This window comes from Gopherus evgoodei, chromosome 9, assembly GCF_007399415.2.
Source record: "Gopherus evgoodei ecotype Sinaloan lineage chromosome 9, rGopEvg1_v1.p, whole genome shotgun sequence".
Classification (NCBI taxonomy): domain Eukaryota; kingdom Metazoa; phylum Chordata; order Testudines; family Testudinidae; genus Gopherus; species Gopherus evgoodei.
Window position 1 is genome coordinate 43828947 of NC_044330.1, and position 144179 is coordinate 43973125.

The 144179-nt window shown below is 42.7% G+C and overlaps 1 protein-coding gene across 4 annotated transcripts; it reads left to right on the forward strand.

Annotated features, from left to right (window-relative positions):
* The first annotated feature begins 30402 nt into the window (after positions 1-30402).
* CAB39 (calcium binding protein 39) lies at positions 30403-102734 on the forward strand. 4 transcript variants are annotated; one of them, XM_030574407.1, is made up of 10 exons: positions 30403-30631; positions 32207-32404; positions 61201-61358; positions 85876-86040; positions 90340-90458; positions 93284-93452; positions 94228-94287; positions 94979-95044; positions 98198-98341; positions 100172-102734. In XM_030574407.1, the coding sequence occupies exons 3-10, from the start codon at positions 61245-61247 to the stop codon at positions 100358-100360; spliced, it is 1026 nt and encodes a 341-aa protein (XP_030430267.1). In that variant the 5' UTR covers positions 30403-30631; positions 32207-32404; positions 61201-61244; the 3' UTR covers positions 100361-102734. The 4 variants fall into 4 exon arrangements, with proteins under 4 accessions (XP_030430267.1, XP_030430265.1, XP_030430264.1 ...); XM_030574405.1 differs by having other exon boundaries at positions 32258-32404; XM_030574404.1 differs by lacking the exon at positions 32207-32404.
* Positions 102735-144179: the final 41445 nt, after the last annotated feature.

Consider the following 144179-nt stretch of genomic DNA (forward strand, 5'->3'; position numbering starts at 1 on the left):
GACAGGGCATGTGCTCCAGACCATTCCAAAACAACCTTGAGGCTGCTCTGAGTTTCACTTAATTGAGTCTGGGGGAAGAAGATGGCATAAAGCCTCATTTGCCCCCCACCCCAGTTCAGAGAGCTGCTTCAGTGCACATGAGGGTCTGTCCCATAGGTTTGTTTATAAATCTACTGTACTTGTGATTCACAATGCCCATTAGAGGCTTGTGGAAAAAGCCCGCAGTAGCTGGTATGCACTAGCTACTCTGCACTAACTCCCTGTGTGGACACGCCTACTGTGCACTGAAAATACTTTTGTATGAATTAGCGTAATGTACTTTGGAAGTATATTTAGCTAAACTGGCTGAGGGCATTCTCAGTGTACAGTAAGTGTCCAAACAGAGAGTTAGGACGGAGTAGTTACATTCACACCCTAGCATTACATTCACACACTAACCTCCCTGTGTAGACAAGACCTAAAATACAGTTCAGAGATGTATCTCTCTTTGATCAAACTCTGACCTGTTGTGTGTCGTGAGTATAATACATGAGTGCTGACAAAATTATTAAAAATGTTTCTCTTAGAGAGAACATAAGAGCTGCCATACCGGGTCAGAGTATAGTCCAGCTAGCCCAGTATCCTGTCTGTGGCCTGTACCAAAGTTTCAGGGGGAGTATATAGAACAGGACAATTATGGAAGGGTCCACCCCTGTCTTCTACTCCCAGCTTCTGGTAGTAAGAGGTTTAGAGTAGCCCCAAGCATAAGGTTGCATCCCTGATCATCTTGTCTAATAGCCATTGATGGACCAATCCTCCATTAACTTATCTTTTTTAATCCAGTTATAGTTTTGACCTTCATAACATCCTGTGGCAAGGAGTTCCACAGATTAGTTGTGTATTGTGTCAAAAAGTACTTCCTTTTGTTTGTATTGAATCTGCTGCTCTAATTTCATTGGGTGAGCACTGATTTTTGTACTGTGGAAAAGGGCAGATAACACTTCTTTATTCACTTTTACTACACCTTTCATGATTATATAGACCTCTTTTATATCCTCCCTTAGCCATCTCTTTTCTAAGATGAACAGCTCTAATCTATTTAGTTTCTTCTCTTATGATAATTTTTTTTACCGCTGCTGTGCACTGAGCAGAAATTTCACAGAACTATCCATGGTGACTCCAAAATCACTTTCTTGAGTGGTAACAGCTAAACTAGACCCAATCATTGTATATACATAGTTGAAGTTATTTTTTCCAACGTGCATTACTTTGCACTTATCAATGTTGAATTTCATCTGCCATTTTGTTGCCCAGTCACCCAGTTTTGCAAAATCCCTCAGTAACTCCTGGCAGTCTGCTTTGGACTTAACTGTCTTGAATAACTTTGTATCATCTGCACATTTTGTCACTATACTGTTCACCCTTTTTTTCAGATCATTTTTGAAATTGTTGAGCAGCATTGGTCCTAGAACAGATCTTTGGGGGACCCTGCTATTCACTTCTCCCCATTCTGAAAACTGGCCATTAATACCTATCTTTTCCCCCTATTTTTCAGTCAGTTACTGATCTGTGAGAGGACCTTCCCTCTTATCCCATGACAGCTTACTTTGCTTAAGAGCCTTTGATGTGAGACCTTGTCAAAGGCTTTCTGAAAATCCAAGTACACGCTATCCACTGGATCACTCTTGTCCACATGCTTGTTGACCCCTCAAAGAAGTGAATGTATATAAATAGTCTGGTCAATAAAGATGAACTGGATTATTTATCACTGTGAAATTAGGGTGAACAAGAAAGATACTACATGTGTATCTAAGGCTGTAGGGAAAATGTATGGGTCAAATCATACCCTTCTATGATCATACCTGTGGGCGGGGACCCTGTAAGGTTTTCCTCATGGAGTTTCCTCCAGCCTCCTCTACTGAGTGTTGGGGTTTGGCCCTCTTCTGTACTCTGACAGACATAGCAGTGTGTGAAGCTCCCAAGCTCCACAGATTTTCTGACTTCAGTGGGTGTTGGATCAGGCCCGTACATCTCAAATTCAAATGAGCTGGGTGGCCTTATCCTATTCACCATTTGTCCAGATTCTGAAAATAGGCAGTGGGCTAGAGTTCAACATGGTTGCCAGTTTCTATGCGATAGAGCCTCAGGAAAGGGACAGAGCCTGAGGATTGGTAGCACAGGATGGGAAAGGGCACCATGTGTCCCTTATTTCCATAAACAGCAAATTCAGCCACAAACAGTCTAAGAAAAAAGGACCAGCGAAAACTCTTCTGGTTTTTTTTTTTTGTATTTGTATTTCATCCAGCCTTTGTTCTGATGCATTTGGGCCACTCCATGTGATTTGCTTCTCTTCTAGGCTGCACAAACCTATGTGAGTAACTCATTCCAGAGTTACTCTGTAGGGAATCTTACTCCCAATACTTGACATATGTGGAGCGTGCCCTCTTGTGGGCTTACATTGATACTACATATCTGTAGTAGAATGCTATGATCGTCTCTGCTGATTTCCTCTAGTGGAGGAAATTGCCTTGTAAAATGACCCCCGACTGCCTCATTTGTAAACTGTATCCTTTGCACACATGATAGACTATGTTCTCCATACTAGGCTGTTATCATTCACGTTATCATTAAAGAAAACAAGACAACAGATGTAGAATTGCAAGTTATGACTATTATAGCTAGGGTTCCAGGAGTGCTGGCACTTTCTCAGAGATCAATATTAAAAGTGCAACAGCAAACTGTCCCCATACGAAGGTGTGGCAATCAGGTGCAGACATCTCTAGGGGAGAATAAGTCTTCTTCTTCGAGTGATTGCTCATATCCATTCCAGTTAGGTGTACGCGCCGCGCGTGCACATTCGTCGGAAAACTTTTACCCTACCAACTCAGTGGGCCGGCAGGTCGCCCCCTAGAGTGGCGCCACCATGGCGCTCCATATATACTCCTGCCGGCCCACCCGCTCCTCAGTTCCTTCTTACCGCCCGTGTCGGTCGTTGGAACAGTGGAGCGCGGCTTAGCTGACCTCCACTTCCCTAGCTACTCGTTTTCTCGTATATAATTATGCAGTTATAACACTTTTATATATATATTTGTATGGTTATACGTGTTTTCCTTGCTAACATGGTTAGTTTAGTTAGCGGGGTTCAGGAAGTAGCCCCTTCCATGAGCCCAGTGCCGGAGCCATGCATGGCTCACCGGGTTTTCAAAAGGGGCCCGGCTTGCCAGAAGCCGCGGCCGAAGAGAGATCTACATGACTCCTGTTTGAAGTGCCTCAGGGAATCACACTTGACAGATAAGTGCCCCATTTGCAAGGCTTTTAAGCCGAGAACAAAAAGGTGCGGGACTTTCACTTGCCCCTCCACCTTGGGCGCGGAGCGATGTTCAAGCGGCGGGCAGAAGCGCCTCCTCGGCACCGGACCCCGCCGGTACCACCAAGGCCTTCCGGCACCGACCGTCGCCGGCACCGATGTCGACTCGGCACCGTTCCCTTCTTCCGAGGTCGAGAGAGTCTACGATTCCTGCTGGTGCCTGGCGGCTCCCCGGCACGCGCCGTGGTTGAGCCCCCTGCTCCCGCTACTTCCGTGCCACCTGCATCGCAGCCAGAGAGCTCGCCTCAGTTGCGTTATCCGGCCTGCAGAGGCACCGATGACTTCGGCTCCGTCGATTCCAGTCCCCCAGGACCAGGGAATCCGGTGCCTGGCAGCTCCCCGGCTCGCGCCGTGGTAGAGCTTACTGCTCCTGCTGCTTCTGTGCCAGCTGCACCACAGCTAGACAGCTCGTCTAAGATGGCTCGCCCGGCACCGACGACGTCGGCACCGTCGATCCCGGTCCCACGAGGGCCGTAGAATCCGGTGCCTGACGGCTCCCCGGCACGCGCCGTGGTTGAGCGTATTGCTCCTGCTGCTTCCGTGCCAGCGGCACCGCAGCCAGAGAGCTCGTCTAGTCGGATCACCCGGCGCTGACACCTACTACGGCACCGATGACGTCGTCACCGTCGATCCCGGTCCCATAAGGGCCGTAGAATCCGGTGCCTGACGGCTCCCCGGCACGCGCCGTGGTTGAGCGTATTGCTCCTGCTGCTTCCGTGCCAGCGGCACCGCAGCCAGAGAGCTCGTCTAGTCGGATCGCCCGGCGCTGACGCCTGCTACGGCACCGATGACGTCGTCACCGTCGATCCCGGTCCCACAAGGGCCGTGGAATCCGGTGCCTGACGGCTCCCCGGCACGCGCCGTGGTTGAGCGTATTGCTCCTGCTGCTTCCGTGCCAGCGGCACCGCAGCCAGAGGGCTCGTCTACGTCGGATCGCCCGGCACCGACACCTGCTGCGGCACCGATGGCGTCGGCACCGTCGATCCCGGTCCCACACGGGCCGTAGAATCCGGTGCCTGACGGCTCCCCGGCACGCGCCGTGGTTGAGCGTATTGCTCCGGCTGCTTCCGTGCCAACGGCACCGCAGCCAGAGGGCTCGTCTACGTCGGATCGCCCGGCACCGACACCTGCTGCGGCACCGATGGCGTCGGCACCGTCGATCCCGGTCCCACACGGGCCGTAGAATCCGGTGCCTGACGGCTCCCCGGCACGCGCCGTGGTTGAGCGTATTGCTCCGGCTGCTTCCGTGCCAACGGCACCGCAGCCAGAGAGCTCGTCTACGTCGGATCGCCCGGCACCGACACCTGCTGCGGCACCGATGACGTCGGCACCGTCGATCCCGGTCCCGCAAGGGCCGTAGTATCCGGTGCCTGACGGCTCCCCGGCACGCGCCGTGGTCGAGCTAATTCTCCGGCTGCTTCCGTGCCCACGGCACCGCGGCCAGAGGGCTAGTCTAAGTCGGATCGCCCGGCACCGACACCTGCTGTGGCACCGATGACGTCGGCACCGTCGATCCCGGTCCCGCAAGGGCCGTAGAATCCGGTGCCCGACGGCTCCCCGGCACGCGCCGTGGTTGAGCGTATTACTCCCGCTGCTTCAGTGCTGACGGCACCCCAGCCAGACGGCTTATCTAACTCGGTTCTCCCGGCACCGGCACCTACCGAAGCTCTGATGACCTCGGTACCATGGATCCTGGCCCCACGAGGGCCGTCGAATCCGGTGCCTGACAGCTCCCCAGTACGCACTGTGGTTGAGCCTGCTGTTCCCTGCGCGCCGGAGATGTTACCAGCGGCGAGGGCTCTCAGTGCCATGACGGAGTCAGTGCTGCCTGACCCGGGCACCGCCGGTACGGGTAATACAGTCTCTTCAAGGGACTGTCCCCTGTCAGTACAGCAGAGCGGCACCGTCTATGATCACGGTCCCGCAGACGCTCCAAGTCCTGTCGGCACGCCGGACACCACTGGCAGTCCCGGTACTGTTTTCCTCGGTACTGGTCACACTCACTGCACCGGTCGGTATCCCGTTCGCCGACCCGCTATCGGCACCGTTCCGACATCTGGCACCGGGGCAGGTACCTTGACTCCTGTAGCTCTTCTCCGAGCCTCGAGATCTCGGTCGACCTCCCGACACCGTTCTGGTTGCGGGTCTGGATCTCGTTCCAGGTACCGATACGCCTCCCGATGCCGGTCCCCGGTGCCGAGTTGGGCAAGGTCCGAGTGAGTCAGAGACTCGGCCCGTGCCCTCTTTTAGTACCTCCATGGCCGTCCGGACACGCATCCGTGTCACCCCATATGCGCGGATTTTATGCTCAGGACCACGATCCTGATATCATGGCCAGCGGGCGCCAGCCCCGAAGCAGAAAGAGCCTTGGCGAATGCAAGGTGTACTCTGCAGGGGCCCTGCACCTCTGGGTAGCAAAGCAACAAGCCTTGCTTAGCTGCGATAATTATAGCACCTGGGTGGAGGAGTTTCTCCCTCGAACCTCCCACCTAGAGTTCGCTGCCGTCTTGGAGGACGGGGGAAAGAATTTACCCTTTGTTGGTAAAGGCATCTTCGCGGCAGAGACAGCCCCAGACTGCGAAGCCTGCTGGACAATAGGGTCCTAATGCGTCTCAGCATGTATACGCCTGCGACCAAACGCAGGCCTTTATGGCCCCAGCCGCCATACTCTGTGCCTAGCCAGAGGCAGAACTCTGGAAAACGGCAAGGCCAAGGTGGTCGCAGACAAACGTCAGGCCCCCTAAAAAGCCAAAGTCAAGGTCCCTCGCAATTACCACTGGGACCAAAGACGGACCTTCCAAGGTTCGCCGGAGGGCGGTGTACCAGTCGCAGGACGGGATCCTGATCCCGCTTTCTCCTGGCATGGCCCCAGTTACTTTTAGATCGCTGGGTCCTGCGCACGATGGAGCATAGGTACCACCTTAAAATTGCTCCAGCCCTGTCCCCCTTCAGCGGACGAAAGGGGCTAGGGGTTTTACTCCCGTTATGCCCTAGTCCCCCACTCGACCACAGGTCAGACCTCCCTGGTCCTGCATGGACTCAACCGGTTTGGGATAAGGTTGAAGTTCTGCATGGTATCCCTGGGAACCATTATTCCATCCTTGCCTCCGGGGGGCTACTATGCCGCCCTGGATAGGAAGGACGCGTACTTTTGCAATGCCATCTTCCCTCCGCATGGGAGATGCCTCCGCTTTATAGCCAGCGGTGAATACTCCCGGTTTACGGCCATAGTCGCCGCCTACCGTAGCTATGTCGGATATGCGTTTTTCCGTATTGGGACGATTCGCTTATCCGAGGAGACTCTGACACACAAACCACTCAGCCCGTGGGCATCGTCACGGTCTTATTCACAGATCAAGGCCTGATGATTACTAATAGAGCAATCCGCTCTGGTTCCCACGCAGAGGTGGGGCTTCCTAGGGGCTATCTTGGTCTCCTACCTAGCCGGAGCCTGCTTATCGCAACTGCGGTTTTAGGCGATGGCATCAATCATCTGAGGTCTGAAGGCTTTCCCAACGACCTCAGCTCGTTCTTGTCTCAGTCTCCTGGGTCCATGGTTGCCCGCAAGTTTGTAACCAAACGCGCCAAGCTCCGCCTCCGTCCTCTCCAAGTCCGGCCCACCTCGGCGTACCGCTTGGACAGGGAGCCAATGGTCATGGTAGTCACCGTTCCCTCGAACGCCTTAGGCTCCCTAGAGTGGTGGCTAACTCCCTCCTTGGTGTGGACAGGATGCGGTTTCATCCGCCCCAGCCCTCACTGCCCCTGACGGCGGACGCATCATCTCTCTGCTCGAGTGCTCATGGTCACCTCCGAGCTTAAGGCCTTCGGTCTTCTAGGGAGCTGGCATTCCTCATTAATGCCCCAAAAATGAGAGTAGTCCGCCTGGCATGCCAGGGGTTCCATCGGCAGCTGCGAGGCCGTTGTATCTCGGTGTTTACAGCCAACACAATGGCCAGGTGCTTCATAAGCATTCAGGGGGGGACATAGTCCTCCCCCCCTTTTTTTTTTTTTTTTGTCAGGAGGCCATCCATTTCCGGGTCTTTTGCATGGCCCACTCGATGGAGCTGGCGACGTCCTTTCTCCCAGGCGTTCGGAACGTCTTATCTCTTTGACTCAGCAGGTCTTTCCTGTCTTACGAGTCATCACTCTGCCCCATGTGAGGCGTCCCGCTTTCCGGAAGTGGAAATGGTTCCTCACACAGACCTGTTCGCTCACCGCGAGTGCAGGAAATGCCAGGTGTTCTGCTCCTTCCAAGGTCTCTCCTCGGAATCGATCTTGGACGCATTCCTGATGCCGTGGAACGGCCAACTGCATTATGCCTTCCCGCTGTTCCCACTGGTTCGTTACGTCCTGCTCAAATTCCGCAGGGGCGGAGCGTGCATCATCATGATCACTCCAGAGTGGTCCAGGCAGCACTGACATACCATGTTGCTCGGCCTGTCAGCCCAGACCTCATCACTCAGGGCAATGACAGGCTTCGTCACTTGGACCTGTAGCCTCTTCGCCTCCCGTACCTGAGTCGGGGTGACAGGCAGCCTTCCGCCTGGTCAACGTACCGAGCCAGGTGGAAGCGTTTCCTTTACAGCTGCAGTACGCTCGATCTTGCTCCTGCTGAGGTCTCGATCCCCTCTATTTGGCCTGCCTCTGGCCTTCAGCGGCAGGATCTGGCGGTATCATCGCTGAGGATACTCTCAGCAGCCATCCCTACCTTCCAGCAGGCTAAGATGGACGTTCAGTGTCCCACTATGGGTTCGAGGTCCCTCAAGGGCTTGGAGCGCTTGCACCCTCGGGTGCGCCGCCCAGCCCCGCCCTGGGGCCTCAACCTAGTCTTGGCCAGTCGGGTCTCTGAGATCAGAGCTCTTATGAAGGTTCCACAAAGACAAGGTGCAGTTATGACCGCACCCGGCTTTCCTCCCTAAGGTGTTTTGGCCTTTCATGTTGCCCACAGCTCAACGCAATGGGCATAACCGTTGCACTCCTTGGACATCTGTGGAGTGCTCGCATTATGTTGTGCTGACAGAATCATTTCCTAAGGTGCCCCAGCTCTGCCCCGGTAGCGGGCCAAAGGGAGGGCTTGCTTGTTTTCCTCTCAGAGGATCTCATCTTGGGTGATGGCGGACATCCCCACTTGTTATGATTTGGCTCATATTTCCCCAAGCCACATCACCGTGCATTCTACCAGGGCTCAGGCTTCATCTGCCGCCTTGCTGGCTCGTGTTTCTACCCACGAGACCTGTCGCGAAGCTCCATTGGTCCTCGGTCCTTACCTTTGCTTCGCAGTATGCCCTGGTTCAAGAGAGGCTGTAGCCTCTGGCTCGGCAGTTTTATTCTGCCACATTTCACTCCGACCCCACCGCCTTTGTAAGGCTTGGGATTCACCTAACTGGAATGGATATGAGCAATCACTCGAAGAAGAAAAGACGGTTACTCACCTTTGTAACTGTTGTTCTTCGAGATGTGTTGCTCATATCCATTCCGCACCCGCCCTCCTTCCCCACTGTCGGAGTAGCCGGCAAGAAGGAACTGAGGAGCGGGTGGGCCGGCAGGAGTATATATGGAGCGCCATGGTGGCGCCACTCTAGGGGGCGACCTGCCGGCCCACTGAGTTGCTAGGGTAAAAGTTTTCCGACGAATGTGCACGCGCGGCGCGTACACCTAACTGGAATGGATATGAGCAACACATCTCGAAGAACAACAGTTACAAAGGTGAGTAACCGTCTTATCTAAACCCCACTGATTGTGTATATGTCAAGTAAGATCTTTTATGAAAGCATGTAATGTTCTGAACTCAATGGTCATTAAGAGATATGTATAGATGTTATGGTTACCAGCTTATGCTTTTGTATATGTGTAGAACATTGTAATTGTAATTAGGGTGCAACTACAGTGTCACCTACCAGCAGCGTAGGGGAACAATCAGGCAGGGAGGGGCACCTCAAAAGACAGTTGTTCACATGAAACTAACTCCAAGCACCTAGCATCTCCCATTGGTGTAGATACTCCTCCTCCCCAAGAGGTGGTAGCTAGATTGACAGAAGAATCCTTCTGTTGACCTATCACTGTCTATGCTGTAGGTTAGGTCAGCTTAACAATGTCCAGGGAAAGACAATGGTTGACCATTAAATAAAGTTTATGGAAAGACATTGAAATTGCAAAGAAAACCCCAGTAATTGGAAAGCTAAGGGAAAAGGACATTTCCCCACTCTTCGTAATCATGAATTATCATAGTGTAAAGCCTTGTCTATACTGCATGGTTAGGGCGTTGTAAGCTGCCCTGTGTTGATCCACCTGCGGAAGTGTCTTCACTTAAATTTGGCTGTCGCCAATGTAACTACCTCTCTACCCCGATTTAGTAACGCCACTTCCCCGGGCAGCGTAGAGCCAGGGTTGATGTAATTAGGTTGATGAAGTGTCAGTGTAGACACTGCATTGCTTATGTCAACTGTTACTGGCTTTCAGGAGTTGTCCCACAGTGCCACCCACTGACAATACAATCGACACAAGAGCTCCTTGTGAGCATGCACACTGCCAGCACAAGGAGCCAAATGTGGACACACACAAGCAATTTAATAACTGCACTGGCTGTGTGCTAGCATAACTTAGGTAGATTTAATTTTGTGGTGGCAAGATGGCCATGCAAAATGCTACGGGGCACTGCTACAGCTGCGTCACTGGAGCTCTTCAGTGTAGACACTTACTGCAGTAACAGGAGGGCTTCTCCCATTTGCGTAGGTACTCCAGCTTTCCAAGAGGTGGTAGCTAGGTTGACAGAAGAATTCTTCTGTTGACCTACTGCTGTCTACAGGTTAGTTTAACTATGTCTCTCAAGCATGTGGATTTTTCACACCCCTGAGGGCATGTCTACACTTACCTCCAGAGCGATCGATCCAGCAGGGGTTGATTTATTGTGTCTAGTAAAGTTGCAATAAATCGACCGCCGAGTGCTCTCCCGTCAACTCTGGTACTCCACCAGAGCGAGAAGCGTAGCCAGAGTTGACAGGGGAGCATCAGCAGTTGACCTACTGCATTGAAGACACCGTGGTAAGTAGCTCTAAGTACGTCAACTTCAGCTACACTATTTTCATAGCTGAAGTTGCGTAACTTAGACCGACTTAGCTCCCCCCCACCTCCCACAGTGTAGACCAGGCTTTAGAAACCTAGCTATGCCAGTGTAACTCTTCAGTGTAGACAAACCCGGAGAGAGAGAAAAAAAATACTGCAAAGCCTGTTAAAAGGGCACAGGTTGCAGTGAAAGCTATCCAGAAATGGAGAGTCAGCATCTAAGCGGGTTGCTGTCTGTACAGCACTGGATCTCTTCTATGACAGGTGGCACACTGGGAAACTGTTCAAAGCCAATAGTTGTATTAGAAAAGGGAATTTAGCTAATATAGAAGTGTAGAGCCAGAGGTTGTACCTTTATCTTTATTTTCTGTGTAACTTGTTTTTTCTTATTATTTCACCTCTGAATCTGTGATTTTTCAATTAAATCAACTTCTTACTTTTACCCTTAGCAGGGCTTTTTTGTGCAAACTGGATGGAGTGTGTGACCCCAAGAACTGAGAATGGGAGGCAGATTTTACTCCTGTGGGGATGGCAAACCAGAGGAAAAAGTCTGTGTGTCTGTTAGTTGAGAATTTGGGCATTGGATTGGGGAGACAGAAGGGATATTGGGGTCACCCTGCAAGAAGTAGCTAAGTGAGTGGATGCCAGGGTGAAACCTTTATACTTGTAGACAGGCTACTAGTGTCAGAGTTCTGACCCATAGCAGCGTAGCATGAAAGCACCCACGGTTACAAGGCAGGCAGTGACGGAACCTCTTTCTGGTCACAGTGTTCCCCAGAACATCACAGAAAGAAAGGTAGGAAGAGTAGTAAGAGGTCAATTTGGCTCCATCAGGAGCTCTTTAATTATTTGGAAATTAAAAAGAAATCCTACAAAAATAGAAAAATGGATAAATTGCTAAGGATGAGTACAAAAGAATAGCACAAACATGTAGGGACAAAATCAGGAAGGCTAAGGCATGAAATGACTAACACCTAGCAAGGGGCATAAAAGGCTATAAGAAGAGATTCTATAACTATGTTAGGAGCAACAGAAAGATGATGAAAAGTGTAGGTCCTCTACTTAGGAGGGAAACGAGTTAATAAAAGTTGACATGAAGAAGGCATGAAGAGGTGTTAAATGCGTATTCTGCTTCAGTTTTCCCATACTTAACATAATTAATATTAACAACAAGGGAAAGAAACACAAGCCAAAATAGGGAAAGAACAAGTTAAAGAATAATTAGATAGAATACATTAGATGTCTTCAGGTGGCAGGTCCCAATGAAAGGCACCCTAGGTACCTAGAAACTAGTTGAAACAATCTCTGAACTGCTAGTGATTATCTTTGAGAAGTCTGGAGGAGGGGCCTGGTCACAGTGGACAGGAGAAGGGCAAACATAGTACCTATTTTTTAAAAAGGTTAATAAAGAGGATCCAAGGAATTATAGACCAGTCAGCCTAACTTTCATACCTGGAAATATACTGAAACAAATTATTAATCAATTTGTAAGCATGTAGAGTTTAATAGGGGTATAATGAATAGCAAGCATGAATTTGTCAAGAACAAAGCATGCCAAACCAACATAATTTCCTTCTTTGACAGGGTTACTGACCTAGTGGATGGGGGTAAGTAGTACATGTGATAGATCTTTATTTCAGTAAGACTTTTGACACAACCCTACTGGGTGGGGAGGGGCAAGGAGGATGTATCTAGTGTTGTCTTGCATTGGTCTGTCCTCGGTCCAGTAATAGTCAATATTTTCATTAATGACTTAGGTAATGGCAAGGAGAGTATGCTTATAAAGTTGGTGGATGATACCAAACTGGGAGGAGTTGCAAGCACTTAGGAGAACAGGACTGGAATTCAAAACAATCTTGACAATTTGGAAAATTGGTCTGAAACCAACAAGATGAAATTCAATAAATACAAGTACAAAGCACCACACATAAGAATTAACAAATCAAATGGACAAATACAAAATGAGGAATAACTGGCCAGACAGTAGTACTTCTGAAGAAGATCTGGGGGTTATGGTAGATCATAAATTGAATGTGAGTCAACAATGGGAAGCAGTTGGTAAAAAGGCTAGTATCATTCTGGGGTATATCAAGAGGAGTGTGCTATACAAGACGCAGGAGGTAATTGCCCTGCTCTACACAGCACTGATGAAGCCTCAGCTGGAGTACTGTGTCCATTTCTGGGTGCCACACTTTAAGAAAGATGTGGACAAATTGGAGGGTTCATAGGAGAGCAACAAAAATTATGAAAGGTTTAGCAAACCTGAACTATGAGGAAAGGTTAAAAAAAAAACTGGGCCTGTTTAGTCTTGAAAAAAGATGACTGAGGAGGGACCTGATAAGCTTTCAAATATGTTAAGGGCTGTTATAAAGAGGTTGTTAATCAGTTGTTCCTCATGTCCAGTAAAGATAGGACAAGAAATAATTAGCTTAATCTACAGCAAGCATAGGTGCTGACTTCTACCGGTGCTTGACCCCTTTCTGCCCCCAGCCCCGCCCCAACTCCGTTCCTACCCTGCCCCCTCCTGCCCCCATTCCAACTCCTTCCCCAAAGTCTCTGCCCCCTTTCTGCCCCATTCAGACTCCTTCCCCAAATTCCTGTCCCAGCCCTACCTCCTCCCCTGAGCGTGCCACGTTGCCACTCCTCCCCCCTCCCCCCAGAGCTTGCTACAGCTGTTTGGCAGTGGCAAGCACTGGAAGGGAGGTGGAGGAATGAGGACGCAGCGCACTCGGGGAGGAAGTAGAGGAGGAGGTGGGGTGGGATGGAGCGGGGCCGGGAGCTTGACTGCTGGTGGGTGCTGAGCACCCACTAATTTTTTCCTGTGCGTGCTTCAGCCCCAGAACACCCACAGAGTCACTGCCTATGACAGCAAGGGAGATTTAGGTTAGATATTAGGAAAAACTTCCTAGCTATTAGCCATGGAATATGCTTCTAACGGAGGTTGTGGAATCCCTGTCTCTGGAGGTGCTTAAGAACAGGTTAGATAATCACTTGTCAGGTATGGTCTAAGTATACTTGGTGAAAATAATTAGATTTGGAGTCTGTTGTTATTGACAAAAATATTATTATTAATAATGTTTATAATGGTGGTACCTGCAGCCAGCTTGAGAATAGGGCCCCATTGTGCTAGCCACCGTAAAAACATAGAATAAGAGACAGTCTTGCCCTACCCCTGATAACTTATAGACAAGACAAACGAAGGGTAGGAGAAAGAGATAGAACATACTAGCGGAGTAGTGGTTTGCAAACATCATGCTAGGACCACAATTTTCATTTGTTTTATTTAAATCCTTTGGGTGTTTTTTTTTTTTAAGGAACTATGTAAATGGAAAGACTGAGGAAGGGAGAGGGCAGGAGAGAGCTGCATCTGTTACAATTAACATAATTGATGCATACAGTAGAAGATCTATATCTTAAAAAGAGCTGTAGAGCGTGTTCCACTTCTAAAATGTGTGGTATTACACAAGAAACCGGGCAGCCCAATGGTTTACACAGAGGGTGAGTCATTTGCTACCTATGCTACTGTATTTGTTAATTGCAAACTGGCATTTTGTAACTTCATTTTTAAGCAGGTTTTTTTCCAAAACAGAGAGATGCACATATGGTATTTGTAGCTAGTATTCCACATCTGTAGGTATGTCAATGTAGGAGACAGGTACCAAGATCCTAGTTTTCAAATGTGTAAGCCTAATTTAAGACACCATATATGCAGTTGGATGTTCAAATGGTCACATATGTATCCAAATATCCTGTCAGGTGCCCATGTGCTGATCAGAGCACCCAAATGCAGAATGTGTGTCTTATTAGCATCCAAGTTTAAAAATGTGGCTTCCCTTTGTCACAGATCAGGACCACTGCACCTGTAGTTCCCACTCCATGGTCCACCAAGTATACCACCTCTAGACTCCTGGTTCCTCAGCTGTCATCTCGCTTGGGTGGTGACTCCAACATTCTTTCCCTCCTGACTGTGGTATTTCCAGGCTGCACAGCTTCCTCCCTGCATCCTCAGAGATGTATAACAGTGTAATTGTCACAGTTAAGCTACCACACAGCTCTTTCTAAGCAAGCACATTTATTCTTACGGTAAAAGCATTACAGAGAAAACCTTAAAAACAATAAAAAAAACAACAACCCTACACACATTCTAACAAGCTTACTAGAGATGGTCCCCTTGACTCCAACAGGGGCTCCAGCCAGTGAACAGTCCTTCAAGCCCTATCCAAGGGTTTTTCATAACTCCTTTTGCTCAGAACGAGAACACAGACTGGACCATATCCTTCCACCCTTTCCCTTAGACAGAAGGACCTGTCTGTTTGCTGGATCAGAAAGAAGGCCCTGAGTCAGATTTAACTTGGACTGTTTAAATAGCATCCTTCTTTGTCTGTTAGTCCTTGGAGAATCCAGTTTGACTCAGTATATGTGGGCCTTTCTCTAGCGGGTGGGTAGCTCTCTGGTGGTGTTACAACCTAATTGAGTTTGCCTGCCCTCCTTCCCTTTCACCCCCTCCTCCCAACACTGCTTTTAGTTCCTGGAAGGATGTGATCCCTCTCCCCCATGGAATTACATACAATCCATGGCCCACAATGATACATACAGTCAATAAGGTTTAACTTAATTCAAAAAGGTTTGTCCAGGAAAATGCCATCTCTGTTACACCCTAGTCTAACATTGTCTATGAAAAGAAAAGGTAAAGATACCAACTGCACCAGGCAAGGCACTAAAACCTGTCACAAATTAGAAGAGAAAGTGACTTGGAGTTGCACATTGCTGCATCTTCAGAGAGAAGCACAGTTGTGACAGTATTGGGAACAGAGAAAGGGTTGAGGAGCTCATGAATAGTGCTCCGAACTGGGTGTGGGGGAATTCACAAACACTCATGGGTTGTGTCTATGTTGCTAACTCCCAGAAGCTCTGCAGAGTGGTGTTTGATGTATTTCTGAAGCTATTGTATGTTCACAAGCGATAACCAATAATGTCCAATAAGCTATAAAGATTCCTCCACACACAGGCACTTGGCAGTGTGTGTCCAAAAGCAGAGCAGTTCTGATTAGCAACCGTGGGTCAGATTTTCAGCTGGTGTAATCAGCATAATTGTAGCGGTGCTGGTTTATGGCCTCTGAGGATGTGGCCCAGTGTGTATTTTGGGACGGCTGTTCATACTCCGGTAGAACAAAGTGCAATTTTAAAATGTATACCCTAACCTGGGGCCAGATTGTGATCACTTCACTTGCACTGAACAGTACTGTACTCCATGAATAGTCCCATTGAAATTAGTGAGGCATTTGTGGAATAAGATGCAACTAAACCAAGTAAGAGTATCACAATTCATAACTGGGGGCTCTGACTACTAAAGAAAAGGAACCTCACGCCATTCCTAGGAGCAGTACTTTCAACATCAAGAAAGAAAAGCATCAGAAAGTCTCCTACTATGATACTCCTGGAAATGCAATTCCCTGGAGATGAGGTTAGACAGACTAATAGCTCAGCACACCTATATTGCACTGTTTGATGGAAGGTAGCTGCAGATACTTCAGTTTCTTCTATTTTCTGGATCCAAAGCCACTTAGCTTCAGTTGGTTACACCAATTTCAGGAATGGACTCCAGTTAAGAATAATTGTAATAGCTACACATTTATAGTGTAATTTTCAGCTTTTAAAAATCCTGAAGTACTTTGTTGTGTGTGAGAGAGAGCGAGTGAGAGTGAGCAAGTGATAGAGAATCACACACCTACTGCCCTCAGCCCTTTGGGTTGAGGAACATCTGTCTTTGCTGACATTGCTCAACAGTGACCTGTTTAGCCAGTTGTATGGCAGAGCTCACAGGCCCTAGAGGAAGTCCCGTCCAGTCCTCCTCATCCAGAAAGATGATGGTTGCAACATGGGGTCTGGTGACTGAGTTAAAGTAAATGCTTTTTAAATGGAGTCACGGTGTGTTTTCCCAGTCAAGGAGTAGAGGGAAAGGCCAAATGAAGTGGTTGAGTGAGCTGAAGAGACCCTTGTGTGCTAAGCAAACATAATAAGAGAATAGGGTATATTGGAGGTTTAGGGGGAGTATTTAAAGCATTTCTTGGATGTTTCTTCACAAGGTCTCACAGCATTTACTTATCCTAACTTGGCAGCTCTAAACCTTCTCACGTGTCCCATGTGTGCACTATTGCCAGGTGCCATCTAGTAATGTGCCTCACACATCCTGCAACTGATACTTATGGTTTTATACATTTAGCTTCCCTTTCCCAGTGAGTCCTATGCACCTGTCCTATGACTCTGCCTTCATCAGTGCAACCAGGAGAATGTAATCAACATTCCTAAGGCCTTGGGCACATGCTAAACTTCCAATTCATTCTTGGTTTCTCAATGTCTTGGGAAAATAGTTTTGGAGGATGAATGATGCCTTTTAAATTGTGTGAGTAAGACACTGTACAAATTATATGTTACATGAGACAAATGTATCTGGCTTGGGCACATGCCAACACTGTTTTCCTTTTTTAAACGTGTGTGTGTGTTGGTGCAGTGTCTGATCCCAGAAATAGAATATGTTGTCTGCAATGCTGTGCACTGGTCATCATGAATTCTGTTCTTTACTTTTCTGCAATCAGATGAAGGCCCTGTCCTCAGCCTCTCTACGGAGGATTCATCAGCTGTGTGTAGAAGGGGGCCACCAGTGCAATATGTTTAGAAATAGCACGATTAGACTCTTCTTGTTTCTCTTCTATAGAGCTTAGAATGGTGGGGCCCCAGAAAAACTAAAGAAATAGAAGCACTTAGCTCATTTTCTCACAATTAACTTTAGTGGAATTACACCAGGAATGAAGTTAGCTCAATGTCTTTCCTGGAAAGAAACAAGGTAACCTTTGAAGTCCAGATACAGAATGGATTGTACATAAAAGAATCTCAACAATAAGTTCACATTCTGCTCTTCAAAGTAGTTTATGTCCATATTTTATGGATGGAAGAAGGGCAAAACTGCAAAGCTTGACATACTGCAATTTCATACCCATCTGCTTTTGTTGTGTTATACAAATAATGTCTGGCTTTTAGCTACTTCTCTCTCTTTGTGTCTTCCAATATGCTTCCAGTTTGTTTATTTTTTTTAAATTTGCTCACTTCTTCCAAATGTATCTACAAGATTTGTCATCATGTTGCATGGGGGGAGGAGGGAGAATTAACATTGCTAAATTATCTACTGATACTTACAGAACAGAGTTTAATGAAGTCCCAAACCTTCAAGGCATCATGAAGCTGACCTGAGAGAATTATACATAACTTCTTAGGATGGCATAAAATGGTGATGAGATGGTCTCAGGCTAATGGACAGTTTGCAAGAACTTTTCAAAGACCATCTGGAAAAAGATTGAGCTAGTTTATTTATTTATTTTTATTAAAGCTTCATTATAAAGAAGTTATTTAAAACCCTTAATTTAAAGGATTTTCCCCCTGCTTGTTTTTAACATAAGAAATTCTGATACTGTCTGCCTGGATTCTATGGATAATTGGAGGATGCCCCTCTGTTAAGAGCTGAGAGAGCTCCCAACACATGTCTGAACCTGATGTTCCCCTCTGGTGTTATCTGGACTAGTGATCTGCTAGGTCACCCCAATCCTTGACTTTGGGAGCCAGCCTTACCCTGCTCTGCTGTGAGAACCCTCACTCCTGGGCTGTTCATGCACAGCCTCTGGCATGTAAGCTGCTCCTTGGATTGTGCAAGTGAATGACACTAGTCAATATCTCTGGTTCCAGACACAACCCTACGAACCTCCGTCTTGAAGTGTCCAGTTAAGTCTGCTGGACACTGTAAGCTTATATGAGTTCATCAGTTTAACAAATAAATTGATATGTACCCGGCTTGTATCCCAAGGGAAGTCTCTGACATGCTTCAAACCAAACACACTGCTTCAGGTAGCATAAACAATCAGATTTATTAATTACAAAGATAAATTTTTAGTGATTATAAGTCAAAGCATAACAAGTCAAATTTGATCAAATGAAGTAAAAGCAAAATGCATTCTAAGTTGATCTTAACCCTTTCAATGCTCTTACAAACTTAGATGCTTCTCACCACAGGCTGGCTGGTTGCTCTTCAGCAGGCTCTCCCCTTTGATCAGCACTTCAGTCGCTTGGTGTGGTGTCTGTAGATGTAGGGGGAAGAGAGAGGAAGAGCATGGCAAACGTCTCTCCCTTTTATCATGTTCTGTCTTCCCTCTTGGCTTTGCCCCCCACTTCAGAGTCAGGTGAGCATTACCTCATTGCAGTTCCAAACTGACCAAGGGAAGAGGAGTGACTCACTTGAAGGTCCAACAGATCCTTTTGTTTCTGCCTAGGCCACTGTCCTTTGTTTCTGTGAGGCTGGGCTGAGTTTGTCCCATACATGCCCTGATGAGGTGTGAACTGCCCCTCTGCTCTTGGAGAGTTTTTGCCTGGGCTTATTTTAAGCCATGAAGATACATTTTTAGCCTCATAACTATATACATGAAATTATAATCTATAACATTACTATAGCATTAATGTAACAACAATTACTATAACATCACTATAACAACAATGCTCAGTGCATCATGAGCCTTCTGAAGACACCGCAACATGACAAACTTTGCATTGGATACCACACAATTATCTTATAAGGATGAACATGGGGGTGTAGGGTGTTCCCATGATGTACAGAATGTCATAGAACCCTCCAAAGCAGGGGTCTCAAAGTCCTGGCCTGCGGGGGGGTCGACCTAAGGTATGCAACTTCAGCTACGCGAATAGCGTAGGTGAAGTCGGTGTATCTTAGGTTGATTTACCTGGCTGTGAGGACGGCGTTGAGTTGACCGCTGCCATTCCCGCATCAACTCTGCTTCCGCCTCTCGCCACGGTAGAGTTCCAGAGTCGACGGCAGAGTGATCGGGGATCGATTTTATCTCGTCTACACTAGATGCGATAAATCGATCCCTGATAGATCGATCCCCACCCGCGGATCCGGCAGGTAGTGTAGGCGTACCCTAAGATAAACCAATTAGTCATATGATAAATTCATTTAGGATTTGATTTTGCATTGTGCTAAGGGGAGATGGCATCAAGCTAAGAGGTTCCAAGAGGTGACATTCCTGTCACCTGCATAAAACCAGAGTAATTAGGCTTTATGAGCGTGTAGCACCTAGTAGACAGGGAGCAAAATCCATCCATCCATAATCATTGCAACAGGAGTTCTGCTTCAGTAAGGATGTCTGAATCAGGCCCATAGTTTGTAGATGTTCAGGATGGAGTCCAAACACTGTTTAATCACAGAATGATTCTGAGGTGAATCAAAGAATTGTGGCTCCTTAGTCCTCATTTATACCCCATATTATAACTAAATGAAACAATTTGCAAGAGCAGGATGAAACAAAAGATAAATTTTCACCTGTATAAAATGAAGGCTGTGGTGCTGTGAAACGCTACCAAATCAGACTGCTCCACTCATACTAGCTATGCACAAGCATAAGTGACTGAACAAAATGCAAGGTTATGAAAAATCAAACTCAGAGGGAACACAAAGAAAGGGTCTGTTTCATCTCAACTTAGGACTTTTCTACATTAAGAACATTTGCAGTGGTATTGTTAAATCAAGTTAATTATGCTAGTGCGAATCTCCAATTTAGAGAGGCTGCACAGGTGAAAAATGGGGCGTAAACCAGCGTAGCTTAAGTTGGTGGTATACGGAATTACATTACCTTGGTGTAAACCCAACTTTACATTAGGGCAGCATGTTTACATTAGGCATTTGAACTGGTATCGATGCTCTGCTGTGAATTTCCTTAATATAGGCAAATCTTTAGACTCCCTCTAGCTTTTAGGGTGAGATCCTCATCCCGTTCTGGCTTTTTTACACCACGTAAAAGGGGTAGCCAATGCAGAAAAAATTGGTAGTGTTTCCCCACCTCTCAGCAAAGATTTAAAGACAGATGCTGTAACAATGTCTCATTACTAAGATTGAATTATTTTAATAACATGAACCCCTGTACATTTATCACTTCAGTAGTATACAATTTACTGTACATACACTTCAATTACAATTAAAGTTGTAATACAATTACAACTAAATAACAATTGCCCAAAATACTGAACAAAATACATTTTACAGTGCAGTATCTTGTGGGTTTTTTAAATAATTTTTATTCAATTACTAATTTGCAAACATTAAGTAATTCACAATGGATCTCTTGGCCATTAGTATGAATTAGTGAGTTACATTAGTGACTGTAATGACATAGGTCATGTAATACTTCTCATTTTTTTAAATGGTCATTGATAAAGCAGTGGTGTCTTTATTTCCCATTATAAGGGTCTAAAAGTAAATTATCCTGCCTTGTGCCTATCTCTAATACTTACTTCTTAGTACTATGTATATTATCTGCTTAAACTTGAACGTTTTAGCATAATTATAAGCTAGCAAGTTTAAATCAAACATATACACTCTTACCACTTGTGCTTTGAAAGCAATTACTCCCATCTCACAAGTAGGCAAACAAACTGCTAGCATGGAGCCACGGCTTTAGTTCTGTGACATATGGGGCTGGAAAAGCTTTGCAGACTCTCTGAAGTGAAGCCATGCTGGCTTACAATGCCACTGTACTGCTTCTCTTTGCTTCATTTGTTGGATTCTTTTGTGTACGGAAACTGAAAAACCAAAGTGAATTACATGCTTTTCTGCTCTATGCTCCAGCTTCATTTCCACTATGTCAAGTATCAGGGGGTAGCCGTATTAGTCTGTATCCACAAAAACAACAAGGAATCTGGTGGCATCTTAAAGACTAACAGATTTATTTGGCCAAAGGTTTCGTGGGTAAAAAACCTCACTTCTTCAGATATGACCAGTCATACTCTACTCACCACTGATGACCCAGTCCTGAGAGGAGCCCAGTATACTCAGCACCTACTGAAGTGAGAGGGAACAAACTCACAGTGGCACCCAGCACCTGACAGGATCTGACCCTTCCATTTGAAATGGAACTCAGGCTATGATGCAGAAAAGCATCTCTAACCAGGAGAGTATTTAAGCATGTGCTTAACTTTAAAGTAAATGGGATTAAAACATTAAGCACGTGCTAAAGTGCTGTCCTAAATAGGGATGGTCTGAACTGTTTTCCTGAATTGGAGGCAGAATGTATAACTCCTCAATCAGGTTGATTCTCAAGTAGGATGAAACACGTGGAAAAGACTGCTTTGTCAAACACCTCACACATATTGTATGAGATCTTTCAACATCAAAACCAGTGTCAGAAATCTCTTGCCTTAATCCGCTCGATTACTAGGAAACACCCTTGCTGCTGTTGAGAAAGTCTAAGGGAGGTTGAAATAGTTACTTCATCTTTATTTTCCCGCTTCTTGACCCACATTAATGTTCTCCTTGTTGTCAATTTCCATTGTTAAGAATACTTTTATTATTTCTCTCAATACATACCAGTAAAACCCAGGGAAATGTAACTTTGGGAATCAACGAAGAGAACAAGGAATGAAGGGAGGTAGGTGGTCAAAGGAAAATATTGTATATAAATAATGCATAAAGGGATCAGAGCATTAATAACTATTTAAGGGTTCATTTGCCAATGTTTTGGGGGTATTATCTTAAGTGGACCCTGATTTCGAGGGCCAGATTCTCTCCTTCACCAAGATCTATGTGGTGGAGGAGAAGAGGGGAGAGCCACCAGAGATCTGACTATGGTGTCCTGATTCTCAAGGGGCTATGCAAATACAGAAGCAGGTAGATAACATGCAAACATGCAACTTTCATGTACTTTTGTTGGGGTTTCCCTGAGAACTTTTCCATTTGGTTCCCCAAGAGCTCAGCTTGACTCTGTAATGGACTGCTAAACTGTATTATACTGTTCAGCCACTAGGTGACACTGTGTGAAAAATACTTCATTGAAACAAATCTCAGCGGTATCAAACAGAGCATTAAAGGATCCTATAAGGAACACATTGGTGTGTATAAGCAAGCTCGGCAGCTAGTCCCTATCTGAAATAGGAACATCGCATGGTATCAGGAGAAAACAAAGAACAGAAATAGAAGGGAAACAGCAACAAAGGTTTAACGCAGAAGGAACAAAGCAACAAAGGTTGCAGCATCTCATCAACATGCCACTCTTCAGTGCCCTCCGTGAACTTTAGCTTTGACAAAGCTTCAGAGTGGACATATTTTGCAAGATTTCACATTGCTACCAAGCTCCACAAGCTGGTATGGGGAAGCAAGCAGAACATAGCTTTACATTCTTTGACTTTACTGAAGACAGTCACAAAGGTGACTATGAAAGGATTCTGGTTATGTTTAATGCATACTTTATATCACAGAGAAATGTGATTTATGAAAGAGCATGTTTTCACCAGAGAATTAAAAAACCAGGGGGAAATGTTGATTGTTTGATAAGAACTTTGCATATGTTGTCTGAAAAGTGTATTGCCACCTTCAGTGCAGTTCCAACTGTGGTAGTAATCCCAATGTAGATAAGGCCCTTGGGGTTGTGACATTTTAACCACTATGTTATCCTGACTGCCCCTGAACAGCATAAGATCACTTCAGTGATTAAAATGCTAATGGCCAGTGGAACTGCACTTATAACCAAAATGGGAAATTTCTGTGAAAAAAAGGCTTGTTTAGACACAGCTTATGTTTAAGAAGCAGAGATTAACCTGAACCAGATCCCTGAGCCAAACACCCAAGCACTGTGTGTATATGGTATGCATGTGTGATGCAATGTGTGGGATGGGTATAGGGGTGGTGCTGTGAGGGGGTCAGTGTGTGTTGTGGCAAGGGGAGTTATGGGGGAGTGCTGTGGCTGGAGGGTATGGGGGTGGTACTGGGGGGGTTTAGTGCATGTTGTGGCTGGGGGGTATGAGGGCAGTGCTGGGGGAATTTAGTGTGTGCTGTCAGGTCAGGTCATGCCCGTCACCCCAATCGGGGTATGGGCCACCAACAACAGATCTCCACAGTCCTCTATCCTGGGCCATTCGTTCTAACTGGTTCCAGGTATCCTATGGTAATCCTCCTGGTTGCAAGAAGGGTAATCGGCTTAGTGGCTTCCTCACGGCTTTTACCACCCAGTGTCATGCATCTTTGAATTGAAGACCCTTCTTTTTCCAGGGTAAAAGTCTCTGTTGTCTCTATTTTTGGCGTTTCTATAGCAGTGGCTGGGTAGTATGGGGGTGGTGCTGAGGGATATGAGGGTGGTGCTGGGGGCTTAGTGTGTACTGTGGCTGGGGGTATGGGGTGGTGTGGGGGGGGGTTAGTGTATGCTGTGGCTGGGTGTATGGGGTGGTGCTGGGGGGTTAGTGTGTGCTGTGGCTGGGGGTGTTAGTGTGGGGTGGTGGGGGGTTAGTGTGTGCTGTGGCTGGGGGCTATGGGCTGGTGTGTGGGGGTTAGTGTGTGTTGTGGCTGTGGCTATGTGGTGGTGCTGGGGGGGTTAGTGTGTGCTGTGGCTGGGGGGGGATGGGGTGGTGCTTGGGGGGTTAGCATGTCCTGTGGCTGGGGGGTATAGGGTAGTGCGGGGGGGGGTTAGTGTGTGCTGTAGCTGGGGGGCTATGGGGGTGGTGCTAGGGGGCTATGGGGGTGGTGCGGGGGGGGTAGTGTGTGCTGTGGCTAGGGCTATGGAGTGGTGTGGAGGGGTTAGTGTGTGCTGTGGCTGGGGGTGGTGCTGGGGGGTCTAATGTGTGCTGTGGCTGGGGGTGTGGGGTGGTGCTGCGGGGGTTAGTGTGTGCTGTGGCTTGGGATGTGGGGTGGTGCTGGGGGGTTAGTGTGTGCTGTGGCTCGGGGTGTGGGGTGGTGCTGGGGGGGTTAGTGTGTGCTGTGGCTGGGGCTATGGGTCAGTGCGGGGGGTTAGTGTGTGCTGTGGCTGGGGTATGGGGTGGTGCTATGGGGCGGTGCGGGGGGTTAGTGTGTGCTGTGGCTGGGGATGTGGAGTGGTGCTGGGGGGCTATGAGGGTGGTGCTGGGGGGGGGTCTAGTGTGTGCTGTGGCTGGGGGTGTGGGGTGGTGCTGGGGGGCTAGGAGGGTGGTGCTTAGGAGTTAGTGTGTGCTGTGGCTGCAGGTATGGGGTGGTGCTGGGGGGCTATGGGGTGGTGCTTGGGGGTTAGTGTGTGCTGTGGCTGAGGGTATGGGGTGGTGCAGGGGGGTTAGTGTGTGCTGTGGCTGGGGTATGAGGTGGTGCTGGGGGGCTATGGGGCAGTGCGGGGGGGTTAATGTGTGCTGTGGCTGGGGGTGTGGGGTGGTGCTGGGGGGGTTAGTGTGTGCTGTGGCTGGGGTATGAGGTGGTGCTGGGGGGCTATGGGGCGGTGCAGGGGGGCTAGTGTGTGCTGTGGCTGGGGGTATGGGGTGGTGCTGGGGGGTTAGTGTGTGCTGTGGCTGGGGCTATGGGGCGGTGCGGGGAGTTAGTGTGTGCTCTGGTTGGGGGGTGTGGGGTGGGGCTGGGAGAGGTCTAGTGTGTGCTGTGGCTGGGGTATGGGGTGGTGCTGGGGGCTATGGGGCGGTGCGCGGGGTTAGTGTGTCCTGTGGCTGGGGTATGGGGCGATGCTGGGGGGTTAGTGTGTGCTGTGGCTGGGGGCTATGGGACGGTGTGGGGGGTTAGTGTGTGCTGTGGCTGGGGGCTATTGGACGGTGTGGGGGGTTATTGTGTGCTGTGGCTGGGGATGTGGGGTGGTGCTGGGGGGTTAATATGGGGTGGTGGGGGGTTAGTGTGTTCTGTGGATGGGGTATGGGGCGGTGCTGGGGGGGTTGGTGTGTGCTGTGGCTAGGGTATGGGATGGTGCGGGGGGGTTAGTGTGTGCTGTGGCTGGGGGTGTGGAGTGGTGCTGGGGGGCTATGAGGGTGGTGCTGGGGGGCTAGTGTATGCTGTGGCTGGGGATATGGGATGGTGCTGAGGGGGTTAGTGTGTGCTGTGCCTGGGGTATAGGGTGGTGCTGGGAGGCTATGGGGCGGTGCAGGGGGGTTAGTGTATGCTGTGGCTGAGGGTGTGGGGTGGTGCTAGAGGGCTATGAGGGTGGTGCTGGGGGGTTAGTGTGTGCTGTGGATGGGGGTATGGGGCGGTGCCTGGGAGCTATTGGGGTGGTGCTGGGGGGATTTAGTGTGTGCTGTGGCTGGGGGTGTGGGGTGAAGCTGGGGGGCTATGAGGGTGGTGCTGGGGGGGTCTAATGTGTGCTGTGGCTGGGGGGCTAGTGTGTGCTGTGGCTGGGGTATGGGGTGGTGTTGGGGGGCTGTGGGGCGGTGCTGGGGGTGTTAGTGTGTGCTGTGGCTGAGGGTGTGGGGTGGTGCTGGGGGGCTATGAGGGTGGTGCTGGGGGGTTAGTGTGTACTGTGGATGTGGGTATGGGGCGGTGCCTGGGGGCTATGGGGGTGGTGCTGGGGGGGTCTAGTGTGTGCTGTGGCTGCGGTATGGGGTGGTGCTGTGGGGTGGTGCTGGGGGGGTTAGGGTGTGCTGTGGCTGGGGGTTTGGGGTGAAGCTGGGGGTCTATGAGGGTGTACTGGGGGGGTCTAATGTGTGCTGTGGCTGGGGGGCTAGTGTGTGCTGTGGCTGGGGTATGGGATGGTGCTGGGGGGCTGTGGGGTGGTGCAGGGGGGTTAGTGTGTGCTGTGGCTGGGGGTGTGGGGTGGGGCTGAGGGGGTCTAGTGTGTGCTGTGGCTGAGGTATGGGGTGGTGCTGGGGGGCTATGGAGCGGTGAGGGGGTTAGTGTGTGCTGTGGCTGGCGGGACTGGGGGTGTTAGTGAGGGGTGGTGGGGGTTAGTGTGTGCTGTGGCTATGGGGTGGTGCTGGGGGGTTAGTGTGTGCTGTGGCTGGGGGTGTTATAGTAGGGCGGTGTGGAGGGATCAGTGTGGGCTATGGCTGGCGGGACTGGGGGTGTTAGTGAGGAGTGGTGGGGGTTAGTGTGTGCTGTGGCTGGGGGCTATGGGCCGGTGTGTCGGGGTTAGTGTGTGATGAGGCTGAGGCTATGGGGTGGTGCTGGGGGGTTACTGTGTGCTGAGGCTGCGGGGTATGGGGTGGTGCTGGGGGGGTTAGTGTGTGCTGTGGCAGGGGATGCTGGGGAATTAGTGTGGGCTGTGGCTGAGGGTGCTGGGGGGTTAGTGTGGGGTGGTGCTGAGGAGATAGTGTATGCTGTGGCTGGGGGTGTTAGAGTGGGGTGGTGTGGAGGGATCAGTGTGGGCTATGGCTAGCAGTGCCGGGGGTTTAGTGTGTGCTCTGGCTGTGGGTTTAGTGTGGGGTGGTGCAGAGGGGTCAATGTGGGCTGTGGCTGGCGGTGCTGGGGGGCTAATGTGTGCTCTGGCTGGGGTGGTGTTGGCAGGGTTAGTATGTGCTGTGGCTGGGGGTGCTAAGGGGTTTAGTGTGGGGAGGTGCTGGGGGGTTAGTGTGTGCTGCGGCTGGCAGTACTGGGGGGTTAGTGTGGGGTTGTGTTGGGGGGTTAGTGTGTGCTGCGGCTGGCAGTACTGGGGGGTTAGTGTGGGCTGTGGCTGGGGGGTTAGTGTGGGCTGTGGCTGGGGGCTATTGGCCGGTGTGTGGGGGTTAGTGTGTGTTGTGGCTGGCAGTACTGGGGGGGTTACTGTGGGGTGGTGCTGAGGAGTTAGTGTGTGCTGTGGCTGGTGGTGTTAGTGTGGGGCGGTGTGGAGGGATCAGTGTGGGCTATGGCTGACGGTGCTGGGGGGTTAGTGTGTGCTGTGGCTGGGGGTTTTAGTGTGGGGCGGTGCAGAGGGGTCAGTGTGGGCTGTGGCTGGTGGTGCTGGGGGTGTTAGTGTGGGGCGGTGCTGGAGGGCTTATGTGTGCTCTGGCTGGGGGTATGGGGTGGTGCTGGGGGGGGTTAGTGTGTGCTGTGACTGGGGGCTATGGGCCGGTGTGTGGGGGTTAGTGTGTGCTGTGGCTGGGGCTATGGGGTGGTGCTGGTGGGTTACTGTGTGCTGTGGCTGGGGGTATGGGATGGTGCTGGGAGGTTAGTGTGTGCTGCGGCTGGCGGTACTGGGGGTTAGTGTGGGCTGTGGCTGTGGCTATGGGGTGGTGCTGCGGGGTTAGTGTGTGCTGTGGCTGGGAGTCCTGGGGGGGCTAGTGTGGGGTTGTGCTGGGGGGTTAGTGTGGGCTGTGGCTGGGGGTGCTGGGGGGGGTTAGTGTGGGGTGGTGCTGGGGCATTAGTGTGTGTTGTGGCTTGAGGTGTTAGTGTGGGGTGATGCGGAGGGATCAGTGTGGGCTGGGGATGCTGAGGGGTTAGTGTGGGGTGGTGCTGGTGGGTTAGTGTGTGCTGTGGCTGGGGGTTTTAGTGTGGGGCGGTGCGGAGGGGTTAGTGTGGGCTGTGGCTGGCGGTGCTGGGGGTGTTAGTGTGGGGCGGTGCTGGGGGGCTAGTGTGTGCTGTGGCTAAGGGTATGGGGTGGTGCGGGGGGGTTAGTGTGTGCTGTGGTTGGGGGGGTTAGTGTGGAGTGGTGCTGGGGGGTTAGTGTGTGCTGTGGCTGGGGGCCGGTGTGTAGGGGTTAGTGCGTGTTGTGACTGTGGCTATGTGGTGGTGCTGGGGGGGTTAGCGTGTGCTGGGGCTGGGGGGGATGGGGTGTTGCTGGGGGGGTTAGTGTGTCCTGTGGTTGGGGCTATGGGGTGGTGCTGGGGGGTTAGTGTGGGCTGTGACTGGGGGGGGGTAGTGCGGGGTGGTGCTGGGGAGTTAGTGTGTGCTGTGGCTGGGGGTGTTAGTGTGGGGCCGTGGGAGGGATCAGTGTGGTCTGGGGGTGCTGGCGGTGTTAGTATGGGGTGGTACTAGGGGGTTACTGTGTGCTGTGGCTGGGAGTGTTAGTGTGGGGCAGTGCAGAGGGATCAGTGTGGTCTGGGGGTGTTAGTATGGGGTGGTGCTGGTTTTTTAGTGTGTGCTGTGGTTGGGGGTTTTAGTGTGGGGCGGTGCGGAGGGGTCAGTTTGGGCTGCGGCTGGTGGTGTTATGTGGGGCAGTGCTGGGGGGCTAGTGTGTGCTGTGGCTGGGGGTGCTGGGGGGTTAGTGTGGGGTGGTGCTGGGGGGTTAGTGAGGGGTGGTGGGGGGTTAGTGTGGGCTGTGGCTGGGGCTACGGGGTGGTGCTGGGAGGGGTTAGTGTGGGGTGGTGTTGGGGGGTTAGTGTGTGCTGTGGCTGGGGGTGTTAGTGTGGGGCGGTGCAGAGGGATCAGTGTGGTGTGTGGCTGGGGGTGCTGGGTGGGTTAGTGTGTGCTGTGGCTGGGGTATGGGGCGGTGCTGGGGGGCTATGGGGCGGTGCGGGGGTTAGTTTGCGCTGTGGTTAGGGGTGTGGGGTGATGCTGGGGGCTTAGTGTGTGCTGTGGTTGGGGGTGTGGGGTGGGGCTATGGGGGGGTTAGTGTGGGGTTGTGCTGGGGGGTCAGTGTGTTCTGTAGCTGGGGTTGTTAGTGTGGGGCGGTGCAGAGGGATGAGTGTGATGTGTGCCTGGGGGTGCTGGGTAGGTTAGTGTGTGCTGTGGTTGGGGTGTGGGGTGGGGCTGGGGCAGTTAGTGTGGGGGGTGCTGGGGGTCAGTGTGGGGTTGTGCTATGGGTGCTAGTGTGGGGGTGCTGGGGATCAGTGTGTGCTGTAGCTGGGGGTGTTAGTGTGGGGCGGTGCAGAGGGATGAGTGTGATGTGTGCCTGGGGGTGCTGGGTAGGTTAGTGTGTGCTGTGGTTGGGGTGTGGGGTGGGGCTGGGGCGGTTAGTGTGGGGGGTGCTGGGGGTCAGTGTGGGGTTGTGCTACGGGTGCTAGTGTGGGGGTGCTGGGGGTCAGTGTGTGCTGTAGCTGGGGGTGTCAGTGTGGGGCGGTGCAGAGGGATGAATGTGGTGTGTGGCTCGGTGGGTCAGTGTGGGCAGTGGCTGGGTTATGGGGTGGTGCTGGGGAGCTATGGGGCTGTGCAGGGGGTTAGTGTGGGCTGTGGCTGGGGGTGCTCGGGGTGTTAGGGTGGGGCGGTGCAGAGGGATGAGTGTGGTGTGTGGCTGGGGGTGTTGGGTGGGTTAGTGTGTGCTGTGGCTGGGGGTGTGGGGTGGGACTGGGGGGGTCAGTGTGGGCTGTGGCTGGGGTATGGGGTGGTGCTGGGGGGCTATGGGGCAGTGCAGGAGGTTAGTGTGTGCTGTGGTCGGGGGTCAGTGTGTGCTGTGGTCGGGGGTGTGGGGGTCAGTGTGTGCTGTGGTTGGGGGGGTCAGTGCGGTGCTGGGGGTTAGTGTGTGCTGTGGTCAGGGGTGTGGGGTGGGGCTGGGGGGGGTCAGTGTGTGCTGTGGCTGGGGTATGGGGCGGTGTTGGGGGTTAGTGTGTGCTGTGGTCGGGGGCGTGGGGTGGGGTCAGTGTGTGCTGTGGCTGGGGTATGGGGCGGTGTTGGGGGTTAGTGTGTGCTGTGGTCGGGGGTGTGGGGTGGGGCTGGGGGGGGGTCAGTGTGTGCTGTGGCTGGGGTATGGGGCGGTGTTGGGGGTTAGTGTGTGCTGTGGTCGGGGGTGTGGGGTGGGGCTGGGGGGGGTCAGTGTGTGCTGTGGCTGGGGTAGTGCTGGGGGTTAGTGTGTGCTGTGGTTGGGGGGGTCAGTGTGTGCTGTGGCTGGCGGTCTTAGTGTGGGGTTGGGTGGTGCAGTGCGGTGCTGGGGGTCAGTGTGTGCTGTGGTCGGGGGTGTGGGGTAGTGCTGGGGGTTAGTGTGTGCTGTGGCTGGGGGGGGTTAGTGTGTGCTGTGGCTGGGGGGGGTCAGTGTGTGCTGTGGCTGGCGGTTTTAGTGTGGGGTGGGGTGGTGCGGTGCTGGGGGGTGTCTGTGTAACGTCAGGGGGGGCAGGAAGCGGCTCCAAGGGTGGCTCTGGGCGCGGGGAGCGCACGGCCGCTGGCACCTGGGCTGGCGGGGTCTGTTGCTGTTTCTGAGGGCCGGGCCTGGACAGGCCGAGCCGAGCCGAGCCGCCGCGGGGCCGGCGTTGGAGCCGGGAGCGGCCGCCGGAGCCGGAGGCGGTGCTGATCCCGCCGCGCCGCCGGGGGCAGCAGAGCGGTCGAGGCCGGGAGCTGGGCGCAGGCCGCCGCCGCCGCCGCCGCCGCAGCTGCAGGGCGGGGAAGGGCCGCTGCGCAGCACCGTGGGGCGGGGGAGGGGGCGAGCGAGAGAGAGACCGTCAGGCAGCGCCTCGCGTCGTGCGCCTCCTCCAGAGCCGCCAGGGTGGGAGCGGGCACAGCCAGAGACGCTAACGACCGGCCGCGGACCCGACCTCGAGAGGAGGGAGGCAGCTGCCGCTAGGCCCCGACCGCGCCGCCCCATTGGCAGCCGAGCGAAGGTACCGACACGCCGCCGCCAGCTGCTCCGCCCCGGCTGGGCTCTGCCGCCGAGCCGGGCCCGGAGAGGCGGCGGATTGGGGCTGTTGGAGCCCCTGGGCCCTGAGGGCAGGAGTGTCTGGCGCCTTTCCGCCGCCCCGTAGGCCCCGCGGAGGGGGGAGGCTGGTGTGGAGCGACCCCCCCCCCCTTAGGCCCTGCGGGGGTTGGGGAAAGGGGGAGGCTCCTGTGACGCTCTGCTCCTCCCCACCCTAGGCCCCGTGGTGGGGAGAGTGGGAGGCTGGTTGGGAAGGTCTCTGTGGTCTTTTCCTTCCTGAGTATCTGAGTGAGGAACTTCCCCTTTGGGCAGAGCCAAGTGATCTGGGCACGGGCTGTCCTCTCGCCTCCCCCAAGTCAGCGTGGGTCCTCTCCTCTGTAGGGGCAGGCCCAGAGAGCTAGTTCTGTGTCTTCAGTTTGAGGACAAGTATCGGGGGGAGGGTCTCCATTCCTCACTAGCTGCTGCTCCTTCTGTCTTGGCTTGATGTTGACACGCATTGTTTCCTCTTCAGATCTGGGGTTTGAACAAACTTCCTCTTACAAAACCAGTGGAGACAAAAATCTGCTTGTCAGTGTCTTGTAAGAAAATGATCTGTCTTAATGAGACCAGGATATGCTTCACGTTTTTGGCGGTGGATTAGGAATTAATTAGGAGTATGAATTGTTGTCTAAATGAAGAGACATTAGTGGTCTTGCTAGTGAGTTGATCTCCCAGGGCAGTAATGATGAGGAAAAAAGAACAGTATGAGTGACTTCACCTTTGCAAAAGTACACCACACCGAGGCCCAGAGTAGGCCAATATACAAAAGATAAATAAGGGCTTTCAGTAGTTAGGCTGTTCTAATAGGTATAGCTAACAAGCCCAGTGCCTTTTTTTTTTTTTTTAGTTGCTTTGTACTGAAATACAGTAAATAATAGGGTTGAGCTTGGGAATGCCGCAAGGGCAGGTGATAGAAAGGGGCGAAGCCCCCTCGCATCCTGACACATTCGGTAAAATGTTTTTCCTGGACTGATAGGACTGTTTGCTCCTTCCTGCTTGTGAAACTGACTTAGTTGACTTCTTGGACACTGAGAAAATAAATGAAAAATTAAGTGCCATGAAATCACAGCAAATGTCCATTAACAGTTTCAGTGAATACATTTAAACTAATTATTACTTGCTTGTTTAATCACTTTGTAGGCTGCATTGCTGTTTGTTAACTTGCAAAGCAGATATTATTCAGTAAAATTTAGGGAAATGTTTGGTAATTTTTTAAGAGTTCCGCCCAAAGTGGAACCCATGATTGAGGCTGATAATCACCTTTACTTAGAATGGTCAGTCCCTTTCAAATTAACAGATCTGAATCTCGGACATTGCTAAAATCTAAAACAAATTTGTAAAGAAGTTATTAATTGAGAAGTTTTTAGTTTTTACTGGTGATCTAGCTCTGTGCACATCTTGAATTGCTTTGTATGTGTTGATTGGTTTTAGGCCTATTCTGAAGAGGATGAATGAGAACTAATGTTATTTATATTTAATTTGTATGGTGCCTTTCATCCTGAAGGTTCCTCAAATGCTTTACAAACTTAACGAATTGATATACAAACTATAACAGGGACCACTTCATCCATCACTGACATGGAGCCACTTCTGGGATGTAAAACGGCTACTGTTTAACAACGCACAGCAACACTGCACAACATTTTAGGATGGAACTGAAGAAGAATACTGTTTCCAAATGAAACCACAGGGAGAATTTTAGGTAGGCAAACTAATTACCTAAGTTAGAATTTGGGTAGGACACCACAGTATTCACCTTTCTGATATTTATTTATATCTTTATATTACAGGAGACTGACTCGTGTGTGTGTGTGTGTGTGTGTATATATATATAGTGTAAAATCTTCTAATGTGACACAATTTCCAGCAGTAAGGCTTGATCCTACTAATTTCACTACATGTATAGTCATAGTAGGACTCTATGCAGGAATAACTCTGGGTGTGAGAGTAACTTGGCAGGACTGGGCCTTTACTTTCCAAAGGGCTCCCCCAAAATCTGATGTGACCTAACATTTTTGTGGAAGGGAATTTTTTTTCTCTAGTTTTGTCTAAGGGTACATTTTGGCTTTTTAAACTAATTTTTATTTCTATAAAAAATGGTAACGTAGTTGCAAATTTATTTTAAACCTGTATTTTACCTTAAGAAAATGACATGAATTAATTAGCACAGCCAGTGCAAGGAAAAAGATTAAACTGTGACCTTGCCACTTTTCAACTTCTTTAAGGCAAGAGACATACAGGCTTTTAAAAATCATTATGTAAAATGTGGATCTAAAAAGAAACTGCCATTTACAACAAAATATTTGAAAATTATTAATCTTTTTACTTACTTTTCAAAAACTCCACTGCAGAGTCCTTTGTTTTTCCTTACAGCAGTTTAGGGTATCATCAAAATGCATCTCTTCATAGTGTTTAAGTGTTTATGAGGTCATACGCTGTTACAGAGGAAAGGCAATATTCTGAGCTATTCAGAGCCAAAAATATTCTTTAGTTCACTTTTTAAATACAGAAAGTTTCTCATTTAACAGATGAGATCAAAATAATATATATTTGCATTATAATACATATTGATGTGTATTTATGCATGGGTTTTCTAGTTAAAGGAGTTTAACAAAATAATGTATAAATTAGAATAAGCAAATTAGTTATTAGTATCAGAAGTACCATTTGACAGTTTATTTAGTCTTCCTGTATAATGGTACAAAACTTACCTGATCTTTAAAAATAAAAATCACAAAAAACATGTCCCACAGCCCTACTTGTGCTTGTAAGATTGTCTGCCATTGACTTGCTATTATAAGAGAATTGTTTTTTACATTTAGTTCAATAATAGTCTAGTCACATGAGAAGTGATTGAGCCTGTCAGCCAGTATAAAGATTTTTTTTGTGAACTGTACTGTAGTCTTGTTGATAGCATGATGATAGTTTAGGATTTCTTCCTTAGAAGATAAAGTACCCCAGCATAAGATGAGATTATGTCTTATCTTAAATTTCTGGTAACATTATAAACTAGGCACAGACAAAAGTGTATTCCCAATGACGTGAAATATGTCAAGAAAACTCCATCTCTTGGAATTCCCTGATTGCTATTGTAAAATGTTTATTCAGGAGGGGAATGACATTGATATTTCACATTGTCATCAAAGTTATTCTGTAGCTTCTCATTAGGTAACTGGTGCTAGTCAAACTAGACCTTAGCTTTATGGTGCTGTGTATTGTGCACTGTCTGTTTGGTTCTTCAAGTTCTTTTTGAAGGCTGAAAGTACTAGGCTGTAACCCCTCCACAGAGTTCATTCTGAATCATGAGAGGTGTTTTTTTTTTTTTTTTTTTTTTTTGTTGGGGCGAAAGAGGAAGAGATTACTATCTATGTATAATATAATTATATGCAGAGCTGAATAACTTACGTTTTAAGCATATTGAGGGCTTGCAGCTAAACTTTTTTATTTAGGATCCTCTCTTTAAAACTTAGTAATCTCTGTAGTATGATTTTGGGTTTCATAAAATGTAGGTAAATTAAGAGAATTTTCTGCCATAAGTAGGATTCTGATAATGACATTTTAATGTGGTTAAGGTTAAAAGAGTGATTATTGAGAACACATTATGATTGCACATATTTATTCTGAGGATCTTTTCCAAGACTTCTCTGGTGTTCTGCTAACAAAAATAAGGTTTTATCATTGTCCACACTACAAAATTAATAGTAATAGTTGCAGAGAAGCCAGTAACATTGTCAGCTGTCCTTAGATTGCAGAACTTTAATTTTGTGTGGTGTATGTACAAAGCAAAATCACATCTTGACTTTCAGATATAGAATACTGTGTATACTCATTCATAAGCCAAATATTTTTAGTAAAAAAGGGAAGCACCAGAGAAGGGGGTCATCTTATGAACGAGTATAGAGAGTCCCTCCCCTAACAGAGGGAGTGAGGAAAGGCAGCAGAGCCAGAAGGGAAGAGGCGGGGCCAGAGACTCTCTGCTTTTGACCATGCTGCTTTCCCCGCAGCCTCCGAAGCAGCTGTAGCTCCAGGGCTGGCGAGCTGCAGTCATGCCGCTCAGCCTTGCCCCTGAGAGCAGACTGCGGCTGCGCCGCCCGGTATGGGCCACTGGAGCAGGCTGCGGCTGTGCCGCCCGATATGGGCCACCGGAGCAGACTACCGCCGCGCCGCCCCGTCTGGGCCACCGGAGCAGGCTGCGGCCAGGCCAGAGACATCTTGCCCAGATAAGGTGGGAAGGGATGGGATGGGGAGAGTGTGGGTGTCCCAGGCTAGGGGTGGGGTTATGTGGGGGGTGACCACAGGGGTTACTCCCCTGACCCCCAGGTTCTCTCCCCCCCCCCCCCCCAAAATTTCCCCACCAGTTGCTGTCCTGACGTGTCAGGGTAAGCAGCTGGCACGTGAGGACACTTTGTTTACTTAGATTTACCTCTGTGCCTGTGGACGCTCAAGGTAAACAGACCATCTTAGCCCACCAGTGGCTTATCCTTATGGCCCGGGAGCCAAAGTTTGCTGACCCCTGAATTATAGGGTCAGCTTATGAACGAGTCATTAAAATTTTTCCATTTTTATTTATCAATCTTGAGGGAGGGGGGTCGGCTTATAAACAAATAGACTAATGGTCGAATATATACTGTTAGTTAATAAAAAAATCTTTTAACTTTCTATAAGGAAATTGCAGAATGAATATGGACCAAGTGATGTCATGCTTAATCACTCTTCTCACTAATTTACATTTTGATACCAGATATATTAGCAATCCTGACTACAGGATTTACTATCCAGGAGTGAAAGTTTGGTTTGATTTTAGTGTGGGTGTCCTTTGTATCTAGCTTGAATCCATTAAAAACCCCTATTTTTCCCCTGCTATATTATCTTCCACCAAACGTTGCTGTGGATAAAACATATATATAAAATATGCATGCAAAGCTTGATATTTTTCTTAGATGCACCAGAGCATGCACTATTTGAGTGAGAGAATTATTTTTGAAAATTACCTATTTGGTTAGGCACCTAACTCTGTGCACAATATTATGATTTTTTTTTACGTGTTTTAATTGCCCCCACTGTCTCTTCAACCTAATAGTAACACTTATGTTGTACCTGTTGCACACTAAGAGTTGTTTGTGTGTTAATGAAAGTTAGTTCTACTCTAATAGGAAGGAGGAGAGCATAATAAGAAACACACCAAAAATAAAGGTGAGGTTATGTTGTATTGGTTTACCTTAACAACCTTGGCCAACTGTTTAATAAATGGGTGCTTAAAGTTAGCTTGCTGTATTTAGATACTTAAATAAATGGCCTAAATTAAAAAAGTTACTGAGAATCCAATAACTTAAATTGGAGTCATTTGAGTTGGGTCCCTCTGTATCCAAACACATTTGCACTCTCTCTTTATATTACCTCATAAAGGAATAACGTAATAACTTATCACCTATTCAGATATCTTGTATAAAGAGATGAATTTAGAAATGAACCAACCAGGAAGCAGATACACCTTCAGTGTGTCCAGGAATAATCATGTTCATTCCTCAGAAACAGTTGTGACTTTTTTTAAAGAAACAACAATTCAGGAAGTAATTTTTTTATTTTAAATAAGTGCTTCAGCCTACATTCAGATTCCACATTTTTTAGTGTTTTAGCTAGTGCCCTGTGTGTTCACAGAGCATTATAAAAGTGTCCTGACTGATACTTTTTTGCATGTTTAAAATCTATGTGTTCTTTGGATATAATTCAAATTTAGTTACCTCTTGAAAACCTGTAAAAAGGGAATGACATTTTTTCGAGGAAATACCTAACACAGTAGCTTACCTGTCCATGTAATGGTAATATTATAATGCTTCCAATAAAATGTCAGCTTTGATGGCGAGATATTTTTAAAAGCACATTATGTGTGTTATGCTGTTTTCAGCAGAGACTTTTATGGGGGGAAAAAGTTTAAATTAGCATTTTTTATCTGTTTCAGAAAACTGAAAAGTTATATTTGGTGCAAAGATATTTAAACATCAGTTGAGAGCAGTGGAACTCAGGGAACAGAATAGTAAGAGATTTTTCTAATTTTAAAAATCTACCTTCTTTGGCTAGATTAATTTTAAGGTTTCAATCTTAAAATGTTTTTGAGTGCATTTTTCTCTACGTGTTCTGTACACAAATTACTTCATATGTAAAATGAAGTGCAACTTTAGTGCTTTTGGTTACCGCCCTGTTATATCACTCCTTATCAGCATTACTAACAAATATTCAAGTAGTTCATTTTGTTACTAAAGGAAGTGTGACCTGCGGTTTGTTAGTCAATTAATGGAAAAACAGATTTCAAACTCTTAATAAAGGAGCATAGTTAGGAAACAGTAGAACTGAGATTCAATCAAGGGCTTAAAATGTCTACTTTTATGGTGTGTTGAGGATGAATATTTGTGGGTAAATAATACATTTATTTCCATACAAGTTCAACCAGTTTCACATCTTCACAGATTTGTTTAGTGGGTAGAAATGTAAATCTCTATTGATACGTATATTAAGGCAAATTACCAAAAGTGATAATTATGAAAACAAATATTCTTGAAAAGGTAGAGCATGAAATCTCCAATTGCCATTGGTGAGTAGAAATCTTTCTCTGGCCAGTAGTGGGGCCTACACAATCAGTTTAAATCTAACAAAATACGTTTCTGCAAGACTTGTTTACACTTCTTAAAAGAAAAAAGTATTTTAGTCTTTATATGGAGAACCTTTCAAGTATAAAAGGATACTTTTCTGTCTTCCCGAGTCTTCAGTCACCTTCAATATTGCTTTTTTCTTTATTAATTTGATCCAATAGCTCATCTGAGAATGCTTGCTACTTTCTATAGGTGAAGGATTTTTCAAGCCCTGGTCCTCTGGCTAATAGCTTCTTTCTAGTATTCATGTTTGGGAGTGCAGAGGAGACACAAAAAATCCTCTCCCTCTCCCCCCACCATTCCCCTGCCAAACCCCCCTGAAATGGAACTATTAGTAAGGCTTCATATAGTGATTACTATGCAGATACATGTGCTGACAGTACTTCAGTACATCCTGCTGCAATGTAATCTCTGACTGTAGATGTGACTAAGCAGTTTCTATATAGTTGCTGCTGCTATTGTATATAGGTACTAAAATGCAGTGATATAATCGGAAGAAAACAAAACATGTTCCCCTCTATGTACTAGTTCTCTTTCCTTAAAGGAAGGCATCAAAGCCTACAGTAAGGAAAAGCTAATAACCTGTTATAGCTTATAAAATATACCGGTATTTAATATCTGTACCGTATGGAATATCACCCTTAATAAAATATGCTTCACTTACAGAATATAATTCAGATTTGTTTCTAAAATGTGGGTGATTTTCTTTCTCTTTTAAGCAGAGACAACCCAAGTCTTCTGATAGTGGGGGTGGGACAGGGCAGAGTGAGGGCAGCCAGGTTCAACAGTGTTACTGAGCATGCTCAATACAAGCCAAACAGCAAATCTGGGGTGGGGTGGGGCATGTACCCTGCATTTCCCCCCACTCCCTAGATGTCGCCTTTGCTTTTAAGTAAGGAATTACCGTTGTCTTAAACTGAGTAAAACACAAACTGGCATTGAGAAGCTTTTCAACACACCTTACCAATGCATTGCACTCCAAACCTGCAACACCTGCCATTCCAGTCCTAAACTGTTCTTGAGCAGAGCTTGGCAATAATTCAGAATTGTTTGTGGGAAACTGTAGGTAATTTCCATAGGGGATATGATCAAGACTAACACATTTTGTACTTGACATACAGAGCTGCATTAAAAGAACATTAAGGATGCCAAGACAAGCGTTCAGAAGTTAGTAAATGGCAGAAGCGGTGTTGCCTATGCAATCTTAATCCAACCCTCCTTGTGCTTATTCGGCCTGAAACCGTCTCTAGTGAAAACACAGTCTTACAGAAAGTCTTACAGCTAACCTTCACCATAATATAATAAAACTTGGTTGAAAATTGCCTATCAAATTGCCTATCTGCAATAGCAGATTTCAAATGATGTGATAGAACAGAAGACTTTTGGAGATGCAGCTAACAAAAATGCTGCTAGTTTTTCATGTTTATCTGTCTGGAATGTTGGAGCTGATCAAAATATCTTTCTGTGGTAGAGTGATTGCTAGAAATGAAGGCTGAAATTAATATTTTAGATTGAAGGTTTGTAGATTAGGTAGTGCATGTCACTTTCTGGTTCTGTCAATTCTTGATTTTTGCGAGTGTTCAAATAAGGTGTAAGATTCCTCTAAACTTGCACTTTCATGTGGTATTCCACACATGCTGCCTCGTCTTAGCAAGAAAGTCATGCAAAATCCTTATTAGTGCAATATTGTCTCTGCTTTTACCCAAGCTTATTTTTAGTGGCAGAAACAGAATGAAATTTACAGTCAAACAAGAAATTGATGGACTAAACTGAAATTCATGCTCCATTCTTCTGTTTACTGATGATTTTTAAATGCATAGACATCCTTCTAAATGTATAGGCGATACATGTTTATCTTACCGTTAATCCTAACTATTTAGATAGCTTGTCCTATCACACAAGTATCTGCAGGTTCCATTAATAAAACTAATGGCTTCCATTTATTTAACTATTTTCCTTTCCATGAGTTACCTTCTCCTCAAATTACAATGGAAGCTGTCTGTCAGATACGGAATTTCTTTTAGGAAGAATAAACTATTAATTGCATACAATGTAAGTATTTGCACAGATACAATTCCATCATGAAATCTGTAAGCAGAATAGAATAAGGCTTGTGGAGTTCTTTAAAAATGGGTTTTGAGAAGACTTATTTCTAGAATGTATTTTGAGGCATACTGTGCAAATTATCAGATGAAAGCTCTTTTAGTGACTTGAGAGAACTGAGGTAAGCCTTCAGGGCCAGAGATGGTGGTGAGTGAAGAAATGATAGCAATTGTTGGACTCAAGACCCTAAATTTGTGCCTTTCGAACACAGCACTGATCTATCGTTTCTACTGACCTAAACTTGAAGTACCTTCTTAAAAATATGCTGGAGCTTTGTAAACAGGTGTTGCTCTAAAAATTATTCAGATTTATAATCTCTTAGAAAAGCACTACATTGAAACATCAATATCCAATCTTAACCTATAATTGAAATTGAGTAGTATTTAAAATCTATTAAATTTTGTAAGTGGAGGCTATATTAGAGCCATGCAAGCACTTTATAGTTAACATTGCATCTAGTTTCCATTTGCTATGACTTTAAAACCACTCTAGTAAACACAAAGATTGTTTAGATAGTTTGGTGAAGTTAGGCTATGCCTAGAAATTAAGTATAAACTGAAAAAAAATCACTATTTGAGATTTTAAGGCTTTGAGTATCCTTTTCCCTGCAACCTCTTCCATAAGAGAGAGAACCCCGATAGACCTCAGATTTTCTGCACATAAATCGTTGCTGAAGGGAAGTAAACTTTGGAAAATGTTTGTTGTTAAATGGGGGAGAAGTTATTGTAGATCTTCTGCTGTAATGAGCCAGCTTCATCAGCAGCTGGGAAGTTACTGGGATTCCAAGACTGATTTAACTTCCAGAGGTGGAACATTTGCCCCATGCTCCTCCCCTTTCCCCCAAGGCTTTGCTGCCTGGCCTGAATGGAAACTGAGCTGTGGTAAGAGCTGCCAGGGCAGCCCTTGAAACAACCTGGAGTGATCATATATCCCATTTCTAAGCCCTGCCCTGGACGTCCCAATTTTTTGGCAAAACTGGGCATTTGTACCATTTGTTCTTGCCAACCGATCATCAAGAGCAAACAGGACAAAAGCCCACTTTTGCCAACTCATACGTGTCTCATCTTGGGTAATTCTGCTTAAAGGATTTGAAGAAAGAAATATGGCCCTACGAAAACTAAGAGATTGGCGAAACAGAGAGTTGCTGAAGTCCTTTCATGATGCCTGATGTGTATATAAGTCAGAGGTAGGCAACCTATGGCACACATGCCAAAGGCGGCACGTGAGCTGATTTTCAGGGGCACTCACGCTGCCCGGGTCCTGGCCACCTGTCCGGGAGCTCTGTATTTTAATTTAATTTTAAATGAAGCTTCTTAAACATTTAAAAAACCTTATTTACTTTATATACAACAATAGTTTGTATATTATAGAAAGAGACATGTTAAAATGTATTACTGGCATGTGAGGCCTTAAATTAGAGAAAATAAATGAAGACTCAGCACACCCAATATAAGTAATCAGTTGAAAGGCAATTTTTTTACATTATCTGTTGATGTCAGTCCTTCCTTCAAACTACCATTCTACAATGAATGGAATGCTCTTTACGATACAAGGTGTGCAGTTATTTTGCAGTAAATACTTGGGTATGGTGAACTTTTTGGGAACTCTAGGGTGATCTGACATGAAGTTGGAGTTCTCAGCTTTTGGTTTGTGGCATTTTTCAAAAGATCTACTCTTTTGGTCTTTCCTAAATGTTTGTCTTTATCAGAGACGGAGCAGCATCTTTTCCAGTAATGGTGGTTCATAGCAAGGAAGTCTGTTGGTCTCAGAAGAGAAAAGAGTGGTGTAAGGGTAGGACATATTTAGAATTACTTGTGTATGCAGCCCACCATAGCCATCTCTACCTTTGCTGTGCCTTTCCTGTTTCCATTTCACTTACCCTGAGAATTTACAATAGAATCAAATAATATTTTCTCTCCCCTTCCACCACAGAGTTGGCTGATTCATTTCAGTTCTGACTCTGATGATATTCAGTATTCTAGAAGGTAAAATAATGTAACTTGTGAAACTCTCTCTTCTGACTCCCAGATAGCTACTCTGAATAGGTTGTTGGTGTGGATCCACACGTCAGCCAAAATGGCATTTTAACAAACGCTGCCTACTAAATTGTAATACAACAATTTCTCACCTGGACTGGAGCCATAGTGCTCAGAGGAATATGAAAGGAAACTTTTTCCAGTAAAAGGCTCTGCGAGGAAGAGATTAAGTCTCCAACAGATTTTGTCAGAAGAAAAAGAAATATTTCTTTTGTGGTTTTAGTAAAATATCTGACATTCGAGAAAGTTTACACTAAAAGATATCTATCAGTCCATTTCAAGTGTTTGTAGTGGTCCCATCAATGAGTATCTGTGTGACTTCCAGATTGATTGGCGTGACAAGGTCCCTAGTGGACTTTGTGAAGTCTTCAGCTTTTTTCCTGTCCCTGGTTACAGGAAGCTCTGCTTTGGGCACAGGTGTGGGTTTTTGTTTTTTTTGTTTTTGTTTTTTTTTAAACCATGACCAGAACATTTACTACAAAAGGTAGTTGTTGCAGAATCCAGCTAGGATAGGCCTAGGAATAACTTCTTGAATTATTTTGAACTCATGAAAACCTTTTGTGAGTTTTTGAACTGGAGAGGAAACTGAGGCAAGGTACCCTGACCACAGGAGGGTTCTTGGGAGGCAATTTGCCCTGTTGCAATGTCTTTGAAGAGAAGGATTTGAAATGATAGTGGAAGCATACTGCAAGACAGTTGAGGGACTAGAATATAGGGCACATTCTGTATAAGTTGGTGTTTTCGCATTGTTTTCATATCACCTTTAGATACAGAGAATTACAGTCATTTGGCCTGCAGATGATAACTATATGGATCACTGTGACCAGGTACTAATAGGGGAAAAAAGAGCAAAGATTCTTATCAAAATGGAGGTGAAAGAAGGCATTATTTTGTCATTGGCACACTAGCTGATAAATCCTGCCAAGCCTACTTGAGTTTAATCAGTAACTGCCTGTAAACATAGATTTCAGCTGACACACTGAAATCCCTGGGGGAAAAAAATCATTTGGTAATAGTTGTCCTTCCTGCAGGGATCAGGTGTCACTGGCTGTGCAGGAAGCCCATTTCAGCCTCACTGTCGCAGACCCCACTCTCACTCACCAGCTAAGGGTGCCAGAGATCTCTGCTTTGTCCCACCAGGTCTGCAACCTTTCTCACACGTTGCACCTGCAGGGATTCTGCATCATTGGCCCTGCAGCTGTGCAAGGAGCCCTCTGCAGCTGTGCTGTCATGGCCCCGCTCGCTCACTCACTAGCCAGAAATGTGGGAGCCATCCGTGGGTAGGAACTGTTCAGCAGTGGGATGGCCTCCTCCCCACACTCAGGGCAGGGAGTCTCTGCTCTGCTTGGCCAAGTCTACCACTGCTTCTCCTACACCTTGCATCGTGTTGTCTTGGGTCCCTCAGCTATACAGGGAACCTACTGCACTCAAGACTGCACCCACCCTAACCCAAACCTTACCCATCAAAATTGTTAAAACCAAAATCTTAAAAATAGATAAAAATCTGAGTTAGAAAAACTGTATTCTTCTTAGCCTGCTAATTGTCTAGGGGTCTAGGCTCAGTGATGAGGCAAGCCAGGCACAGAGCTTTAGTGGGAGAAGTGGGTAGCCTCCTGGCTAATTGTTTGGTTTGTGTTCTTCTATCTAATCAGTATCACTTCAGTCTTGTTTGGATTCCATTTGAAACAGTTGCTTTTCATCCAGAAGGTGATTTCTTCTAAGTATTATAACATTTTAATGGCATTAGTTGCATCTTTAGAAAATGAGATACAGAACCGAGTGTCATAGGCATAATGTTGGCAGTGGCTCTTGTGAGTGTCATAATGTCTCATTGTGCAGATGTTGATGGATAGAGGGACGTAAAGTTGCATCTTTTAGGACCTTATCTGTAAGAGGTCTCAGGGCAGAGGAACAATTACCCATTACCAGTGTCTGAGCTCTGCTGATCTGAGCAGAAAGTTGATCTCATCACATCTTCTCACCTGCTGGAAATTTTGCTCCCGCCTCCTTCATCATTCTTGCATCCTTCCTCTAAGATTGGCTGAGGAATTGGTATTTTTATTTGAGGACAAGCCAGGTGGATAACTCCATTTTCATAATATAATGGATCTGCTGGTAACTGGTTTATGGAATATATGGGATACTATATATTTGGAGCTAGAGTGCGAGGCAAAAATACAAGATTTGCTGGAAAGCAAAGCTGCTACCTGAGATATGATATGATCCCAAGAGTAGATTCAGCAAGCGTGCCTGTACAGCTGCTCCTAATTTTGGATAAGGAACTGTGCTTAAAAACAAAGCAAAATTTAATTGACCAGTTGCCATTTCTGTTCTCTTCACTGAGCAAGGGCCATGACAAAGTGGGTAGAAGGATTTCATGGTATTGACATGGCCATGACTCCCAAGTCTGAGAATAGAAACTTGTATGTCAACTACTGTCTCTTGCTTCCTATGTGAATCAGTATATATCTTCCAATGAAAATATTCCTTTCAAAGGAAATATATCATCCTTAAATTATGTACTATGCTCAGTCAGTTTGTCAATTTCACATTATAAGTGTCAGCTACATCTTGGGTTGATGAGACAAGTTAATTGCAGAATGGCTATTTTAATTTTTACATTATATTTTCACATGTCTATGTCTATGCCACTGTAGCATAGACATACCCTGGAACGGTTTTCTTGCAAAAGCACAAAAGTAGTCAGAACTGGAGACATTAAACTATGCTTTAACATATATGCTGTCTCAGCTAGTCTTAGTTAGTGTTAGTGCAGCATCTTCAGCTCTATAATAAGTTTTCATGACTGGTTTGCCACAGAGTTGTCTCACTTACATCATTGATACTAAGCCCTGGTCTATACTACAAACTTGTGTTGGTATAACTGTGTCACTTGGGTGTGCAAAATCCACCCGTCTGAGCATCGTTATAGACAGCTGTATGTTGATGGGAGGTCTTCTCCTGTTGACATAGCTACTGCCTTTCGGGGAGGTGGAGTACCTATGCCGACAGGAGAAGGTCTCCTGTTGGTATAGGTAGCATCTTCACTAAGTGCTACAGCGACACAGCCCCACTATTGTAAGTGTAGACAAGCCCTTTTTAGGCAATATTTTTAATTTTAGATTGTTTTCATAGCTGCGAACTTGCAAAGACCTAAGTACTCCAGAGCGTTGGTTTTCAGGCTTCATGCAGCTTCATGCCTTAATCTAGTTTGTTCCTTGAAGTGATCCTACTTTCTCTTAAATACTAGTAATGACCCTGTCATTTTTCAGATGAGCTGTGCAGAGAACAGTATTGGGATGAACTTAAGAAGATTTAGGTTGAATGCTGGGAAAAATTCCTTTACTGTGCAAGCTACAGGCTGTCAAATAGTCTCCCTGAAGCATTGGTTCTCAACCTATTTACCATTGTTGGCCGCATATGCAGCTCTGTGTGTTATGTGGGCTGCATCTACACAGTATATACTACTGTATAGCCATGAGGATGTCATATGGGCTGCAGCTGTGTGCTGATTTCTCTGTGCTTTGAGAACCCTTGCCCTGAAGAAAGTAGTGGAAAACTAGAATGGACAAAGCACTAGAAAACACTGTTTATACAGTTTCGGGGTTTATGATTTAACTGATAACCACAAAGTCAGTTTTCACAGTAACTTTTTTTTTTTTTGGAAATTTCCTTTTTTCAACTTTGGCTATGGTATTATGTCCCTCACTTAAAGATGGGAACTGAAAATGTTTTGTTGCATATAGCTTTTCCTGTGTTAGTGAAAGAGCAGTCTTTGAAATTAAAATTATATCTGAAAGGAAAATGTTGACTGAAATGCTGTGGAATTCTTAAAAAGAAAGTTAAACAATAATACCCAGAACATGCATCTTGAAAATGTGCATAAAATAAACCTATAATTCAAGGAAAAGAATAGCAAAAAATGGAACCCCTAACTGTAGATATATACCTGTATTTGGCAATGAGACGGGCTAAGAGGTCTAATGCATCTTTTCCATTCCTAATGTGACTGATTTTGTGACTCCCGTCTTAAGGGAATTGTGAAGGCTCCTAGGGCTAGTCTTTGGTTACTGTAGCCAAAAGAAGCTGCTCTTACTACTTTATAAGCTCTCAAACATCATAAAAAACAGAACACATTTGAGGATGGTTTTAGCCTTAATACTTTCTTAGATTGGGACCTTTTGATTCTCAAAGCTTTTTCCTGATACAATCAGATACATTTTCTAAATTAAAGAGCTTCAAGGTTATAAATTGCCTGGAACAGCTAATTTACAGTTTCTTTTACTGTGACTTGCGTTACAGTATTAAAGGCTTGAAGTAAACTTTTCAAATTGTGTGATGTATTGTAGATGCTGGTCATCTTTCATGTTGAGATTTTTGAATTGCCTGTTTGCTTTTCATATTTACCAGGGAATGGGTGAGGCTTTTATGTGCCTATCTGTATACCATATGTAGTACAGCATAAAGGTGTTTGGGCAAAGGAATGGGTGGAGTGACTTTAAACTGCATACCAGGAAGAGAAGCTAAGTCATAAATCTGTGATATTTTTCTAGAACATTTACAAAGTTTTGGGATTTGTTTTTTAAACATTAAGAAAAATAGTGGCATTTGAGTATGAAAGTCATCCATAAAATTCCTCAAAAGTTGTGATCTATCTTTTTAGTGAACTAAGTGTCTATAAAAATGTGCTTGTGTGTTTGTTCAATTGCCATGGGCAAAATGTGGGTTATATTTGTTAGGTAGGGGAGCCTCAGACACTGAGCTAATGAAGCCTAATAAAAATCTGTGAATTTTCTGCATCATGGTGTAGGTGATCTTGTTCCTCATCTGTCAGACAAGTAGAATCTTAGGGCTGGTCTACACTAAGGGAGGGGATCGATCTAAGATACGCAACTTCAGCTACGTAAATAACGTAGCTGAAATCGAAGTATCTTAGATCGAATTACCTACCATCCTCACGGCTCGGGATCGATGTCCATGGCTCCCCCTCTCGACTCCACTACTGCCATTCGCATTGGTGGAGTTCCGGAGTCAACAGGAGCGTGTTCGGGGATCAATATATCGCGTCTAGATGAGACGCGATATATCGATTCCCGAGAAATCGCTTGCTACCCGCCGATACGGCCGCTAGTGAAGACGTACCTTCAGAGTCTTTGGTGATTGGAGAGAGGAGTGTGGCTAGTGAGAAGTGTAAGTATGGTTGTGGGCTGCATTGCTAATCTGATTATTCAGTCTTGTATTGAATTTACTATGTTGTTTTTTAGACTGACTGTAGTAAATGTGAAATATGTTGGTAAATAATGCAAGTAGGTGATCAGTGATTGTCAAACATCTGAGTATGAATTCACCTCACTCGACATGCCTAAAACAGAGGTAGGAAACTACAGACTAGATTAAAGTAATGAAAACAGATTGTTCTAAAGTGAAATGTAAACATTGTCAAACAAGTTAGTATGAAAAAAGGATTTGTGCTCATTTCAACAAGTGCAGAAAGCATTTGATTTGGTTCTCAGAGATCAAATATGCCATTGAACAAAACTTTCATTATAAAAGTAGAATAGAAGAACATTGATGAATTTGATCCTATGAGACATTTTCAGTGATTAGCACCAAATGCACCTGTGATTATACTCTTCAACATGAGTTTCATGCAGGAGCATTCTCTGTTATCCCAAAAATAGCAAAGATGAGTTGGTGATTGCTTTTCAGCTGACTGAACAACAAAGACTGAAATCCTTTGACGCTGACATCATCTTAAATGTAGCACAAGATGAGCACTTTAAGGAAATGGGGTTGTCATAATTCACTGCTAGAATATTGTGCAAGTATAATCATGGAAGATGGAATCAGTGTTTTAGCCTGTTCTTATTGTTTTGTTTGAAACTTCTTTCTAGGGTAGGTGTTTATAAATAAATAAATATAAGCATAAATATTGATATGTATTGGTATTTGAGAGAGAATATGAAAAAATGATAGGTCTAAATAATTAGTAGACTGGAGTGACTGAAGTATTTGGGAATTACGTATAGCACAGCAAGCTAATTATTTTGAACAATAAACAGTTTTGCACATTTCTGTGTTTGAGGAATTAATACTTATTAACTGAATTGCATAGTATATATTGTTTCATTTAAAAATGTAAAACGTTTGTTGTTTATTAACTAAAAAGTGTGCTTTCTAATTAAAGAAAATCATAAAAGTTTGTGTTGGAATCAATAATTTTTCAGAACACATTTGAGCTCTGAAAGGTTAGCAGACTATTTGTATGGATTATTTGGTTGTTTTTTCAGTATTGCAATAGCCAATATGTGGAACTAGTACTGACTATCACCTGAGTTACCATCCCTTGTTGATGAGCTAACCTTTATAAACTACATCAGCTTTCACTGGCTCTTTATTAAATTTCTGCTGTGGACCAGAAACTGGCTGGATGTGAACATTGTTACGAACAAAACTTAGATCATAATATGTTAGTGGACAGCAAATAATAAAACAAGTCTGAGCAGTCAAACCAAAACTCAGTTTCTAATTTGCAACTGTCTGTTCTGTTCGCAAACAGGGTTTATGTTTGAAATCTAATAGTAGCAGATTCCTGAAAGCCATCACTTGCCTTTGTATGCTACCTCCCTTTAAGTCTTCTGTTACCCTGGATACTCAGCTTAGTTATTAAAACATTAAGATCACTTTGAACCCATCTCTTCAGTTCCATTTCACATTCTGTTCAGTAAAATGACTTTCTTAGGCTTGGTTTTCACTACAGAGTTAGGTCGACATAAGGCAGCTGATGTCGCTCTAACTGTCAGTGTCTACACTACAACCTTGCTCCCACTGAAGTAAGTGCTATACTAGACTGACATAATAACTCCATCTCCACGAGAGGCATAGGGCTTATGTTGGTGTAGTTAGGGTGATGATGTGTCCCTGTAGACACTGCGCTACTTACATTGGCTAGTGGCTAAAATTATTGTCAATTTCCTGGCTCCCTGGTGGAGCTGTGATATTGACAAGAAAGGCTGATAGATTCCCTACTGTAAACCCTGTGCCTGACTCACAGCTAGGGCTGTCACTCCAGGGTGAGTGGGAGGCTCCAGCTAGAGCCTGGCTGCCCTCAGTCTCTCGGCTACCTGCTCCCAGCGGGCTGCTGCCTAGGCTCCCCTCACCTTGCTAGGAACCCTGCTATCCCACGGGCTCCCACCTCCCAGCAGGCTGCCACCTGGGCTCCCCACTCCGAGCCTGGCTGCTGGCATTGAGAGCCCGAGCTCCCCTGAACAGAAACAGTGGCAATGTGAAAATGAAAAGAATGTCAGTTTCACTGCTGGTAGGCTCTGTGCTGTGAAATTGAGCCTGCATGGGGCTCACATCTGGGGCTGTCACCCTGGGCCAGATGTGGGGCTCCAGTTGTGAGCCCTGGGTGGCTGTCAGTGCCCTGCACCGAGTCGTCAATGCCCCACGTTAGTTGTTGCAAGCGTTCCCGGTGAGGACACACTGCACTGGCAGAAGGAGGATAGTGTGGACACCAACGGCTGATTTAATTACTGTAGTGTCTGTAGGTCAACCTAAATTGAGTCAACCAATTTTGTTGTGTAGAAAAGCCCTAATAGCTGTCATTTGCCATTTTTCATTTTAAAACTGTTCTTTGGTTAGAAAAGAGGATTTTTTTTAAATTTACCACCTTTTAATTGGTAACACTTGCAAATAATTCATTGCTGCATGAAGCAAAGCGGTATGCAGTAATAGCTGGAACAGTTTAAAAAAAAGTCCTGATTGGGATGTTTGGGTGCTACTGCATGATCAATAATTGATATTAGTGTTTCTACCTTACAAGCAGGATGCTAATATTGCGCATTGGATGGAGTACAATAATCTTGATGAAAAAAGTAGGCACTCCCAGCCCTAACAGCCACTCTACATGCTTTTCTTGACTGATATAGATGAAAAAAACTGTAGTGACTTATAAGTATCATTTATAAACTGTATACAGATAACTGTATACAGTTAATTCATGCCAAGCATTATAGTAGAGTATTTGCTGCTTTTAATGTTGTTTACTTCTGCATGCTAGTGTTTCTGTATGGATTGATTCTATGTCTGATGCTGTTCAATATTTTGATCTGTGAACTGGAAGTAAATATAAAATCACTGCTGATAAAAATTTGTGGATGCCAAAGATTGGCATAATGACAAATGATGAGGATAAGGCAGTTTCATACACAGTGATCTGGATTGCTTGGTAAACTGGGTTCGTTCAAAAATGCAAGGTTATACATCTAGGAACAAAGAACATAGTCTTTGATTACAGAATTGGAGACTTTATCCTGCATAGCAGAGAGAAAAGGTGAATGAAGTAGTATCTTTTATTGGACCAACTTCTGTTAGTGAAATTGGAAAGAGAGAAGCTGTCACGCTTACACAGAGCTCTTCAGGTCAGTAAATCTGAAAAAGATTTAAGGCTCATTGTAACTCATAATATGTAATACACAACATGAATGCCCAATGTGGTGCTGTGGCAAAAAGGATCAGTGCAATATTTGGATGTGTAGATGGAGAGAATAGAGACTAGGAAAGGAGGTGATTTTATCTACATAAGGCATTGGCAAGACATTTTGAAATACTGCGTATGGTCCGATAACAATATTTAAAGACTGCTGAAAGACTGGAGAGGGTATAGAGAGAAGCCACAAAAATTATTTGAGGTTTAGAAAAAAAATGAGCTTGTCATGATCTAGACACGCAAGTTACACTGGCGTAGATACATCTATTGGGGGTGTGCATCTGATTTTCTTGTTATTGACATAGCAATGCTGGTAAAAGCCCTAATGTAGATTCAGTTATACCAGTATAACTGTACTTATACTCAATGCTATCTGGGATTGCAAATATACCTATGCTGACAAAACCCTCCTGTTGTATTACAGTGAGAACTTTAAAGAGTTAAATCAATTTTGCTTATCAAAAGATTGAGAGATGACTTGATAACTGTTTATAAAAGGTACTGGGGAGAAAGTACTGGGTACCAAAGGGCTCTCTACTCTAGTGGAGAAAGATGTAACAAGAACTAGCGGCTGCAAGTTAAAGCCAGACTAAGTCAAATTAAACATCCAGCACAAATTTTTAATAGTGGAGGTGATTAACTACTGAGATCAGGTACCAGAAGATATGGTGGGTTCTCCATCTCTTGATGTCTTCAGATCAAGGCTGGATGCCTTTCTGGTAGATATGGGATTTAGTGAAACCTAAGTTATTGGGCTCCGTACAGGAGTAATTGGGTGAAATCCTATTGTCTGTCTTACACAGGTCAGACTAGATGATCTAATGGTCCCTTTTGGCCATAAGGCCTGTTATTCTTTGGGAAATTCTGTGCCACTGCACAATGCAGAATTTGGGCAAAAATTAATGTGTGCAGACTTTCCTTTTTTCCACCCAGAAATGGACTGCAGAGCTGCTGGTTGCCACCAGGGGCTGCTGGGCCCAGCAGAGCACAGATCGCAAATAGAAGAGACTGCCGGGGGGAGGTGAGTGGAGCATGGAGGATTCCATTTCCCAGCATGCCCTGAAGAAAGAAGGTGGCGTGCAGGAAACTCCTCACAAACCTGGGACCCAACATCAGACTGTTCCTCCCTCTGGATCCCTGCTCTAGGAGGAAGAGGATGCGAATGTCTGGGCTGGCAATGAGCCATAACTGGGGCTCTTGAGGGGTATTGAGTGCGTTTGTCTGGACGGTGGGAGGGGTACCCTCATGGCTGGGCTTTGAGGCGGGGGGCAGAGAAACAGGAACTGGTTTGTCATAAGGATTTCTTCAACACTCTTCTTCCAGGGAAGTTTTTGTGTGTGTCTGTATTGTTACAGACATAGAATCATAGACTTTAAGGTCAGAAGGGACCATTATGATCATCTAGTCTGACCTCCTGCACAATGCAGGCCACAGAATCTTACTTACTCACTCCTGGATCAAACCTGTGTCTGAGCCATTGAAGTCCTCAAATCATGGTTTAAAGACTTCAAGGTGCAGAGAATCTTCCAGCAGGTGACCTGTGCCCCACACTGCAGAGGAAGGCGAATCTCCCCCACCCCCAGGGCTTCTGCCAGTCAGACTTGCTGACAGGTATTTTGAAATAAATTCCCAAAATAATTGAAACTGGTGTGATTAGATGCAAGATTGTAAATGATTGTTCTGTTTTTAATATTGGCTTAACAGTAAAACAAAATTTTATCTTTTTCGACTCATTGTCATCTTTTCTTGTGTTTGTCAATCTGTACGTTTTTAACATTGTTTCTAAATAATTGACTTGATAGTAGTAGTTCTGCCTTATTTAAATTATGCTGATTTTGTTTAATTTTTAACAAGTTGCTACATCTTATCTGCTCACACAATTGCAGAACATTTTCTAGTGCTTGCTCATTAGGCGTTAGGTTTTAACATATCTGTGCAATTGTTATCAAAAGGTGCTTTTTCATTATAGCTACCAAGAGATAACTTGTTTTTCTTGGCCTGCTTCCCTCATTAATTACATATTAAATGGAATACAACCATTTCATCTCAGCCTCTGTACTTCTAAATGAGTCAACATAAATTTGAGTATTTGACACTGTTTTGGTCTATGGTACATTTTTAAAAAGTGACAGACAAAAAAGACATTGTTAAATTGAAGCCCTACAATTGAAAGAATTAAGTTGTAGGCGACATTAGAATTTTAGACTATTGTAGCTGATTACTTGCCAAATGTGTGAAAGTAGGAATTCTGTGCAAGTATATCTTACTTAATATAATTAATTTCTAGAAGTCACAGGGAAATCTGACAAGTTTGAGAGAACTTTTTTTCCACCAGAGCAGGGCAGTCCGGGATTTCTGATCTAATACATAACCAGAAATGGAAGTGTGACATTCCCCAGAGTACAATCTGGACAACTGAACAGCAATGTCCCTTCAACCCTCCAACTTTCACACTGCTTTGCTGTGAGAACAGCCGCTCCTGACCTGTTCATTTACACACAGCATAGTCACACATAGCCTATTGCATGCAAAATCATTCCCAACTAAATGATATGAATACTTCTAACCAGCCACTTCTAAATTATATTGCAGAGTGTCACCAGCAAATTCCCAGTTCCAGTCTTGTCCCCAGAAATGTGCATTTTGTACTGCCCAGTTCTTTCCTTCTGTGAAGTACAAACTCACAGAAAGTCCATCATTTCATTAATAGAAAATGATATGCACAAACCCTGTTATCTCAAATGAAGGCTCCAGATACTTCAAACATGCATGCATTTAGATAAAACAATAAAACAATTTTATTAACCACAGAAAGAAATTTAAGTGATTACAAGTAATGAGGCATAAAAGTCAGAATTGGCTACAAAGAAATAAAAGGTAAAATGTAAACTATTACTTCACTGAACAAGCTAGCAGAGTTTTTTCTCATCACATGCTTTTACTGGCTGAATTCCTTCAATCAGGACCACTCACTCAGTTCAGTTGATGCAGTGAGTAAAAATGAGGGAAGAGAGGTGATTTCTGTCCTCTGTTCCCCCTCTTATAGCCTCTCTCTCTTTTTGGAGTATCCACTCCAGCTAGAGTTCAGGTGGCAGCAAGTCTGTTTTGAACGGGAACCCCAGCTGTTTATTTGCCAATATGTAAATTTCTCACTTATGCCTTTCTTCCTGCCAAAAATGTTCCCTTAATCAGGTGATAGTCTATTTGATTATGCTGAAACCTGGCTGAGATGCTCACTAGCATTTTGTCTCTGAGAAACTGGTTTCGGCTACTGTAACATCAGACGGTAGAATCTTGTAACTTTAAATACAATGTTGCCATGCATACTTTACAAGGACAATAATGATCAGTGAATTATGAGTTTTCAAATGATACCTCACAAAGGGATACTTTGTACAAATGTTTTCATAGTTTTGTAAAAATGGTGAGCATAAAAGTACAGTCCGTCATAGGAAGACTATATTTTCTCTGCCTTTCTCTGTTCTTCAGTGTTCCTTGAACTTCGTTCTAGCTTCAAGAGAGTTGTTGAGGTCCACGCTAGTGAAGTTTGAGTGCCTGTAATCTAGCCCTCTATGGAGTAGTTTAATAGAGATGCCAGTAAGTAAAGATGTACTGTACTACTATTTGTACTTTGTTCTCAGAATGTTTTTCTTAGTAATAGTCATACAATCAACTTATTTTTAATTTTGTCACTCCTTGCTTAAATAACTTCCCTTGTTGGATGATTACACTGTTTCAGTGTAGCTCTTTCTAACCCGTATTTGAATTAGCCTGTAGGAGAGTGCACTTTCTGACATTTCAAATGAGAAGAAGAAATCTTTTTCCTTAGTATATTAAATTGATCACAAGGGAAAAACTGCATGTCAGTGTTCTTGCATTTGTTCTAGTTTTTCTTAAGCAAGAGAAACAAGTGTCCCTGTAGATTGAAAGGCTTAAGATTGCCTTGCTGCTTTAAAAAAAAAATAGATAATGCTTGAAAAAGTCAGAGTATCATTTGTTAACCATAGTAGTTTAAAATTGGCTACAATTTAACCTATATTCCGTACAGCCGTTACAAACTATTTATGATTTAAAGACATGGTTCTCAAACTTACTTGATTGAGTCCCCCCTTCTTTGAGTCAGTAGTTGTTTATGCACCCTGCTACTCAGCTCTAAAGGCAAAGTGTAGAGCAGTGTCTGCTGGCTGGGTGCCCAGATATGAAGGCAGCAGCAGCACAGAAGTAAGGGTGGCAATGTGAAAAGTGATCATCAGTATCACTTTTCACAAAAGACTTAGTGCCCCATTGCTGCCTTTACTTTTGTGCTGCTGCTGCCATCCTGGGACTGACAGCTAGAGCCCCGCCAGCTCCAGCTGAGGGACTGCGGGGATAGGGGGAGGAGGAAAGGGTTAAGGAGCCTGAGCTGCCTCCTGGTGGAGGGGAAGGGGGAGTTTGAGCCAGGGTGGTGGGTATCCAGCTGCCCCTTTATCCCCCACCTCCTGGGTGTGCACAGCCCTTCTTCATGAGCCTGGGGCTGACAGCCATAGTGTTTTGTTTTGTTTTGTTTTGTTTTTAAAAAGAAAAGAGGCAGCACACACTCGCACGCTTCCTTGGGAGGCCCGCCCCATAGTTTGAGAACTGTTGATTTAAAGTAATGTTTATCAAGCAAATTTTGCACAGCCAGATCAGACCTTGGCAAAATTAGAAATTCTGTACAATCTGACACAATGAGCCACCATGTCCTGTTAGCCCAAATGTCTGGATGTTCACTTTGTTAGTGTTGACCCTGTCTGCCAGCTGTGGGACCCCTTTAGAACATGGCATGCATAAGTAAAATCCAAAATGTAGTTCATGTAAGCAAGATGCTATTTGTAAAAAGAAACAAGGATGATGGGGTAAGGTTGAGAGTAGGAAAAGGATAGAATGACAGTTTCCCACCTCAAGCTGTGAGGGAGGGTATAAGTGAAGTCTCCTTTAAGTAGGTAGGAGGGAGGCCTGCATGTTTGTATTTAAGGTTATATTTTCACCCTGAAATAATGAAATTGGAAACGGGAAGCTTTTCCTTTAAGGCTAATAAATAAGTCAGAAGTTAGACAAAAAATGTAATGTAGCTTTTTAATATACTCTTGGTTTTGGAGGGAAAGGAAGATCTGAGTCTGTTGAACTCTAAGGGTTGATTGTACTGGTTTCAGCAGGTACCTCAACACTGAACTAGGGGGATTACCTTTAATTTCTGTACACATCCACCATTTGGCATCTCTGCCGAGCCTTACAGTAAGACTATCAATTGATAGTAGGCTTTATCATGTGGATGCTTCTCCAGCAGGAACTGGGCCAAAAACACCAATGCATTTCATATGTAGCCATTCTCTGGCAACTGTTTATGGACTTTATTTGTGTGTTAATTTCAAACCAATGACTTAGAGGAAAAAGATGCTATATCACATTCTTAGTGCCCTGTTTAGCTTTTGGAGAATTGACTGTGCTGTGTTCTTGTTTTTGATATCCGCTTGCACTAAACAAAAAAAAGTTACATTCTGTGTTTTCCAAATTTGAACACAATAGCAATACTTTAAACATCTTGGTTTTCATTTCATTTCACTTTTCTCTTTCTACCAGATCCTGTTAGGTTAGTGCAGACAGTAAAGTGTGCTTATGATTCTGTGATAAGTGCTCAGTGGAAGGTTATTTGTGGCCTCAATTCACAAATGATTACTGAGAATGAGAGACTGTCATAACTTTAGTCCCAGATTTGGACCTTAGCATCCAAAATATGGGGGTTAGCATGAAAACCTCCAAGCTTAGTTACCAGCTTGGACCTGGTACTTGCTGCCACCACCCAAAAAATTAGAGTGTTTTGGGGCTCTCTGGTCCCCCTGAAAAACCTTCCCTGGGGACCCCAAGACCCAAATCCCTTGAGTCTCACAACAAAGGGAAATAATCCTTTTTCCCTTCCCCCCTCCAGGTGCTCCTGGAGAGATACACAGACACAAGCTCTGTGAATCCAAACAGAGTGACTCCCCCTCTCCGTTTCCAGTCCTGGAAACAAAAGCACTTTCCTCTTCACCCAGAGGGAATGCAAAATCAGGCTAGCAAATCCAACACACACAGATCTCCCCCTGATTTCTTCCTCCCACCAATTCCCTGGTGAGTACAGACTCAATTTCCCTGAAATTTCCCAGTAAAAAAAAACTTCAACAGGTTTTAAAAAGAGAGAAAAAATACATACAAATGGTCTCTCTGTATTAAGGTGACAAATACAGGGTTAATTGCTTAAAAGAAATATGAATAAACAGCCTTATTCAAAAAGAATACAAATCAAAGCACTCCAGCACTTATATTCATGCAAATACCAAAGAAAAGAAACCATATAACTTACTATCTGATCTCTTTGTCCTTACACTTAGAAACAGAAGATTAGAAAGCAGAAACTACTTCTCCAAAGCTTAGAGAAAGCAGGCAGACAGACAAAAGACTCAGACACAAACTTCCCTCCACCCAGAGTTGAAAAAATCCGGTTTCCTGATTGGTCCTCTGGTCAGGTGCTTCAGGTGAAAGAGACATTAACCCTTAGCTATCTGTTTATGACAGAGACGAAGCAAAGAAACCTTCCAATTTGAAAGATAAAGCTGTCCAGGTGCTTATTAGCAGACTAACTTTTTGAAAAAGGTCTCAAAGTAATTTTTAAAGTGGCAAACAAAGCCGTTTAAGTAGTTTGCAAAAACAAACAAACAAAAAAACCACAACTCAGATGCTGGTACTGGGAAAATTTTTATAAATTGATATGGTTCAATGGGCTGGTTCAATTTTGGATGAATATCACATGGCACTTCCTTTGGACTTTTCCTTTTTTATTAGACAGATGTGGTATGTTGCAGTTTTTCCCAACCTCACACACACACTGTTGTCATGTATTGTAGCTTGCCTTTTAGAGAAGTTTCCCCAGGTTATCAAGAGAGAGAGATCGTAAGTGATTCATGCATTGGGGGTAGCTATGTTAGTCTGTATCCCCAAAGAGTCCAGTGGCACCTTAAAGACTAACAGATTTATTTGAGCATAAGCTTTCATGGATAAAAAGCCCACTACGTCTTCTCCATGCATCTGAAGAAGTAGCTTTTTTACCCACAAAAGCTTATTCCCAAATAAATCTGTTAGTCTTTAAGGTGCCACTGAACTCCTTGTTGCTTAAGTGCTTCATGTTACAATTGAGGGCAACTGGACTTGTATTCATCCTCAGTGGTCCAGCAAGGACACCCTCTTTCAGGCTTCCAGCTTCCCAGCTGTTGCCTCTGTTGGGTGGAGACCCATGTCTCACTTCCTTCTGACAAGGGTACGTCTAGGCTGAACAATTTCTTGCCTTCACTGTGCATTTCCCAGTAAAGACAGTCTCTCTAAACATACCTACTTGAGGTGAGGTTCTGTGGCCTTCAATTTGTAGAAGGTCAGACTACATAATCATAATGGTCCCTTCTGGCCTTAATATTTGAAGCTACCCCATAGTTCTTTCTAAGCAAGTTTACTTAAGGTAAAAAAACATTACAGAGAAACATTAAAAACAATAAAAGAACATGCATGCATGCTAATAAGCTTACTAGGCATCAGCCCAGTCTACGGGTTTCTTTGTGGTTACAAGTTCATCAGAGCTTCAGCTCAGAACAGTTATATAGTCTTATGAGGCCTCAGTAGGCCAGGTACTTCCAATTCTCTGAAGATTGGAGCTGTCCGTGAACCAGAGGTCCTGTCCATTTGCTGGATCAGGCAGAAGGCCCTGAGTCAGTTTAAACCCCAGCCTTTTATCCAAAAGTCTTTTTTTTGTCTGTTGGTCTCTGGAGAATGAAGTTTGAACTAGTTAGTATATGCGTATCTCCCCAGAGGTGTGGATTCAAAGGCTGATAACTGAGGAAATTCATGAGCATCACCTCCATGCTAGAGGAGGTACATACAACTTCACAACTCATACGCAATTATATTTTTAATACAATGTACCCCAAAGGTACTAACTCTTATTCAGTGAAGTTTATTTTAATTCCAAAAGGTTTGTTCAGGGTATTTTAGGATAGTATCAGTCACACTTCATATGTTTTTTCCCCCTTCACAACTATATCCATTATGTTTCTAGAACATGGGTCGGCGACCTTTGAAAAGTGGTGTGCCGAGTCTTCATTTATTCACTCTAATTTAAGGTTTCGTATGCCAGTAATACATTTTAATATTTTTAGAAGGTCTCTTTCTATAAGTCTATAATATATAACTAAACTATTGTTGTATGTAAAGTAAATAAGGTTTTAAAAATGTTTAAGAAGCTTCATTTAAAATTTAATTAAAATGCAGAGACCCCCAGACCAGTGGCCAGGACGTGGGCAGTGTGAGTGCCACTGAAAATCAGCTCGCATGCTGCAGGTTTTCTACCCCTGTTCTAGAATATAGAGGGATACCCCGGCTTCTTCAGCAAGATGCAGCACTGGCTTTTTAGTAGGAATTTCAGTCTCAGGAGACACAAATGAGGTTCCCACTAGTGTCACTCTGTTCTGCAACAGAAATAGCACTAACAACTCATTTGCTTAGTTCTATGTAATATATAAAGCACCATGCAGCAGTGATCTCTCCCGGCACCTGCTGTGACTCAGGACTTGGATTTGCTTACTATTGCCAGTTGGCTTATTTTTATAAATTGTTTATCAAAAACTCACAATGAAACTTCTTTATTTACGCATAGAGTATAGTCAAATATGAATAAGTGACATTTTTGGGAATGTATTGAATTCTATTCATTTTTTATCCTCAAATCTTCAAATTAAAATTCTTGCAAATATACCCCAAAATCATGTATATGTCCATGTACCGTATTACTGGTATGGAGCTCATAAAACTGAGAGGCAAGTCAAATCACAGGCCTTCCTGCAAATGTAGAGGCTAGACGATTTGAAATAGGCGAAGGCACTATCTTCTAGAGGGAAGTTTATAAAACTTGTAAACTTAGAAATTGGATTTATCTGATTGCCTATAGTTAAATGAGTTAGTGTAATTCTTTGCGAGAATTTTTGTTCTGAAAGCAGTGTAATTGTGGGCAGAAAAAAGAGTATATAACAATATCACCTTATGATTCAATAGATCTGCTCCCTACATTGTGTTCTGTCTTAGATGTTTATTTCATAATAAAATATTTTTTTCTACTCTACATTTAGTAACATTTATTCCTCATAGCTCTCTTGGTTCTGGAGCTTGATTTCTACTCTTTTGCTCTCACATCTTCAACAAAACAGTTTAGACCAAATTCTACCTTCATTTACACTTGTCCAATCTTAATTGAAGATAAAGGGGTTATACAGGTGAAACTGGAGTGTTATTCTGCCCCTCTCTTGCCTCTAAAAAAAATCTTGGAATACCTGTAAATCCCCATTTGAAAATAGCATCATTTTTATTAAATAATAGTTGATAGTCATGTTTTCGCTGAAGATGGTACTACATTGCATTCACATTTGGTAAAATATTGAGACATTATTTAATATTATTGTCTTAAAGTAATTTTTCATCAATAACAGGTATGCTATTATCTCTAAAGTTATCAATTATCTGTTCATAGATACTCAATTTTTCAGCCTTTTATCAGTGCTGATTAAGATGTTTTGAGATATGGTGGAAAAGGAGTAATTTCACATGTAAATATTGGACATATTGCTTGCATAAATTAAAAAGTGAAAATACTATATTTGGAAGTGAGAGAGATCTGGTCACTTCCATTATACTGATGTTTTGCTACTTTCTCTTCAAGAGTAGACTGATTTAAATACTACTTACCGCAGGAATGCGTGTCTTCGTGAGCAGCTGTATTATTTCTTATACAGCAGCATGCAACAGTTATAGTAAGTTTTATAATCACATACTCGATTTACATATTTATAGGAATTTTCCTGGCTAAAATCTTAAATAGATCTGGTATCCTATGACATTCAGTTCTTCAAATTGTTATCCTCATTCCTAACATAACTGGCTCATGTAAAAAGGAAAACTTTTGCAAATTAATACTTCTAGTTTACAACTAAAGGCACTTGAATGGTTGAAATCTTAAAACTGAAAAGCTTTTAGTGACCTATGATGGAAAGATCAAACTAAAATGTTTGGAGTGCATAATGAGTGAATGTACAAATTTTCAGTATTCTAGCTTAGTGACCTATAGGAGGAACTTTTATTTAAATGATATGTAACAAGTGTTTGTATTATATTAGATGAGAAGCTTTGCTGTAAATTAGATGCTAGTTGTTTTTTATACTGATCCATGCTGACTGGTGGTTATTCTCATTGGCAGGTAGAGATAGAAAATAACTGAAGTTCAGGGTGACATCCTTTTTTTGTAATAACATTGTAACCTCTGCTTTGTCAGCTTCAGATATCTTTTGTCTCCTGCAGAAGTAACCCATCAGCATTTTTCAGTGTGGGATTTTCTGTTCACTTGTAGCTGGTCTGCACTTCTAGAACTCTAATTTGTGAAATCATTTCAGGGGAAACTATTGTGTGAATGAAGATAAACAAGTTTAGGAACTAAAGCTCTGGTTTTGAAGCATTTATACTGGTAAAAGTTTTTTTACCTTTGCACTAGAAAATCTTTCGACTTCCTATTTAATTTAGACAAAGGTATGAATATATTTAATGCATGTGCTAACTTTCTCTTGGAAAAGTCTGCTGACTTGGGGCAGAGGGCATACCTCATCTCTGAAAGAACCGTCTCTGTGAATGTGATCTTCAGTCTGACAGAGTCTGACCCTAAATGCTTTGTTTAATCCTTGGTACTGGTAATAAAATTCTGTTGCTAGCAGCCATCTATGCATTCATTTGAAAATAAGTTTCAGTACTCAGCAACAATAAGCCAGGACAAATCCTATTGTTAGTGATTTGATTTTTCTTGCCAGCATAAATTGGAATAACCTCTATATTTTTAGCTGGCTAGCATGTGACTTTGAACTGTGCTATTTGTACAGTACCGTGGTCCTGCGTATAATTTTTAATATCTATCTGAAACGCTAGATAATGATTTCAGTTTGATTTCTTGGATTCTTTATTCCATGTTCTAGAAAATTAGAAACTCAAATAGTGTACAATTTAAAGATGGTTTTGTGTTATAGTTTAACTGAATTACACTGCATACTATACTGACGCCTTTATAATGCTTTCTAGGTATTCTATATGCTATCACTGTTGACCCACTATTTCCACCTTTTGATATTCTTTTATGTTCTGTTTCTAGGTGAAGTGGGAGCTGCAGAGGGAAGACCTGTATAGCTTGCAATAATGCCATTCCCCTTTGGCAAATCCCACAAGTCTCCTGCAGACATAGTGAAGAATCTGAAGGAGAGTATGGCAGTTCTAGAAAAGCAAGATATCTCTGACAAAAAGGCAGAAAAGGTATATTTATGGCACTTTCTATGGGATTTAATCTTTTACTAGTGAAATATTAAACTTTTTAATTTTGTGAGGGAAAACAGAATTTACAGGATTTATAAATTAACATATGTGAACTTAATAGAAATATTTTGATTTCCCTTAACATGCTAAAGATGAAGAAAAGTTTTATATTTTGTTAAACTGGTGCTTTGATCTTTGTTGACCTTGGGTCCTTCTGCCTTTGGCCACTGATATGTTTAGAATTAACTTCCAAGTTGGTTGCTTACAAAGAAGGAATTAATTCTCTACGGATCTAATTTTAATGGAAAAAAGATATACAGCTGTTGACTATCAATAGCAACCCTTGTACATAAGGGGAAAATTCCATATTAGTGACCTAACGCCCGCGGACATTGAGCAATGACCATTACCCTGAAGTCACTCGAGGAATACGCATATGATACTAGAATACAAATAATAATAATGGCCTGGATATTAAAGAAAACTTCAGTTGACGTAGTGAATGTTTAGTCTAGAAGTACACCAATACCGCTACATGAGCATCTTTGTTAGGCAACCGTCTGTGTTAAGAAACTGTTCCAAAGTAGCCCCCTACATATGAAATACAATTCTACAATTTTATAATAAGATTACCTTCATTAAGCAACCAGTTGTTGTCAGTTCTTTGAGCTTATCACATAAGACAAGTTTAATTGCATCTTCTTCATTAAATGACTCCTGTGGAAGATCCTCTCTAAGACCCATGTCTCCTAGAAGAAATCAGCCAACAAGTAATGGTTATGTTGTGCATCAGTCTGCAATAGTATATGTTATTTGTTTCAAATAAAGTTTATGATTTAGAACTGTCAGGACTTATCAAGTTATGTAATAACTCTGACCCATGTAGTGACCCTGATCTTTATCATTACTCTTGTCCTCTTTCCCTGTTTCTCTTATTACTTATTACATCTTGTTTCAGATTATATTGTGAACATTTTGGTGCAGGAGCCATATGTTTGTACAACATCAAACACAGTGGGTTTCTAATCCTTATTTTTGGAGCCTTTAGGGTGCTACTTCAGTGCCAATAAATTAATAATAAACAATGGTAAAAAGTACCTGCAGGTCTCTTGGCGAGATGAATAGTGTGGGAGGCACATACAGTTCAATAGTGGATGGAATGAAGTGTTAATTAAAATTTTCATCTGAGGGTATGGCTACATTTACATTTGTGCAGTGCTGGGAGTTACAGCTGTGTTCGTACAGCTGTGTAGGGACAGCGCTGCAGTGTGGCCACAGTGACATCTACCAGCGCTGCAGTGTGGCCACATTTGCAGCGCTGTTGGGAGTGGTGCATTGTGGGCAGCTATCCCACAGAGCACCTCGTCCCACTTTGGCGCTGTGGGTTGTGGGAAGGGGACGGAAGGGTGCAGGTCATTCCGCTTCCTGTCCCAACGCCCCGTGGTGCATTGCTACACATCCCAGCAGTTTGGCGCCATTGTGAGTCTCCAGCATGATTTCTGTTAGAAATGGAGCCCGAGCTGCTGAGGACTTTGCTGATGAATGTCGCCAGCACATCACGTTTGGCAGTTGAGCTATTCCTTCAGCTCCAAAGTGACAGTGAGGAGTCCGACAATGACATTGATTCGCCTGACACGTGTGACACTAAATTGCTTGTGGCAGTAACAGACGTGCTCAGCACCGTGGAACGCCGCCTTTGGGCTCGGGAAACAAGCACTGAGTGGTGGGATCACATCGTCCTACAAGTCTGGGAAGATGAGCAGTGGCTGCAGAACTTTCGGATGAGAAAAGCCACTTTCATGGAACTGTGTGCTGAGCTCGCCCCAACCCTGCAGCACAAGGACACAAGACTGAGAGCTGCCCTGTCAGTGGAGAAGCGGGTGGCTATTGCAATCTGGAAGATGGCAACTCCAGACAGCTACCGATCGGTCGCGAACCAGTTAGGAGTGGGAAAGTCGACCGTTGAAATAGTGTTGATGCAAGTTTGCAGGGCCATTAATCGCATCCTGCTAAGAAGAACTGTGATTCTGGGGAACGTGCAGGACATTGTGGATGGCTTTGCACAAATGGGCTTCCCTAACTGGTGGGGGGGCGATAGATGGGACGCATATTCCTATTCTGGCACCACCCCACCTGGCATCCGAGTACATTAATCGGAAGGGGTATTTCTCTGTGGTTCTCCAAGCGCTTGTGGATCACCGTGGGTGTTTCACTGACATTTACACAGGCTGGCCCAGAAAGGTGCATGATGCACGCATCTTTCAGAACAGTGCCCTGTTCAGGAAGCTGCAGGCCGGGACTTTTTTCCCAGACCGGAAGATCACAATAGGGGACATTGAAATGCTCATTGTGATCCTTGGCATTAACGGATAAGCGGGGTCTCCATGGCTCATGAAACCGTATACAGGGAAGCTTGACAGGAGCAAGGACTGGTTCAACTGTAGGCTGAGCCGGTGCAGAATGATTGTGGAGTGTGCTTTTGGCCGTTTAAAGGTGCGCTGGAGGTGTCTCTATGGGAACCTAGACTTGGGGGAAAGCAGCATCCCTGCGGTTATATCCGTGTGTTGTACCCTCCATAATATTTGTGAAGGGAAGGGTGAAACATTCCATGAGGAATGGACCTCCGAGGTTCAACGCCTAGAGGCTGAATTTGCACAGCCAAAGAGCAGGGCTACTAGAGAGGCCCAACACAGTGCTTCAAGGATTAGGGATGCCTTAAGGGAGCAATTTGAGGCTGAAAGCCAACAGTAATGTTTGGTGCCTTGCACCGGAGTGAAGTGCAGTGGTTACAATGATTTGCAGTGCCTGTTTTTCCATTGGGGTACAGTATGTTTCACTTTCTGCAATAATAAAAAATGTTTTAAAAGCCAAGAAATCATTTATTCAAAATACAGTACATAAAAGGGAAGGGGGGTAGAGTGATGAATTGTACATTCAGAGGTTTGAATGTGTCCTGCCTGGATTGCTGTGCAATGCCTGCTGAACTTCAAGATTAATATGCTGCATGGTGATGGGGGTTGAGTGCATAGGGTAAGGGTCATAGTTCTCAGGGCTGGTAGGTGAACGTACAGCTGTTGGGGGCAGCTGGTGGTGGTAAGAACCAGGATGCTGGAGAAGGGGGTTTTGAGCAAACACTGGGGCACAAGGGAGAGAGCTTTGGGGGGTTAGCACGGTAGTGATCTGCCTGCATGGCTACAAATGACTGCATACAGTCCGTTTGGCGCGCCAGAAGGATTATCAGCTGCTTTGTGCTTTTCTTGATAGCCAATTCCTTTCTCCTGCTTTCTGTTTCCCTCCACTGATACATTTTCTCTCTCTAGTCCTGCAGCCTCTTATTCTCTCTGGCATACTGATTCATAACTGCTTTCACCAAATCTTCTTTGCTTTTCCTTGGTTTCCGCCTCAAGTTCTGTAGTCTTTCAGCAGGCTGTGATAGGGCTGGAGGATTCAAAGACACTTTAAAAAAAACAGAAATAGAAACATTTAATACAGAGGCTGCATTGTTTATAATCACAGTGAAGGAGTTTGTAGACTATTTGTAGCATCATTTACACATACCAAACATAGCACAGAGAGGCCACAGCAGTGAAGACATGGTGAGTAATGGGATGAGTGTTTCTGCCGCGACTCACCTGGGAAGAGGAACTGCTTGAGTCAGGGCTCACGGGGGTTTCTGTGCATTGGGGAAAGCAGAGAGCAGCTAGGGGGAAGTTGCACTGAACACCACCCCCACAGTTGCCACAGCAGTTACTTTGCAAATCAATGTTTCTGCCGCAACTCACCTGGGAAGGGGAGCTGCTTGAGTCAGGGCTCATGGGGTTTCTGTGCATTGAGGAAAGCAGAGAGCAGCTGGCGGGGACATGCACTGAACACTATCCCTACATTTTCCACAGGATTTTCTACTCCCAGATATATCGCTGCTGCGAGTTACCTGGGAAGAGCGGGAGGGTCTTCTACAGCAATGTGGATTCCGCCCTGGTCCCTGTGCAGCTTGCCTGTGTGCAGCAATGGTCCCTCCGCCCATCACGGCACAGTGGCGCGGACGCATTAGCCTGACTGGGATAAGGACCACGGTGGCTCTCCCTATAAACTTGCGCAAGCGCATTACCCACGCTCTGGCTGAAACTTCTGAAGAGATTACCGAGGCCGATTACCATGACGTGATAGACCACATCAATGGGCTATTCCGCATCTAGGCATGCATGCATGCAGCCATAACCCCTCCCTCCTCTCCCAAAACATTTCCATCCTTAAAATAAAAGCTGCTTACCGTGAATCTGCTCCTCTGCTTCTTCTTCACCAACAAGTTCCAGTTGCTGCGACTGGCTAGCTTCCTCCTGGCTTGAGAAGAGCTCCTGGCTGCATGCCTCCTGGAACTTCAGGGTGTCTCCCTCCACCCCAGTAGCCTCACTCTCGGTTTCCTCTACACCCTCCCCCTCTTCTCGCTGCTCTGAACTCTCCATCGTGGTCCTCAGATTGGCAGTGGGGTCACACCCAAGTATGGCATCCAGCTCTTTGTAAAAACACCAGGTCGTGGGGGCAGCTCCTGAGTGGCGCTTTCCCCCATGGGCTTTGCAATAGGCACTCCGCAGCTCCTTTACTTTAACCCTGCACTGCAATGCATCCCGTTCATGGCCCCTTTGCAGCATGGACTTAGATATCTGCCCATAGATATCATAATTTCTACGACTGGAGCACAGCTGTGACTGCACAGCTTCCTCACCCCAAACACTGATGATGTCCTGCAGCTCGCAAGTGCTCCATGCTGGGGCTCGTTTGGGGCGTGGAGGCATGGTCACTGATTGATTGATTTGCACTCCACACCTGGCTGAACAAACAGGAAGGGGATTTTTAAAATTCCCGGGGCATTTAAAGAGCGGGTCACCTGAACCCAGGGCAGTGGAGTGCGAAACGATGAGCAGAGTGGCTGAAAAGGTATGCTGGGATACTTCTTGATACCCTGGAGGCCAATGAAAGCGCTTTTGGTGGCCACACTTGATGAGCAGCGCTGCATCACCAGCGCTGGAATCGCTACACCCCAAGCAGACCAGGTGTACAGCCAGCGCTGCAGCCAGGAAGTTGCAGCGCTGGCTGTGCTTTGCAAGTGTGGACACAGAGTGAGTTGCAGCGCTGTAACCCCATCACCAGTGCTGTAACTCTCCAGTGTAGCCAAGCCCGTAGTGTAAGAGAAGGATTAGTGTGTTTTCCTAATTAATGTTCAACCTGTATTATTTGAGAATTTTCTTTTTTCCAAAACAACTGCTGAAGGACAAGGCTATCTGGGAAAATGTGGACAAGCCATCAGGCACCTAAATAACTGCTTAAGGAAGTACTCTCAAGGAAGGCACAATAACCATTTAGCCTTCCCTATATAATGCTGGTGCAAGAAGTTCATCTGCAAAGACCTTAACTTGAAAGAGGCAGTAAGTGAGTGGGTAATATTCTGCAAAGGGAACCAGCATTTAAAAACAGTAAAATTCACAAATCCCAAAGCCATAACTAAAGATGAAATTTAAAATGTTTTGCAAGCCAGCTTGCAAACAAAGGTGTAAATCAGCATGCAGTTTTTACTGCTCTGTACATCAAAATACACATGTTGTTATCTTGGCTAACACAGGATATTGTGGTGCATTCTTGATACTAAGTGCGAAGTAAAGCTGGAAATTTTTGCAGAGGATGTAGTGGTTGGATATTCTTTGTTGATTAAGAGATCTCAGAATATATTTGCTCAGAGCATCCATACTTTCAAATTCCAGATCTTTTAATTAAAAAAAAAATGTTCTGTGTACAAATAATATTCCAGGCAATGGAAGTCCCTCAAGCACATAGTAGAGATAAATGCTGACTGATCTTTCATTAGAATGATTCATAGAGAATCTTTAAACTCATATAATGGATGTACATTAATTTCTCAATGGTAACCTAAAGAAAAGAATGTGATTACAATTTATCTCAGTCACTAGTACTGTGGGTTTATTTAATCTTCCTCTAACCATAGTATAAACATTTTCAGGTAGAAACAACAAATTGTTTGGAGGTAAAACTCTAAACTTGGGATCTCTTCAATGGGACTGATGTGTAAAAATATTTGTTTAAAGTTGTGTATATGCTGCCTTAAATGCTCACAGAATCAAAGCCTTGATGCATACATACTATATCTCTGAATATAGAATGTGTAGTGCACTAAATTTGAAAAAAAAGATTGAAAAATAAGCTATACGCGTTACCTGCGGATACAAATCAAAAGGGCATTCATCACTCAGATTATTTTAAATTTTGCATGTTTTTCAGGATATAAAATAATGACTTTCAAATCCACACTATACTAAATAGATAATTGCCTTTCCTCTGCACAATTCCTTCTCTGTGATACCAAGACACACTTTTCTCCTGCAAAATATTGCTGTAGTTCTTGAGGTCACTCACTCACATCTAAATATTCAAAGTGAGGATATAAAAGGGCTCAAGGCCACAAGCACACTCCTTTACTTATTCTCTCATTACTATGCCTTTTCTCTCTCAGTAGTTTTAGCTTAATTTTTTAATGATTTAGTCTGTTTGTTTTATTATTTATTTTATTAATATTTTATTGGCAATTTGCTTAGTGTAACTGTGTAGTTTAACTGAGTATCATCATAGACTCATAGGTCAGAAGGGACCAATATGATCATCTAGTCTGACCTCCTGCACAAGGCAGGCCACAGAATCCTACTCATCCACTTTTATACAACCCCTAATCCAGGACTGAGTTATTGAAATCCTCAAAACTGGTTTGAAGACCTCAAACTGCAGAGAATCCACCAGCAAGCGACCCATGCCCCACGCTGCAGAGGAAGGCGAAAAACCTCCAGGGCCCCTGCCAATCCGCCCTGGAGGAAAATTCCTTCCCGACCCCAAATATGGCGATCAGCTAAACCCTGAGCATGTGGGCAAAACTCACCAACCAGCACCCAAGAAGGAATTCTCTGCAGTAACTCAGTTCCCATCCCATCCAACATCTCCCCGCAGACAATTGAGCAGACCCATCTGGTGATAATCCAAGATCAATTGCCCAAATTAAACTATCCTATCATAACATCCCCTCCATATATTTATCAAGCTTAGTCTTGAAGCCAGATAATTCTTTTGCCCCCACTACTTCCCTCGGAAGGCTGTTCCAAAACTTCACTCCCCTAATGGTTAGAAACCTTCATCTAATTTCAAGTCTAAACTTCCTAATATCCAGTTTGTACCCATTCGTCCTCGTGCCTACATTAGAACTAAACTTAAATAATTCCTCTCCCTCCCTAACGTTAACGCCCCTGATATATTTATATAAAACAAGCATATCCCCCCGCAGCCTTCTTTTGGCCAGGCTAAACAAGCCAAGCTCTTTGAGTCTCCTTTCATAAGGCAGGTTTTCCATTCCTCGGATCATCCTAGTAGCTCGTCTCTGGACCCGTTCCAGTTTGAATTCATCCTTCTTGAACATGGGACACCAGAACTGCACACAATATTCCAGATGGGGTCTCACCAGCGCCTTATATGACAGTACTAACACCTTCTTTAACCCTGCTGGAAATACCTCGCCTAATGCATCCTAAAATCGCATTTGCTTTTTTAACAGCCGTATCACATTGGCGGCTCATAGTCATCCTGCTATCGACCAATACCCCAAGGTCCTTCTCCTCCTCCGTCGCTTCCAACTGATGCGTCCCCAACGTATATCTAAAATTCTTATTATTAATCCCTAAGTGCATGACTTTGCACTTTTCACTATTGTATTTCATCCTATTACTCTTACTCCAGTTTACAAGGTGGTCCAGATCTTCCTGAATAGTATCCCTGTCCTTCTCCATGTTAGCAATACCCCCCAACTTTGTGTCATCCGTAAACTTTATTAGCACATTCCCGCTCTTTGTGCCAAGGTCAGTAATAAAAAGGTTAAATAAGATCGGTCCCAAAACCGATCCTTGAGGGACTCCACTAGTAACCTCCTTCCAGCCTGACAGTTCACCCTTCAATACGACCCGCTGGAGTCTCCCCTTTAACCAGTTCCTTATCCACCTTACAACTTTCATATTCATCCCCATCTTTTCCAATTTAACTAACAGTTCCCCATGCGGAACCGTGTCAAACGCCTTACTGAAATCGAGGTAAATTAGATCTACCGCATTTCCTTTATCTAAGTAATCCGTCACCTTCTCAAAGAAGGAGATCAGATTGGTTTGGCACGATCTACCTTTAGTAAATCCATGTTGCAATTCGTCCCAATTACCATTGACCTCTATGTCCTTGACTAATTTCTCCCGTAAAATTTTTTCCAAGACCTTACATACTACAGACGTCAAGCTAACAGGCCTATAATTACCCGGATCACTTTTATTCCCTTTCTTAAAAATAGGGACTATGTTAGCAATCCTCCAGTCGTACGGCACAACCCCCGAGTTTATCGACTGCTTAAAAATTATCGCTAACGGGTTCATAATTTCACGTGCCAGTTCCTTTAATATCCTCGGATGGAGATTGTCCGGGCCCTCCGATTTTGTCCCATCAAGCTGTTCAAGTTTGGCCTCTACCTCAGTTGCGGTAATATCCACCTCCATATTCACATTCCCACTTATCATCCCTCCATCATCGCTAAACTCCTCACTAGTCTTCTTAAAAACTGAGGCAAAGTACTTATTTAGATATTGGGCCATGCCTAGGTTGTCCTTAACCTCCATTCCATCCTCAGTGTATAGCGGCCCCACTTCTTCTTTCTTTGTTTTCTTCTTGTTTATGTGGCTGTAGAACCTTTTACTATTGGTTTTGATTCCCTTTGCAAGGTCCAGTTCAATGCGGCTTTTAGCCTTCCTCACTTTATCCCTACATGTTCTGACCTCACCAAGGTAGCTTCCCTTGCTAATCCCGCCTTTCTTCCACTCCCTGTAAGCTTTCTGCTTTCTCCTCATCCCCTCTCTGAGTTGCTTGCTCATCCAGCTTGGCCTACAACTCCTGCCCATGTTTTTTTTCCCCTTTCTTGGGATGCAGGCTTCCGACAATTTCCGCAGCTGCGACTTAAAGTAATTCCAGGCCAGATTTGCAGTACATACTAGAAGACTGAAAATTAGCTAATTAGACACTAAATCTTTTGAAAAGGAAGCTGACACTACCTCTCGACACTTTTTTTAGTTTTCGTCTACTCTGATTACATATGCTTGTGCCACTCTACTGAAATGCAATCCACTCACTTCTTTCAGACAGAGGCAGCAGCCTGCTGATGTTGATAGTTATTGGAGGGGGAGAGAAGGGCAGGGAGGAAGAGTCTCTTCAGAAGATAGAAAATTGTTGACTCATGACTATAAACTTTAGACTAATCCTTGTACATCACAATGTGCTATTAATAGTTCCCCCTTGTCCATGTATGTTCAGAACAGTTACTGTTTGGATGAGGAGAAAACTTTTTCCATATGTTTGGTTCCGTGTTCAACACTTCCTTTAATATAAATCAGACTTAACTCTGAACTAGAACATTAATTTGTATTTTATTTATATCTCTTCCCCCTCTTTGGTTTGCCTCAGCATTTATTTTTATACTGCCAATTTATTTGGTTTGTGGCGCATGTGATTGCTGTTGTGAAAGTAAATATTTATTCATGTAATAAACTTGTTAGACTTGCTCTTCCCTACTTCTGACTTTGTATCAGTCTACTCTGTGGGTCCAGTCTTGGCCCTCCCGCTTGCCTTGACTCGTCATTTGGGAACTGTTTGTCTAGATTGTTGACTAAGAGGTAATATATTTTATTGGACCAACTTCTATTGGTGAGAGAGACAAGCTTTCGATCTTACATGGAGCTCTTCTGATTGAGTTTGAAAGCTTGTTTCCCCCACCAACCGAAGTTTGTCCAGTAAAAGATAGTACCCCACCCACCTTGTGTCTCCAATATCCTAGGACCAACATTGTTACTACACTGCATATGTAGTCCATATCACCGAAGAGGGAGGGGGAATGTAACATCCTATCGAAGACCTTAAAATAAAAACCTTCCTTTCTTCAGCTAATAACTCCTTAAAATGGCCTGTACTGTATATATGTACAATGTAGGGTGCTGTTGTATTGGATCCTAATTTTCAAAGTGAAATATGATGTCATATTGACAACAAGTCATAAATAAAGCTTTTACTGTAGTTTCATTCAGTGAGCTAACTTTTTACTTTACACTGAATCACTGTGTAATGCAGATGTATAAAGTCTGTTCACAGCTGAAAGAAAATTAAAGATTAACTACTTAATTGGTTCTCTGCCTTGTATGTTTCATAGAGCTGTTGGTAAAAGGGAGAAGTTCGTTAGGCAAATTGTTTAAAGTAATAAGTTAGAGAGTATACACCTACACTAAGGGAATCAGGTACTTTAATGTTGCCTTTACAAATGAGTCTCTCCTGAAAAATTGGTGTATTTTTTACTTTAAAATATAGATTAATAATGCTGATCCAGATTGGTGGTTGTAATGGGATATTGTGCAGAAATGCATACATTTTAGTAGTATTTTCAAAACACACATTTATAATACTATAATATTAAGAACCTAAAATAAAATATTAAGTAACCTCAGTATTTTCTACCCATTGGATGCTGCTGTGTAGAATGCCTTCTTTTGAGATAACAAATATACCTCTACCCCGATATAACGTGACCCAGTATAACACAAATTTTGATATAATGCGGTAAGGCAGCACTCCAGGGGGCCAGGACTGCGCACTCCGGTGGATCGAAGCAAGTTCGATATAACGCAGTTTCACCTATAACATGGTTACATTTTTTGGCTCCCAAGAACAGTATTATATTGGGGTAGAGGTGTAGTAAATGCAGATTCAGAGCTATAGCTCGTTAGTATTTGTAATGATTTTATAGCATAAAAGTGCAAAGACAATGTATTTTGTCCTTAGCGTAGATATTTAACATGTTACTTTTCACCCTGAATCTTTTCCAGCCATTTCTATTAGTTAAGATGGTGCTTTTAAGCAATCTTTCTTTATGAAAGATTTTGCAGCTCAAGAACTTTAGCTATATGAACCCTCTAAACAAAATATTTGGGATTTGCATTGCTTAGCTGTGGGGAAAACTTTAAGGGCTGTGTGTGTCTATGTAAAATAGGCTCATGTGTCTCCAGTGCTATTTTGGGAGTAAACCATAGGGATGTTTGTGAATATTGAAAGAGATGCAACCTGTTCTGGTATAATAAGTGATTTCATAACCTTTATTTTAATTGATGCACTAGTTTACTGAAGTGAACATGTTATTTGTTTCTTAAATTTCTTTTCCTTTATTTATATTTTAGTTTCGGACATTTATTCCCAAACATGATCAGTTTTTCACAATTTTTTTTTGTTAAACAATGCTCTATGCTCACTCTTTGCCAGCATTTAGTTAGAAAAGTGTACCTGGCTTATGCTGAGAAAAATGACAGATTTTCTGATGGCTGAATATTAATCTTACTTTCCACCTGACTTTCTTCAATTTTCAGATCAGTTTCTCTGTATCTTTGAACTTACACTGGGGACTCTTTACCCAAAGCAGGGAGCCGTGAATGTTGAGCATTTGAACATAGTCCTTTCTGTTACATAGGAAAATCTTGCTAGTACTTTTGTAGGTGGCAATTCCTTTTCTTTTTACTAATAACTTTGTTAATTTTATTTTCACTTAGCACTCTAGTGTAGTTATTTATTTACACTATAAACCTGTCAGTGTCTATTAAGAGAAATTCCACAGTACTGTAATAGAACTCTTCCTTGATCCCTGTAGTTGAATCAGCCTTACTTTAGTATTAGCTTTAAATATAATGAAACTGATTTTAATGACCACACAAACTAGCAGCAAAAATAAGTCAGCGAGTAGCATGAATATAGTTAAGGTTAAGATGATCTTACTGCTTTCTAGTAAAGGTAAAGCAAAATTATACTTGGTATGTGTGGGAATATAGTCGCTTTAGACTGAAAGTTGCCCAAGTCATTTTAATTTTTTTTCAGATAGTGTTTTGCCTAGGGTTCACTCTGACCATAATCCATCTAAAATGGCACTGATCATCATGGTCAGTTCCTCTAGCATATGACATGTAGGAGAACAGAGCTGGATTCTAGAATGAGCTTGATTTTTGGCCCTGTTGCTTATGAGAGTTAGATCAAGAGGAACTTATGAAGAAGTAAGAGTCTCTTAGTAGTCAAGGTTGAGACTTGCTTTCCGTTATAAGATCCATTTTGCTTCTTCCTCTAAAATCCTCAGAAAACGTATTTCAGATTTTGTATCTGTAGTACGTGGCCAGAGACTAATTTTTTGTCCACAGTTGTGATTCAGACAAATAATTGTTGAGATATGAAATGAGATATGGACCATGCCAGTTTATTTATTTATTTTACTAATCATATTTTGAAAATTCTAAGGCTTGGTTGGTTTTTTTTTTTTTTTTTGGTTTGGTTTTTTTTTTTGGGGGGGAGCAATGTCTTATCTCAAAAACAGCTTCTCCTAAGGACTTTGAATGAGGCTTATTCAAAAGGTCTCTGCAAGCTCTAAGAGCGTGGAAAACTATCTTAAGTCATGGAAAGGCCTATTTGAGAAGTTATATTAACATCAGAATGGCTTGTCAAGAATTCCATTGGCTTTTTGAAAGGTATTAAATGTTTGGTGGAAACACAAGCTTTTTTCTTTTACTGTGTAATAGCTTAAATCTCTAGTCCTCTTCCTTGCAAGAGAGCCTTTAAGTATACCTGATTGCTAGGGAGGTCCTCTCACGTTTTTTCCCAAAGGAGGAGGAAAAAAGTGAGAGCCCCAGTCATTCTTATCACTAGCAGTCTTGCCCAAAATGGCACCTGCTAGCCCCGGTCACCCAGAGCTGTTGGTATCTCTTTTTCCTTTTCACCCTTATCCCTAAATCATCCTTAAGGAGGACAGGCACTGTTTGAATCTTCATTGTTGGTTACTCCTTTCTGATACGTGGACTTGGCTTCAGTGGCTGTGCCAGCAGTGGTCTCAGGAGAGACTGTCAATACTCTCCTCTTGATAGATGGCGCAGCTTCTCTCCCTCCTTCTTGCCACTGTACATTCACCTCTCAAAAAAAAAAATGAAATCCCCACTGAACTGGATTTTTCCTGAAGACATTTCTGAATGTTTAAAGGACTATAAGAAATGTACTTAGCCCATTCCACAATTTAGAGTTGAGTGGGAGATGCAACAGCTCTCGCCTATCTTCATGTCACTGGGCCTGATGTACTCAGCCTTATTTTGTAACAGCAGTCTTGTCTCAGGAGGGGGCTTGAAATTTTTTTCCACTTTCTTCCCCCTAAAATTACATCCCCTTCAATGTAAAAGAATAAAATGGTCGTGTATTGTTTGTGTGCTATATTTATTTGGAATATTCATTTGTGACCTGTAGAGTTAATGTCCAGTCTGTATTTCTTGTTGCCATACTAAGGTCACATTGCAAATACTGATACATTTTTATCAATAGGGAGACAGCTGGGTTTTGGAACAAGAATCAAAGGGAATCTGAGGCAGTATAAAAGAGCTCACCGAAGAGCTAAAACCAATATGGAGATATTACAGTTCACAGTAGTCCCTGCATTTTGCCGATTTCAAAACTAGACTGTCTTATTCTTTAGTTGTACATTTGGCTTTACTGCCTTTTAGGCTTCTCTACAGCTTTATAGGCCACAAAAAGGAACCACCTTAACAAACTGCTTATTAGATAAATAGTGTTCTGGAAGCAATCATTCTCTCTTTTTATTAATGTATTATTTTATTATTTCATGTACTGCCAAACATACAAGTGTAATTAAACGTGAAATGTACATGAACTTCATTGACTCAGATCAGGTAATCATTATGCCTTGGTGTGCTTATGAAGCATTGTGCTTGTTGAAGACCCTATGGGCAGACCATGTGTACAAATTAGATTGTAACGGTTTTTGTACAATGTTCATTTTTCAGTAATTTGTCAGCAAGCTAATGCTAGTTCAACATGCTTAAAACAGTAATTTTTCCACAAAATATCCCTCCTACTTGTAAGTAGGGCAGTGAGCTTTTATAAAGTCATGTTGTTGTGTTTGTATTTAGCCATGTGGCTTGAGGGATAGCTCAGTGGTTTGAGCATTGGCTTGCTAAACCCAGGCTTGTGAGTTCAGTCCTTGAGGGGCCCACTTAGGGATCTGGGGCAAAATCAGTACTTGGTCCTGCTAGTGAAGGCAGGGGACTGGACTCGATGACCTTTCAGGGAAGGCAGGGGGCTGGACTCAATGCCCTTTTGGGGTCCCTTCCAGTTCTATGAGATAAGTACACCTCTACCTCAATATAATACTGTCCTCAGGAGCCAAAAAATCTTACCGTGTTATAGGTGAAACCTCATATCGAATTTGCTTTGATCCACCAGAGTGCGCAGCCCTCCCCGCCCCCGGTAGCGCAGCTTTACTGCATTATAAAATTAATGGTATATTGGGTAGCGTTATATTGAGGCAGAGGTATATTCTATTCTATTCTTGAGGAAAAAACAAGCAAGGTGCACTGATAAATTGGAGTAATTTCCCATGACAGTCCTTCTGAGGGGCAGACTATTCTTCAGACTTGTTTCATAACAGGCAGTTTTGCCTCAGGATTTAGATTTTTCTAATTAAAATGTAGCCTAAGTCATCAGGTTTAATATCTTTAAAGATAATTTAATTCTGAAACCCTTTGTTCTGTTTGTTTCAGAGGGAAAAAACCCACAAAACCTTCTTCACCTCGTTTTTTAAATGTCAAACTGCTTGGTCTTAGAATGTCATGTAAAGCCTTGTAGGCTACTCCTTTAGCGGCTCCAATAAAAACAACTTGTGTAAAGAGACTCTCGTTACTCTGGAGAGCAAGCATACCCTGAAAAGATAATGATGCATGAAAACAGATCCTCTCTGCAACTACCATCTTCTCGTGCCTGGGAAGCAGGAGTGTCCATTGTGTCTCTGAGTGAAGTGAAAAACATTATTAATCTCAATATTTTTGTGGCATCTGTACCTTGAGTCAAAGTCTGTCTCACCTAAGCATGCACCAGCCTCAGGGATCCCAGAACATTCCAGCTAATTATTTTCTATTCACTGTCAGCGAAGGAGCTACCTACAGGAGATATCTAATGATTCTAATTGACACAGTTTTATTGGTTGTAGCTTCTGTGTCGCTGGCTGACCAGGTCATGCTAAAGTATATTTAGGTCAATTCACTTGTGTAGCTCAAAGTAATGGTTAGATGTTGAGAGTGTATTGGGCAGGGGTTTTCAAACTGGGAGTCGGGAGGGGGATTGAACTCGGAGGCTTGCTTTGTGAAATGGATTGCCAGTACAAAAAGTTTGGGTGTTTTAACTTAATGAAAACGAATAGAACATTCTTTGCATTGTTTTCACTTACCTGTTCTTGTCATAATGTAATAGCAAGCATTTACATTGTAAATACCCCTGTAACTAAATAACTCATCAGACATGAAAGAAGCATTGGGAATCAGGAGCGTCGCCAGGATTTTTGGCACCCTAGGCGGGGGTCCTTCCACGTTTCCGGTCTTCGGGGCACTTCGGCAGTGGGTCCCGGAGCGAGTGAAGGACCCGCCGCAGAATTGCCGCCGCTGACCCAGAGCGTGGAAGGACCCCCCACCGCCGAATTGCCACTGAGGGTGGCAAAATGCCGCCCCCACAAATCCTGGCACCCTAGGCAACCGCTTAGGTTGCCTAAATGGAAGCGCCGGCCCTGTTGGGAATGCTAATGAAGGACTTTATCAGAAAAGGTGCAAATTCCAAAGAAAATGGGCTTTGTGGTGGGGACCTGAGGTCAAAGACTCAAAGTGCATTCCACACTCATCAAAGGAAAAGCCCATATGGGTAGAGACACTGTCAGTTTGCTTTCTGTGTGAAGATACTGTAAATATGGATTCAAAGAAAGATCCTTTATATCTGGACTGTTTGGATTCTAACAGGGCAGAATATGTGAACGGGAAGATGAAGATTCCCAGAATTATTCTGGGTGACCCAGAAAGACTTTTGGAAAATGGCAGTTTTACGTCTCTGCCATCATATGGAGTTACAAACTGTGATTTATCTGTCGTTATATTTTACCTGCTTTAACCTCTCATTAAGTCTCCTTTCTTTGCTAATAAATCTTAAGTTAGTTTATTATACATTTGGTTGCCAGCATTGTCTTTAGTGTAAGATCTGGGATAAGGGACTAGTCCCTTGGGACGGGGAGAAACCTGATGTGGTGTAAACTTTTTGTTTTAATAACCTTTTATCACAAAGTTCAGTTTTTCTGGGTGGCAAAAAGGACTGGAGGACTGTCTGTGACTCCGTGGTAAGACTGGTATAGTGATCCAGGGGTTCACATTGATTACTGGCTTGGTGAAATTTAATTACGGAACATACCATGGGTTTGTGGTGTCTACTCTTTTTTTTTTTTTTTTCCTGACAGTCAGCCCTGAGATAGGCACTCATAATAATGAGCCACTCCAGACAGTGTGACAGCTTCTGTTCAGGGATCCTTTAATATCCTTTATCCAGACTTTAGTCAGTCCCAGTGTTCAGTTTCTGTTTTGATAATTTGTCACAAACACCAGTAGTGCATACTGTTATGACCCTGAGCAAGCAAACTTGAGTTGCTGTGTCTAGAGCCTGTGATAGACTAGGCTAAATGTTTGTGTCTGCAGCAGGCAGATGGATTTACATAGGAGCCCCACCATAAATGGCACAAAATACTCAAAATACTTCAGCTGCATCTACATTTTCTCAGCTATCTGTGTCCTCCAAGCCACAGTTTTGATGGCTTGGTAAAGAGTCTCAATCATCCAATCAATAAGGTTTGACAGCTGCAATACCTTATCACCCCCCCCCCCCCACTCCCTTCGTCCTTTTGGATGTCACCTTTCTTATTTTTAGGCTGCATGGAAGAACATCACACTGGACAAATAGGTTTGGGAAGCCATAACATCGGTTATGCTATCCATTTCAAATCTGTCCCTTCTACCCATTCTCCCTCCCCATCCCTTTTCAGGGATCCCTTTCATGATCAACTGCTGGCACAAGTGGTGACCTCACTTCTCCTTTTAGGAGAAATGGAACCAGTTCCTGTACAGCACAGGGGAAGAGGATTTTATACACTCAAAAAGAATAGAAGGTGCAGACCAATTTTAGACCTCCAGTGTCTAAATAGATATTTATAGAGTACAATCATATCTCCTCATAGCCTTCTTTTAGTTAGGCTGAACAAGCCAAACTCTGAGTTGCCTGCCATAAGGTAGGTTTTTTCCTAGTAGCCCTTCTCTGCACCTGTTCCAGTTTGAATTCATCTTTCTTAAACATGGGAGACCAGAACTTCCCACTGTATTCTAGATGAGGTCTCACCAGTGCTTTGTATAGTGGTACTAACACTTTTCTGTCTCTTCTGGAAATACCTCACCTGATGCATCCTGGGACTGCATTAGTCTTATTCATGGCCACATCACATGACAGCTCAGTCATCCTATGATCAACACCAATGTATCCAGGTCTTCCTCATCCACTGTCACTGATGAGTCCTCAGCTTATAGCAGAAATTCTTGTTGTTAGTGAAAATAGGAAGGTCATGCAGGATAGGGACTATCAAATTTCATTCCATTTCTATTACTCCAGTTTAAAAGATCATGCAGATCATCTCGTATGATAGTCTGATCCTCCGCCGTATTGGTAATACCTCCCAACTTTGTGTCATCCGCAAATTTTATTAGCACACTCCCAAATTTTGTGCCAAGTTCAGTAATAAAAATTTTAAAGAAGATTGGTCCCAAGACTGATGCCTCAGGAACTCCACTGGTAACCGCCCTCCAGCCTATAGTTCACCTCTCAGTATGACTCATTGTAGTCTCCCCTCTAACCAGTTTATCCGCCTTTCAGTTCTCATATTAATCCCCATCTTCTCCAATTTAACTAATTTCCCATGTGGAATTGTATCAAATGCCTTACTGAAATCCAGGTAGATTAGATCTACTGCATTTCCTTTGTCTGAAAAAATCAGCTTACTAGAGAGTTGTACTGCTTTAAATATGTCTGTTTCTCTGTTGATATTCTGGTGATACAAAAGCTGTGTGTGAGACTGTCCCTAATTTTCCCTCACTCCCTAAAACAAACAGCTCCAGTCTGCTAGCAAATGCAGTTGTGTGTCCCTCTGACTGGTGAGCAGCAGGGTCTAGAATTTGTTGGTCTGACTGTTTGACTTAAGATCATCATTAAGTATACCATAACCTAGGGGAAGTCTCTCCTTAGAACACTAAGAACCACAATTGTCTGTAGTACATTGATGAAGAGGTAAGTCATCTTGTGCAGTAACTGGAGTTCAAGATGTGTCCCCCTGTGCATGCTCTACTTCATGTGCGCCAGCACCCTGCACCTTTGATCAGAGATTTTTGGTGACGATGTCTGTTCGGCCTGCACATGTCTCCACACATCTTTGTGCACCGCACTGTACAGGGCTGCACAGGTGAACTGGCCTCAGCTTCTCCATTGCAAAGTCCCACAAGGGAGACACTGAAGCAAAGGAGGAGGAGGGCAGGTAGTGGAGCATCCATGGAGACATGAATATCAAAGAAGTCAGGTTACTGCAGAGGTAAGTAACTGCTCCTTTGAGTAGTGTCGCTGTGAGTGCTTCACATCAGGTGACTCACGAGAAGTAGCCACCTAAGGAAGCGGAAGGTTCGGAGCAGTGTTCAGTATGGAAGAGACAACTGCATTGCCTGCAGCAGGATCTGATCTTGCCACATCTACCAACGCATAACTAGCAAAAGCATGGACAGAGGACCGATTTGGCACTCTACAGATGTCTGCAATTGATATACCTTTAAGTAAGGTTATAGATGCAGACAGTGCTATTGTAGAATGCTATTACTCTCAAACCCCAAGTTCTGTTGTAACAGATCTAAATACAGCTGGAGACACCCTATAACCTTTGTTTCAAAATTACTAAACCCTTGTGTCTGCAATGGATACAAATAGTCTAGGAGAGCTTCTAAATGGGTTGTTCCTATCTAGGCAAAAGGCTAATGCCCTCTTGACATGTAGGGAATGGAATATGGCCTCTTGACTAGTCCAATGTTGGTTTTTTGCAGGGGTGGGCAAAGAAGAGAGAAGTGGTTTGATTAACATGAAATTCTGGGGACACCTAATCTAAAAATCTTGGATAGGCCCACAGTGACGCTTACTCTGTGGTGAATGCTACAAATGTGGGGGTCTGACATTAAAGCCCCCAGTTCTCCATTGATAAATCTATTAAAGACCACGTAGCTAGTGCCTCAAAAGGAAGTTTCAATAGACAATTAAGAACTAGGTTCAGGTCCCAACTAGGAGTAGGGTCTCTGATCTACAGGAAGCGATTTGACGAACCTCTTAGGAATCTTGCCATAGTTGTACGAGAGAAGAGTGGAAAAACCTCGTATGAGCATGTGAAGGAAGAGCTGTTATTGCCACTAAGTGAACCCTAATGAAATTCGTAGAAAGAAACAATGTTTTCAATTCCAACAGGTAATCCAATACCGTAGGAAGAGGAGAGTGAGTCAGTGAAATCTGCTGATTGCTACACCAAAGATGATGATGATGATTTGCATTTCTGGAGATATTTCATGTAGATTCTTTTCTACTGTTTCCTAAAACGTGTTGTACCTCTGAAAAACAAGGTATTTCTAGTCCTGACAACTGTTGAGGAACCATTCTTGGAGCCTTAGAATATGTAGGTTGGGGTGACATATTCGACTGGCATCTTGAATCAGTAAAAGAGGACTGATCAGAAGACGCCACAGAGGGTGAGAAGAGAATCCTGATTAGATAAGGAGACCAAACTCGTCCTGGCCATGTTGGTGCAATCAGTGGTACTCTGGCCAATTCTTGTTTGATCTTGTTGAGAACCTTTAACAGTAATGATGTCAGTGGATACGCATACAAAAGACCCTTCATCCATCAGATGAGAAAAGCAACTCCTGGGGATTGGGGTCAAGACCCCCTCTTGAACAATACCTGATGTGTTTCGGTCAGGTCCTTCCATCACTTGAGTGACTGTAGAACCCACTGGAGAACAGACAGTAACCTGTCTACCCTATTGTGCTTGGTTTGTAAACTGTTCAAAGCCATCCTTGTAGACATCAGAGATGCAATCTGGCATGCTGTACTACAAAGACACAAGCTGACGTATCCCAGCAGTTGAAGACATCTCTGTTACTTGAGGACTGCCCTGGATATTGTAGATTGCCACGTACTTTAGGGGTGAAAGAAAAATGCAGAGCTGTTATTTACCAGGCTGCACATGGCAATAGACTGTATAGGTAAGGGATGCAAGGAGGGTCTGGGTCACGATGCAAACTGCAGGCATGCACACAACTAAAATTAATTAATTTAAAGTTTTATTGGGGATAGTTACAAGGGGTAGGGAAGCAGCGTATAATTAGCTAATAGGGTTAATGGAACTTAAAACATACAATGGCTAAAGTATTTACTATCAACAATATTTATAAACAAAGATGCAGTAAACAATATTTATAAACACGGATGCAGCATTTAGTAATAACCAATACTTACGAATACAAACCAACTCATAACGACCGGCAAACATAGAAACTCTGCTTAAAACACGTGAGCTGAGAGAGGCTTCGAGGTGATCAGGCTCGGTTATGGGTGTGCACAAGGTACACAGGATTCGTTTTTCTTTCTCCTCTTCTGCCTGCACATGGCAGACCAGCCTAAAATACCCACTATGACATCATAGAAGTGTCATAGGGGACGGGGCCCAAAAACTGTATGTGTTCGTTTCTGATTGGTACAAGCAAAGTTTACACCAAGTAGGGGAGCAGGTGCCTGAAAGTCTGGCTTCACCCCCAAAAGGTGAGGAAATGCATATAGTTCAGAATGCCTTTAACACTGACTGACAAAGGAAGAGGCCAGGGCAATACCGGTATGGGCAAATCTTTTAGGATGCAGACAGGAACTTATCTTAACAGATATTAGCGATGAGATTTGCTAGTGCAAGAAATCTGCTGGAAGGAAAGCACTCTGCTTCTTCAGACTCGTATCAACAGAAATGGAAATGTTCTTCTTCGAGTGATTGCTCACATCCATTCCAGTTAGGTGTGCGCGCAGTGCGTGCACGTTCGTCGGAAACTTTTTACCCTAGCAACTCCAGTGGGCCGGCAGGTCGCCCCCTGGAGTGGCGCCGCCATGGCGCTCCATATATACCCCTGCCGGCCCACCCACTCCTCAGTTCCTTCTTACCGCCGTGTCGGTCGTTAGAACTGTGGAGCTCGGCATAGCTGTCCTCCACGTCCCTAGCTCTCCTTGTTAACTCTCGTTATTGTTATAGTTGTTAGTTAGATCGTTAAGTGTAGTTAGTAAGTAATTAGGTGTAAATAGTGTTGTAGATAGTTATTCGCCGGGGGCTGTAGCCCTTTCCGGCACCCGGCACCGGGCTCATGCCTGGTTCGCCGGTCTTCAAGCAGTGTGCGGCCTGTAGGAAGCCTATGCCTACCAGCGACCCCCACGATGCGTGCCTGAAGTGCCTGGGGGAATCGCACAGATCGGACAAGTGCCGCATCTGCAAGGCTTTCAAGCCCAGGACAAAAAAGGAGAGAGACCAAAGACTCAGGACTCTCCTTATGGAGGCGGCACTTGACCCGGCGGCTTCGCAGGCCGTGATCTCGGCGCCGGCACCGGATCGCACCGGCACCGGGAAGACTCCCCGGCACCGACCTTCTCCGGCACCGGGTGCAGAGCCGAGACAGTCAGCGTCTGCTACTCCAGCCAGGCAGACCCGACTGGAGCGCCCGGCCTCGGCATCGGCCGCGGCGCCGCCGGCACCGTCGACTCCGGGCCCGACGGGTCCGTCGAGTCCGGTGCCGCCGAGCTCCCCCATAAGATCTGGGGTTGAGCTATTGGTCCCATCCACGCCGGAGACCTTCGCCTCGGCACGGGACCTTATTGCCCTAACGTCGGTGTCCCTGACAACGGATGCCTCAGATCTTGGCTGGGGGGCCCACCTGGGAACCCTGAGAACACAGGGCCTGTGGTCCCCGCAGGAGGTGAGGTTGCACATCAACATGCGGGAGTTGAGAGCGGTCCGCCTTGCTTGTCAAACATTTTGTCACCAGCTTCAAGGTCGTTGTGTCACGGTGTTTACCGACAACACGACGACCATGTACTATATCAACAAGCAGGGCGGCACCAGATCCTCTCCCCTATGTCACGAGGCGATGCAACTCTGGGACTTTTGTGTAGCCCACTCCATTCACCTCACGGCTTCCTTCCTCCCCGGAGTACGGAACACGCTGGCGGATCGCCTGAGCAGATCCTTCCTATCGCACGAGTGGTCCCTTCGCCCGGACGTCACCCTCTCCATCTTCCAGAGGTGGGGTTATCCCCGTGTGGACCTCTTCGCGTCCGGGGGGAACAAGAAGTGCCAGGCGTTCTGCTCCTTTCAGGGCAGGGAGCCCGGGTCTATAGCGGATGCCTTCCTTATTCCATGGACGACCCACTTGTACTACGCGTTTCCCCCTTTCCCTCTGGTCCACAGGGTCCTTCTGAAGGTGCGCAGGGACAGGGCTTGCGTGATCATGGTAGCCCCGGCGTGGCCCAGGCAACATTGGTACCCCATGCTGCTGGACCTGGCCATAGCCGACCCAATTCCCCTGCCCCTTCACCCGGACCTGGTTACCCAGGAGGACGGGTCTCTCTGTCACCCGGACCTGCAGTCGCTGCACCTAGCGGCATGGTTCCTGCGTGGCTGACCGGTTCTGAACTGCGCTGCTCCACACCGGTACGGGAGGTGCTTTTGGGCAGCAGGAAGCCTTCCACGAGAGCGACATACTTGGCCAAGTGGAAGCGTTTCTCCTGTTGGTGCGTGGAGAAAGGTCTCCGCCCTATGGAAGTTTCGGTGGCCAATATCTTAGACTATGTTTGGTCCCTCAAACAACAGGGTCTGACGATATCGTCGTTGCAGGTCCACCTGGCAGCTATCTCCACCTTTCACCCGGGTGGGGATGGCTGCTCCGTTTTTTCTCACCCGACGGTGTCTAGATTCCTTAAGGGGCTGGAACGTTTATACCCTAACGTCCGACTCCCTGCTCCAACATGGGATCTTAACCTGGTGTTGTCTCGGCTCATGGGGCCCCCCTTCAACCCGTTAGCTACTTGCTCCCTACTTTATCTCTCTTGGAAGACTGCATTTTTAGTTGCTATCACCTCAGCTAGGCGGGTGTCGGAACTCCGGGCTCTTGTGGTAGACCCCCCGTATAGTCTTCCACAAAGATAAGGTACAGCTGAGACCACACCCTGCCTTTCTCCCCAAGGTAGTCTCGACCTTCCACATCAACCAAGAGATATTCCTCCCGGGTTTTTTCCCGAAACCTCACTCTTCAGGCAGGGAGCAGCAGCTCCACTCGCTTGATGTCCGTAGGGCTCTCGCGTTCTATGTGGGGAGGACCAAACCGTTCCGCAAATCCCCCCAACTTTTCGTGGCAGTAGCGGACCGCATGAAGGGGCTTCCTATCTCCTCACAGAGGTTATCCTCATGGGTTACTTCCTGTATCAGGACCTGCTATGAGCTGGCCCATGTTCCTACGGGCCGTGTGACTGCGCACTCTACCAGGGCGCAGGCGTCGTCGCTGGCTTTCCTCGCCCGTGTGCCCATCCAGGAAATCTGTCGGGCAGCGACCTGGTCATCGGTCCACACCTTTGCTTCCCACTACGCCCTGGTCCAGCAGTCAAGAGAGGACGCGGCCTTCGGATCTGCAGTGCTCCATGCCGCAACTTCTCACTCCGACCCCACCGCCTAGGTATGGCTTGGGATTCACCTAACTGGAATGGATGTGAGCAATCACTCGAAGAAGAAAAGACGGTTACTCACCTTTGTAACTGTTGTTCTTCGAGATGTGTTGCTCATATCCATTCCACACCCGCCCTCCTTCCCCACTGTCGGAGTAGCCGGCAAGAAGGAACTGAGGAGCGGGTGGGCCGGCAGGGGTATATATGGAGCGCCATGGCAGCGCCACTCCAGGGGGTGACCTGCCGGCCCACTGGAGTTGCTAGGGTAAAAAGTTTCCGACGAACGTGCACGCGCGGCGCGCACACCTAACTGGAATGGATGTGAGCAACACATCTCGAAGAACAACAGTTACAAAGGTGAGTAACCGTCTTTTCTTTTCCTGTTGACTGGAATGGAAGCCTACCAGCATAAAGGAGACTCGATAGGCACACAGTTTATAGAAGTGTATTTACCTGAACAATTTATTAGTGATGGGAATGTTTCCAGGTAATGTTTTGTGGGTTGATCACATGTACAAATCCATTTTACAGATTGGGAACAATTTTTTGCTCTTCCTTATCTTCTCTGTATTATTACTGAAATGGTTTCTGTAGGTTCAAGGTGGAGGGGATGAGGAAAGGGAAGATGTTTTCACTGTAGATAACATAATTACTGTATTGTCAACTGTCTCTTGCATCTTGCCTCCAGGTCAGATTCAGTATATATCTATTCTTTATTTTGTTTCTTCAGGCCACTGAAGAGGTTTCGAAAAATCTGGTTGCCATGAAGGAAATATTATATGGCACAAATGAAAAAGAGCCACAAACAGAAGCTGTGGCACAGCTTGCTCAAGAACTGTACAACAGTGGTCTTCTTAGCACCCTAATAGCAGACTTACAACTGATTGATTTTGAGGTAAGCAAATAGTTACAAAACTTCATGAGCCACACACATGGTAAGTTGCTTTCTGACCATCAGAATTCCTATTTAATTGAAGTAAGAGGTTCACTTCCTAGCTACGCAATTTTTATTTTTTCAATGCTGCTAATGATAGCAGTTGTATTTTAAGATTTAATTGGGAAACATTAATACGAACTACTTGGTAATTTAACCATATGCGAGAGACTAAATTTCTGAGGAGTTTGGAAGGATAGATCACATAAAAAATGAAAAGTAGATGAATTGCTCAAATCTTTATCCTAGAACTCTGAGATGTGTTGCTTAATCTTTAATGTATTTAATTACTGTGTTCAGAGAGATTAAAATCTTGGATTGTATTAATGCCATAATGCCCATAGTCTTATTTAAATCCCTTTTGAGTCATTACAGTATAATACTGAGTCATATGACTATTCTCCTTTATCAATTAATTAATTAAAAAGTTTTCATTAATACTGCCACTAATTAGCCATTTTTAAAATCTTCTGTTTCCTATAGGGAGAGGAGTATTAAAGTATATTTTTTTACATTTTCCCTAATCATTTTTCTGTTTAGACAGGAAAGTCAGATTTTATTGATCACTCCAAAATATGAACATTAATTTTATCTTTCTGTAAGTTTTCATTTGTTGCTCAACAGTATTTATTTGAGCACTTCATGCACAATAATTAATGTCTTCACAACACCACTCTGAAATGTAGAAGTATTATCATCATCCTCATTTTATGGCTAGGGAACTGAGGCACAGTCTGATTTAGGGCTTGTCTACGTGGTAGTGGAGTGCGGACTATGAGATGTGAATTGTAGAGTACACTAATGTGTTGTGCTCTGACTGCTCCATGTAGACCCTTCGGGTGACACACCCACGCCCCTCTGCTGTGTAGACAAGCCAATAATAACTTACCTACAAGTTGCATAAGAAGTCTATGGCAGAGCTAGATATAGAGCTCAGAATTCTAGTGTCTTGACTAGGCTATCCTGCTATTTATGATTGCTATAAAATGTCCTGTTCATAAAAAAGTTGGCCATCAAGCAAACACAACAGTCTAAAGGGATGTTGTAGTGTTACATTCCAGAATTAAGTTAACTTTCTTCCCCAACATCCCAGAATGTTGTTTGATTCTGTTTGGTTCTTTATATCTGTCATATACTGAATTTCCTATAAGGTACATTCCAGAGTAGATTAATCCAAAGATAAAACTGAACACGTCCTATAGAAGCCACCTGAATTTTCAAGCTATGAGTCTGCAAGTAGTGACTTGTCAACGTTTCTAAAAAGAAAAGTCTTAACTAGAAATTTTACCCCATAAAAAAGGGTTTTGAAAATAAAAACTGATGGGAATTTTTTTTCTCACCACATACTTGTCTCTATATAACAAAAACCCAAGGAAATTCAAAGTGAAAGCAATTGAGATGGTCCCTGGTTATTGAGGATAAGATACTGAGAAATTACATCTGGATTCTGCTGACTTTCAAGATCTTTATCAGTCCAGTTTTTAGTTATTCTGGTTATTAGGGAAGCATTCTTCTGATGATGGAAAATGGCTGTGTACAAATTAATTTTATTAGATCTGTAATGACATGGGATTGCGTAGGATTGTTCTGTATTAAAGGTAGCTGTATATTTCAGTCTGAGGGGGCTGCTGATTGTTGGTAATAGCCTTCTATTTTGGACTCCCAACTGCTCTGTTACCTGAGAAGGATGTGGCTTTTCCTTGCTGAGATGAATATTAGAGAGACAAGGTGGGTGAGGTAATACCTGTTATTGGACCAACTTTTGTTGGTGAGAGAGACAAGCTTTCCAGAGCTCTTTTTCAGGTCATATTAAGAGCCATTCATCTTGGACTAAAGCAATGCACTTTAATACAGAATGTGGCAATTTGTTTACCTAATGTTGTGGGCTGATGTCAGCACATCTATGCCCCACCACTTGCACTAACTTCCAATCACTTACTGAGCACAATTCAAAATCTTGGTTTTAGTCTCTTAAGCCCTATGTGGATTGGACCTTACTATTTTTTTGAGACCACTAAGTCCAGAGCTGAAGACAGATGAGATGCTTTTGCTGATGTTTCTTGGCTCCTTCTGGCGGTATGACAGAACCTGAAGTGGTTTGTGCATGGATCAGAGCACATTTTTGACTAAGTATCTGTTTAACTATGGATCGTTCCTGAGGGAGTTATCTTTATAAATTGAGATGATAGGGATTTTTTTCTGACTGTTGCACTCTTGTCTACAATCTATTTGAATCTAAATACCACGGTGATGGGCCCCCTAACGTAAATGAAATTATTTTAGATCCTCATTAAGAAATTGCCCTGAAACATCCAATCTTTACTCTAATATTAACATTTGTTTGGAATTGTGTATATGTAGAAACATTTTTTCATGTAAGGCAATCAACAAAACTGTTCAAAGAGCAATAATTTGTCAATCAGTTTCCTACTGACTTGTATTAAAGTATCTGTTAGTGGGAGTAATTTCATCCTTTGAAAAGTTTAAAAAAAAAAAAAAAGACAAAAACAAAACAAAATCTTTTTGCATCAGAGAGATAGAATCCGACAATGCTGCCACACTTTTACTCTTCACCTCTGGGAATCATGACTGTTGGCATGAGAATTTGTGTGTCCTTGTTAAATAGACCATTACATCACTTGGAAGTAATAGATGGTTCTAACAATAACTAGATTTGTAATTAGTGTGTACCACCATCAGCTCAATTTTATGAATAAAGAGGGGTAGCTGTTGCTGGTGGTAAACAGGGGGAATAATGAGATCCTGGGCAAAATTGTCAGTGTTAGTGATGGCTATTTCTCAAAACACTGCTCTACTCATTACCAGAACAAAGGGTTCTGATGCTGCTTTGGGCAGGCTTTCAATGGAATTATAAATCAGAAAACAAGCATTTACAAAACAAACTAACACTTATATCCTGACAACAATACTGCTGCAAACTCTCCATGCTAATTAAAAAACAAAAATGTCATTTTTTAAAGACTATGATCTTCCTGAGATTTTCTAAAAAATGGTTTATTTTCTACTCATGCAGCATTCATTGTCACAGCGTCAGGAGTCCAATACTATAATTAAAACAAATCTAAAATGATAAACTGTCATTCTGTCATATTTGTTGGAAGTCTCCAAAAAGTGTGAGGTCTATTTCTTTACCTTAAAGCTTGCTACACACTGATTCAGATGGTGCCAGAATAAGTTCCAGAAACAAGGATCATCAGTAATAATGGTTTGCTTCTGGTCTCAGGTTATAAAATTCAAGTAACCATGATTAAGAGTTACTTAACAGATCTTTACTACCAGCTCAAGAACTGTAGCTAGAACCTGTTCTGCCCAAGGTGGTAACCAGCTCCTTGAGCTGCATATAGAAACAAATAACTTCCAAGTCCTCCTCAAGGGTAATTCCAAATAATGTTCGCACGCACTGTTAGGCACTCCTGCTAACTGGCCTGAAGTAATGATGAACTGAATGTGATTCCAAAGATACAAACAGTATTGGCAAATGGTAGATACATGCATCCAATATAGGGTGCATGCAGAACTCCTGTTTTTCTTTCCAATGCTTCTTACTGCTATCAACCAGCTTCATTTAAGATAATTTAAGTTGAACTTGAGCATAGTGCTCTTACCCATATCCACACTTCTATCAAGTATTGAGAAAACTGGGGGACTGTGTTATCCTACATCATATGATATGAGGGATATGCCTTTATGTTATACTTACCTTTGACTTTATTTATAATTGTTATTGTTTTCCATCATAAATAAAAACACACAATAAAAAAAATTGTAAATTGGAGTGCAGTGTGTATGTTGTTAGTATTGCAGCCCAAGATGTTTCTCAGTCTTCCCTAGTAGAAGGACTTGATCACATGCACATTGAAAATGAGAGGTGACAGAGTGGAACATTGAAGAATTCCATTTTACTCAGGGCCGTGGCATTGTTAAAAATGGGCATAGTATTAACATAATTTTGGTACGAAATGAATCCAGAGAAACTCTAGGAGTATCAGATGAAATATAAAAGGATTTTTATTGTTTTAAACATTATCAGTAGGTTATTCAAGCTATCCAAATGTAAGTTGATACAATGATGTATTGAATGCTGTGACAGATTTGAAATAGGTATAGAGAAACAAAGTATTTGGGTAACTTTTTGTGAAATGGTCATGTTTATGTGTATGTATATTAATGTATGTATTAACTCTTGCTGTACATTCTGGTACTAAATGTTATATGCTTAATTGGTTACGTTTTTGACAGGGCAAAAAAGATGTCGCTCAAATTTTCAACAACATTCTCAGAAGGCAAATTGGTACAAGAACTCCCACAGTGGAATACATCTGCACTCAACAAAATATATTGTTCATGTTATTAAAAGGGTATGTACGGTATTTGGTGTAAATAGTTTTATACGAAGTATTGGAGTGGTTTTTTCAGGAAAAAGCAGGATAGTGAGAGTGGTGAAATGTCCCTTCTTCCTCTGCAGTTTGTTTAAATAATTTTGCCACAAGGCCTGTAACTTCCCTTAAAGTAACTTAAATCAAGTGGATAATTTAAGCAATAGAACATCAAAATATGAATCCTTTAATGTGAAGGGTGACAGGGTGAGAATTGAAAACTAATACTGCGCTAAAAACATTCTTGTTGGGATAATGTAACAATAAAATCTGTTCCTTTTCACTGAACTTACTTCATTGTCTAGAGTTGAAACTGTTATTCCTGATCTTAATTATTTACTGAGTGTTTGAATGATTGTTCTAACCTCTGGCTCAATGAACTTGCTGTCCCATCCTCTGAGTTACTGTGCAGCTCCTGCTTCATAGTTTTTGGGTAATACAACTACAAAGACATCAAGCAGCTCCAACTTTTCTAGATATGATTCAGTGTATTCACTGCATGCCAGGTTGCTGTTTCCAGCTCTGTTTTGTATTACTTGCATTGTTACATCACAGAATCATGCCAAATCAATTATACTGTAGCAAGTCTGCAGCTGCATACCAAAATAGAGGTGCTTATGAAAACAGAAATTTAAGTAAAAAGCCTTTGTTTTTTAAATTAGGGAACAAACATCCCTAATTTAAAATGGACTGTTTACATTTCTATTATTCTCTGCCATGAATAACAGAAAATATTAGAGGTTGCAATCCCATTTTATCATTTGGGAAGGGGGGGAAGTTCACTAATGTCTTGCATAAAACCATTTTAAAAATGTTAACATTTCAAACACTAAATTTGTATCAATAGCTGTAGCATGTATACTGATGGATATTGTTCAAATAAGCTCTCATACATCATGATGTACAGTATACTTCTGATTATCCAAATAGACTGAAGAACACTGATTTTATTTGGATAATTGGGAGTTCGGATAATCAGGAGAACAGGAACAATTCAGCCATTGAGCAGTGGGGTTCCCTTCTCCACAACTGAGGGCTCATCTTGCTCCTCACAGTACTGGCCAGAGGTCTCTGCTCTATTTTACAAATCTCCATGTTATCTGAATCCCTTCCTTGTCTCCCAGCATGAGATACATGCTGCAGAGGGCAGGTATCTCATGCTTGGGGACAAGAAAGGGATTTGGATAATGAGGTTTCAGTAAACGGGTATACTGTAGTTGTGCTCAAATGCTACAGTGATTGATATGGTATAAGATTCTATAGAAAAGATAAAGAAGTAGATTAAATAGTTAATCCCTTGGAATAGCTGTTTGCCACATCCTGACAACAGCAATAAGATGTTAAAATAACAGGTTTTGTTTTCTGGATGTTTAAACAAAAGATCTGCTCTTTAGTTTTTCCTTGAAGTTTTTGCATTACATAGTAATTAGAGATGTTGCCAAGTCTGAAACCTACCAAACGTGTGGTGTCATGCTTATGTCACATTGTCTCTTCATTCTCTTTATCTGTGCCATTGTCTGAGCCAGCAGTGTGTTGATACATAGAAAAAAAATTATTTTACAATTAGAGCAGGAACTTTGCACGTTTTAATCCCCGGCTTCCTCATGAACACTAAGAACCCCCCCCCCAACAGTCTAGAGGAACAACAAAATGTGTCTCTGCAATTTTAAAGAAATTCAGTTCCACAGAGTACTTTTAACTTTTCCTATTCTACAGTCTCGTTTTGACAGAACCCAAGATATCTTAAAGATTCAAAAGGCAAGGTTATTATTAACCAAAGTATAATATAAAAGTAAGAATAAATGAATGATACGAAAGTCTTATACGTGCTTTCTCAAAGTGCTTTACAAAGGAAGGCATAGAAACAGAGGCACAGAGTGGTAAAATAACTTGTCCAAACTGTCAGACTGGTCAGTGGCAGACTCTTCTAACTTCAAATCCAGGATCATGTTCAGTGGACCACATTACTGATTTTTAGGACAGCATAACCTAGGACAGCCACCATGAAACATTTTTGTGTGTGCATGAGTAAAGATGTTTGAAATAGGTGTTGGTTTTAATTTATAGAAGTACTTACTGATCTGTTGTATGTCTTACATATGATACATCTGATATAGCCAAATTTTACATAATTTTAAGACATTATGATGAATGTGAACCAACTATTAGCAAAAGATCTAGGCTTTGAAAAAGGGTCTATGATTTCCCAGAATCCTGTTGATTTAAATATGTGGAGCTACAAGAGACCCATAGATTTCAGGTAATGTTACTTTCAAATTTTGACAGTGTACTTGCAGTGCAAATGGTTATTCTTTTGACCACATGGAACGGTCTGTTGGTTCACTTATGAAATTCACCTAAAAAGTCATACTAAGTATTCCATAGAAAATGAACAAGTTTGGCAGTATACTGGGAGTTGTGAATTGTCTATACCACAAGAGGGCAGACTTCTGCTGTCCCAACCTGCAGAGCACCTACTGCACATTTAGAAAAACCTGATAGGAATCAAGTTCCACCTGCAGTTACGAGATGAGGGCATTGATTTTGAGTATGAACATAAAGTTACGTTTCTTATGCTCCCATTTTATAGAAGTGATTCATACAAGCAACAGATTGATCATCTGATTTTGATAGTGTTTCATAAAACATCTGAAAGTGGAACTTAATATACAGATAAATGCGTTTTAATTATTGAAATGTTTAAGTTGACTTGATAACATAATATAGCATATTGTTAATTATATATAGAGTTGCGGTACTACAGTACCACATTTTAAAGGTATTTATACAGACTTCTCATTTTGCAGGTACGAATCTCCAGAAATTGCTCTAAATTGTGGAATAATGTTAAGAGAATGCATTAGACATGAACCACTTGCTAAAATAATCTTGTGGTCAGAACAGTTCTATGATTTCTTCAGATATGTGGAAATGTCAACGTTTGACATTGCTTCAGATGCGTTTGCCACATTCAAGGTAATTTGCATACCATATCTAAATAGTTACAATAGCATACATTTCTCTAGCGTCTCAAGTATATAATCCCAAATATCAGGTGTTAGTCACATATGGAGACAGAGAACAAAGTCTGTGACATTCTCTGTAAAGGGGCTGGATCAACTGAACATTTCTTCCTTCTGAGCACATGGTGATAAGATATTGCTTCAGATAACATTTATTCCAGAACTAAAATTTATTCCAGAACTAAAATTTAATAATTTTACTTAGATTGTAAACTCTTCAAGGCAGGGGAGGACTGTCTTATTTGTGTAGTGTCTTACGTGATTGGTGCTGATTCATGATTGGGACCTCTAGGTGCTAACACTGTACAAATAATAAATAGTATAAGTGAACCCTTTGGTGCTGTAGAGCACCTCTGGTGGTATGTGTCATTCCTGTTGCAGGGAGTAGGCCTGAGTTTCCCTGTGCCCCAGTGATCCAAGCAGCTGTATCAGCCCTTGAAGCTGTTGGAAGCCAACACAAGTTAAGAGCCTTCAAGTTGCTCTGATTTCTCTATGAGAACCAGTACAGCATATAGCAGACCCCTTCCTAAGTTGTGCTGTGAGTTTTCACAGCCACAATCAAGGATCCACCAATATTCCAACTTTTTTTCTTTATTTCCATAGTATATCAAAATCCTTCTTTGGATTAATTAGACTCTTCAGAGGCATCAAGAATGAATATTTATTATTTGAATAAATATATTTTTTTAAATCTGAAAATATTGCTTAAACATGACATACTTTTTCAGGATTTACTTACTAGACACAAGTTACTGAGTGCAGAATTTTTGGAACAGCATTATGATCGGGTGAGTAAATATATTTAGTTCCTCAGAACTTTTTAATGTTTGATACAGAATAATTTTCATTTGACTGAAAGTTAAATACCTTTTCATTCTGTGTGTCGTATTGCTTGGATTCTTAGTTAAGAATTACCAAGGACAAGTTTATGTGTTGCATTAATCAAAGTTAGGTTTGCATTTTTTGTGCCATAGTATTTTTAAAATATAAATTTGTTTTAAAATTCCCAGCATTTCAACATCAGAAACTTAAATTAAGATTTTGAAAAGATGCTTTGTGAAAGTGCGTTTTTCTTTAGAGGGAACCTTTCCCTATTTTTTCTGTTGTCTATATGAGGCCTTAGTCACAAAAGTATATTTTATAGTTTTGCTCCATCTGCTGGCCAATTCTGATATTAATAAAAGCTTAAATCATTTCATAGTCTTCAAAATTTTATTGCTTAAAGAATAACTTCCTTCATTATATGGTAGTCCAAATGTTCAAAGTTCCCAAAATAGCAAAGAAATGTAGTTTTAAAAAAGGTTGTTAGAATTGTAAACACCTGTCATGTAATACTGCAAACCTTGTTTCAATAGAATTCTAAGTTTTTATTTACATACCTATTTCGGATACCCTCCCCCCCCCCGCATGAAATTCATTCAGAAGCAGAGCTTGTGCCACTTGGAAAGTTCCTGATTTTTCTCTTCATTCTCCATTCAGTTCTTCAGTGAGTATGAGAAGTTACTTCATTCAGAAAATTATGTGACGAAAAGGCAGTCACTTAAGGTAAGGTAGTTTTACTTTGAGTGCCCTTTTTTCCCCAAGAAAATTACTTAGATTTCAGGGTGAAGTGATTTAAATCACAATGACTTAAATAACTGGTTTGAATCCCAATTTAAAACAGTAAAAATAGTTGATTTCAATAACTATTTTAATAAGGTTTTATTTGTGGACTTGCTGAACAGTTTATTTTCATCACTTGAGAGCATGGTTGAATCAAAGCAATCTGGGGTGCACAGCAACTTGGAGCATAGCCCTATCTTCCACTTGGAGTGATGGTGTTCGGGTTAGGACTGCAGGGATGGAGCCCAAGGGAAGCAGGGACAGCAGGCAGAACCAAAGAGGCTGGAGCAGTGGTAGGGGGCCCCCATTGTCCCCCAGATGTGGCAATAGGGGCTCCCTTACCTATCCGAGAGGCACAGATTTGGTAGCAGCGGGGCTTCCCCAGGACTTACATCCATCCCTATTTGTGGGGTATCTGTACAGAGTGATATTTCTTGACTGAAAATTTTGAAAATTCTGAAAATTTTGTAGCTAGAAACAACTCAATGTTGGAGACACCTGGCTGACAGTAAATCACAGTTCTCCAGTTTGAGGATGCAAGAGAGATCTTTCATTGAATAATAGCCGGTCTTCATAAATAAACAATCTTCTTATATTACAGAAACTCCCAAAGGCCTAAATGGGATGAGGGCCCCATTGTGATAAAGCACGGTACAAACACACATGAAGACAGCACATGTACCAAAGAGCTTACAGTCAGGGTATTGGGTGAAACTGTCCAAGGAATGATTTAGACTGGTCTGCGGACAGTTTTTACACTGGGATAATATATATCCTCAGGGGTATGATTTTATAAAGCTGTAGTACCAGTAAAGCAACGTGGACGCCGTTACACTGATGTGAAGGTGCCTTATACTGGTACAATTTATCCCGTGAGGGAATAGTTGTACTAGCATAAGTACTGATTAGTTTTAGACTTATTTCTGCAAAGCTTAGGGCCCAGGTACATAATTTAATAAAATACACTTAAATAGATATAATTGCTAACCACAGCAACATCAGCATAAATATCTATTAAACATCCATGCTGGTCAGCTGTGGGATGTGTTAATTTTCCATAGGGAAGTATGAGGTTGAAGTGAAAGTATTGCACAGTTGTCAGCAATTAGTTACAAGTGCATGTTGGAGGTGTATGGGACTTGCTTGTAGATGGGTGAGTGCAGTGTGTGGGGATTGATTTCTTAAAGAAAGACTTTAACTGGACACACATGCTTGCTTCTAAGTGTTTGAGTTGGCATAGGCGCAGGAACTAGGAGTGCCAGGGGTGCTGTAGCACCCTCAAGTTTTATGTGGGGTCCCAGCTGCTGGCCCTGCACCTGGGACTTCGCTCCCCGGCCGCCCTCCTGGGGCCCTGCACCCAGGGCTTGGGTCCCTGTCCCTGTACTTGGGGCCCCATCTGGTAGCTCCCTGTTCCTGGGGCCCCATCTGCTGGCTCCACTCCCGGGCTCTCACTCCCAGCCCCACTGTCAGGGCTGTACTCTCGGGTCCCTGACTGCCAGCCCCACACCCAGGACTCTGCTTCTGGGCCCCATATGCAGGGACCCAGCTGCCCTGTTGTGGCCCCAGCTGCCCTGTTGTGGCCCCAGCCTTGGCCCCCTTAGCCCTGCCCGGATCCCCTGCTCCCAGAGACATGGCTCTGCTCCCGGACCCAGCTCTGGAGGTTGGGGCAGCATGGAGAGAGGAATAAAGGGGGCATTAGGTAAAAAATAAAAACTTCTTTCAGCACCCCCACTATTAAGTGTTCCAGCACCACTGTGAGTAGGGGGGTTTCCTGTTAAGCAACCATAACTGTTTTTTATTTATTTTTTTCTCTTTTGGAATTTTGTTTTCTTTTGTTATTTTTTAAACTGTGTATGGTGTAAGTAGATTATAAGAGACAGGTTCCTTTTTCCCCTCCATTATTATTGTATATACTTGCATGGTCGGGTGGTAATTTCAGACTTGGAATATGTATAGAAGATCAGGTCAGTGTTTTCACTTTGTAATCATTTTACTAGAGAATTTTTAATATTTTTCTGAGTGGTTATAAAACAGATGTAGTAGAAAAGATTAATTTCTGAAGATTGTGTGCATTGGGAACCTCAAAAGTGGAACAAAGGACTACAAAGCAGAGCTGATCTTTCATCACACACTAGCATAATTATCGTAGTGCTAATTACTGTTTATATTGTTTCATTTTCTTTAGTTATTTTGCATCATCTTAATTTAAAATAAAAAGACTGTAACCATTAGTGACCGCTACCTGAAAAGTACCTACCCAACATCACACAGGGATGGTAAAGCCATGGATAGAGCCTGGTTCCTCCTATATTCCAGGCCCAGTGCCTTAACCACAAAACCATTACGTATAGTATCAGGTTTTATAATTAAAGACTGTTCTGTCTGTGTCAGTGCTTTGTAGAGATGGCCATGCAGGGATAATCCTGTTTTACAGACGCCAGAGCCAAGAACACAGCTTTGGCCTGATCTTTGTGCAAAATAGCATGGCTTCTTTTATAGCTGTTATAGTAGAGACTGAGCTGGCAGAAAGGGTCTCGTGCAACCTGTCAGATCCTCTCTTACCTTATTTTTAAAACCGGGGGGGAGGAGGATACCTTGACTATGGGTAGCTGACTTATGACAACATCGAATTATCCGTTTCGGATACCAGACATATTGAGCATAGATATGGTACAGTAGCTAGTTATCACCTAGCAAAGGGCATTCATTATGGGGGTACTCAGAGCCCCTTCTGCCTACATAGCACTGTCCACATCAGCACTTTTGTCAGTGAAAGTTGTGATGGTCAGAGGGTGTGTTTTTTCACTGCCCTGACTGACAAAAGTTTTACCAACAAAAGTGGTAGTGGAGTCACAAGCTAAGGGGAGACAGAAAGGTAGGCAGTTTTTCACCCATGCTGAGAGAGAGAGTGGAAAAAGCAGCACATCAAAATACCCTGGACTGGGAGTCAGGAGAACCAAGAGTTTGTTACGCCTCTTTTATTGACAGATGTCAATTACTCAAAGTGCTTCACAACCCCATGATAAAAAAAATTGTATTTGAACTCATAAGATTTCTGTAATACTTCATCGTTCTATCACATTTTTCCACCCTTAGTTGCTTGGTGAATTGCTATTGGACAGACACAACTTTACAATTATGACAAAATACATCAGTAAACCTGAAAATCTGAAACTAATGATGAATCTTCTACGAGACAAGAGTCGCAACATTCAGTTTGAGGCCTTTCATGTCTTTAAGGTATGGCACCAAAAATCATAAAACCATTGAATAGCTTCTGTAGTGTGCCTCGTTTACACAGGTAGTGAGGTTAGTCAATAATGATGGCAAACCTCAGATCTATCTGCTCTGAAAAACTACTTGATTCTTTCTTTTGCTGAAAAGTACTTGCTCAGGAAATGCTAAATGGTTTTGTATGCTTATTGTTAGCATAACCTTCCTCTTCTAAAATTCTGTATGAATTGAGAATGATGAAAGGGGATGAATGCCTGCTGTGATTTCTGAGCATAACTCAACATCATTCTGAGGATTCTAAACAGGTCTGTCATGCTACATCGTACTGTGGAGGATACATTTAGTATTTCAAATCACCTGATCAGTTTTGAAAAGTCTAAATCATGGTTGTCTGTTGAAACAAGTTACCCTTTTTATTAATAGTAGACATAAACTAATGGTTAGTAATAGGTTGGGGATTTAGTTCCATTCAGAAATAACTCTGCAGAAAGGTTTTAAACCATCTCTAGTCTCTCTAACGATGATGCTAGATACATAAAATCATGCACCTGCTACAGAACTCAATCCTGTGAGGTGCTGAGTGCCTCCTGCAGGATGTCTTTGCCAGGCAGCTCCCATTAACATCAGAATTGGACCCTCAGTCTCTACCTCAATAACATATAAAACTGGTTTTCATTTCAGATTAATATTCTTAAATATTCCATTTGTTTTTTCATGTGCAGATACTTGAGAGAAAACATTCATAATTTTAAACTTGGACTGTCAATTAATTGCAGTTAACTCAAGTGATGAGCACAAAACAAATTAAATAGATTTTAAAAAGTCACAATTAATCAGTTTTAATCGCACTGTTAAACAGTAATAGAATATCAATTTAAATTTATTATAAATATTTTTGGATTCTGCATTTTAAACATATTGATTTCAATTTCAACACAAATACAAAGTGTACAGTGCTCCCTTTATTTTTTTTACAATTGCACTGTAAAAAAAGATGAACAAAATAGAGTATTTTTCAGTTCAACTCATGCAAGTACTGTAGTGCAATCTTTTTATTGTGAAGGTGCAACTTACAAATGTAGAATTATTATTTCTTACGTAATTGCATTAAAAACTAAAATAATATAAAACTTTGGAGCCTACAAATCCACTCAATTCTACTTCTTGTTCAGCCAATCACTAAGACAAACAAGTTTGTTTATATTACCTGGAGATAATGTTGCCTACTTATTCACAGTGTCACCTGAAAGTGAGAACAGGCATTTGTATGGCGTTGTTGTAGCTGGCCGTGCAAGGTATTTATGTTCCAGATATGCTAAACATTCACATGCGCCTTCATGCTTTGATTTGTAGGCTCTCAAGTTTTACATAGTTTTGTTTTTGAGTGCAGGTATGTAAAAAACAACAATAATAATTTTACGTTTGTAAGTTGCACCTTCACAATAAAGAGATTGTACTACAGTACTTGTTTGAGGTGAACTGAAAAATACCATCTTTGTCATTTTACAGTACAAATATTTGTCATAAAAAATATAAAATGTGTGCTGTACACTTTGTATTCTGTATTGTAATTGAAATCAATATATTTGAAAATGTAGAAATACATCCAAAAATAGTTATAATACATTTAAATTGGTATTCAGTTATTAACAGTGAAATTAAAACTGATTAATTGTGACTACTTTTTAATCTCGTGACTTAATTGCAATTTGTTTTTAATCATTTGACAGCCCTATTTTAAACCGCTATCATCTCACTTTTTATTAGCTAAGTATAATTTTAACTGAGCCTTCTGTTTCCTGTATCTGTGCTAAAATCCCTCTTCTTTTGTTGCAGGTGTTTGTAGCCAATCCTAACAAGACACAGCCTATATTAGATATCCTCTTAAAGAACCAGACCAAACTTATTGAGTTCCTGAGCAAGTTTCAGAATGACAGGACCGAGGATGAACAATTTAATGATGAGAAGACCTATTTAGTTAAACAGATCAGGGATTTGAAGAGACCAGCACAGCAAGAAGCTTAATCTCCAATAAACCCCTAAAATATTAAACCCAAATTCAGCATTTGCTGTTAGATATTCACCATCAGGCACTCTTATCAATTCATGAGGAACATTACTGCTAATCTGCTGTTCAGTGAACGGTTTTTGTTTTCTCTTCTTTTCTAGTCCAAGTTGAAAAGCATAGCTGCTGCTTTCTTGCACAATGTGGACTTTCTTGATATTTGTGTCATTTCAGAATTCAAAGACACTGCTTGTTTTAGGAGTACTGGGAAAAAAGATACTAGATTCATGAAAGCAAACATAGATGATAGTTTGGTTTAGGAAAGAAGGTATTAATGTAGTTAAGCAACAGGTTGCATGCTTGCAAATCTGATTAAATCGTATGTTTGCACTTACCTTGTTTAAGATATGAGCACAATGTGACCTGTGCATACATGGCACCATAGTATAAAATTGTATGCCTTGATTTAAAAAAAAAAAAAATGTGCAGTGCTTTACTTGTAATCAAAGGGGAAATGTATCTGAGATGTGAGCTTATTGAGATAAACAGTTGTCTTGCAAATAAACTCAATTTAGCAACTTTTTAAAGAGTGAAATCTTGAGGTTCATAAGGAAAATGTATATAATATGCCTTTCACTGCTTTATAGATTTTTTTTGACATATGATTTTCTGAGAATTGAGTTGTAAACTTGGAAATATGTTCTAAGGGTTTTGTTAATTTTACTTTGAAGGTATTTCAAACAGTAGAGCTAGCAGTGACATTTTGCATTTCATTTCAACAATGCTTGCTGGTTTCTTTTGTATATAACTCCTAGGCTGCTCATTTCTTTAAAAATATGATTTAATTTGTACAGCAGATGAATGTTATTGTATTAGTCTGTAACTATTACTTAATATTGAGTTCTGCAAAATGAATGCTCATATGTAGCTGAATACTTCAGATCATCTGAGAATGCTGATTTAACATTTCTTAAATACTGCAGCATCAAAAGGAAAAAACAATTTATATGTATTCACTTATCTAATGGGGTGCCATCAATTAGGTTAGGCTAAAATATAGAACTGGAATTCTTTAATCTGTATTCTTACTGGTTAATATTGGCCTTATTCACTTAAATTAGTGTTGTGTTCTGTAAATGGTCAAGATTATGATAAACTAATATTGATTCCTTTTTCTTCTGGGGAGTCTACAGAGACCACCTTTGCTTTCTTGCAGTAGATCTCAGTACAATAGTTATCAAAGTGAATAATTTCCCCTTGACTTCTAGAAAAATAATTTCACAGATGGCCTACTTGTAACAAAATGATTTAATTTTGTCAAGTCCTATTCTTAAATGCTGCAAACTATCAGTATTTATAAAAAAAGAAACTGATTTTGCACCATGTTGGCTTTTGTTACTGTGACCATAACAACATCTACTAAATATTTGTAAACAATGTTATTAAAATTGTATCTATTCATCTTATAATTATGCTAAAATCACAACCAACTTATGAGCTGGAGTTTGAACGTTCAAATTCTGCATGACTGAACATGATTGAGAATGCCATAGAATTGCTCATTGCTTCCTGTCCTCTTACTAATGAAAATTATTTTTGGATAGCAAGATGAAACCTCTCATTGACATTTTAGCTAATTTTGAAGCCACTGTGAGGGAAATCAGGTAATAGCTCCAGAAAATTGGATGTTTTCACTCTGGTAATATAAAATGGCTCTTAACATTGTCATTGATCTCTTTAAGGTTCTTAATCTGTCCATTGCAAACTGATTCATATTGTCTCCTGGAAAATAGCAAATTAATCTTAGTGAAAATGAGAGATCTCTATTTTTAAAATCATTTCGGTAGGCAGGCAAAATTGGCCATTAGATGGTATTATAGTTCAGTACTAGCAGTCTTATGTTTTGGTTTATCATAGTTGAGTGGAAGAAAACATTATTTGCCAAGTTATTCTCCATAACAACAAGGCTTCCACTTTAGAAAAATGCTAAAATTTATATATGTAAAGAAGTGAAGAAATTTGGATTGGGGTATTGGTTTTTCTCTCTCTGACTGGGAAACAGTGGATATGATAACTTTTTTAACATATGAAAGCATTTGAATGTTGGCGTTCAAGAAAAAGTTGTATTTAAATTTAAGATCATTTGACATGCTATTCATATTAAAAAAAAATCTGCTGTACTGGAAGTAGTTTCTACTCATCTTTGTGAAGGCTTAAAGATATTACTAAAAGTTATTTAATGTGAGGTTGTTTTTTTTTTTAAAATATTGATGTATACAGTTGTAATTCTGCTTCCATGAAAGTATTTCATTTCTTCTGAGAAAAAATGCATTTCTTACCAGAAAATCTGGCTGGCCCCATAATTTAAATTGAAATAAAATTTTGAAGAAAATCTATGATGTGCTTTATTGTGTTTGAAAATGTGGACTTGAACACTCACCTCTTTAGTGCCTTAAAGGAGTACATGGTGCATCACTTCTGACTCATAAGTTTGCAAATGAAACAGAATTACTTGAAGGTAGTTAAATCCAAAGCAGACTGTGAAGAGTTACGAATGGATCTCATAAAACTAGATGACTGGGCAACAAAAGGGCAGATGAAATTCAGTGTTAATAAATGCAAAGTAATGCACATTGAAAAACATCTCAAATATATGTACAAAATGGTGGGGGGGGGCTCTAAATTAGCTATTACCACTCAAGAAAGATCTTGGAGTCATTGTGGATTGTTCTCTGAAAATTTGCTCTCTGTGTGCCGTGTCAGTCAAAAAAGCTAACAATGTTATGAACCATTAGGAAAGAGAGAGAGAAAGACAGAAGATATCATAATGTGGCTATATAAAGCCATGGTATGCCCAATCTTTGAATACTGGCTGCCATGTCCAAAAACAAATGGAAAAGGTACAGAGAAGAGAGTATCTAACAGCTTCCATCTGAGGAGAGATTTAAAAAACTGGTACAATTCGGCTTGGAAAAGAGACTAAGGGAGAATATGACAGAGGTCTACAAAATCATGACTAGTGTAGAGAAAGTGAATAAGGAAGTATAATTTACTCCTTCTGATAACACAGGAAACAGGCATCACCCAAGGAAATTAATAAGCAGCAGGCTTAAAACAAACAGAAGGAAGTATACTTCCCAAAATGTACTGTCAACCTGCTGAACTTGTTACCGGGGATGTTCTGAAGGCCAAAACTGTCTCTAATTCTTTTTTGAATCCAAGTTAAGTTCATGGAGAATAGGTCCATCAAAGGCTGTTAGCTAAGATGATCAAGGATGTAACCCCAGGCTCTGGGTGTCCCTAAGCCTCGCCAGATGCTGGGCTGGACAGAGAGAGAGAGGATGGATCACTTGAAAATTGCCCTATTTTGCTCACTGCCTTTTTAAGCATCTGCAGTTTGCACTGTCAGAAGACAAGATACTGGGCTAGACTGACCATTGGTCTGACCCGATATGACCGTTTTTATGTTGCATTTTTTATAAAAGAATGATCCTAAATGGCACTTTCAAAGCCACTCTTGAGAAAGGTGCAAAGGAGTGCTGTACAAAAGACACAATAACTGATTTGTATTTGCAAATGGCGGCCTGGTTTCTGTGATCCTTTGATTGTTACAAACTTAGGGCCTGATCTAAAGCCCACTGAAGTCAATGGGGGTCTCAGGCTTTGGACCAGGCCTTTAGTGTTAATTTCAGCATTGAGTTAACAATTATAAGGCACGTTGTTCTGTATATTCTTTGGATATTCCCTGGAGACAATTTAGGGTTTATTTCCACTGAACTCATCACTTCTTTTTCCTAGTTGGTTCTTTGGTTTTTGTACACTCTATGCTTAAACCTTTTTTGCTTTCGACTATGTCCATTTTTCATGCCTACCACTAACAGTTAAAGGACGCTGACTTGCCAGTCTACTAAATCAATGCAATACAAATAAAAACTGCAGAGTTTTTGATGCAGATATATAGCTATTCTCTTTAATTACTGGAAAATCTATTTTTACATTTTTTTTCCACGTGCAGCATATTCATGTCACATTAAAAGAATTATTCAACATGTTACAGCTCTTGGTCAACAATCTACACACACAAGATCCTTTTTAAGTTATATTGGTTCAATTTTAGGATCAAGCTTTTCCCTTAAAATACAGTATATTATAATACTTCATAGATTAAGATCACAAATTAAAGGAATTACTTTTAAAAATGGACAGATGTCCTCTTAGCCGCCTGGATGAAAATTTCCATTTAAGTATTTGGATGAGATAGCGAAGGGAGGCAGGAGAGGATGGGAGGTTGAGGTTTTTGTATTAATTTAAAATGTGTGTTCTCCCCAGATTTTTACTGAATGAATTGGCTTTATCGTTTGGAATCACTAAGAATCAGAATAAAAGTTGCATGGAGCATATCACAAATGTGAAGCTTGTTTCTGATTATTTCATAGTTAAGAAACTTTCTAATATGGATGTCACCCAAGTTTTTGGATACATGGTTTTGTGCATTTGTCATACATAGCCTCGGCCAAACTTCAGTATTTACTACCATATTGGGGGGAAAAAAGTCCCTTTCAATGAAGGCCTAGTTAGACTCACTCAGGATTTTTGTTCTAGTCTCCTGCTTTCCAGTCCTTAGCTGTTCACTATTTTTATTAAAGTTCTAGAGCAGTGGTAGTGGTAGCTAAATGGCAAGTCTTCTCTCCCTCAGTGGTCAGTATGTGCTACCGACTGCCACTGCCTCAGTGACCAAAACCTTTTCATTATGTACAGTTGCTCTGAATTTGCAGCCTGTGAAAGAGCTCCAACACGGAGATTCATCTGGACTTTCTCCTGCTGCTATTCTGGCTCACAGCCAAGGCCATGTTCTGCTTTCTCTTGGTTGTCCTTTATTGTAGACCAGTGGAACCCAAACTGGGGGTGCACCCCCCACAGGGAATGTAAAGGAACATTGGGGCGCCCCCCACAGGGGGTAGGGAAGGAGCACCACCCAGTCCTGCTATGCCCCCAGCTCTGCCCCGGCCCTGGCCTCAGTTGCGGTCCTGGCTCCACTCCCTGACCCAGCTCTGCTCCCAGCCATGGTTCAGCTTGCAGCTGCAGTCCAGTCCTGGTTCGTGACACTACAAAGGGGATGTAGGCATGCCTTTTTTTAGCCCTTCATCATATTGTAATTCAAGGTTTTAGCATTCAAAGGCAAAATATTTCTTATGTCTATTTGATCAATAAGCTCTTAAAGCTGTGGTCCCCAAAATGTTTGTTGTGTTCCTCCTTTCCCAAATGGAATCTGTCTGTGCTCCCCTAGGAGCCAGGGTTGGCAGCTGGGAGTGGAGACGTAGTCAGGGGCCGGAGCCTAGGCTGAGAGCAGAGCTGTGGCAGGGAACAGGACCCACAGCTGAGGCTGAGATCCGGGGCCAGAGCTGCGGCCAGGGGCTGAGGCTGGAGCAGAGGTAGGGAAAGAGCCAGGTTGGCCAGTGTGTCCTCCCTGCCCCAGTGGGGGCTGGCTCGGGCCTCACTGCACCCCTCTGAATGTTCCTCCTCTCCCCCACCCTCCTCCACTTTGACTATATCTCTTGCCAAGAGACTGCTACCTCTGACAATATGACATTGTTCCTATCATAAAACATCAAATGTCATTAATGAGTTAGCACAGCATACATCTGAAGTAAGAGGAAGACCAAGTGAAAGCTCAGCTTGTGAATGACAGGGTACTGGGTTTTGCTGCTTTACTAACCATCACAGGGAAGGCTTCTAAGTAGAGAGCCAGAAAATACCCTCATGTTTGTGCCCAGAAGCTTTGGTCAGGAGCAGAATGGTCATTTTTAATCTGCCAACTGCAAAGTTCTTTGAAGCAGTGAGATTTTAACTCTGCCAAGGCTTCATATACTTATAGTTGGAGGATCAGATCTGTTCTAGCATATCAACCTTTCAGGACAGTGTCCAACGGAAAGCATACCTTAGAATTTATATGCAAGAAATTCAAGAAACAGCTCAGCTGAACTCAGTGAAAAGAGAAACATTATTTTCTCAGGTTCTTGCGCAATATTGTCCAGCTTGGAAATGTATTGCATTTAGGTGTCTTTCTGCATAGGTAGTCCACAGAGCAAGAATATTCTTCTCGTGTTATTCTGCATTGCTAAATGATAACTGCAGGAATGTAAAACCAGGCAATTTGTGTCTATGAAGATTGCTAGAACTGAATGAACTTCCAAGTTAACAAAAACTTCCCTGAAGAAGCCATTCCAGAACATTTAACTGGTTTCAAAACACAGCCAATTTTAATAAAAGCAAGTTATTCACAAATTATACACAAATTTTGAATAGTTCAAAGTAAAGTTCCCACAAGCTAACATTGTGAGTAGACATTCTTTGTCTCTTCAGGTGTGCAATGAAAACATGTTTAGCACTTTATAAAGGATTGTTTGGTTAATAGTGACAATTAAAATCCACCCTTTCTTATAAATCAGAACCTATTGATGCCTATTAATTCTGATTAATCTTTTCTGAATTTCCTACCATGCAGTCTTTGAATTTTATATCTTTCTGGTATTGAGATACCAAGTGTATGCTCCAGGTGTGGTGTTGCCAGAGTAATACTGAGAGACTTGATTCTGTTTTCATACTCTGCCTCTGTGTAGGCGATTCAAAATTGCCTTGGTCTTTTTGTGCTGCCATGTCACATTGTAGACTTATTAGAAGACAAAAAAATTCAAAATCCTATATTACTTGCCATTACTTTCTTTGATATTGCTCTTGCCCATTCAACATATGTTCCATTTCATTTTACCCAATATATTAATTTGTATCTCTAAGTTGAATCTTTTAGTATTTGTTTTTTTTGGCCACATTTTTAGTCTTCTTGAGAGCTAGGTGGTATTGCTCTGTCCTAACTTATGTTGACAATGTCTTCAAATGTAATTTTACCTATGAATTTTACTAATGTCAATTTACTCCCTTTTCTTGAGCATTAGAGAACATTTAAAATATGACAAGACAAAGTACTGTATCCCTGCTGTATCCCACCTGATGCATCCTTCCATTCAATAGTTTGGTGCTTATCTTTACCCTTTTTTTTGTTCCTTCAGTCTGTTTTCATTCCATGTGACTGTCCTCTAATCCCAAATTTGAATGACCTTTGTGTATAACCTCTCATGAGAGAGTATATCAAATGCTTTAATAAAATCTGCATTTTAACGTGTGTGTGTGTATTTCCTAATTGACTTCTAAATGAACATTAATGCTTTAAAACAAATCTATTTCTACGGTGTGGCTCTTTATATTTTCCCCAGTTCGTTATCAAGGACAAGCAGTACTCATTTTTACTAACACTGAAGGAATAAAGATTCAATACACACTTGTAGTATAATTCCATGGGTACGTGTTAATTTGCTCTGCAGAAACTGAATGAGAAATAATAGTCTCCTCTTGAAATAAGGCTAATGTTATCTGAGTTTATGTGCACACATAGGAGGTGTGAACAAACATCTGAATCAAGCTGTCTGCTTTCATTTGCCAAATTACCCAAAGGAAAGCTGGAAGTGATCTGATTAATAATTTGTGATGTAAATGTCTGATAATGAAAGGGATAATTCCACACATGACAGAATTCAGCTAGTCTCCTAATAATACTTTAGTGGGAGGAATCTGCATACAGTCTCTTGAAGAGCCACAACAAAATTTCTAAACCCAGAGAAGCTAACTGACAGAGTTTTTTAGAATCTTCCCTGGATATATGTAATAGGTTTTGCAAACTTTTTAATTAGTTCATAACATTTATCACGTGGCTATCACCATGGTTCAATGTTCTTTGATATGGCTCTGCAGCTCATCGAATGTCTATTGTCTTCACATATACAGTACATTATATATTTAAATAAATGTCTAAAAAGTTTAATAAAATATCAGTGGTATGATTTCAGTTAAATGTTTGTCTTCCATTTACTGGGAGCTGTAATGACAAACCTATGTGATATGTTTGTCAGTTCATAGTATTAAATCATATTAGCTTCTGAGGATGGGTAAGTGGAAATAAAGAAATTTACTATTCCAACAATTTTTGTTTCCCTGATCTAGATCACTATGTGTACAAAGACCAAGCTCAGCTGATGTGGGCAAGAAGATGGTCTATATATCTCAAAATATTCAGCTTCAGATATATGAATCAATAACCAGTAGAGACAGTGACTGGATCTCTCAGACTAAATGTACTGCAGATTCTACAGGGAAGATAGATCTACAGTATGCCAAATAAATTAATATTTTAAATATGAAAATATGTTCTATCGGTTTGTTGCATGTATAGCATGTAACTTTTGATAGTGGAATGGGAGGGGGAGTTTAGCTAGACTCCAGAAACTGAACTTTCTTCTGAAACTATTCTAAGAGATCAAATCTATTTCTAATTTTTTATATTTTAATTAAAAACAGATGAGAAGGGTGACTTTAATAAAAGGAGAAATGGGTTGCTATTATGAGGATTTAATGAGCTCCCCTGCCATTTCCTTTTTCTTTGTCGTCATCTCCTCCTCCTTGTGAGAAAAGTGATGTTAGATGGATAATAGTCAGTAGGGCTGAAATTCTGGTAACCACCATGACTCTCCCCAAAGCCCAAGTAAACAGGCTTTGCACAGAGAGGACAAATATTGGAACTGAGATGGAATCCTCCCTTCTCCCAGCCCAGAGGCTGGACTTGAAGCACTTGCCTAGCCAGCCTGTGTCCATTACTATATCCTGTGGTCTAGTAGCAGACATAGCTTTCTACACACTCACTGTGCAGGGTTTGTGGCCAGTGGTGACTGACCCTTACCACTTACCCACTCCCCCCTACAATAATTTGCTCTCTATAGGGAGAGTCACCATGGAGCTTGGCTCCATGGTATTCAGGGGGCTGCTGCAGACTCTGGATATTTTTGACAGTTTTGATATATCCATGACCATATTGAAAACCCATTGCTTATTTTTCCTTTTGGGATCACTCACACAGGGCTTTCCATGGCCCCATACTAGACCTGGGGAGTTTCACCTCAGAAGAAAAATTTAGAAGGCATTTAGAAATATGGATAACTTATTTCCTACTTTGCATGTCATCTATGTATCATTCTCCCCCATTCCCCACCTTGTCCATCTTCTTGGGGACACCTTCATTGGCACATACCATATTCTCTTGCTGAAGGCCCTATCCATGAATGAGCTATGATTTGTTTGTGCTTTTTGGTTTTTAAATTTCACATAACAAACATGATATTCTTATCCCATTTATCAGCAGGATCACTCAGCGCCAGGATTTTATCCCTGTGCCTCACTGAGATGAGCACAAATGAACAAAGAAGGAACAACTTGTCTGACCGCTCTGGAAGAAAGGCAGTAGGCAATGGATGTGGTTTAACTAGGCTGCAAGTTTATTCTCTTAAAATATCTGGAAAAACCTGGCAATTAATTGTACAGTGCAGGGCATCATCATTCCTTAATCATTTCTGCATAATCAGCAACCTGGTCCGAGCCATCCCAATGCTGTTGCCCTGCTGCTCTGCCTTTGTCTGAGCTAAAAAGGGGCTCTAAAAGGAGGGAGTTAGCTTCCAGATATAGGGCCCCAACCTCCCTCAACTCTCTTAAGAGATGCTTTCTTTCAAATCCTTTTCTGATCCACTTTCTCTGATAACTGTATCCCTTTCATAAGGAGTACCTGTACTGGACATCTGCCATGGGTTTTAAATACTAAGTTACAATGCTAGAACCTAACCCCTGAGTCCAAGACATTCTGTGGGGAATGCAAACCTTCCTCTCCCCACTGGCCTCCATCAATTTCACTGTAAGGGAAAAATGTTCTTCCCGGAGCCTCAGGGGAAAAAGGGTGACTAGGTTAATGCCCACAGTAGGTCATGAGGAAAACTGGTCCTTTTGCAAATGTCATGGGTGCAAGCCCAGTCCAGGTAAAAGAGGGTTCTTTGGGGCTGGATGGAATATTACTACCCCCTGGGGTGACTCTAGGCATTTTGCTGCCCCAAGCACGGCAGTCCTCCGAAGCTGCAGACCTGCCGCCGAAGGCAGCCTGCCTGCCGCCCTCGTGGTGCCGGCAAAGTGCCCCCCGTGGCTTGTCACCCCAAGCACGCGCTTGGCTGATGGGGCCTGGAGCTGCCCCGACTACCCCCTCCATTCTTCTGGTCAGCAAGACTAGTGCTCCTCTCCCCCAGCCTCTTCCAGCTGCTTCCTGCTCTTTCTTAGGTTTATAGATTCCAAGGCCAGAAGAGGGACTATTGTGATCATCTAGTCTGACCTCCTGTACAACACAGGCCATAGAACTTATGATAATTCCTAAAGCAGATCTTTTAGAAAAATATCTGATCTTTATCTAAAAATGGTCAGTGATGGAGAATCCATCACAACCCCTGGTAAATTGTTCCAGTAGTTAATTACTCTTTCTATTAAAAATGTACACCTTATTTCCAATCTGAATATGTCTAGCTTCAGCGGCCAGCCATTTGGCTGTTACATGTTTCTCTTTATTAAATGTTTGTTCCCCATGTAGGTACTTATAAACTGTCATCAAGTTAACTCCTTAACTTTCTCTTTATTAAGTTAAATAGATTGAGCTCCCTGAGTCTGTCACTATAAGGCATGTTTTCTAATCATTTAATCCTTGTGGTGGCTCTTCTCTGAATCCTTTCCAATTTATCAATATCCTTCTTCAATTGTGGACACCAGAACTAGACATAGTATTCCCGTAATGCACCGGTGCCAAGTACAGAGGTAAAATAACCTCTCTCCTATTTGAGATTCACCTGTTGATGCATCCAAAGGTCACATTAGCCCTTTTAGCCACAGCATTGTACTGGGAGCTTATGCTCAGCTGATTATCCACCACACCTCCAAATCTTTTTCAGAGATGCTGCTTCCCAGGATAGAGTCCCCCATCCTGTAAGTATTGCCTGCGTTCTTTCTTCCTAGATGTATACATTTATATTAGCCCTATTAAAATGCATATTGTTTGTTTGCATTCAGTGTACCAAGGGATCCAGATCGCTCTTATAGGTGACCTGTCCCTTTCATGATTTACCACCCCAATTTTTCTGTCATCTGCAAACTTTAGCTGTAACTTTTTTATGTTTTCTTCCAGGTCATTAATAAAAATGTTAGGGTCAAGAACTGATCCTTGCAGGACCCCGCTGGAAACAAATCTGTTTGATGAGGATTCCTTGTTTACAATTAGATTGTGGCCTCTCAGTTAGCCAGCTTTTAATCGAGTTAACGTGCAATGATAATTTTATATCTTTCTAGTTTTTTTAATCAAAGTGTCATGCAGTATCAAGTCAAATGCCTTATAGAAGTTTAAATATATTATATCAACACCATTCGCTTGTAATCTCATAAAAAAAAGATCAAGTTAGTTTGATAGGATCTGGTTTCCATCAACCACGGTTGATTGGCACTAATCAATTATTGAGTCCTGTATCAGCTGTTGTATTATTTTGCCGGGATTGATGTGAGACTGATTGGCCTATAACTATAAAGGCCCATTTATCCTTTTAAAATATTGGTACGTTAGCTTTCCTCCAGTCACGAGCCTTCTATCAATTCTTGTTATCTCAATAACTCAGTGAAAGACTTCACTAAGATAGTAATATCCGGATTTACATGTTAAACTTCTTTCCTGTTGTTCTGCTTGCATGGCTTTTGGTCTGCAGGAAAGCTGATTGTGATAGACATGTTCCTATCAGTAGATACCTGCATAAAGTTTGCTTTTGGACACAGAGTGCATAGCCGAGTGCACAAGTTAGACTTTCACTTTAGATAAGTTACATAATGTAGTATGGTGCCAGAAATCCATCCTGTAGTAACAATGCAGATATGTTGGTGATATGCTAAAAATGCTCACCCAGCCCATTTCTCTGTGTTTACTCTAAATGTGTCCCTACTAGAAATGTTGCAGGGTCATTAAAGGATGAATGCTCAAGAAATGCAATCAGTTGCCATCTTGCCTTATTTAGCTCATCATACAGTGATTCAGTAATAGCAGTTTCATAAAGAAGTACAGCAGTGTTTCTTTCTGTAAGGAACTTACGGATTTTCTGAGGCCTAAAATTTCACTGTATTTCTCCTAGTCCATCTATGTTGGTTTTGGCTGTTGTATATATGGTTTCATGTGGTGCTATTCTTAATCTATATTTTTTGTGGCTGATCTTTAAATTTGGCTTCTTCCTTTCCTAGCAAATCATAATCTAAGATGTACAATATATTAATAACTCTCTCATTTAGTTAATGTGAAAGAGGAGTAAGCTGACAGACTTGGGATCAAAAAGTCTCATTCCTTTGCCCTTTCTCCACATCCTATTTTTAGTAGCTTTCTAGCTATGTATTTCTACTGTGCCTATCACTTAGATATTTTTAACCTACTGAAGTATCTGGGCAAAGACTAGAGACAGTTACTCTCTAGTCAGGCACTAAGACACGCTGAAGATGGGTGCAACTGAGAACCTAGTTGGAGAGAGAAAGTGTAGCTGATTATTTGTCTCCTCTCCTTTCATTAGTTTGCATCTTTTTCATAGAATCATAGAATATCAGGGTTGGAAGGGACCTCTGGAGGTCATCTGGTCCAACCCTCTGCTCAAAGCAGGACCAATTCCCAGACAGATTTTAGCCTCAGATCCCTAAATGCCCCCCACTGAGCTCACAACGCTGGGTTTAGCAGGTCAATGCTCAAACCACTGAGCTATCCCTCCCCCCAGTGCTTTGGAATGCTTTAGGGCAAGATATCTTTGGGTGAAGAAAGTTGTCTGGCCATGTTGAGCCTATTTTATTGGGAGATTGTGCAAAGAGATGTGCTTTGCATTGCAATGTAAGGTCTTTAGTCAGCATGGTTCAGTTCAGTAGGACTACTTGTTTCTTTAAAATTAGGCATGTGTTTAAGTACTTTGCTTAATCAAGGTCTAACACAGCAGTTCTTAAACTGTTGGTCGGGACCCCAAAGTGGGTTGTGACCCCATTTTAATGGGGTTGCCATGGCTGGCATTAGACTTATCGAGGCCTGGAGCTGACTTGGGCTTGGGTTTTGGTCCCCCCACCGAGGGCAGTGGGGCTCGTGCAGGCTCAGGCTTTTGTTCCCACTCCTGGGATTGTGTAGTAATTTTTGTCAGAAGGGGATCACGGTGCAATGAAGTTTCAGAACCCCTGGTCTGACAGAATTGAGCCATCGGCTCATCCTCATTTCTGGTGGTAGGGAGCGTCACAGTTCAGGACAACTGCAACTGTTTTCCTCCACAAGGTTCCCAGCTCCTCAGCTGTCATCTCTCTTGGGCAGAGACCCATGTCTCTTTCCCTTCTGACCAGGATTTTCCAGGCTGCACAGACCCCTGCCTATAACATGATATTCTCAGCAAGTCAGACTGCCTATACAGGCCAGGTCTTCACTTTGCTTTCTCTTCAGAAGGCCACAAACAATGCAATTGCCAATGGTGATGAGTTACCACATGGCTTGTTAAAAACAAGCACATTTATTCTTAAGGTGACAGCATTACAGCAAAAACATATTGAAACAATAAAGAACCTACAACTTACCAGAGATCACAAAGGCTCTGGTGGAAATCAGTCCTTCAAACCCCATATAGGGTTTTTTCCTGTGGTTACCCATTCATACAGTCTTAGCTCAGAATAAGCACACACATTAATTGATCAGTCTTTTCTTTATGCAGTTTGAGCCTTTGATCTTGACCTTGTGACAGGTCATCACAGACAAAGGCCCGCTCCTCAGAGCATAGCTTAAAAAGGCTGTTTTTTGCATAATCTTGTGTAGAGAATTTCTATTCATCGCCTCCTCGATATTTCCCAGGAAATCCACTTTATGTGTATTGTCCTAAAAGATGTTATATACCACATTGTTCAATATAGTCCTTTGATCCACTAACACATAACCTTTGCATTTAATACAATGGACTCCAAACATACTTAAACTTAATTCAACAAGGTTTTTCAAGGATATTGCAGGAAATTGCCATATCTGTCGCAGAGTTCCACCAGAGAATTGTGCCCTCTAGCTGTAGCATCAGCTGTAGGATTGGTGGATTTGATGATCTAATAGTTAATTTATACCTCTAACTTCCATAATATTATCAAAACTTCATTCTTTCTGTAGGCTGTGTCAATTCCAGCAGATGAAAGCACATCCTTGCCCCAAATCTTCCACATCTACAAAAGCTTGGCAGAAACCACCTAATTATCAAGCCACATCAATAGCATTTGTGAAGACCACTAATGCTTTTGAGTAAAAATCTGTGTGCACATGTGTTAAGCATATTAATAGTCCATAAAGTTTTTATTAGGGTATGCAACCGGAATCATGTATACATCTTTTTGTGTAATTTTCTTTTTATGCTCTCAGTATGTTCCTATTAATCACTTGACCTTCCTTCCCACTCACCTACCTTCCCTTTTGCATTTTCCATGTGCTTCCTCTGTTCTGGGAACTAAAATTGGGTGATAATCAACAGATGGTGACCTGAGAATTAAAAAGAAACAGTAGCTTGAAGTAGGGGAGAGGGATTGCTCAGTGGTTTGAGCATTGGTCTGCTAAACATTCAATCCTTGAGGGGACCACTTAGGGATCTGGGGCAAAATCAGTACTTGGTACTGCTAGTAAAGGCAGGGGGCTGGACTCAATGACCTTTCAAGGTCCCTTCCAGTTCTAGGAGACAGGATATCTCCATTAATTTATTTTATCAATAAATTATAACAATAGTTAGAGAATTTGAAGATAATATAAATTTAGACAACAGTAGGGAAAAACAGCAAGATAAAAACAAATATTTTTTAAAAATTAAACCCCATATGTAATTTCTAAGCCCATTACTTCCTCAGTTTTCCTTTGTCTTATGTAATATGTGTATTTCCTCTGATCAAATCTAGTGTGAGGACTGATTCTGGAAGATACCAAACAACTTTTGAGAGGTGCTGAGAGCCCTTGATTCTCATTGTAGACCCTCTGATTTAATAACCAGAAACAGTCAGCACTGTGGGTTTGCCTCTTGTCTGCAAGGCATCACAATATTTCTTTATAGTGTGCTTGGGCATTGGGACAGTCCTGATTTAGAAGGAGAATGATACCTTCTAAACTGCCAATACCACTTCCTGCAACAACTTTGGCTTTCCTTGGAGGCCTCCAATAAATGTTGACAGGCCTGACTCTGCCATGTAAGATCTAACAAAATCAATCCTAAATGAATAGAATGATTTTGGAAATTCAAGGTAGAAATCAATGTCTTATTGCAGATAAACAGGTCACTTTCCTTTAAAAATAAGTGGTCACTCTTCAGACAGTGGCTTTAATAAACATCTTTAGAATAAATATTAAAATGTTTTCCTCAGCCTAACAGTGTGGACCTCAATTGAAGGCCAATGAAATATAAATAGGTCAGTCAAGAGAGCCATAAAACTGTACAAGGGTAGGTTACATGCAAACATAACAGAAATATGCTGGGGATATTTCTGGTTCCACAAATTCTAATTGAAAAATTGAGAGTAAGAGAGTTTCCTGTGCTCATCCAAAGTAGCAGAGAAAATGGCATGTTTTGGTGAGTGTTCTTTCTCCTATGAGCATTATTTACCAAACAGCAATAATCAAGGCAGATGATTATAAGGACTGGTTTTAGTGAAGTATTTTTGTTTGATTTTCAGCCAGTTGAGAACATCTGAATAAATCAAATCTGTTTTGTCTACTCATAATGCCCTGGGGGTAGCGCCTTCCAGTTCCTGACCAGCCAAAGAAGAGTCTGCCCTCAGAAAATCTATTCCAGGTGTTGCACTGAGCCCAGTGAATGATGGGAGAAGAGTTTGGGAATGTATTCAGTGCCATGTGCATGCTCATTTAGTGTAGATATGATCAATAAAGCTCTGTCTTGCAACTCATTATTGCGCATCAGTGCCTTGAATTAAGGTGCTTCCTAGCAGCAAGGATACACCACTATTTGTGCTGGTTGACTACATAACTGCTTACGTAATTTTTGTCTATAATGGAAATATAGCGGACATTAGCACTCTTGAAATGAATATTTGAAATTATGATCTATCGGAATCTCTATTTGATGATATTGTCTTCCACGTACAACGATCATCATGTGTGTGTTCCAGCAGTGGCATTAGAATGGTGGCGTTCAACCATTTTTCCTTTTCCAAAAGACACTGACAATGTATTTAGGCTGGTATATGACATTTCAGAGTTTAAAAGGCTTTCTGGTGCATGGCCTTTGGACTGACAAATGTTTGATTTTTATTTTTTTTAATCTACAGTAAGTATAATTCAGTTGGTCTGTTAGCAAATGGAGTGACAGAACAAAATGAATGTAATTCAATTAATAACTGCACCACTGACCAAGACAGAATACAATTTTACTGAATATTTGCCAAAAATATGTTGTTAAATTGGTGTGTCTGATATATTAGAGATGGAAAAGACTGTTAAAACCATGTAGTCTAGCCTCCTACTAATATGGGACTATTATTTTCTAGTGCTGTGTTTAAGTTAGTTTTAAGGAGTAATTACCAGCATTTTCTTCCTGGCTTTTACCAGCCTCTTTTTTTTTTCACCTGTAAAGTTGTCAGCCTAGTTATTTATACCTGCATTAACATTACTTGGATGTCTAAATATCCATGCAGGTCAGGTATTCAGACATCCATGTGACAATGATTGTGCCCAAATAATTACACACATGCATAGTTATGGCACAAATTAGGTGTGTAACCCAGTGCCCCCATATTTGCCATCATAAAAAGGGAGGCCAGCTTTTGCAAATCTGGCACTATCACAAGATACTGATACCTAGAACCACCAAATACATTTTTCTACTGCTGCTTTTGTTTGTTTTACATTAAAGGCATTTGGGAAGAATCCTGCCCTGACAAGAGGTAAACTAAACAGTTAGCTCTTTTTCATCTTTAATTTCTGTAATTCGGATTATTGATAGTTTGACCAAATGGAAATATTGCTTCATTTTTTCCTCATATATTGCTCTCTACTACCAAACAAACAGACGTTCATGTAGCTCTGGGGTTCCAAAATAATCTCTCTCACTCAGAGCTTGACTCCAACAGCACTCCCTTGCAAAAGTACATTTCAAGGTTTTGAGGAAACAGTAAATTGGGTAAGTGCCTGCATCAGCTACTTAGCTGCATATTAAACATGATGGTGTTGCAGAAATTTGAAATCTCTTTTTATACTAACCACAGATCCAGTCTTTATAAATAAAGGATCTTGTCAGAGCAAAATATTTCCTCAAACTCATCAAAGCAATAACTGCTCTATGTGTTTTAGTAAAGTTTTTAGTACTTCAATCTGGTCATTTGAATCTCTGTTTTCTAATTTGAACAAATTTGTACTGATGCATCTGCTATATGAATAGCTGAATGGTATTTTAGTATCTTTATTTCTATGAAAAGAGAGAATTGGAGAGCTTTTATGAGACTTTTTTATATTAAGTTGATAGGTAATGAAAAGACACTATTTATTCTGCACACAAAATAACTTATTCTTGTTGATCTTTAGATGGAGAAATTTGTAGAAGAAATGGGGAATGAAGCCCATCTATGAGTACCGTGAATGACTACTCTGGGGAAGATTTATAAAAGATAAGTAACACAGTGAAGTCTAGTACATTTCTAAGAGAATAAATTGTTCTTTAGGAACTGTGTCATCATGAATGCTGTGATACCAGAATGCATTGTTGTGCATGGGATTTGAGGGTGTATGGAGCCAAATTTCTGCCCATACGGGGCAAAGCTGTGCAAAAGTCATAGGAAAACTCAGCATATAAAATCTTGTCTCCTGTACTTTTCCAGTGTAGAGGACAATCTGGCCTTATGACTGCAAACCATAGGAAGCACTTAAAAAACGAGACGTAAGTGGTCACTTTCTTCATGTGTCCTCAAAGTGGCTTCAGTGTGTTCCAGGCTGTGCATCCATCTTGAAGAGCTAAGCAGAATCAAAATATTTCAGATCTGGAATTATTATTATTATTTATCATTATTATTCTGAGAGTTGTATTGGATAAAGTGAGGCCGGCTAGTATGGGTGTGGCTGATCAGAATGCTAGATCCTCATTCCTTCTGACCAGCAGGCTAAACCCCAGATCTTGTGGCCAGCTAACCCAAAATCTAGGTGGTTAAAATTAAGAAATACCTGGTTCCAATGCCTCAGATTGGAAATAGAAGAGGGGAAATAGTATGTCCCCTTGCATTAAAGTCTCTTCTCGCTTTGCCTGCCAGTGAAACAAATAAAAAAATGTTCTTCCCTTCAGTACCTGTACCTGAATCTGATTTATTTATTTTACTGTTTAGCATGGACAGGAATTAGCTGTCTACTAGAGACTGCATTGTATTTGGTAAGCATTCCTTGTAAGTGCATGTTGCTTTGATTTGTTTTTAGGATAGTAAGGGTGAGAGGGACCACTCAGTGTGGTGGCTACTTCCTGATGAACTGTGGCTATGCACCTTCTCAGTTTTTCCCATAAAGAGCTTTCTTAGGTTACCCAAGTCTGTTAAAGCAGCAAAGAGTCCTGTGGCACCTTATAGACTAACAAACGTATTGGAGCATGAGTTTTGTGGGTGAATATCCACTTTGTCGTTGGAAGGTGTCTGTTTCCTACACAGCTGAATTGAAAGAATTGGCTTTAGCATTTGAAAATGTTATGTCCTGTCTGATGCTTGTCATGCTGCCTTGCAAACAGTATAAATACACCTCTACCTTGATATAACGCTGTCCTTGGGAGCCAAAAAAACTTGCCGTGTTATAGGTGAAACCGCATTATATCGGGATTGCTTTGATCCACCGGAGTGCGCAGCCCCTCCCCCGCCCCCACCCGAGCACTGCTTTACCACGTAATATCCAAATTAATGTTATATCGTGTCGCGTTATATTGAGGTAGAGGTGTATACGAGTGTAAAGAAAACTGTGAAGACACTTGACATTAGGAAGGTTCAGAGTTATAAATGAAGACCTATATTTGAAAAGAAAATGCCTGATTTAATAATGATAAAATCAAATTCTAAATTAAATAATTTAGAATTGATTTAAATTGCTTTCTAATGGTGCTACTATGTCTCAATCCTACTGTACTTTCAATTACATAGAATCCTTGCTTAACAGTAGCAGCAAAATGACATCTCTTTCTGATAGAGAACAGACTCACTCACATACTGAAATTAGAGATGGACACTGAACCAAAATCCTGAAATGGAACAACCCATAACAAGTTCAGATCCAGATCTAAACTTTGTGGCCCAGGCCCATCGCTGAACAGATATTGGTATGAGTGTTCCTAAGAACTGTGGTGCATATTTCTTTTTAAAACATGAAAGCAAGTAAATGTCATAGTTAAGGTTGCAAACCACTTCCTTGCTAACACAGCATTTTCAAAGGCCTTAACTTACTAAAATATTCACCTTTGAGGCACACATTTTCCATTTTTGATCTTTGCATAGAGGTGAATATTTTGGAAAGTTTGAGCAAAAAGACATTTTGACCTTTTAATTATGAAAAGGAGAAAATACATTTCCTGTTCATTATTGTCACTTGTATATGTTTGAAATAACTCAAAACAACTGAATCTTGAAACAAGGAATTTGGCATGTGACTAATATTTAATGTGTAGTATCTGTTCTGGTACATTTAAAAAAAAAGTACTACAGTGACAAAACAGTGAACATTTGAAAATTCTCTCATACAAATACAGCAGAAATACCATTTAGTTTTAAGGTACAATATTAATTCCTGGAGGCGCCTCACATTCTTGTAGCGCTATTTGAAGGTAAGATCCAGCTCTTATTGTCTTTTCATTGACTTCAAGAAGAACAGGATCAGCCCCTATCTGCATGATGGGATGCTTAGTCCAATGAACTGCTTCAAATTAGCCAGGATCTTACAAGTTGGTAGTGAGGTTAGAGGGGAAAAGAAGCAGCTTTGGTTTTCTGGACTGACGTATTCAACCTTCTAGATGGAATAAGTTGAGCAGGGTTTGTGCTGAAGGAGCCTGGTAGGAGTAATATATATATATATTTTGCCAAGGCTTTCCTTTTCTCTCTCTGCTGCTCAGCACTGGTAAAGAACAGGAGCAGATGGGCTTCAGCTGTTTCCTATGCTAGTGCAAATAGAAACGAGTCTCCACTGGCCTGTGCTTGTGGAGATGTGCTAATTCTGGCCAAAACAAAATTTCACCCTTAATATATATTTGGAGAGGAGAAGGGAAAAGACTCTTTTTCCATGCCCTTACTTGAAATTTGTGGTGAAAGTGTAATTATGATTTCACTTGTGATGTGTAATTGTAGCCCTACCTGTGTGTTTGCACTAGTTTTATTTTAGTACAGTAGAACCCTATTTATCCAAGCCTCCGTTATCTGGCTCTCTGTATTAACCAAACGACCAGCGCACAAACAGGAACAGTGTTTCTCATCCTTTTTGTGGCAATTGCCCAGGGCCCCACAGCTTCATAGCCTCCTGTGGCAAGTTACCGCAGTCTGAGCCCTGCTGCCTGGGAGGGGTCAGCTAGTTTTAAAGCAACTCCTCAGCTTAAAATAACCTTTTTGCTCATTCTGCTGATTATCTGAATTTTTGATTATCCAATCTGGCCCCGGTCCCAATTACATCAGATAAACCAAGTTCCACTGTGTTTGCATTATTTACGGCATGCCCTGTGGAAAAATGTGACGTATTTGTCATTATTCTCACCATGATCAGCACCACCAGTGGTGGTCATCATTGGTGTCTCCCCGCCAAGGCATGCGGGCCAGGTTTCAGCTTTTATAATGTGCTACGCTAACACCAACTGGGGCTCATCCATATTTATGACGTTTTAATTCCTTTTCCTTATTTGAACCTCCACACCTCACTCCTTTTTGGGTGCCCCATTTTTCATAGGCTAGCTTATTTCTCTTCTGCTCATTAGCAATTATGTCACCTTATCACCACAGTAACAGTCTCTGACATTTCACCCTGCTACCAATAGTCATGTTTTGGTGTCTACTGATCTCTCATAGACATTATTATCCAAACTTAGCCGATATTTTCAAAACATCAGCATATCACAGACATAGACACAAGCGCAGCAAGTTTAATTATTAACTTACTTACGTTAATTTATCTTTGCAATATAGCTAATTTATCCTAAATGCTAATTTGGTTAAGATAAATATTATACAAGTGTGAGCTCTGTAGGCTCTGTGTTAAAACATTAATTCTTATATTTTACCTCTATATCCTAAATACACTTGATACCTTTTATTCTTGGGTACAACACTTAGCTTTTTGATTTTTCAGGGCACAGTTACAATAGTTGTCATACTTGACTCTAGAGGGCAGCCAGCAAAGGACACTCTCCAGAATCCATCATCATCATTGCCCAAATGAATCAAGGACTGCAAGAGACACAGCAGGGGATGGCATGGTCCTGAAGGAAGATGCAGGATGGGCTCAGTGCTGGGACACAATGGGTGATGGCCCAGTCCTTGTAAGTAGAGGGCTGGGCTAGCGCGGAATGGCCTAGTCCTGAAGGAAGAGGTGGGGTGGGCAGCTATGCTGGGGCAGTAGGCGATGGCTTGGTTCTCTGCAAGAAGAGATGTGGTGGTCAGGATCAACTCTGCCCTCATACCTCTGCACAGGGCTTTCCCTGCTGCCACCCTGGCCCAGGGCCCAGTCATGGAACCCCCGTCTCATCCCCTAAGGGGATGGATGGAGTTCCCTGCCCCAGGCCATGCTCCTCCAGCTCTCTGACCCAATTCTGTCCATTAGAGGGCAGGGCTCAGAGGGAGTTAATAAACCCAGCTGCTCAGGGGTGCCCTTCTCATAAGTGGAGAGAGAGTAGTTTTGCTCCTCACCACTCTTCCCCTGCCTGAGAAGGGGAAGAAGGGGAGCAAGAGCCCTTGAAGCAACCCCAACAGCCTCTTATTCAGTGTTTTCTGCAGGCAGGATGTATGGACTCAATGAGGTGGGAAGCGCTGAGGCGGGGGAGTATAGGGCTCACATTTAGGTTGGGGAGAATGGGGTTAACTCTGAGGCAGGAAACACTGAAGCAGATTGGAACAGGGCTAGTGGTGAGGAGAGAGGGGAAGGGGCAGAGGGCCAGATTGACTCAGGAATTTCTAAGGTCAGGGAAGGGATGGAGACCCAGGGTGGATGGGAAATGTTAACACAACAGCAGTTGGGGGATCCCAGGCTGAAGAAAGAAAATGCTGACATAGGAGATGAATGGGGAACCAGACAAATTCAGAAAATACTTAGGTGGAGGCTCAGGCTGGAAAGCATAAATATTGCCTTAGTCACTGACTTAGTTATAGATGTCAGTTAATTCAAAGTTGCCTTAATCACCTGACCGCTACTAACTTTGTATTAACAATTCAGAGAAGCTTAGCGTAGTAGTTGTCAAAGGAAGATCTGGAGATCTTATCTTTGAAGTAGGACTTTATTAGGTAGTTTTCTCACCAGGGGAGGCTTGGGAGGTGGTGGAATCCCACTGCAGAGTATGAAGACGCCATGGAACTCTCTTGGAGCCAGATTTCCAGGCTGTTTGCAGACTCAGGGAAAACAAGGCCGCCTCACTCGTTCACACTCAGGTTGTGTTGAGGACACAGAGCCTGCTGAGCCCTGTCTCAAGGTGGTCTTAGCCTCTCTGTCTCTCTCTTTTCAGCACCTCCAAGAAAGAAAAGAAGAAGGAAGCCTTTAAGAAGTGGCGAGAAAATAGGAGGAAAGAAAGCAAGTCACTATAAGTGGAAGAGAAGGAAAGGGACTTTGGATAGAGTGAGCTCCCTGTAGTTAAGGCTCGGGTCATGTGGGGCTACTGAGCCTTTTAATACCTTGAGCATTGTGACCACTTTGTAACTATGGTTCAATTCTGTGCTCTCATGGCCTCTTGGCATTATGATCCTTTAACTGGCTAGTGTGAATGGTTACCCTGTAATTAGAGTGCAAGTCATGCTGCTGTCGCTCAGGTGGAGGATACTGAGCTCTTTGGAACCCTGAGCAGTAATCCAGGGTAAGGTCTCTGCCCTCATGCCCTTTTGGCATTATGACTTGTTGGCAGTCTAGTCAGCATGACAACCCTATAGCCAGAGTGCATTTCACGAGCCTCTTTCACTTTTATGGGACAGAATGAGGCCTTTGGTACCTTGAGGTGTGTGGACCCCCTGCAATTCAGGAGAAGCTCTGTCCTTTGGTCTCTTGGCCTTAGGCCCCTGTCATGGTATGAACCCCCACTCTGAACCTTAGTGTCCACAAGATGGGGTACCAGCATGAACCCCCCTAAGCTTAATTACTAGCTTAGAAATGATACAGCTGCCACCACCCAAAAGTATAGTGTTTTGGGGCACTTCTGACTCCCCAAATCCTTCCCTGGGGACTCCAAGACCCAAAACCCCTTGGGTCTCACAACAAAGGGAAATAAACCATTCCCCCCCTCCTTTCTTCCTCCCAGACTAAACCATCTTTCTAATTGGTACTTACTAAATTGAACAGAAAAGGCTGTTTCAGAAGATGGGAGAAATCGGTTACATGTCTGGCTTCTCTTAATCGCAAGAGAGAACAGAGAACAAAAAAAGCAGCACAAAACAAAGACTTCCCTCCACTGAGATTTGAAAGTATCTTGTCTCCTGATTGGTCCTCTGGTCAGGTGTTAGCCAGGTTTATTGGACTTGTTAACCCTTTACTATCTGTTTATGACAGCCCCTGTAGCAAGCTAATCTTAATGGAGCGCCCTGTAATAGAGATGCTGGTCAAATTCCTCTTGTTTATAAGGGATTAGGGATATTTCAGTGCCATTGGTACTGAGACCTGCCTGTAATTTGAGTTCAGATCTCCACCTTCTTGACCTTTTGGCATTTTGCCCCGTTGGCAGTCTAGCCAGCGTGACAACCCTGTAACTAGGGTCACATCTCCTGGTAATGAGGGCGTATGGCCTTTTTTGTACCATGTCCCGTGTGACTACCCTGTGGCCTGGGTTCAGGTCTCTCTCCTTTTGTGTCTTGCAGTTATGCTGTTTTGTTCAGCTAGTCACAGTGACTACCCTGTAATTAGGGTAAGAGTTGTCATTCTCTTGCTTAGGCAGGGGACATATCTTTGAGCTGTATGACCGCCCTGTAATGATGGTTCAGGTCGGCACTTTTGGCCTCTTAATATTATCCACTTGTGGCTGGCTAGTGAGAGCGACCAGCATGTAATGAGGCTGCATGTTGCCTCCCCCTCACTTCTGAGGAATATTGAGCTCTTTGGTACCTTGAGCTGTTTGACTGCCCTGAAATGAGGGTTCAAGTTGGCACTTTTGGCCTCTTGTTATTAATGTCTTGTGGCTGGCTAGTGAGAGTGACTATCCTCTAAGGAGTCTGTAAATTACTTGGCTACCATTTATGGGGGATATTGAGCTCTTTAGAACCCTGAGCAGTGTGACACCCCCACCCCCCCATAATTGAGGGCAAGATCTCTGCCCCTTCTCACTTGGCATTAGTGAACCTTTAGCTGGAAAATTTGACTGATCACCCTGTAACTCAGGGTCTAGGTTGCCTCCCTCCTTGTTGTACATGGGTAGGGGATTAGGGGCATTTTAGAAATTTGAGCACGGTGACCTCCGTGAACTTGGAATCCAGTTCCTACCCTTCAGTCTCTTGACATTATGCTACTGTAACCCACTGGTCAGGATGAACACCCTGTCAGTAGGGTACAAGCCTCCTCAGTCACTATTTGTTGTGCCCCCGAGAAACTCTGTCCAGAGTCCCGGCCCATTGCACTCCCGTCCCAGTCGGTCTGAAATTCCGCAGCCAAGCCTCATGGCTTTAACCCGCTCCGCTGCTGGAGACAAGACGTTCTGCAGCAGTTGCTGGTAAGTTCCAAAAGAGAGGTTCCTTTGGCAGTTTGGAATAAAATTGATTAGAACCAGTACGGGTGTTGTGCATTCAAAGGCAATGACGTTGATGAATTTCATGCTCCCTCCCCATCCAAATAAACTATATCGAGAGTCCTGGCCCTTTGCACTCTTTCCCAGCTTGCCTGAGACTGTGCAGCCAAGCTTTTTGATTTCTTCCCCACTTGGAGTTGGAGACAAAATATTTTGCAGCAGCTGCTGGTTATTTTTAGAGATTCCTTTGGCAGTTCTGGAATCAATCAATCAGTGTAAGTATTCTTTTTTGCCATTGATCTTGTAATATATGTCAGTTCTTTCACAGTGTCTGTAGTGATCTTAAGTATCAAAGGGGTAGCTGTGTTAGTCTGGATCTGTAAAAGAAGCAAAGAGTCCTGTGGCACCTTATAGACTAGCAGACGTATAGAAGCATGAGCTTTCGTGGGTGAATACCCACTTCGTCGGATGCATGTCTGTATACAATCCTTTAGTGATCTTGCTAAGTTTTGTATTCATATTTTTGAACTGGGCTATGTATGAGTTGTGATGGGGAGATTTGAACCTCTTATCTTTGAGGTAGCGTTTTTTGGTAATATTGTGTGATTTACCTTTCTTGGTAGTGTGCTAATTTAACTAGCTTGTCAGAGTTATTTTCTCTAAATTATATTATAGTCGTTATTTATCATTTGTCTCTTACATCCTGGGCCGACTCCTGGCTAAGCACTTCTTTGGTGTTACAGCCTCCTGGGCACTCCTTTGGTGTTGCCTGTGATTTTTAGAGCTGCTATAAGTCATTGCTTTTGCCTCAGTTTTACTTTTCAGAGATTGTGTCCATTTCAGAGCATTTAAACCACCTTGGGTTTATTTGAATAAATGAATCTGTATACAACCCTTTTTTCCTTTGATTTTGTAATTCAGTTCTTACTGCTTTTAACCATTTCTTTCTGGCTTTTGTTTTGAGAATTTTCAGATGCTTTGGAGTTTTCTTAAAACTTTCCTGCATCATAGGGATAACTGGACAAGATGGAACCCCCAACTAAAAAGTAGGAAAAAAGAATGAAAAGGAACTATGAAAAAGTAGAAAGGAAATACATACTGAGAGCATAGAGTAATTGGAAATCCCTGTAATTATGAGATACTTCCAGCATAATTCATACAATAATCTCACTCAATGAATAAAACTTACACTAACTTAATTCCTTAATGGAGTTTCTAAAGCAATATTAAGTATTCCTTATGTACCTCCTAGTAAGTTTTGTAAGTATTGTAGCAACCTCCCCCCCTCTTTTTTTAATTCTCTTCAGGTTTATAAGGGTAGCATCTAAATGCATTGGAAGGATAAATTCAACAAGTGACTCATATCTCTCACCTATTAAATGCTGCTAAAAGGCAGTAGTGTATAACAAACTGAATCTCAAGTAATTAGTCATAGTAAAAGAAAATTGTTGATGAACCACAGCACTGATGATTGAAGAGTTTCCTGCTGCATCCTTTCCCTGTTTCTATAACTACCTTTGCCATGTGAGAGAACACTGATAATACACCTTATCTGATAGTATATGTGGCCTCCCAAGAAAAGGTCTTTGCAATCAACCTATAAAGCAGAGATGGGCAAACTACAGCCTGTGGGCCGGATCTGGCCCCTCAGGGCTTTGGATCCAGCCCGTGGGATCCCCCCCCCCGGCACCACGAGCCCCATGCCACTCTCAGCAGTGGCCGGCCCAATGTCCCTGTGGCCCCTGAACCCTTGCCTACAGGTACCACCCCCTGCAGCTCCTATTGGCCAGGAACAGGGAACCACAGCCAATGGTAGCTTTCGGGGAGGTACCTGGAAGTGTGGCAAGGGCAGCGCATGCAGACCCCTCCACCCTCCCCTCCCCCAGGGGCTGCAGCACTTCCTGGAGTGGTGTGGGGCCGGAGACAGGGCAGGCAGAGAGCCTGAACTCCTCCTGCACTCTACCCCCCCAACTCCTGCCATAAGCCCCCCGCATGCACCACGCACCCCTCCTGCACCCCAGCTCCCTACCCTGAGCTCCCTCCTACATCCCACAACCCTCCTGCACTGCAACCCCCTGCCCTGAGCCTCCTGAAGCACCCTGTACCCCTGTGCACCCCAACCCCCTGCCCTGAGCCCCTTCCCGCAGGCTGCACCCCTGCCCTGAGCCCCACCTGCACTCTGCACCCTTCCTGAACCCCTGCCCCCAGCCCCCTTATACACCCTGCACCCCTCCTCTGCCCCAGTCTCTTGCCCTGAGCCCCTTCCTGCACACCGCACTGCTTCCTGCGCCCCAACTCCCTGCCCTAGCCCTGCATACAATTTCCCCACATAGATGTGGCCCTTGGTCCAAAAAGTTTGCCCACCCCTGCTATAAAGCATGCTTTGTGCATCATGTTTTCACATTCCGGTAAAAAAAGCAGGACAGAGCTTTTGGGTTTAATTTATGAAACGTAACCTTTACCATTCCTTTAGAGCCATCTTAGTCTGTTGGCTAGAACCATTTGGAAAGGATAAGAAAGAACCAAGATGCCTTGTGGCCACCCTAAAGAGGGCACCGAGGAGCCTATATTGCCATTGTGCACACTACTTATACTTCTCTCTTCAGAAAGTGGCAGTTTTAACTGTAAGATCAGTAGGGGCCCAGGCCTGCCAGATTACCTCCTCTCTTACTCTTTTGACTAATTCCAAAGTGGGATGAAAAGGGCTCTGCAGAATTTATATTCACAGAGACCCTTAAGAGTTGAGCACCTGCACAGGCCCTTGAGCACTTTAGTGATCCCTTGAACATTTAAAAAGCTCAAAGTGTAATAATTGCAGAAAACAGTTCAGTCAGTTAAGTGTTGAACAGTGCTCTGTATGAAAAGAGTCTTCATTTTAGTAATTAATTCTCTTCTGTATTGAAAATATTATTTTGTTAAAATCACCACTTGTGAAATGATTTAACAAGGATCGATTATTGCTATTTGATAAAACTTTCAATATTCCATGTTAAATTCATAGGTTTAACTGCAGCTGTCATAAACATCATGCTTTATTTTACTTTCTGTAACTCTGTATCTATTAATATAATTTATTTAATAAAGTTAATAAATTCAGGATTAGCCTCAACTCACTCTGTCTCTGGATTCCAATAAAGTTGCTAAGATTCACTACATTTAATTGTGATTTTTATTTCTTATTATTAAGGTCTTTGGAATTAGCTGATCTGTAATGGTGCAAGTTTCATTTTTCTCTTGCTCTTGTTGGTGTCACTAAGCATAACCCTACGTAACTCGGGAGGGTGGAAGGCCACAAGAGTATGGAGCCTTCCTGGTTTTAGGCCTCAGCAGACAAGAGTCCCTCCATGTTTGAACTTTAATTGACCTAAAAGGCCAGGTGTAACAGCCGTTATCAGTTGCAACAGTTCTAACTGGTCTAAAGCAGAAATAATGAGGCCTGTGCACCTTTAGCAGAAGGACAAGATAACTTGCAGAAGGAAAACTTACTAACGAGCTGCCGCGGCCAAGATTACTTAATGCACCTGCGCTTACGTAATTGCTACAGGGGGAGGAAGGAGGAGGAGGGAGGGGAAACGGGGGATTGCTAGTCAGTGAGAAAAGTTCTCATGGATATAAAGGAACAGACTTGCTTGTTTTAGGTGTGCTTGATCTGAGTCAATCTCCCTGCACCGCTTTGAGATCTCAAATAAACTTGGTTTGCTTCTCCACCCTGGTGTGTTTATTGGCGCGGCATGCCAGGTGACGGACCCCCCCCCCGCTGTTGCTTGGCCTCAGGCAGTTATCTGCTGGCAACACTCTCTATGATCACTTTTTTTTCTTGTTTTCTGTTTTGGTGGTAGACTGCAGTGAGACTTTGAAATGAAGATGCAGAACTTACCACTCTATCAAGGTATAAAGTTTTTCTTGTGCTTGTTAAGTGGGACTTTATTTGGTCACTTTGTGCCACTTTGCTTACTGTCCACGGGCCTCTAGTCAGCTGTAGATTTTCCACTCCTTTGGATCTCCTGAGTTTTGCAGAAGCAGAGACTAATTTCTGCACACTGGGTATGCGAGGCCCCTATGTAAGAGTGGCAAAAAACAGGGAAGGCCCCCCTGATTTTCTGTAGCATGCCAGCACAGGAAAATTCAAAAGTAGTTAAGTAAATTAAATATGGGGAATAATACTACATTAATCTCTTCTTAATGTTCAGAAATTAATTTATTTTATAGTATTACATTTTCAATACACTTTAGGTTTTTGTACATAAATGAGAATCTGCATTTGGGTGGGAGAGCTGGAGACAGAATGTTAAATATCATATCTTGTTCTAATGCAGTGATCAAAATTTGAATTCATTGTTCACTAAAAAAGGTTGGTTTGTTTGTTGTTGTTGTTTTTGCCATTTGATGATTCCTTTATATTGCACCAGATGCTTTTTGTCCTATTGAAATGTATGGGGATGTGTTAGCGTGACACTTCTGTTTTACTATTCTACCCGTATGACTTAATATTCAAAAATAAGAAACTTGGAAAGCGCATACTCTAATATGAGGTGATAGATCACCTGTATGAAAAACAGAAGCTGAAGGACACAAATGGAAAGTTTATACACACAGTGACTTGGATTTGCATGGAGGGAAAGAGGTTTGAAGCATTGTTTTCCCAGTGAAGTTGAATCAGTGTGAACCTCAATGCTTACAGGTCTTAATAGGTCTGCTGTTTGCAGTTTACTTTTATGGACTGGTGCTGTACTGCTGTATTCAGTAATAGCATGTTTTAGGCCCACTGTTGCCAGTGAGGGGCTTGAGCCTGTCTCATGATGCTGGGAGAAGCTCCAGCTTTCAAATTTGCTAAGGGCAGGGGGAGGATGGGAGGGAGAGACCCTCTCTGCTTGGCTGCCTGCACCCTTGAACAGAGCAACCAATCAGCGCTACATGAAGAGCTCTCTCACACCACACCACACGCCCTAGCAAACCTCAAGCAATTCAGGAGGGGAGGAGCTAAAGACTCCAGAGTTTAGGGCAGTTTCCTTTGCCACTTATTAGCAATGGCACAACTCCTCCCCACTCTTCCCCAGTTGCACAGAGTGCTAAACTGCCCTATGAAACAGTGTGGAAGGGGGAACCCTGCCACCCACCCAATCCCTGGAAGGAGGGGGATGAAAAAACCCAGGAGAAGCAGAGATGAGGCTGACGTGGCAGTGTTGACTTGATGATGCTAGGACTTCTTAAACAGATGCTGAGTCTCTCTCTCACACACACTCTCTCTTTTGCTCTCTCTCTTTCCAAGTGTTGCCAAAATGGAAAAAGAGAGAGGCTGCTCTCTGAGAGGTAACTAATACCTGTCTTTGGCCCCTGCTCTTCTCTCCCACCCCCACACTGACCTCCGGGTTTTACTCAGAATTTCCTCATCACTTCCCTCAGTAATTTATCATTCTTGCTAACTTCAGTTAATGTATTACATACCCACATTTTGGATAGGAAAATAGAAACCATTATTTCAGTCTCGCCTCTGTGTTTGTACTGTGCTTTAGGTTTCCCAGATTCCTCTCGTTTATGGTCCCTTTACTTATTTTGTAAGAGGCAGTCTGAGTTTTGCACAGATGTTCTGTCTCTAGAAAACAACTTTATGGCCATGGCAGGGGAAGCCGCCAAGGGTGCTCCCACTGCCACACCAAGGGCCACATACAGAGGCATTGCCCCCTGAGGCAGAGAGGGGGAGAGTCAGAAGCTAAGGCTCAATCTGGGACTAGCCGCCAGGACAGGGTAGTGCAGATTGAGGCCCCCAGAAAGAAGGGGGCTGGGGCAGAGAGGCCCTACCTTAACCAGGGAACCCATACAAGGGCCAAGAGGGCTGAGGTGGGAACCCAAACAAATGTGGGAACCCACGTAGGGCCAGGGAAGTCTACGGTGAGGACCCAGACAATTGAAGAGAGAAGCAGGTGGTTCCAGTTGGTGGAGGGCCTGCACTATGAAAGAGATTCCCTGAGGGCCTAGTTGCAAGGAGCACAAGGGTGATAGGAAATTCCCCCCTCCCCGAGAGGGTTCTTAAGGGGGAGGATGTGTAGTGGAGTAGACTGCCCCACTTCCTATGAGAATGGGCTGTGGCAGGCCAGGGCACCTGTGCAGACAGGGAGCCAATCAGAAAAGGGCTTATGGGGAGCCAATCAGGGCCCAGATTGGAGGGAGCCAATCAGGGCCAGGCTCAGCCATATATAAAGGCTGCCCAGGAAGGGAGCAGTCTGTCTGTCCCAGGCCTTTGACAGGGGAAGATCAGTCTCCAAGGGTGGAGACTAGCACTGCAGACAGTGCAGTGCTGCCCAGGCTCGGGGAGGCTAGAGAACTTGAGCCCATAGCCACCAGGCTGCAAGTCCTGAAGGGAAGGGCCTAGTGTGTGCAAGGGGCCGTAAGGGAAGCAGCCCAGGGAAGCAGACAGATGAGGGGAGAGGACAGCGAGGCTACCGCCAAAGGGTCCCTGAGCTAGGACCCAAAGTAGAAGGCGGGCCTGGGTGCCCCCCTACCTCCCTTGCAGCACACCCAGCCGTTGGCTCTAGGGAGTGGCCATTGTACTACGCCAGATCCCTGACAAGAGGGATTGGACTCAGGGCAGTTAGTAATGGTGGCTGAGGTATAGGACTGCTGATTACCGACCCCCAGAAGGGGGTGCAGATGGACTAAGGGGCACTGCCAGAGGGCAATGGCCTTGAAGAGGATGCCGCTGAGCAAGGAGCAATGTGGGTCCAGAGATGCCAAAGGAGGACAGAAAGATGGACAGGACACCACCAGGAGGGGGTGCTCTGCTGGACAGAGCTAATTCCCAGAGTCACCAGCAGGAGGTGCCAGGTGGTGAGTCCCCAACCCGTTACAGACCTGTTAGGGTCTGCTTGGCCTTCTGATGGCTTATGTAGTAGACCCTGAGGCCCGTTGCAATCCATTGTTTAACTTCTAAAAACAGGTGTTCTTTTTAAAATCACTTACTTTTAGCTAACTTTTCAAGATTTGTAAATATCCAACACAGCCCCAAGGAATGTTCCTCCCATTATGCACATTGGCTCTCTTGTGTTTGACTTTCATGAAATTGGGTAATTGATTGTGCTCTTACTGGAGGTGAGTCAGAGCCCATCAACGCCATTGCTCTGACTTCAAAGGGCTTTGTAGAAAGAAATCCCATCTATAAGAATGGCCATACTGTGTCAGACCAGAGGTCCATCTAGCCCATTATCCTGTCTTCTGACAGTGGCCAATGCCAGGTGTTCCAGAGGAAATGAACAGAACAGATAATAATCAAGTGATCCAACCCCTGTAGCCCATTTCCAGCTTCTGGCAAACAGGGATCTATGCATTTATTCAGCAAAACAAGCTCTTAGAATTGAGAACTGTAGTGGTGACTTCAGCTTGTCCTTTCAAAAGATCACAAGAAAAGAACACCTCTGAAGAGACTTGTAAAAAGACTGATGGGCTAGATTAAGGGTATTTAGGCACCTAACCTGGTCCGGTATCTCCAAATCCAACCTTTTAATCAGTTTCCTGTTGAGTTTATCTTTTTTATTTACATTACTAAAACTCATTCTCCTCTAAAAATCTGCATTTTAGACATTGCTTATGAACATGGGGGGGGAAAAAACAACCAACACCTCCTTCCCAAAATGCCATCCCCATGTGTCAGTGACTTGTATTTTCATTTCAGATCAACATGTCAGAATGAAACTTGGTTTACTTTGAAATGTTGCTTTGGAAAATTGAAATATTTTCCTACAGGAAAGTTTTCAATGAAATATTTCGATAAGATTGCTTTCAACGACTTTCTATTCAATCTGATCTGTACACACATTAGTAACAATATTCCCTCTTTGAATTTAGATTACAAGCGTTGCTATCATTGTTTATATCCGTACACTCTAATGCTATTGGCCTGATTCTGATTTCACTTAGTTCAGGTTTATACAACTACAATGCCATTGAGTTTAGTGGGGCTATTCCTGATTTACAAGTGAAATCAGAATCAGGCCCATCATAGACTGTAAGCGTCTGAGGGCGGGAACTGTCTTTGTTCAATATTTGTACAGCACCTACCCAATGGGTTCCTGGTCAATGAGTAGGGCTCCTAGATGCCAATATACAAATATAACATACCATAAACTAAACTCCATTCCACACATAGGCCAATCTAGCCAGACATGGTAACCAGAACAATCAGTTCAATACACTAACTACAGATAATACTTCCTTTGTTTAATAAGTCAGTTTTAAATGCAAAATGTTTTGATAAGTAAAAAAGTTTGTAACAAGCACATTTAGGGTAGTATTTTTAAAGATGAAAACTAACGCTGTTTGTGTGTTTGAATTGAATTTCCGTTTTCATCCAGATAGAGCCTGACACAGATTACAAGTAAAAGTTCATCTAGTAAATTAGAAATGTATCATTCACCATGTTTTAACATGAAAATAAGAAAAAAATTAAGAATCTGAATAAATGGAAGCTAAATTACATAATTTCTTAATTTGGTGCTGCTGTATATACACACTTTAGTATAAAGGCTAAACAGTAGTTTGTGTGCAGAATACACAATATGTCAAACATAAGAGACTTTTGACATGCTCTGCTTTGATTTTGGAAATGTAAAGTCAATCTAGGCCTGTCAGAAGTTCTTAACTTCTGCAGAAAAAATAATACTGTATTATACCATAATTCTATTTTGAATTTTTTTAAGCAGAGGGGTAACTTAATGTTACTTGACAAACGGCTCAATAAAGAACACAGCTGAGAATTTTTCAGTTTCACAAAATATTATAATTCAAGTCAACAATAACATGTATGATATGTTTAAAAACAAAACATAAATTATTACTGTTAAATTTTAACAAGCATTTGAAATGTTTTGAAAAGTTACAGCAACAACAAAATAAAAAAGCAGAGATTTTCCCAAACCGCATTATGCCTGATGTCAACATCTTTATGATTTATTTTAATCCTCTCACTTAAAAATGGTATTAGTTTCTAATTTTGCAATTACAGATACCATTTATTTGTGCTTTGTCCATGGCTGGGTTTTAAATTTACCCTGCATGGAATTTTTCAATAAGGTAAGTACTCAGGAAGTGTTTCCTTAAAGGAAAATTCTGTCATGTTTATCTTTGGTAACTTAGGTCTTGAAAGGTGCCATCTCTCTCTCTCTCTTAAATTCACTGTCCATGATTTGATGTCTACATACTTGCTCCAGATACCATCGTGATTTCTACATTCAGTGAGCAAAGACAATTATGCTTGAGTTTATGCTCATACAAGTGTGAACAAAAATTGGTGAAATGGCATCTATTAATGCAAAAGGTCAGACAGCCTGAGCACAATGTCATTAATAATTGATATTTGTAACTGAGAGGCCTCATTGATTCTGATTACACTGAAAACAAGATGATACAGGTAGTTAAGTGCCAATACATTCTGTAAATTACTATCTCTGGGCTAAATGCTACAGTCCTTAATCCATAAATAGTATGGGCTGAATTATCTGCTGGTGTAAGTGAGTGCAGTATCTTTAAAGTCTATGGAACTGCATCCATTTCCTCAACAGTATGATTGCACATACATAGAGGGAAATGATAGTTTTAGTGTTTAAGGACATTTGGATTGTGTTTTCATCTGAGCCAGAAATTTTCTTGTTTAAGCCTGGGCAAATCATTTAACCATTGTGCCTCCATTTCTCTTTATTTAAAATGGTGATAAAAATTCTTCCTTACCTTATTGGGTTGTTCTGAGTAGACTTGGCCAGAAAATGATTCTTTCCCCCTCTCCTCCTCATAGAAAAAAGGAGGGGGGGGGTTGCTGAAAGGTTTTCTTTTTGCTGAAAAAATTAAAAACCAAAAATTGTCACCATAGTTTATGATCTTGTTGATTTTTTTTGTTTTTCAACAAAAATTAAAATTTTCTGTGGAAAGTAGATGGTTTTCACAAACAGATTTTTGTAGTTTACAACCCACTTTTCTGTGAAAGAACAGTTTTTTGATAGACAGTTTTCAACCAGCCCTAGTTCTGGATGTGATGTTGCACTCTATATGATTTTATGAAAATCTGCTAATGAGTTTGAATATAATGTAATTAAAATATGCTTCATGCAAAAGATGTCTTGTAAGGTATCATTACAAAGCTTATAATTGCTGAGTGTGGTCATCCTATTTGTATAAATGTATCACTCTTATATCTGAAACTAGAAATATGAAGTATAACTTTGAGGGCCTATTGTAATTATGCGAAGTGTGGGCCATTAATGGTGGTTTGGAATCTTGATGACTCCCATTAACCAGGACAACTGACTGCAGATGGCTCTGTTTTACCTGTAAGTCTTCCTGTATACCTGTGTGCTGGACAGGTCTACAGTGACATGTGATCATGTCACTTGAACTGGAATCCATCTTTAACCTGGTGCTTTTCCATTGAGAAGGAGGGGGTGGGAACCCAGAGAGGGACAAAAGATTCCCGCCTTATGGAAAAGATATATAAATGGGTGGAACAGAACAAAGAGAGGCAGCGATCATGAGGAATCCCCTAGCTACCACCTGAGCTGGAACAAGGGCTGTACCAGGGGAAAGGACTGTGCCCAGACTAGGAAGGCATCCAGTCTGTGAAAGAGACTCATTGAAACATCTCTCAGTGTGAGATTTTATCTGTACTCGGTTGTATTACTGTATTAGGCTTAGATTTGCATGTTTTATTTTATTTCACTTGGTAATTCACTTTGTTCTGTCTGTTACTACTTGTAATTACTTAGATCCTATTTTCTGTATTTAATAAAATCATTTTTTATTTATTAATTAACCCAGAGTATGTATTAATACCTGGGGGCAGGGGCAAACAGCTGTGCATATCTCTATCATTGTTACAGAGGGCGAAAAATTTGAGTTTACTCTGTATAAGCTTTATACAGGGTAAAACGGATTTATTTGGGGTTCAAACCCCATTGGAAGTTGGGCATCTGGGTGTTAAAGAAAGGAACACTTCTGTAGGTTACTTTCAGTTAAGCACTTAGTTCCAACCCTGGGTCTGGGTTGGAGCAGACTGGTGTGTCTAGCACAAGAAGACAGGATGCTGGAGTCCTAAGCTCCCAGGGCAGGAAAGCAGGAGCAGAAGTAGTCTTAGTACATGAGGTGGCAGTTCCCAATGGGCTTTCTGTGATCCAACCAGGTAATAATTAATTAATAGTTGTAAAATGGTTTGAATTTAAGTGAAAGATGAAGAGTCCTGCAGACTGAAATTCTTCACTTCACTGTAAAATAAGTACACCGATGGCATTGGAAGTTCAAGTTTCCCTATTAGCATCCTAGAAGGGATCTAGAGTAAGAGTGCACATACATGCCTATTTAATCCTTGCCCAGACTGTACTCACTTTACTAATTCCACATAGTGCATCAATAGGCAAAAGCTGGTAACAGTTGAGAAGCAATGTTGGTTTAGTGGACTGTACACAGACCTGGGAAACAGGAACACCTGAGTTCTAAATCTGGCTTTACCCATGCACCAGACAGGAGTTGGCAGCTGTGGGCCAGGAAGACCTAGTCAGATAGTAATAGATCAGATACAGCTAACATCAGTGGACAGAGCAGCCTGCAACAGCAATTGGCAGGCCGCAACAGAGTTGGCAGAAACACATCAGAACTGTCAACAGCAGTCAAGCCGAGAGGCCGCATCTGCACCCAGCCACTATCAAGCCAAACAATTTGTGAGTATGGCTTGGATGAGTAAGGATTGTGCTTTACACAACAGTGGGGAGCGGGGAGACTCAACAAGCAGCAACAAATAATAACTGAGGCTCTGAGGACTGCCACACTTCTCATCTGTTTTGTGATTTTGCTTAATTTTATTTTAAAATGTATTAAGATGAATTAGATGCAGAGCAGTGTTTCATATCCTGTTAATTAACTTAATTTTAAAAAGCACTATTTTTTCCTATCTAAACTAGGATAGGGAAGTCATTATAAATTGTTAAAAATAATTGAAAGCAGCCACTTCTATATCAGCTTTCATTATAAAGTAACAAGATCTCTCTTATATGTATTTCCATCCTGTCACACTGACAGCTAGGTTATATTAATTTAAATACTCAAAGTACGTCCTTTAGTTATGTCTGTGAATTTCTTGTTTGTATCTTGCTAGCAAAGTTTTGCCCTAAGTGCCTAAAAGTAATTATTAATTGAGACTGAATAACTATTAAACTAAGGGTATGGTTACACTTACAGCTGTACAGCGCTGGGAGTTACAGCTGTCTTCATACAGCTGTGTAGGGAAAGCGCTGCAGTATGGCCACACTGACAGCTACCAGTGCTGCAGTGTGGCCACATTTGCAGCATTTGCAGCGCTGTTGGGAGTGGTGCATTGTGGGCAGCTGTCCCAGCATTCAAGTGGCTGCAACGTGCTTTTCAAAAGAGGGGGGTGGGGTGGAGTGTGACAGGTAGCGTGGGGGAGACAGAGTGGATTTTTGGAGTTGACACTGTTGTCAGCTCCCTGCCTTGCAAGTTCTACGGACTGGAAGATACACAGCACCTACCTTCAATCATTTAAAAAGTTTCGACTCCTTCCCCCATCCCTCTTATTCACTAAATGCAAATTATGCACTCCTAAATAGCCTTCAGAATGCATAAGCAGCTGCTCAACATGGACTCCCCTCTCCCCCTCCCCCTCTGCTGTGTGGCTTCTCTCCTCAAGCAAACAGCTGTGAACATTCCAAAGCAATTCCCCTGCCTGCCTCCCCTCGCTCTCTCGAGCAAACAGGAGCTGTGTTTCTTTTTTAGATAAGCAGCTCCGGGGTGCCCGGAGTTCAGCCACTCTTCCGGTTTGTTGTGAACAGGCATTCTGGGATACCTCCTAATACCCTGGAGGCCAATTACAGTGCTTTTGGTGGCCACACTTGACGAGCAGCGCTGCATCACCAGCGCTGCAGTCGTTATACCCCAAGCAGACTAGGTGTACAGCCAGGGAGTTGCAGCGCTGGATGTGCCTTGCAGGTGTGGACAGTTACTAAGTTGCAGCGCTGTAAACCCACCACCAGCACTGCAACTCTCCAGTGTAGCCATGGCCTAAGAAAGAAAAATCTACTTGGGGAGACTCACCTAACAGTCTGAGAAAAAACCTGGAGGCAAGAGCCCTGGCAGTATGTTTGGGGGTGCTATTGGTGTTAAGTTTTGCCACAGGACTGATCAAATTGAAACTGGCATGTGACTTGTCAATCTCCGTGGAGGAAAAGGATATTAAGGGGTGGGGAAAAAATAGGGATAAAAGGCTACAGGTAAGTGTCCACCCTTCTTTCCCCTCCCCAATTAGTCTTCCATTGAGTTACTATTCTTTTAGCCTGTTCCTCCCTTCTGTCCCCCTAGCTTTTCTGCCATTGCATCATTCCACAGACTAGCTAGGCAGCAAGTGAGGGAGAGTAATACATGAAAAGAAAGGATGTCTCTTATGTTAAGGCACTGCCTGGGGACCCAGGAAAGCACAGTTCTATTCCTAGCTCTGCCACAGGCTTCCTAAGTTATGTTGTGTGAAATCTGTTGTCATAATGCACAGATGTGTGGGTGGGTGCTAAGGTTGCACAGGGAACCTTGATTCTGGCATTTCCTAACTTTTGAGTGCTTCACTTCCGCAATTTTAACAGTCCTTTAACGTAGTTATTTTTTTTGCAAGGAAATAGTAAAAACAATTCAGAAATTTAGCTGTCTGGGCTGCAATGAAACAGCCCCTTAGCCTGAGTTCTGTGAGCCTGAGTCAGCTGGCTCGGGCCAGTTGCGAGTGTCTAATTGCAGTGTAGACATTGTACCCTCTCAGGCCGGACTATCCTGTGGCCTGCTCCAGCATTTGAAGTGAGGAAACAAGGCCCCTCTGAGCCCCATCTCTTCCTTCCCTCTCTACTCTCTGCAAATGGGAACCAACCAGTCCTGATACCATTTCAGTGTGCAGGTAGGGGCAGAAAGAGCAGAGAGGCCCATGGTGTAAACATCAATCTTTTGTGTACACCAGCTGTTTTTAACACTATGCTCTTCCCAGAGCTCCACGTTGTGCCCTTGTGACCCAATCCCCCCAGCTGCTGTGGAAGCTGGAGTATATCAGTGTTTCACTGACTTTCAGAGCAGTTTTGCAGCTGAGGATCTGGCCCTACAAACATAAATTTGTCATTTTCATTTAGGGAAACATTTAACTCAATGTACAGTCTCCAGTTACTGGTATATTTCAGGCTAACAATAATTACAGAATGCAATTCCCTGGACAACCTAGAGTGCCATGCTTCTAGATCTTCCACTGAAACCTCAGACAATTCTGCCTAAACCCACTTTAGCACATTAAAAAATCTGTCATACCTATTAGTATTCAAAGAAACTTAACAAGTGCAGTGTTTTCAGTAGATGAACATACACATGAAAATCTTATAGTTGTTTCTACTTCATTCTGCTTCAGACGTATTTGATATTTTTTCCATGATGTTAACTTTGGATTTTCTGTGAACAGTCCTCCTACTCTGGCCAACTTGTTTCCTCCAATAGTCTAGGAGCTACTAATGGATTAGGAAATAAAGAACTATTTTCTCAAGAGAGAGACCATTTCCACTAGGCAGGCCTGGAAGTATTATCCACAGGCCAGGCCACAATGAATGTCCAACTACGGATCAGATTATCAGCCAGTATAAATCAGTGTAATGCCATTGTAAGTGGCAATGGAAAGGAGATTTTTATCTATCTGTAGTTTTATCTCAAATCCAGAGGGTTGCAACCCTTTGCCAAAGGATGAATATGAATTTCCTGAGGGCATCATTTCTTTTATTAGAGCACATTACTCAAAAGATGGTACATTTTTCTTATTCAATAACTCGCTTCCCAGTGTTTTGTGGATTAAAATGCCCCAATGTACTAAAATTTTAACTTGACAGCCCTGCTAGTACAATATACAACTTGCTATGACTACGTGCAGCAGCTTTAATGATCTGTACAGAGTGGCTGCACGCATTCTCCATCTCGTCTTATGCTGTGTGTTTGACACTCTTGCCTTAGCTAGAGTTTTCCATTGCAGACATGACTTGCATTTCTAATATGAAAGACAAGAAGGGGAGTGGGGGGGGGCAGGAGGGGAAGAGAAGAGACTTTTTGGAACCTTTTGTGCCTACTGTATAAATCACAAAGAAGCAAAAACCGCACAAGTCCAAGTTTTTGATTTTCTTCCTTTATGGGTCACCTTTGATGCTGTATTTGAGGAATTATGTTATGTTCTTTAGAGTTTTCTGTACTACAACTCTTCCTCACCAAAATAGCAGCTGAATAAAATTCCTCCTCTTGTTTGTCATTCCGTGAAATATGAACGTTCTACCCCTGTCTATTGGACTTTCTCATGACTGGACTTTGACCTTTCAGACTACAAATAGATTCTTCTTGGCTTACTCTGTCATAAAGGTATTCTTCCAATTCATTCAGTTTTCAGTAGATGAGCAGCTGTCCAATCTTACTGTGGAGGATGATAATGAGAGTCGAAACAACATGTACTTGCTTAGGGTGCAATCCTATGAAGGGCTGAGTAGTCTCAACTCCCATAGCTTGGGAGTTGAAGGCACTCAGCACCTTGCAGATTGAGTTGTTAGGCAGGGGCCATATCAAAGACAAACCAAATGGAATTAATGCAATTTTGTTTCTGAAATGCTGCCCTCTGTTGCAAATTCAATTTTAAAGCTTCCACAGAGCTTAGATATAGGATAGAAGGAGCCTGTTTTGTCCTCCAGGAATACTTGCTGAGAACTTGGCTGGTAGTATTTTTGTTGTTGAATATTCCTATCATATTTCAGTAGCACCTAAAGGTTAAGGCCCCAGACATGATACCGATAAAACAAAATGTCTAGATTTGTATTGCTACGGCTTTCACAGGTTCTGGAATTTCCAGTTAAGATGAACTATAAGTCAAGGTTTTGATTGACTTCTAAATATTTAATAAACTAGCAGGGAATTTAAATAATTTGAATCCTGGGGGCGATGCCAGTGCAAAGTGTTACCTTGTTTATCTTTGCACTGAGTGCAGCATTCCTTAGCCTTACAAGTTCTGAATGTTTCACCTAAACAAGTTACACATTTTAATTACACTTGTGGTTTAAAATTCAGTAAAGTTAATTAAAGTCAATCTTTTCCCTAGAAGAACATGCTGACCTTGGATATGAAATCTTCTGACTTAAGAGGAATGTTATGTTTATTGATTACAGATGTTATTTCACCCAAAATGCCGAGGGTTCCTTGGCCTATTAATTACAGAGACACACACATCCTGTTCTCCTTGGTTCAATCCACTGGAAAAATTCAAAATGACTATTTGCCATATATTGATCTATATATAGACATAGCTATGCTGTGTGTGGTGTATTTCCCGCAAAAGGAAATATATATATATTTCTTTGTGGGAAATCTCAGAACAAAGACTTCTGCAAACAGAGTGCCCTGTTTCTTGTCAATAAACACCACTTTCATTTGCAAAGGGGAGAGACAGCCATTGATATCAATGGAGCTAAGACAATTTACACTGGCTCAGGATCTGGACCAGTCTGTAACCTGGGTGTACAGTATAATAGTAGAGAACTTGCTGACAGGGAAACTAGGCATTTTTGCATTTGTGCCTAGAAAACATAAATCAAAAATCCCTTACCATTTAGAAGAGAATAATCAAGGAGAGACTGGCACTTCAAGTATGCATGCCTGGCAAGAGGAAGAAGTGGTGTTTAAAGGTCAGAGTGCTCTCTTGCGTTTGAATAAGAGGGCTGTATTGAAAGGGCAAAGGAAACATTTAACAGAGAAATTTCAGCTCCTATGGCTCCTCCTCAGGTGCTGCACAGAAGAGGTAGAATACTAGTGAGAACTGCAATGCTGGCTAGGTGTTTAAAGCAAAATGGAAAATAAATGAGCCAATGCTTTTAATGAGGAGGAATGGATTTGTGCTCTTTTTAGCTTCTTTATGGCATAAAAGAGCAGCTCGAATACTTTTCATTAACCAGAATGTGGTGTTTTTAAGGGCAGAAAAAAACAAAGCCTCTCAACCCCAAATCAATGGAAAATATCAGGAAAATCATGACTGTTTTCCTTGCTTTTGGTGAAGGACTTGTTGGGAATCTCAGACATAAGCCTTCTCAGCCTTTAACTGAAGAGATGGGATGTTATATATTTTTTTAACAAAGACACCATTTCTCCCAAGTGCTTTCAGACATTTGAGTTATATAGGCATTAGCCAAAACAAATGAGAAACCATTTTAAAACAGTCTGTCTAAAAATATTAAACTGACTAAAATAGTGAGTCTGGCTAAAACCATTATTAAAATCACTTAGGTTTCATTGAGATGGCATGTCAGTTATCATACTAAATGTTCTTTGATCATCCACAGAATCTTCCAGGGAAAGCAGAACAGGCCTGAATTTCCAATTTTAATAAAACCTCAAAAAGCCAAAATTTTTCCTTAAACACATTTAATAAAGAAAAGAGCACAAATACATTTTTAAATGTTTTTACAGGGCACTTTAAAAGCATGTAAGTGGCAACTCCTTTGAGATTGTTGGAGGAGAAAATTACCAAAAAGATGCCCCTTTGGCCTTTTGGCAAATGTTAAACAAGCTACACCAAATCTTGACTGGCTCTTGTAGGAGCTGGTGAGCATTAAAAACAACCAAATCAGTGGCTGAGCTGCCTGGATCAAGATTGTGAAAGGATTTATAAGGCAGTATGGGCATCTTTATTCTGATACACAAACTTGAAAGTAGTGCTACAGCTTATATAATAAACTGCACAGTATTTGTCACTGAGAACCCTAAAACCAGTGAAAATATTGCTAGTAAAAGCCAAAGGTTTGGTTAGGACTAGTTCATGCTGTACAACAACTGATATCACACAGACACACTATAATAACTTAAAAGTTTATCATGTTGACTTTGGGAGCTGCATGCTGAAATGTCTGCAGCTTTTGTAAGAGAGATCATGGCACTTCCCTCTCTAACCAAGCCTTTTCCCAAAGGAAGGTTTGTGTTTGGAACAGATTTGGGCTGCATAACAAGAAGCCAAAGGGGCCACAACCCGATAAGATATCTTAAGACACATCTACACCCTTTAAAGCATTCTCTTTAGTCATCGGGATCTTAGCCTAGTTCTTTCTATTTGAATTTACTACTAATTGCTGGGTACTGTACTAAAAATATCCTTTCTAAACATATTAAACTGTGTGATATCAGAAAAGTTCACTTTTTACTGAGATTGTCCATGATTTGTAACTACACATCTGCTTCTGAAGACAATTGTCCAAGAAATGTACATTAGATAATGTGCATACTGTGGGGGATGGGATAGTGTTGACATCATAAGTGCTCTGTCACCTAGGCAATGGAACTTGCTGCTATAGTAACCTGAAAATGGCATTACTCATTAAATATGAATTTTAACGAACAGAAAGCATCGAAGTTACAAGCAAAGTGTTTAAATCTTCTCCCTCTCTATAATTGAATTAAACCACCTACTGTACTTTTAAAATAGTTTGAGGAAAGGTCAAATAAGCCCATGAGGAAAGGTTTTATTTCAGACAATTTGATTTCAAACTGTGCACTGTAAAATATGGAGCTGATCGTCACACACCAAACTGGTGGATAAGCAATTACATGCTGCCATGAGTATTATCTCCGGCACCCTGCGTCCAACTCCACTTCCATGGCTCCCAGTTCTGAGCAATATTGCTCCTCTTCATATCAGAGAAGAGGTGGCCACTGGCAAGTTACTGGATAAAGCATGCGCCAACTCAAGCCTGCTGCTGCGCAATGACCTTTTTAAAGCACCAGATGCACGTTTGCTGCCACGTTGCCCATTATGGTCTCATCCACCATGCCAGGATGTTAGGGCGGAAACCCTCTGGCAAGAGGAATGGGTATCTGTTATAATCCCCAATCGGTCCCTTGTCGCTGACCCCACAATCTCCCAATGGTCCTTGTTGAACAGGTTCTGCACTAGCAAGGTCTCTGCACAGCCAACCAGAATCACTGGGGC

What these genes read in the sequence shown, in the direction of transcription:
- CAB39 (XM_030574407.1), top strand. Translation starts at nt 61,245, where the DNA reads ATGCCATTCCCCTTTGGCAAATCCCACAAGTCTCCTGCAGACATAGTG. An exon ending in TGGAACAGCATTATGATCGG is followed by an intron (nt 94,288 to 94,978) that starts GTGAGTAAATAT and finishes TTCTCCATTCAG; the next exon opens with TTCTTCAGTGAGTATGAGAA. An exon ending in CGAAAAGGCAGTCACTTAAG is followed by an intron (nt 95,045 to 98,197) that starts GTAAGGTAGTTT and finishes TTCCACCCTTAG; the next exon opens with TTGCTTGGTGAATTGCTATT.